The 144,179-nt window shown below is 44.0% G+C and overlaps 2 protein-coding genes across 2 annotated transcripts; one reads left to right on the forward strand and one right to left on the reverse strand.

Moving 5' to 3' along the window:
- Positions 1 to 8,059: 8,059 nt before the first annotated feature.
- On the reverse strand, positions 8,060 to 27,246 carry GPRC6A (G protein-coupled receptor class C group 6 member A). Its single transcript, XM_056856316.1, has 6 exons — positions 27,053 to 27,246; positions 24,791 to 25,094; positions 20,836 to 21,666; positions 14,846 to 15,058; positions 12,777 to 12,900; positions 8,060 to 9,192 (listed from the first exon to the last, which is right to left on the reverse strand). Exons 1-6 carry the CDS (start codon positions 27,244 to 27,246, stop codon positions 8,060 to 8,062), a joined length of 2,799 nt encoding a protein of 932 aa, XP_056712294.1.
- Positions 27,247 to 66,457: 39,211 nt separating this feature from the next.
- Positions 66,458 to 118,906, forward strand: RFX6 (regulatory factor X6). The gene is made up of 19 exons (XM_056856217.1): positions 66,458 to 66,833; positions 70,165 to 70,321; positions 72,033 to 72,156; positions 76,878 to 76,939; positions 83,225 to 83,302; positions 86,373 to 86,400; positions 86,793 to 86,900; positions 90,969 to 91,046; positions 91,141 to 91,254; positions 95,482 to 95,531; positions 97,882 to 98,041; positions 99,175 to 99,319; positions 100,900 to 101,009; positions 108,124 to 108,241; positions 110,560 to 110,682; positions 112,106 to 112,315; positions 112,485 to 112,988; positions 113,219 to 113,434; positions 118,731 to 118,906. The coding sequence occupies exons 1-19, from the start codon at positions 66,458 to 66,460 to the stop codon at positions 118,904 to 118,906; spliced, it is 2,937 nt and encodes a 978-aa protein (XP_056712195.1).
- Positions 118,907 to 144,179: the final 25,273 nt, after the last annotated feature.

The following is a 144,179-nucleotide window of genomic DNA, read 5'->3' on the forward strand; positions in this document are numbered from 1 at the left end:
TCGGGTTGCACACGCACTTTGATCAGTGAAGAGACTTTCAAGGCTTTAAAAGTGAGGATGGTGCGCTTACCCCAAACCATCCAATTTGCTCAAATGGATGGCAGTAACTTTCAAGGAGGCCCGGTAGATAGGTGCACGGTCCTAGTAGTAATGGGAGTTGGGGCACACTGGAAGCAAATCAATTTCACCATTGTACCGGGGATCCAATACCCAGTGATACTTGGAGTAAATTGGCTGCAAGGACTTAGCCCCACCATTGATTGGGCAGCCAGGACTATTGCCTTCACCCAGCCGCAGTACGAGTGCCATCGCAGAGAAGTAGCTGTGTGAAAGTATGTGGCCATGGCACGGGGCCCCAAAAGCCTATTCCCCCCGTACTGCCTGAGGAGTACACGGCGTTTGCAGATGTGTTCAATGAGAAAGAGTGTGATGTCTTGCCACCTCACCGCAAAACGGACTGTGCCATTGAACTGGTGGGGGAGGGCAAATTGTCTAAAGGGAAAATTTATCCCATGAATCCAAAAGAAAAGACTGTGTTATGGGAGTTTCTAGACAAGAATTTAGCCCGTGGTTTTATCCGCCCCTCATCTGCTCCTTGTTCCGCACCTTCGTTTTTCATGCGAAAAAAGATGGGCGATCTACGTTTATGTATTGACTTTCACAGACTCAATGCAGTTACCCAGACAAACGCTTACCCCGTTCCGTTGATCCCTAATCTACTCAGCCAATTAAAAAAGGGGCATATTTTCACAAAGTTGGACTTGGTGGAAGCTTATCATTGGGTTCGCATAAGGGAAGGGGACGAATGGAAAACAGCCATCTCCAGCTGCTTTGGTATGTTCGAATACTTAGTGTTGCCCTTCGGATTAAGTGGGGCTCCCAGTCCCAGTGTCTTCATGCAAATGATTAACGAGGTACTACACGATTTGTTGTTCAAAGGGGTGATTGTCTATCTAGATGACATTTTGATTTATTCAAAAACTTGGGAAGAGCATGTAAAAATGGTTACGGAAGTTTTGAAACATCTCAGAGACAATAATCTGTTTGCCAAGCTGTCCAAGTGTGAATTCTACCAAGACAAACTGATGTTATTGGGGTATGTGGACTCACCCAAAGGTCTGGCCATGGATCCCGCAAAGGTGTGAGCTGTATTGGAATGGGAACCCCCCACAGCTTGCTACAGCCAAAAGGGTGTGTGTGTGTGGGGGAAACCACCCAGACTCTTAAAGCCATTAGAAACGCCATCAGCTCCCTGGGAAGTCATTGCCATGGACTTTATTACTGATCTTCCTCCCAGTCGGGGGAAAACAGTTCTTTGGGTAGTTATGGACCTCTTCTCCAAACAAGTGCATTTTATCCCTTGCGTGGGGATGCCCACAGCACAAAAGTTGGCAAAAATGTTTGTATCATGTTTTTAAATATCACTTGTTCCCGCGCAAGGTAATTTCTGACTAGGGCTCACAATACGAGGCTAAGTTTTAGAAAGCGTTTTTAAAATTGGTGGGGGTTGAACAAGGGTTGTCTAGACTCTAGCGCATACCATCCCCAGACTGATGGACAGACAGAACGTGTCAATTCAGTGTTAGAGTGTTATTTGTGTTGCTATGTGAATTACCACCAAGATGACTGGGTAGACCTTCTACCCTTTGCAGAGTATGCTTATAACAATGCCTCCCACTAGTCCACCGGTTTTAGCCCGTTCCAGGTGGTGTATGGAAAAGAGTTCGGGCCATTTGGTAATGTGGATTTGGCAGGGGAGGGGAGTGATACTGAAATAGCCGGTTGGGTAAACGCGATACGAGACACCTGGCCCTGGTTGCAAAAGAATCTGGAGAGGGCCAAACACAAGTACAAAGCACAAGCAGACAAACATCGTTCTCCGGGGTGGGACATTAAGATGGGGGACCAGGTATATCTGTCCATGAAAAACCTACGCTCCCTCCGTCCTTGCAAAAAGCTTAGTGAAAAGTATGTGGGACCTTTTCCAGTATCAAGGCTCATTAATGAAGTCACAGTGGAACTCAGTCTTCCCAAGTCCCTGAGGGGAATCCATCCCGTGTTTCATATCAGCCTTCTGAAGAAATATGTGCCCACTCCGGAGTGGCATCCTGAACCTCCATCCGAGATTCCAGTGTTAGTGGTGGTGGGAAGAACACTTCGAAGTCTCCAAGATCCTGGATTCCCGTGTCTGGGGAGGGGTGCTCTGCTATCTTGTCCGTTGGTAGCACCTCTTTGCAGGCCATGACGAATGGGTAGCCGAACACCATGTAGCAGCCCCCCGACTAGTTCTTCAATTCCATGATGCTTATCCTCACAAACCTCGTCCTACGGGGTGGGGGGACTAGGGGGAGCAGAATGTCAGGCCTTCGCTGGTTCAGGCCTTTGCTCTTGACATAAGAGCATGGTTCACATGTCAGGCCTTCGCTGGTTCAGGCCTTTGCTCTTGATATAAGAGCATGGTTCACATGCTTCTGCCAGACGGCCTTGGCTCTCACACTGGTATAATCTGTGTGAAATACATTGATTTATATACAGTGGAAACCCTAAATAATAATAATCAGACACAGAGAATAGTGCTGGCTTTTAGCAGCCCTAAAATACCATCGCTTATACTCCAAAAAAAGAGCTTACTGGCATCAAAGGGAATTTTTCCTGCCAGGGTCTTCAGAAATAAAATTTTATCACCTTTAATTCCAAAATCACTTTGCTCAAGATTAAATGATCACCTAAAGAGCTCAGAGGAAGTTCTAAAAGTGGTTTCAAATGATAACAGCCAAATGGATCTAATTAACTGGTCAGACTCTCCAAACAATCTTAGAACTATATTGGACTCAGCAATAGATTCTGAAGATTTAGAGGACAATCTCAGAGAGAACTTCTTGGCACTGTCAGATCAGGAACAGAAATGGGTCACAGATAGATTGGAGACTATGAGAAATAGTCTTATAGCAAGTACAACAACTGCAATGCCTGCAACTGCATCTTTGCTGCACCTGCCTAAGTGGGAGATAACACAGTCCCTGAAAAGCAGTCGGTCACTGACAAACCGGAGCCCATAAGGGATAGTCTCATTAGAAGTGCATCAACTACCCTGTCCTCAACAGCATGTGTCCATCGGCTAGAGCCAGAGCCACAGGTGGAGGACACTGCAACCATCCATATAGCTGATGCCAGAAGCCCATCGGATGAAACAACAATAGAGCCAGGTATGCAGTCACATGCTGATGACACTACATTATTGGCAGAAAATAGTGAAGATTTGAAACAACTATTGCTGAAAGTTAAAAGAGAAAGTGCCAAAGCAGGACTACAGCTGAACATCAAGAAAACAAAAGTAATGACTACAGGAGAATTACACAACTTTAAGGTTGACAATGAGGAAATTGAAATTGTTCAAGACTTTCTATTCCTTGGCTCCACCATCAACCAAAAGGGAGACTGCAGCCAAGAAATTAGAAGGAGATTGAGACTGGGAAGGGCAGCCATGAAGGAGCTAGAAAATATTTTGAAGTGTAAGGATGTGACTCTGGCCACCAAGACTAGATTAATTCATGCCATCATATTCCCTATTACTATGTATGGGTGTGAAAGCTGGACAGTGAAGAAAGCTGATAGGAAGAAAATAGATTCCTTTGAAATGTGGTGTTGGAGGAGAGTGTTACGGATTCCGTGGACAGCCAAAAAAACAAATCAGTGGGTTATAGATCAAATCAAGCCTGAACTGACCCTAGAAGCTAAAATGACTAAACTGAGGCTGTCGTATTTTGGTCACGTCATGAGACGACAAGAGTCACTGGAAAAGACCGTCATGTTAGGAAAAGTAGAGGGCAGCAGGAAAAGAGGAAGACCCAACAAGAGATGGATTGACTCAATAAAGGAAGCCACAGCCTTCAATTTGCAAGATCTGAGCAAGGCTGTCAAAGATAGGACATTTTGGAGGACTTTCATTCATAGGGTCGCCATGAGTCGGAAGCGACTTGACGGCACTTAACACACACACATGCAGTCACCCCTAAACCTAGATGAAATAAGCCCCCCAATAAGAGAGAACAAGGAAGGGACTGATGATCTTCCACATAGCAAAGGAAATAAACTGGAATCTAGGGCTGCCTGCTGGAGGGGGAGAAATGACAGTGTGTTCCAGGATACTCATAAAAATCTAGAACAGCTAATTGAGTTGGACTGACTCTCAAAGGGCCATAATGGCCCAACCCCCAAGATCTTATCATGGAACATTGCTGGTTGGAAAAGTAAGGCCTCTGACCCTGATTGTATTAGTTATATCAGTGAGTTTGATCCCATATTGCTACAGGAAACATGGGTACCCCATGATATCTATTTAAAGGGATTTGAGGTGTTTTCTCTCGCGGCCCATAGGTTAAACCCAAAGGGGCAGTTCCAAGCAGGGTCATCCTTCCTATGCTCATATAAAAATGAGTTTAAAATGCCCTATCTGCAAACATGTGGTATAATCTGTGTACAGTTTGTTCGTCCTGTCTCCTGCAGCTGTGGGAATAACTGGTCTACGCTGCCTGTGCCTTATCTCGAAGTTACCTCACCTTGTTTTGATTTCTCTAGCTCAAGTATTCTTAAGCATGCATTTTCCTCTGTATCACTATTAACAGCCTTCTTCGTTTTGTAGACAGTCAGTTCTTTTATTTACCCTTGTGCTCCTAATAAAGTAATATTGCTTCAGAGCTACCTGCTTGGATGAATTTGCCTTTGAGGGATGCTAGGGGTAAACGCCTGATCCTGACAGCCTCTCAGACCATAAATTGTTCTGGGAATGTCATTCATTGTCAGCATGCTTATTTTTCCTCACAGATTTATTGTGATTCCTAACCATTTAGTTTGGACTGACTCTAATCATCTTAGTAGTTTTTCTTGAATTTGCTTGCCTAATTTATTTTCCAGGGTACAGAGAAATCTAGGTATTTAAAATTGCCTAGTTGCCAGAAGAATGGCCAATCCCATCTGTGTGGGCACTGACTGTGTGGGGAGGGAGAGCAGCCACAAGCATGCTGATCCTGCTTCCATACAATCACTGAGTGGTCTGCATGGGGCAAACGCATGGAGGAAATGCCCACACATATGTACCCTCCTTGTGGTCAGCAACGCTGCTTTTGGAATGTGGCTGAATACTGGAAGAATGTGTGCATGCGGGCACTTCTACTGAACATATGCTCCTATGCAGACTGTTCGGTAATCACGTGGAGGTGAGTGTGGGGTCAGCATGCTCCTGCCTACTCTCCCCATGCAAGTGGGGCATCTGCATAGTGTAATGCCCAGATATAAGGGCTGGTATAGAACGCTATGTATTCATACGCACACACATGGAAGCTTTGGGAACGTTGGCATCCACAACTATAAGAGGCCAACAGATTACATTGCTTGCCTGGTATGGCCTTTCACCAGTAGAGAAAACAGTGTCTTTGAATTACGTTCATCCTTAGGAATGTGGTTTCTGGTTACTAAGATCACAAAACCTAGCACTTGCTTAGAGACGCCTTCAGGCAATATCTATAGGCTATGCTAATTAATGTGAAGTAGACACCTAATGTGTATTGGTGCTTTTGTGTATCAATCTGCTTGTCAGCAGCTATGGGCCTGCCCCATCCGAATGCATAAATGATACTGAGCTTCCTTTGTTCTCTGGTGAATAACCCTGCATCTTATCTTATTTCACCTCAGGTCTGTGTTTAGCTAAATAAAGAACTGTTGCTTTTAACCTCCTCCTTGTTGTCTATCATTGGACTATATAAGACAACCCGGCACTTCACATAGGGCCTGAGATATCTCACATTTGTAAACATTAGACATATATGTGTAGCCTCATATTTAGTCCAATTGAGCCAATGCCCAACAACTACTGAAAGTGATTTATGAGATTCCATAATTGTGGGATTTGGATAGGAACAGAAGGTATCAGCAATATAGAGGGCCACCTTATATTCACCTTCTCAAGTTGTAATTCCTTGAATCTTAGGTAAAAGTTCAAGCATTGTATCAAAGAAAGGCAAGGAAAGAGGGAACTTCTGCCTAATATGTAAATGGTAGGAAATTACCTCTTTGGGGGGGGGGGAACTTTTTAAACTTTTAACCCTTATACATAGGGTTACCAACACTGCACTGACAAATGCTGAGAGGTTTTTGCGGTAGTGCCTGGGGAGGGTGGAGTTTTGGGGAAAATGTGGTGTCACTTCTGGCTGGCACTCTAGGAATTCCCATGATATTTAGCATAGAAAATGGGGGCAATTCCTAGATTGTCACTATTGACACCATTCCCCCATTTTTTCTCCACATTCCCCTTATAATTCCATTACTTTTGCTTCTATAACCTTGAAATATTTTTGTATTGTGTATCCGCAGTCCTCTTGCAGGTTCACTATAGCTACATTCTATTTTTCATGACTGAGGTGATACTTCATATAAATTGTTAACAAAGCCTTTGGAGATCTATGGATGGAAATATTATTTCATGTTCACAAAAACGTTTTCCAGAAGCCAGCTAAAATTTAAAACTTTATTTTTTAAAATAACATTCAATTATGTTCTTTCTTTTATCTCTAGAAGATCTGAATATACATACATGCATTCCAACACTGGCTTATGCTGAAAAACTAATATATTGTGCTTTCAGGGGAATTCGGAGCCACAAATGCAGCCAAACTTCAGGAATTCCAGTTTTAATACTGAACACTGATGACTTGTGAGGTATTGGCAACAATATTTACAAATAAATATTTACAAATATATATGTACATATATTTCATTCCAGAAACTCAGAGATTATGTACATTGGTAATCTAACAAATTATAATTTAAACACAATTGTAATTTCTGTAAATTGCATTAATCCTAAATGAGTGTGCATATATGTCTGTGTTGTATGTGCACAAACACACAACCTATGTTTTTCTCACAAGAATAATGGGTAAAATTTGATGCCAAAAATAATTGTAATTAAGGAATGTCTCATTTGTTTCAATGAAATCCATATTTCCTCATATTGTATATACTGATTTACAGATAAAAAAGGGACACTTAATGGGCTAACACTGGTTTGAATCCTATGAACCATGAGTGTAAGGAGCCTAATAACTGTTCCTTTTTTCATAGGATGCAACCTAGTTTATGATTCCATCACCTTTAGCACAAATTCACTGGGAAAATCAAATCTCTGTTGTAACAGAAACAGCTTACTAAGCATTCTCAATATACATTATTGAATAGAATTACTAACTAGTTTATTACAGGTAGAAGTGCTGCAATAATTATTAGATGCATAATTAAATATTTTAAATACTTCAGCTTCTCCTCATTTATACACATTCCAGACTTATTCACACAAAAAGTAAACCAGGACTAATATTTGACAGTTACAACTAAGACATTTGTGCAGTAATAGGCTAACTTAAATATGGAAACCAATTAAGCTGTATTTCAGAATAACTCCACCATTAATTTAAATGGAGGACTTACCACATAATAGTTTAAAATGAGACCTTTGGACTTGGTATCTGAAATGCTGAATGGTCATTGGTAGTCTCCTTTATTTGTAGGATAAAAGATAACATATTTCCTTATATTCTGCTATTCATCCCAGTCATCAAAATGGAAATGATATACAGTATTCCTTTACTGAGTTCCTCCTATTAATCTTCTCATTTAAAAAGCACAAACAGTATCCTGTAGTTCAGAATTATATTTGCACTTATGCTAACCAGAGTCCTTGTTGACTAGGCTGTCGTTTTAAATCTCTGGCTAGCATTAACTATGATTATTGATGGAGCAGATGTCACAGTTAACCTTGGTTAAGGCCAAGAAGGGAATGGGGAATTATGTACTAGAGTCTGAAGGAAAGAGGGGATGTGGTACACACTCCTGACTCTCAGTTTGCCAGCCACTGTTTACAGGAAACCAGTGTTATACATGTACAGATGTATATCTCTTGTGTGCTGAAAATAGTGTTTAGATGGGGGACCAAGGGAGAAGACCCCTTTGAAAATGGGTCTAACTGGTGTCTTGTCATCTAGCCTTATGCCTTCAAGTGGTCTCGTCATATGCTGGACAGTCTTCTCCTTGGGATTGCAGGCCCTGTTATAATTTTGGGTGGTACATCACCTCTCATTTCCCTGTGCCCAGATGCTTGGAAGTGGCAGCTGCCATTCAACCAGTTTTTCTCGCTCTTAGTTTTACAGCAAGCGTTTGCGCTGGGAATTGGAGGTGTTGCACTATTAGAGTCCATAGAACTTTGGTTTACGCTGAGATTCCCCGCACTTTTGGATGAATAGTTGTAAAGCATTTTCAGAAAGGCCGATTTGGTATTTGCCTCTTGTTTATACAAAATGATATAACATTTGGGGAAGAATGTGCAGCTCAGGATACCATAGTTGGATATTAAAATGACAATGATTTCGACAGCTGGCAAATATTTACCGAAAGTAGTTGTGTAGACAGGAATAAATATAATCCATGCAATGAAATAGATTAGCATGCCGAAGGTTATGAATTTTGCTTCATTGTAGTTTTCAGGTAGTTTTCTGCCTTTAAAGGCACATATGAAACATATGAAAGCCAAAAGAGCTATGTAACCTAACATGATCCCAAGGGCCACTGTGGAGCCTTCATTACATTCCAGTATAATAACCCTTCGAATGGAGGAATTCTCCTCAACGAAAGGGCTTCGGACTGTTATCCACACCACACAAATCAAAACCTGGACACCAGTGCAAAGAGATGCAGTGGGAATGGGTTTGTAGAGACACTTCAGGATTTTTTGTATCTTGGGATCAAAACTGAAGGCCAGCAAAATTTTCAGGGATTTAATTAAAATGCACGAAATGCAGAGTGCAAAGCTGATGCCAAAGAGAGCTTGCCGGGCTTTACATTTGTAGGGTTTTGGCTTGCCAATAAAAAAGCCTGTACTAACGAATGCAAGGAAGTGACAGAGGAGAATAACATAGCAGACGGTCAGGCCGCCCGATGCCTTTACAACAGGAGTGTCCACGTTTCTAGTAAATATTATGATGATGGCACAAATCAACACAATTCCAAGAGCAGAGAGAACCAGTAACAAAATAGCAAACCAGTCATTCCAGTTGAGGTACTGTATCATCTTCTTAAAGCATGTTGAACTGTTCACAGGAGACCAGTGGGTTCTGTTGTTGCATAAAATACAGTAATCCATATCTGCATACAGAGAAAAATAGGGGTCTTGAAAACTAGCCCTATTCATGGGGTACACATTATCGAAGATGAGATCAGGGCCCAGGAAAGTGTAAGACACAGTCCTGGTCCATTAAAATGAAATGGCATTCAGATTTTGGGGCTCATTAAAGCCAGAACTACCACTACTGAGTCAATTGACCTCCACTACTCATTATGATGATGATTATAATAAAAAGACAATATCGATTCCTGAATTGTACAGATTTCTAAGCAGATTATGATACATCTCAGCACAAATGCACAAACAAAACACTTATACCAAATCATGTCTTTAAAACGCAGAGAAGCAAAAACTTAAACCAACATTTTTCCGGCTGAAAATTATTAAATAAAATTCTGGTTAAAACACTCGCTCTAGATAGGGTTGCCAAACTCCAGGTAGTAGCAGGAGATCTCCTGCTATTACAAGTGATCTCCAGCCGACAGAGATCAGTTCGCCTGGAGAAAATAGCCGCTTTGGCAATTGGACTCTATAGCATTGACGTTCCTCCCCTCCCCAAACCCCGCCCTCCTCAGGCTCTGCCCCCCAAACCTCCCGCCAGTGCTGAATAGGGACCTGGTGACCCTAGCTCTAGAGTTCCAAGAATCTGTAAAAAGGGTCGCTGAGCTGTCGATTTGACTCTTTGTTTTGTCCCTGACCACACTGAAGGAGTGAGGAGCTATGTTTCCACCAGCAGCCACAAGGTGTTTTGATTATGCTAGGGAATGTGTGTAACTACTTTGAAGTTTTTATTTATTTCTCCTCCCCTTTGTGTTTAACCCGGGTCAATTGACTCTCCAATTAGAACTGGACTAATGGCAAATTCCACTTGTGCGTTCTACTTTTGTCGATAAACAAACTCATATCTTTTTATCTGGAATAAGTTGTTGCTGCAATTCCCTGAGCATTCAAACCACTGCGCGGCACTGCCTCAGGGCAGGAAAGAATGTGAACTGCCCTTCAGAGGTTCCCTGTTGCCAAAGTCCTTAGAACAAAAAGGTAAGCAGCAGCACCTTTGCCAAATCACCTGATTTTGTTGTTGAGATGTCCTAGCACCTGTCAACTCTGACCAACGTGACTCTTAGATCATCACACATTCCAAATCCCATATCATCCATATAGGTCTGGGTCTACCATTGCCTCTTCCAATGGTTTTCAATACTGTTCAGTGGGAGACCATGACATGAAGAAGCAGGAGGGTGCTGCCATGCTAAACACTAGCAAAATACATCGTACTGGAATTCTGTTAAAGGTACTTCACATGAGAATTAGTTTGCGAGTAAATGAACACTTTTAACAAAAAAAGCATACAGACACATTAATCCAATGGTCACTTTTGTGTAGCTTAATTTGTCAAGCTAAGAGAACAGGAGGTCTGGCAAAAATACTACTGGGGTTTTCTCTCCCCTTTTTCTCAAAATTGTGGTACCTTTGCCATTCCAGTTTGTTTCAAAAGCTGCTGCAATGGACACCTGTGAGTGTTAACGGCTGCCAAGTTGCTTCTGACTTCTGGCAACCCTGTGAATGAATCGATCTCCAAAATGTTCTATGCTCATAACCATCTGCTTACTTGCAAATGTGAAGGGCGAGAAAGGGAGTAATGGGAAGTACAAACTGTTGTAGTCGAAAATCAAACTAATTCGAAGCCCCAGAATCCAATAACATCTGAACATACTTTTGTACATTTCTTTGCAGCATCCTGCACAGCTAGTATAAAAACTCACCTTTTCTTGTCCCACCTGTCGGCATGGAAAACTCTATATTTGTCATCCGGTTGAACAACTGAACAGATTGCCAAAGCTCCCTAGTACAGCTACTTAACAACTCAAGCCACTCCCATTAGCCTTGGACAGTGAGAGTCCTTTGACGCCTCAGGCAAGCCACCTGTCACCCAGTGCTTTGAGGAGGGTGCTGAAGCTTACAGCTGATTCCCCCCCAACGTGGTGCAACACAGACACTTTATGAGGAGTTTTCTTGGCAGCCTAAAGTAGCGTCCAGGATCTCTGGAGGTGTTCTCATGAAAACCTAGGTGGCAAGGAACTCTGTGGTCCCTTTTTATGGTTTTCCACACAGTGCAAATATCATTTGAATGGTTCTTGGGCATCACCCTTTTTCAAAAAGCATTTTGCATGTTTCTGCAAGATCTGGTTCTCCCTTGGGTTAGTAGAAATGCCATAGCCCTCGGTAGTCCTATTTTTTTTATCAGTGAGGGCAGCTACTAGATTTATTCCATTTAGATATATTCCATTTCCAAGATGGAAATATTTGAATAGAACCAGCAGGCTCAAGAGAGTTAATCTCATCCTTGGTTTAAACCTTAAAACCAATCATTAACTGTGTAATCATGAACAGGAATATACAAACAGGGGACCCTCAAGGGCTTGCAGGGAACATCTTATTTTCCTCTCTCCCTTTCCTGAAAGCCCCCATAGCCTATCCCCTTGTCCTGCTTCCTCCTCTCCTTCCCACCCACCAACCAACCTACCCTTATATGCCCTTTGGCTTCAGCTTCCCCTCTTTTTTCCCCACTGGCAGCCTGCCCAGCCCAGCTGTCTAGCTGGGATGAGTTTCATGGTGGGGAAACTGTAAGGACGTGCAGGGAACACCTTACTTTCTTCTGTATCTCCCTCTCCACACTATATCTTTAGTCCTGGCAGCCCCCCTATCTTCATCTTTCCCTGTTTCCATCTCTCCTTCCCACCTACCAGCCAACCTACCTCTTATCTGCCCCACATCTTCAGCTATATTTATTATTTACTTCATGTATACTCCACCTTTCTCCCCAATGGGGGCCCAAAGTGGCTTACATCATTTCCCTCTACTCTATTTAATCCTCACAACAACCCTATGTGGTAGGTTAGGCTAAGAGAGACAGTGAATGGCCCAAGATCACCCAATGAGATTTCACAGCAGGATGGGGATCAAACCTGAGTTTGAACTCTAACCACTATACCACATTGGTTTTTTGTGGGTGGCTGCTTTTGAACAGTAGCAAGCAGCCACCCCACAAGGACTGGGTGAGTCATGCAAGCCAAGCAGGAGCAAGTTGCCCGGGGGCTGCTGGTGTGCCTGGCCCCAGTGTGCCCTCCCACAAAGGCCAAAACAGCCCTGGGAAGGGCCCTGCCTTTTACAACAGAAACCAAGATTTCAACTGGCAATACTGTTGTGGTTGTCCAGCAGCAGGCACAGAAAGCATATCTTAAGGTTACAGGTGCTTCTTCTATTATTTGGGGGGGGGGGAATTAACCCACCAATGTATTTTTTCCAGCATTTTCTGAAAACCTGTGGCTTTTCTCTAGTTTGTAGAAAAAACTGGCTTGTCTGTTCATGGTTCCAGCGTCTGGATTTAAGTATCCACAGATAGGACCATGCTGACAATTAGATATTAAGACAGCCTACTTTTAGAAAATATAGTTTATGTCTAAATTCCAATTGATTTATTTCCCCCCCACAACCTCAGAACCTAGGACAAGCGCAAAAATAAACAACTTGCTGTAATTTTATTTTCAGGTTACAAACATGCCTCTTTTTTAAATAAAGAAGATGGACATTCTGGTCATCTCACCTGATTGATTAGTGTAGTAGTTTTCTGGACAGCTTACACATTCATAGCAGCAGGTATGTGGGCTTGCTGAGACTTTCTTCACTTGTCCTGGGTGGCATTTCCGGGAACATTTTGACTGAACATTCTGCAAGTTGAAAGATTAAGAACAAAATGTGGTTCTGCTCTTAATCAAGCACTAATCATATATTCCATTCTAAAATAACCATCCATGTCATTTGGCAATCTGACCCTACAACTTTGAAAATAAAGCACCAACTTTGAAGCCACATTTAAGTCAATAAAGGTTTGAACTTTTAATAATGTTTAGCATTTGTAATATAGGTGAAATATTTTCAAGTGTACAAAATGTTTCACCTGGGTCACCTTGTTGTAATCTTTACAACAACCCTGTAAGACAGGTGACTCTCACTATAACCTTATTGCAGACAGGTGACAGAGCGGCTTGCATTTGCTAAATTCCTGACTGAAACAAGATTTCAACCAGTAGAAAAGAGCAAGAGTCCAGTAGCACCTTAACTAAAAAAAAAATTCTGGCAGGGTATGCGCTTCTGTGAGTCACAGCTCACTTCTTCAGATACAGCTAGAGTGTGAGTTCATCTGTCCTTAAGTAGAGAATAGGGAACTGAGTCACCCAATGGCAACAGCATGTAAATGTCAATAGCAGGTAAATCACAATAGCAGGCATGATTGGGTCAGGTGTGATATGCAGAGGGAGAGGTCAGAATTGGTAATGAGACAGGATTTCAACCAGTTTGTTGCTCAGCCATTATGCTACACTCACTGTTACTTTGCATAACTAATATCCCGACTGAATAAAATTCTGGAGAAAATGTAGACTACTGGTATAAGTAACTTGTAAAATAATTAGACAAAATCATTTAAAAAGTTGTGTGTGCATGCATTAAGCTAAAGACAAACAATGCTTTGTTTCTGAAAGCTGAAGGCAGTCTGAAAAAAAAAAAGATTACTGCTTTTTGTTTTTGCTCTAGTAAGCAGGGGCTATTGAGCCTGTGTTGACAATGGAGCAAAACATGTATATGGGGTATAACATATGAAGCCAAGCATTTCTCAAATGACTTTCAGCTCTTTGTAAATTGAGAACCTAACTAGACACTGCAAGTTCACCATGAGGACTTGCAGCTATACAGCAGCTCCTAGTTCCTGGTAGCAACTCATGAGTCAACACTGCATGGCTCAATTTGGATAGGGGCTGCTGCACAGGAGAAAGAGGAATTTCCACCTTCTCCTCTGTGCTGTTTTCTGCAGCTGAAACAGCACAAGGACTGTAGAGGGGAATGTTAATTGTTCTATTAGGAGCCAGCACGTACACTAGGGTTGCCAGGACCCTTAGCTCCACCGGCGGAAGCTTTTTTGGGGTGTGGCTTGGGCGCACAATGTGCGTGTGCCCCCCTCCATGGTTTTCAAAGAGTTTCAGTGGAGGTTGCTAGAGCGTCCGTGCCTCAGCTGGTAGGCGGCAAATGGGTGGATTGGCGGCATTTTACCTGCCACCACAGGGCACTTGGCAACCCTAACATGCACTGAATGCATGCACATGTGGCTCCCTACAGAGCAATCCCTTCCCTGTGGCCTCTGGCCTGTTTCAGCCAATGAAAACAGCATGGGGAGAAGGCAGGATTTCCTCCTTCTCCTGCACAATGGTCCTGAACCAAATTGGGCCCCACTGCTCATTTACTCACAAGCTGCCACTGGGAACTAGTCTCGCGCAGTTTGTAACGTCTGGTTAGACTCTTAGTGTCCAGCCTAAAGTATATAACAAACTTCAGTAGAATTTTAGCTTGCCTATTCTGCCAGTTGCTGCAAAGCAACCACTTATAGCCTGAACTTGCTCCTGGCTGTTCATATGGAAGACTCGCAGAGCTGCAGGTTTGGTACAATCCACTCATGAGGCTCAGTACTGTTGGTGCAACCTCCCACCCACCTCCATTTTCCCTCATCAACAACTTCCACAACTATGTGCTAAAGTTTGAAACCAAGAGCACAAGAAGCTCTTGTCAGGTTACATTGACGAGTGCTTAAGCCCCGCTTTCACTGCATGAGCATCCAGATACCTTTAGATTCATGAATTCAATTTCATCCTCCTCGTCAGCAAAGATGAAGTCATCTTGCTCCAGGTCATACTCTGCCATGTTGGTAATCACCATCCGTCCATCAATTTCCTTCCAAACCAGTACATCATATCCTGTGTTAATGTCTCCATAAGAATCAAAATAGACCTCTCTTTCATTGTCAGTAAATTTTATTTCTTTAAGTTCTTCAAGCAACTGCAGCAGGGAAAATAAGCAGTCACACAATGTCACTGTCTCTTATGGAAGAGGGGTTCCATTCAGAAGCATTTAAAAAGTAGCAATACAGAAAAACTTAATTTCGTAGTTCGTCATTTAGGTGTTTATAGAGATGAAGGCTTTCTATAATGCTACATAGAGACACTGCCCCACGTAGACCTCTTTGCTAAAACAGACTTGCACCTAAATTGAACCTGCAAAAGCAGATGAGACGAAGAACAAGAATTCCATCTGTCTATAAAATTGTTTGCCCATTCAGCTTCAATTTGCACCTTAGGCAGATGATGAGAGTGAGGGCACCTTGGCCATCTTCTGGGCATGTAGTAGGGGACGGGGTCACTGGGGGTTTGGCAGGGGAGGTAGTTGTGAATTTCCTGCATTGTGCAGGGGGTTGGACTAGATGTCCCCGGTGGTCCCTTCCAACTGTATGATTCTATAATTCTATGGGGCCAGGAGCAAAAGGAAGATAGGGGTTAACCCTTCAACTTCCACTTGGTTTCACTAACTGAAACTGACTCCCTCCACCATGTGGTGGTGGAAAGTGCTATTAATTTTTTAAAGGAAAAAAAAAGATATGTTGTAAAAGGATATAACTTTTTTCCCTTTAAAAAGCTTTTGGCCATCTGAGCTGGCTCGAGTGGTGTCAGGGCACTCCGGACAGCCCAACTGGAAGCAAATATGGCCGGGCTGTTGGGAGTGATGAGATATCATGGGGGGAGGGGAGCGGAGCCTGCATTGGCAAGCCTCACATTTAAAAGGAGGCAGTGAACTGAGGAAGGATACAGCAACAATGCCATCCTAAGCAATGCTGTACCTGTCTAAGGGTCAAACTAAACACTTGGGTTTTTAAAGAATTGGGTCCAGGGTATCCTGGACCAAACTGGGGTTCCTCACAGCCACACAGCAGCTGAGGGGAATGGCCCCTAAAACATAAAATAAAAATAAGACTCTGAATGGGCTTGAAATACCACTGTAGAGGAAGGAAGGGCTCCTACTCCACCCCCCAGCCGTTTCCCATGCTAAAACAGTGTTGAGAGGAGTTATTTCACCATTTTTGCTGCTCCACATGAAGGCTGCAATTCTGAGGGGGTGGGGAGCAAATCATGGAATAAAGTGGCACCGATGCCAGCACAGGGGCAAACATGCCGGTATCTGGGAGCTGCGGAGCTGCAAGCCGCACGAACGCCAGCCCAGCCCCCACAGTGGTGTATCCCCAGTGCTGAGGCCCATGTCAGCATGAAAGGGGGCGTTCCTGATCCTGAGGGTGCAGCCTCCGGTCACAAACAATCTGTCCCTGACATCTAGCATCTCCTCTTGGAGACCAGCCGAGATGGAAAACCACTGCAAGAACGGGTGGGATGTGAGCTCCCAGCCAACCCAGAGATGGAGAAAGAGTCTCGACGCTCCCGTGCCCGTTCCCCACACCCGATAAAGCTTTGCTGGCATTGACAATCATGTGTGCACATCTCTGTTGGGGTGGGAGGAGTGGTTTGGGATGGGATCATCAAATGCCACCCCCAATGTCAGATGCTGTAGGCTGCATGCGGAGTCCACCCCCCATGGTGCCAAGATAGCATTGGCACTTTCCTGGATTCCAACCCCTCATCTGAGGGTGGCCAGTCCTGGGCTGAGAAATAACAGGAGATGGGGCGGGGGGAAAGAACATTAGGTGGGGGGAGTTGGGGGAGGGGTGGGGCTTCAATGGGGCATTGCGCCATTGAGTTGACCTTCTGAGGCAGCCAGTGTCTCTAGGGGAACTGATCCCTGTCTCCTGGAGACCAGTTGTCATCCTAGGAGATCTCCAGCCACCGCCTTGAGGTTGCCTACCAGACCACATCCTCAGAGCTGTGGGGCTCTGAGGTGCCCACAGCCCCAGGAGAGTGGGGTCTCGCAGTCTGTAAGGCCAAGCATTCAATGACAGGGAGGGGCTGCAGCACAGAATGAGAAGCATCCTCCAATCAAGGGGGGTGGCCACCTAGAATGGAATGGGGGTACAAAGTGTCACCCTGTGGGAATGGTTGTCCATGCCAGTGGGCTGCCCATTCCCAGCCACCCATCTCTCTCTCTGGGGCATGGCAGCTTCGGAACTAGGGAGATCCACTTCTCTGTCATTGGGCCCTAGAGAGCTGCCATGAGTGGCCTGGGTCCACCTCCCAGGGCAAGTGCAGGTTGGTCTCATTCCCGGCCACCCTGGCATCAGCCTCTGGGCACCTTGGGACTTTGCTTGGAATGGTGCAAGGTGTCACCAAGGGGCTGACACAAGTGGAGGTGAGTCTTGGGTGACCTGTCCTGCTCTCTGTGACCTGCTCTCTTGCCCATTCATCCATGCTAGGCCACAGTAAAAATGTCCAAAATGCTTCTCGCTGGACATTTATGTTTCTACCAAATGTGCTCTTTGGCTATGTAGGATTCTGGCCTTAGTGTTTCAAAATAATCCCTAAAATTGACCTCAGTCAGAACAAGTCAAAAAAAGTAAAAAGGGCCAAATGTGGTCAATACATTCAATATTTGTTTGCTTTTAAAATAGTTTTTGGTAAACTGTATATGTGTGTGTAAAGTGCCCTCAAGTCATAGCTGACTTATGGTAACCCCAGCAAGGGGCTTTCAAAGCAAATGAGATGCAGAAGTGGTCTGCCATTGCCTTCCTCTGCAGAGTCCTCCTTGGAGGTCTCCTTTCCAGGTACCGACCCTGCTTAGCTTCCGAGATCTGATGAGATCAGGCTATACCTTGCTACCTTCCCTCCCGGTTAACTATCTAGATGGAAAGTATATTTTTGCCCAGATACCTAGGTTAAAAAGAGCAAAAACGGGATTTGCTTGGATCTCCCTGCCTACTGTTTGTCATCTTCTTTAATGTGAGAATATACATTTTGCATTTCAAAGGCACAGAGCTTGGGTTTCCTCTTAGACAAAATAATGGCTTGCTTAAACTCATATTTTGGTGAAAGTTTAGGACCAGTTCAAAGAAAGCTGGCTGAAACTGCAACAACACAGCCTGGAATAATGCTGGTGAGGCAGCAATACCTTTTCCTCCTTCAAAAGACATTTGTTCAATGATCCTTACATTGGTTTGCTAGGAGATTGCTAAATATTATGATGGTGGTGGCTGTATATCAACTACATAAGCAGCCAGATGCTGCCCAGTGCTAGCATGAAAATTAGTTTAATTTTAAATTGCATAGTAGTCTAGGCATACCCTAATAAAAACTCTTGAAGATTTTTGGCCTTCGTTCTTTTTGAAAACCACCATTTGACTTCATTGTATGATGGTTTATTTGGAAATCAATAGTTGAGATAAGATTGCTGTGAGAATGTGCAATGAGGCTCATATTGATGATGTCTGGAAGCAAATCTATAATCTTGTGTGCGGTTCTGGTCACCATATCTCAGAAAGGACATAACAGAGCTGGAAAATGTACAGAAAAGGGCAAACAAGATGATTAAGGGGCTGGAACACTTTCCCTGTGAGGAAAGGCTGAAGAGTCTAGACTTTTCAGTTTAGAAAAGAGACAAGTAAGGGAGGACATGACAGAGGTTTGTAAAATTATGCCTGGGGTAGAGAGAGTGGACAGAGAGAACTTTTTCTTCCTCTCCCAAAATACTAGAACTTGAGGTAGGGTTGTCAGGTCCCTCTTTGCCACCGGTGGGAGGTTTTTGGGGCAGAGCCTGAGGAGGGCGGAGTTTGGGGAGGGGAAGGACTTCAATGCCATAGAGTCCAATTGCCGAAGTGGCCATTTTATCCAGGTGAACTCATCCCTATTGGTTGGAGATCAGTTGTAATAGCGGGAGGTCTCCAGCTAGTACCTGGAGGTTGGCAACCCTAACTTGAGGACATCCAATGAAGCTGATTGGCAGTAGATTCAGGACAGAAAAAATGAAATACTTCTCTAAGAGACTTATTAAAATGTGGAATTTGCTGCCAGAGGATGTTGTAATGGCCGCATTGATAGACTTATGTTCCATGAATCTGTCTAATCTCCTTTTAAAGCAATCTATCAGTGGTTACTAGCCATGGTGACTAAAGAGAATCTCCACATTCAGAGGCAATAAACCTCTGAGCACCAGTGCCAGGAGGCAACATAGGGTTACCAGGTGCCTGGGGGTGGCGGGCAAACTCCCGCCAATCCACCCCCACCCTCCGCCGACCAGCTGAGGGTCGATGGGCAAATGTGCATGCACACCTACACACCGTGGCACATCACTTCCAGTTTACACCCGGAAGCGTCACATCGCGAGGGGCCTTATACCACTCAAAGTGTGAGTTTGAGTGGTAAAAGGCCCCTTGCAATGTGTTTACAGCCGGAAGTGCTGCATCGCGAGGGGGCTTTTATCACTCAGACTCCCAGTTCGAGTGGTAAAGGGCCCCTTGCGATGCGGCACTTCCAGCTGTAAATGCATTACATAGGGCCTCGCGATGCGGCACTTTCAGGTGTAAACCGGAAGTGAACACATGAACACATGAAGCTGCCTTATACTGAATCAGACCCGTGGTCCATCAAAGTCAGTATTGGTCTACTCAGACCGGCAGCGGCTCTCCAGGCAGAGGTCTTTCACATCACCTACTTGCCTAGTCCCTTTAACTGGAGATGCCGGGGATTGAACCTGGGACCTTCCGCACGCCAAGCAGATGCTCTATCACTGAGCCACAGCCCCTTCCTGATGTGCACACACGTCAGCGCAGCCACGTGCACGATCCCCTCACCTCTGCCCCAAAATCATCCCACCGGAGGAGGGGGGGACCTGGCAACCCTAAGGCAACATCAGGGGAAGGCCTTGGCCTCTCTGCCCTGTTGCTGGCCCTCCAGAGGAACTGGTTGTCTACTGAGTCAGACAGGATGCTGGACTAGATGGACCACTGGTCTGATCCAGCAGGGCTCTTCTTATGTTTTTAAATATCTTCTGGCTTTTCACAAAAGACATTCAGCCAGTTAGGAAGACAGTATATTGCGTAACAGACTGGCTCTGACCATTATATAGCGAAGGCAGCCATCGGGCAGCACTGCAGCAATCGTCCAGATAAACTAGCCAGCATCATCCCTCAGACATCCAGGCAGGTTTGCATACATTTTCTTACGATATGTAGGAATTAAATATACACATAGTATTCAACAGTTTTAGTAGCAAAAGCAGGGTACAGATGTTCAAAGAACAATTACAGTTGCTGATAGTTCAGCAACTATGTGAGCAAAAGTCAAAAGAGAGTGTTGCTTAGGAGCTAGCAGTCTGGGTTTGGATTCAGGTGTTGTGCCCCCAAATCCTGAACTTATGCACTTAACCTCAGGTGAAAATACTCTTTCACAGCTTTAGTTTCCCCATAAATTAAAATGGGAATAATAATTAGAAAGCTTACAAGGGGGCATGTGAGAACAAACAAAATTGATGTCCTTAAAATGGTTTTTTTTTTTAATTTAATGACATGTATTCTGGTACAAATCATTTACCACAAAGCTAATAGGCCTATACCACGTAAGTGGTAAAGACCTTCCTACTGGAGCTGGCTGTTTGTGTCAGCAGTTCAGCTACTATAGATTGCAGTACAGATTGAGATGTTAACTGATGGTGTATATGGTTTTTAAAGTTAAAATTCAATATATCATAAATATGCTGCAGCTTGTTCAGGTAAAGGCAGTGCACATATCCAATTAATCAATCAATATTCAATTGCCCAGTTGTTTATATATTGAGATAAAATCAGGAGACAAATGCAGAGCATGAAAGATGCCTGTAAGGAACACAGAATTAATATAAAATCATACCTCCCAAGGGGCAAAAGCATACGGGTCTTTACAGTTTCTGTCCTTGCACTGGTTTCGAATGGCGTATGCAATGGCATGCACTGCAAGCATGGTGCTATGGATAAATCCTGGTTCAATGTTGGCAATTAGAAACTCCTCTCTCCACTGCTGGCCACTTGTTATAGTGCGGTTCTGCATCAACGTGTCTAAAGAGTAATTTGAAAAGCACTTACTCAAATCTTGATCATTTATATGTGAGCACGTTGACATAAGCAAGGTGTACTCCCTCAAGAACATGTTATTTTCAATGGGGGTTGAATGTAGATTGCTCAAGAAGTTGTGGAAAGATGACATGTTGCCACTTTTGAATGTAAATCCAACCACTTTCCCCAGGCGACTGATATTTGGAATGGTGCTGATTTTGACCCCAGCCGACCAGTTGTCACTTGCAATCCAGGTCTTATTTATGTTCCTCTCAATTGCTTTTCTGAAAAGTCTCATTACGTGGAATTGCCTCAGAAAGACAACAATGACATTTACCCTGGTTTCCTTGACAATCTTCTCAAGAGCTTGATTAATTTTGCCGTGAATGGTGCTGTCCGAAAGATAAGCTGGCAGCATTTCTTTGAACGCAATGCAGACGTTGTTGGCCATGGCCTGCAACCCAAAGCTCTCCACGGCGAGGCGCCCAAAGTCATCATCGGTGGCTATGATTCCGATCCAGTTCCATCCTGACTTGTGGATCAATTGCGCCATTGCTTTGGTCTGATAGGAATCACTAGGCACCGTACGCAAAAAAGAAGGGAAGCGCACTTTGTCGCTAAGGATTTCAGCAGTTGATGCATGGCTCACCTATGGGGTAGAAGAACAGCTCTTTTATAGAAACAAGGAATGGCTCAGAGCAAACAACCAAGGGAGTCATTACAGTTCATCCTTTAAGGGCTGAACCTTTGCACCACCAAGTAAGCATGTTATGGGATTGCCAAATGCCTGGAGAAAAAGGAATGTCTTGTGCCTTCAACGGAGGCTTAATGGTTTGCTACTTACGAGGTGGTTCTATTTACTTTTATGCCATGAAAAGTTTCAGCTGCCCATTTCCACACATTAAGCCTCGGTTAAATGGACAGGATATTTTTGTCCAGGTCTGTTCACAACTCGAAGCATTAACCCAATGCTGTTGAGAAGGGAAACTCCAGAAACACTTCATGGGGCATTGTGGTCTAGTTATGCTTTTGTCAAGCATAGGCTTGAGTGCACTACAAGCAGGCAGCAGGGCTTTTTACTGTGTTTTCTGAAGGGCCACTCTGGTCTCAGGCTGCATCTGAAGCTGCTGTGCTGGTGTGTCATTGTGCCACACTTGCTTCAATTACCCTCCTCCCACTTCAACCTGTCCCTTTAACAGAAACTTGATGGCAGGGGGACTTCTGAGAGAGGTAGACTGGGGGGACAAAATTGCCTTGCAAAAAGCCCACCGTTTGCTCCCCATTCCCTGCCCCATTCCCTCAGCTGCATAGAGAAGCGTCTCTACCCCAAGAACAGCATGGTCATCTGGTAAATGAGCCCCTAGCTGGAAGAGGTGGGGAGACGTTTCTGTTAGAAAGACAGGACATTTTCTTCTCCAGGCAGCCGGCAACCCCAAGCTCAGCACCAAATCAGCAGCGGGACTCTGAACTGGAGAACAAGGTTCAATTCCCACTCCTCGACATGAAGCCTTGGGCTGGACACAGTTCTCTCAGAACTCTCTCAGCCCACGCAGAGGCAGGCAATGGCACACCACCTCCAAACGTCTCTTGCCTTGAAAACCGAAAGGGGTCGCCATAAGTTGGCCTTCAACTTGACGGCACTTCACACACCCACACACCGCATGGATGCCTATTGTGTGCCACCTTTAAGAATCTTAGAAGTTGTTTACATATATGTACATATATCTTTACATACTTTTGTTTTGCCCTTAACATCCAGCATTTTAAGCTTCTGAATTGCATCTCTGGAATACCTATAACTCTAGCAATCATCCAAGTGAAAATGTTCTTGCAAAATCAATTGACATGATAACAACTACAAATAAGGCATCAATACAATAAAGAAGAGGTAAAGATTTTGTTAGAGTATGCTGATACTGTATTTCATCAAGCTGAAGGTGGAAAGTCACTTGTTAGCATCCTCCCTCATCTGTCTCCCCTATCCCTGCATGTAGAAAGCCAGCACAAAAGGCGAAGCCTCAGATCACCCGCCTGGCCATATGGTTGTTTTGTTGTTGTTGTTGTTTTCTTTTACATGGGAGAGTATTTAAACATAACCCCCTTACCTCAGGTCCAAAGAGGGACATCCTTAGGAGGAAAGTACCACCAACTTTTCCTGCATAAATGTACTGGCTTTGGTAGACAAGGAAATGAATCCCTTGACTAAACTGGCTGGTCTTGTCGGCACCTATTTAGGAGTCAATCCCACAGAATTAAGTGGGAGTTACTAACAGGAAAGCATAAATATGATTGGATCGGACCTAGCTTATTTCAGCATTTACTTTCTAAGAGTCTGCTGTTTTCTAAACTAGTAGTTAATATATTGGCATGATGCAGCCGAAGTTCAACCCTTTTAAATCCTCTGGATTTCAGTGGGAAATCTTACATCCATCCTGCTGAAATCAATGGGATTTGCAAAAACTTAACTTTGACTGGATCATGCCCGTTATAAAGAAAGTTTCAAATGACATACAGTTTTTCCCCCAGCCATAGGCATTCAAAGCAAAAACAGATACCAATACAAATCCGACGTTCTTGGATTAATTAACTGGAATTTAAAATAATAGTCATAGGAAGTGAGACCAGACTATATTTATTAAACTTCAGTGAGGCCCAGGTCTCTTGTTTCACAGACTTGACATCTACAACGTAGAGAATCCCAGTTCCTCACCCATAGGTGCCTGGCACAGGAGAGGGGCAGCTGCTTGTGGCATGAATCCTGTAGGCTAGTCATTAGGGTTGCCAACCTACAGGTAGTAGCTGGAGATCTCCTGCTATTACAACTGATCTCCAGCCAATAGAGATCAGTTCACCTGGAGAAAATGGCTGTTTGGCAATTGGGCTCTATGGCATCGAAGTCCCTCCCCTCCCCAAACCCCGCCCTCCTCAGGCCCCACCCCCAAAACCTCCTGCCAGTGGCGAAGAGGGACCTGGCAACCCTACTAGCCATGCTACCAAATGAGAATGCCCTGCTTACCAGTTCAGATTTGATTGGCTTGGGAGAGGCAACCAGGAAATAGAAGAATGGAGACTCCTTTTCTTTGCTCCCAAGCTGTGAATTAAATAAGGGCAAAATACTGCCTACACACTGCTTACAGTTTTCAGACATTATTCCTCTACCCAGGTGACCAAGCTGGCAGGTTAGGGGGGTCCCACTGAGAGCATAAACACTGCCAGCACTATGAGGATGCTGCTGCCTATGCAGAGCCAAATACATGGAAGCTATAAGCGATAGTGTTCTGGCTTGTTTATTGCCTTACCTTTTATCTCCCGTCACGCTCAGTTCCCCACTGAAGTCACAAGGGGAAAAAATATGAAGCAAGTAGAATCATCACATCCCAAAGTAAGCTTACTGTGAATTCACTTCCCCAGTGCTGCTTCTTCCCTAGGTAGGGTTGGCACCGGCAGGAGGTTTTTGGGACAGAGCCTGAGGAGGGAGAGGTTTGGGGAGGGGAGGGACTTCAATGCCATAGAGTCCAATTGCCAAAGTGGCCATTTTCTCCAAGTGAACTCATCTCTATCGGCTGGAGATCAGTTGTAATAGCAGGAGAACTCCAGCTAGTACCTGGAGGTTGACAACCCTTTCCCTAGGCCCAGGCTGCTTTTATATACCCATAAGCCAATTCTATCTCTTTCACAACAATGTGATTTCATTACACTATTCATGCTCTTAGATCATTGTAAAGTCTGGTCTTGTGGTTTAAAATGGAAAAAAAAATCCACTTTGGACTTACCTGTGGTATTAGCTGCAAATTCAATATTCTTGCAACTGACATGGATACTTCTGAATAAGTGGCACCTATGACAGCTTTTACTCTGGGTGTATAGTCTGAATAGTTACATCTCAGTTCCACCAGGTCTTTGGAAGCATTGAACTTGGAAAGAAACCTCAGCGCGGCAGCCATCGCCCTGGTAACCTCTGCACATGTATCGTAGATTTCATAACCCAACTTAATTCCAGGTAGGAGCGTAGAGTTGTTGATTATTTCAATAGCATGCACCATTGCAAGACTCTGAAGAAACACTTGCACTTCAAAACTGTCAAGAAACACGTAATAAAATTCATAGCTGTTTCACCACTGGACCAATTCACATGTTACAAAATTAACCTGTATACTGCAATGTAAAGAGCCAGCATGGTGTAGTGGTTCAGAGCAATGGACTCTAATCTGGAGAACTGGGTTCGATTCCCCACTCTTCCACAAGAAGCCTGCTGGGTGACACTGGGCCAGTCACAGTTCTCTCAGAACTCTCTCAGCAGAGGCAGGCAATGGCAAACCATCTCTGAACATTTTCTTGCCCTGAAAACCCTATGGGGTTGTCATAAGTCAGCAGTGACTTGACGGCATACGCATACACTGTGATGTACCAGTGGAATGCCCTGCAACATGTGAGCTGGTACACAGTTTTCTCTACTGCTTGTACACAGCCAGGATGAGTTGCAGCTCCTGTCACACATGCAGATCTGACACAAATTTGTTAATATTCCTTGGTCCTTTTGCCTGGGATGCTCCAACAAGAAAGTGCTCTTGGGAGGAAGGGTTTGTGTGTCTCAGTTAGAACCTGGGGATGCTGGTCTCCACACAGCCCTACAACTGAAAAGTTGAAGGGACAAACAGATTTTCTAGATATGAAAGGTTTCTCTGTTACATGTTAACAGTATTTATTTATTTATTTATTTTAAAAAATCTTGCCCCTTCACCAAGGAGCTCACAATGGAATACGTGGTGTTCCCCACACATTCACTAGCACAAAAATTAAGAATGTAGAATCAGTGCAATCCTCCTCAGAACAGTTTCCTAGGGGTAAACTCCACTGAACAGATATGCTTACAATTGCTTTCTTAGTCAGTGTGAAAAAATTCTGAACTGCATAGGACAACAGTTAATTGATATGGTAAAGGGACACTTGTTTATTTTTAAGTTTTGATTACAATGAAAATACTTTTAAAACCTCTTCTAACAATGAGCAGAAGCTTTTTATTATTAAGTTGTAGTCACACATCCTTTCGTTATTCAGAAATCACCTACATAAATGTATTTTTCTTATGTTGATTGATTAGTTGATTAAAGACAGATAACTAATCAATTACAAATTCTATAAATGGTGAACAGCCCTAGCTAGAAGTAAGCAGCACTGTGACATTAATACCTTTCTAGATTACTTACACAGCCATCTGAATAGCAGTTAAGCTACAAGATTGAATCACTTCCTTCTAGGATAGCTATATTAACGTAGGGGCTACATCTGAGTAAACAAGCACAGGGTGACAGTTTAAGTGCTCTTCGGATTTCATTTTTAAAATGTTGACACATATAAAACAAACAGCAGGGATGAAGTCTCCTTTCTCTTTGACTTACACAGATAAAAAAGGAGATCCTTGTTGCAATGGTTGATTACAGTTTCTGAAAATGACTTTAGATTTTCACAGTTAGATTTTTAACAATGCAGTCCTAAGCAGAGTTACACCCTTCTAAGTTCATTGAAGTCAATGGGCTTCGAAAGGTGTAGCTGTACTTAGGACTGCACTGCAAGTCACTTAGGATTTGGCACAATCAAAATGAGACGTTGAATATTATATTAAAGCCCAGAGGATGTGCTATATTCCAGTTATATAGTAGGTTTCATGCTATAGTAATTTTCCATAGCAGTCAACAAAAGGCAGTTGTTAACTATCTGTAACTGATATAACGGTGATAGAGGTAAAAGCCAATAAGACATTTAGAATGTTTTTTTTAGAGACAGAAATTCACTCCTCCTTGGTTTCATAACATATGAGCAGCAGGCGGTCAGTGTTCCTGGCAATCACTCACACCAAATTTTATCCTTGCATATCTATCAAAAATCCCTTACTGCCAATGCACTTCAGGTAACCAATATATCAAACCATCCTCTAGAGAAACAGCAAAGATTCACAAACTCAATAAATGTATAGATACTTTCTTAATTTTTGTGTCATCTTGTCATTGCATTCTTATTCTATAGTCTTTACTCACCCAGAACAATGGGCAATCACTGGTTTCAAGGGTTTCTCTTCTGAATGCAACATTCTTCCATGAATTGCAAACAAGCCTCCAATGACAATATCCCCGGGAGAGCTGGCACCCACGAAGTCATCAGGACTCCAGCAAGACTGGCCAATATTGAAACAGATCAGCAAGACAGGCATCAGTAAACCAAATATTGCCATGATGTCTTTGTTTCATTTGATCCTTAGCTACCTTCAGTCAATTAAGCAGGCTGCCCTGCCAACAACACTGTTCCTATTTCACCTGTAAACAGCACTAAGGAAAAGGCTTGCGCTGGGAGCCAGTCACACCTTAACCAAATGCTGGCTACCAGCTGGAACGGGTCATTCTCTTTAACTGGAGGAGTTAAAGGTGGGAGGGGTGAGCTTACAGGAAAGACAATGTCTGAAAGAAAATGTCATATGCAAATCAGTCCCATAAAGCAGGGGTCCATAATTAAAATTACTCCGAGAGCCCCTGTGACATTTTTATTAACTCAACAGAGCTATGTTACAATAACCGCTGAAAAGCATTTTTTTGCTATAATTCAATCAACATTTCATTGTCAACACATTCTCGGATAACCTCAGTTTTCTTCCCAGAGCACTCTCTTCACATGCTGCACCGTCACACCCCTGTCTGCTAGGGAATACCAGGGCTGGGAATCCCTGATTTGGTAGTAGAGCCTAGGAAGGGTGGAGTTTGTGGAGGGGAGGGACCTCAGCCAGGACTTGATGCCATAGAGTCTACCCTCCAAAGCAGCCATTTTCTCTAGGGGAATTGATCTCTGTAGTCTGGTTCCTGGGCCTAGGGAAAGGGTTGCCAACCTCCAGGTACTAGCTGGAGTTGTCCTGCTATTACAACTGGTCTCCAGCCAACAGAGATGAGTTCACCTGGAGAAAATGGCTGCTTTGGCAATTGGACACTATGGTATTGACGTTCCTCCCCTCCCCAAGCCCCACCCTCCTCAGGCTCCACCCCAAAAACCTTCCGCTGGTGGTGAAGAGGGACCTGGCAACCCTATCTGGAGATAAATTGTAATTCTGGGAGCTCTGCAGGCACCACCGGGAAGTTGGCAACCCTATAATCTCTTCTTTTTCCTCACCCACATTTCTCAGCTCCTCGTGGCACCACATTTCCTACCTCCACCCCCAGTACTCTCTCTCGTCTTTCTGCACTACTACAGGACTGTAGCAGGGCTGTTTGTCTTACTGCCAGTTTCACTGTCATGGATATGTCTGTATTCCCAACAGAGCTGCCAAACCTCTGGTTGGGTGGGGATCTCCTCCCTTCCCCTGGCACCTTGTTTAAATAGCACGTTTGAATGGTGGAGGTCTATCTGTACAGAGAGCAACTGCCAGCTTTTAAAACAGTAAACAATTTATTAAAAATAAAATGCCCACACACATACTGTCTGCACAATAATGGATTTAACAAGGAATAGGAAGGAGAGATCTAAACATGTGGTCCTCTGTCCTTTACAGAAGTTACAGTTTGCTAATAGCTCCACATTACCTTGGAGTCTTTGCCCGGGCAGTGAGCCCCTTGTCAGCTCCAGGTAGCAATGGCGGCCATCAAGATGGAGCTTAGGTGAGACCTCCATCTTCCCGACAAAATCAGCCAAAATGGCCCCCTCCCTCAGTACCAAGGGACTTTATCTCTTCTGTTTTTCCCACCCCCTTGTGAAATCTCCAGGAAGATACAATCTAGCCTCTTGCACCCCCATGTTTCTTTGTCAGCTATGTATCAGACTCAGCTAAGCAGTGAGCTGGCCAGGACAGCCATTAGCATTTCCAAAACTTAGATGGTTGGTACTTGAGTGATGCTTGGGAGCATCTGACTTTCCCCCTGCTGCTGGACTTTCCCAGGGCTCTTTATGTTACCTTTGAGGCGAGAAAAGAAACTGCATTACAGTGGCCCCCATACTATCACTGTAATGTAAGAATACAGATTTGAGTCCAATAGCACCTTAGAGACAAACAGGATTTTCAGGGTATAGACTTCAGAGAGTCAAAGCTCCCTTTTCAGATAGTAGGAACAGATATCTCTGAGTCCTCATATCCCAGTCAGAAGGTGGGTGGAGTGGGGTGGGGTGGGTGGAGTGCTGAAACAGAAGGTATTGAAACACCCCTCTCACCTTCTGACTGGGATATAAGGACTCTGAGATTTCCATTCCTTCTTGGTCTGACAAAGAGCACTTTGACTCTCGAAAGATTAAACCCTGAAACTCTTGTTGGTCTCTAAGGTGTTAAAATAAAGGTTAAGGTCCCCTGTGCAAGCACCGGGTCATTACTGACCCATAGGGTGACGTCATATCTCGACGTTTCCTAGGCAGACTTTGTTTATGGGGTGGTTTGCCAGTGCCTTCCCCAGTCATCTTCCCTTTACCCCCAGCAAGCTGGGTACTCATTTTACCGACCTCGGAAGGATGGAAGGCTGAGTCAACCTTGAGCCGGCGACCTGAAACCAACTTCTGTTGGGATCGAACTCAGGTCGTGAGCAGAGCTTGGACTGCAGTACTGCAGCTTACCACTCTGCGCCACGGGGCTCATAAGGTGTTACTGAACTCAAATATAACTGTTCTACTGCAGACCACAATGGCTTCTCTCTGAAACTATGTAAGAAAAAATAACCTTAATATACTCTCAAAAACAGATAAGAATGTGCTGGTATTTCCATAGGGGTTGCAAAAAAGGAGGGTGCTACAATCCATTTCTACAAAGTGCCAAAGCAGGACTACAGCTGAACATCAAGAAAACAAAAGTAATGACTACAGGAGAATTACACAACTTTAAGGCTGACAATGAGGAAATTGAAATTGTTCAAGACTTTCTATTCCTTGGCTCCACCATCAACCAAAAGGGAGACTGCAGCCAAGAAATCAGAAGGAGATTGAGACTCGGAAGGGCAGCCATGAAGGAGCTAGAAAAGATTTTGAAGTGTAAGGATGTGTCACTGGCCACCAAGACTAGATTAATTCATGCCATCGTATTCCCTATTACTATGTATGGGTGTGAAAGCTGGACAGTGAAGAAAGCTGATAGGAAGAAAGTAGATTCCTTTGAAATGTGGTGTTGGAGGAGAGGGTTACGGACACTGTGGACGGCCAAAAAAAACAAATCAGTGGGTTATAGATCAAATCAAGCCTGAACTGACACTAGAAGCTAAAATGACTAAACTGAGGCTGTCATATTTTGGTCACGTCATGAGACGACAAGAGTCACTGGAAAAGAGGGTCATGCTAGGAAAAGTTGAGGGCAGCAGGAAAAGAGGAAGACCCAACAAGAGATGGATTGACTCAATAAAGGAAGCCACAGCCTTCAATTTGCAGGATCTGAGCAGGGCTGTCAAAGATAGGACATTTTGGAGGACTTTCACTCATAGGGTCACCATGAGTCGGAAGCGACTTGACGGCACTTAACACACAACACACAATCCATTTCATGGGCCTTATACTGTGCAGGCCAGTTAGGAATGCCAGGTTCCTGCTTGGGATAGGGGATCTCCTACCTCCAGCTTCCCTTGCCCACCACCACTCTGGTGGCCTGCAGGAGAAAACAAAGTAAAAAAACACACCATCAGCACAATGTTGTAACACCACTTCCAGGGAAAACCCAGAAATGACACCACTCTGCTCTAGCATACTATAATAGAAAAGCTAATAAATGTGTGTGGGTGTGTGAGTGTGGATGTGCATTCACATGTATAATATTCCAAGGCAGGTTTTTGACAAACACTTTAAAAACGTTATTGCAAAATGTTGATCTAGTAGATAATATGGTATTAATCCAAATTTCCCCTTTCTCTTTAAAATTAAAGATAACAACAAATCACAAAATTCCTGCATGCTTTAGTCTAGCTCCAAATTAACATTTCCATGATATATGTATGCAGTGCTGATTAACAGCTTAAACACACACATATGGACAACAGAGGCTGATTTATCTTCCTGGTAGCATCTTCCTCTCCGTGATGAATGAGGTTGGAGGTGGGAGAGTGAGCTTGAATATTACATGAGAATGCTATTTCACGGGGAACCAATGTTTCATGTTTCAGCAATGCAGAGATCTGAACAGTAAAAATGTTACTATAGCGTCTAGGTTATTAACAGTACAGCCCAGGGTTGCCAGGCTTCAGCCAGCAACCACCTGGAGCAATTGGGGGCAGGGACTGGCATATTGGTAAAAACCAGAAGTGATGTCATGGGAAGCCCTAGGATTTACAAAATCTCTATGGTAAAACCAGAAGTGGTGTCAACTCTAGTGTGATACCAGCACACACACACACACAGTCCCTGGCAGCCCTAAGTACAGTCTTTATGCAGAATCACTCCAGTCCAGGCTGCAGCAATTTTGCATAGGTTGCACTGTAAAGGGCTTGATCCCATTGACCATTCAATGGTAGATGTTCAGAAACAACTAGTGGCTTACACCATCACATCTGTCGAAACATCCAGCGGCTGCCAATGCTGCGCAGAGAAAATCTGCCTTTCCATTTTCTACTTAGGCAGAATATGTCAAATGATCCACAAAATGTTGTACATAAGACAGACCATACTATTCAATTCCTGGTTTGTCCCACCCTTTTACTGACACAATGAAGCACACACATAAGCCCTTATCAGGCTCTCCCAGAGGCCCAGTGAGGTCTGTGCCATTTCTAGCTTTTGACCCACTAGTGATAATAAAAATTAAAAATGGCAATATAACATGTACATAGAAACAAGTTGCAAAACTTATCAAATGCCAAAAAATTAACAAGTGTCTAAATCTGAGGCCCACTTTGAATTCTATGCCCAAGTCCAATGGTTAGGGTTGCAAACCTCCTGGTAGCAGCTGGAGATCCCCTGCTATTACAACTGATCTCCAGCCAATAGAGATCAGTTCACCTGGAGAAAATGGCCGCTTTGGCAATTGGACTCTATGGCATTGAATTCCCTCTCCTCCCCAGGCCCCGCCCTCCTCAGGCTCTGCCCCAAAACCCTCCTGCCGGTGGTGAAGAGGGACCTGGCAAGCCTATCAATGGCCCTCCTGACCACTTCTCTCTGATTGACCCATGACCTCATGGTACACTGCTGTCCAGCATCAGATGCAGGTACCTCAGATAACACTACTTTAACATGGTCTATGTGAAGTCAACTTTGGAAATAGAAATTTTAGCAAGCACGAACTCTTGTAGTCTGAATGTTAATCAAGGCAGGGACCATATTTCCAATTTTCCATCAACTGCCCTAGCTTCCAAATTGGTTCTAAGCCAAGTGAAAGTTCTGGCCACCTTAAAGGCCTTGGACCAGGCTACATAAGAAATCTGATCATAGTATAAGGTCATTTAGTATGGCCTTTCACCACATGAGAGCCCTGTGGCGCAGAGTGGTAAGCTGCAGTACTGCAGTCCAAGCTCTGCTCATGACTTGAGTTTGATCCCAACGGAAGTTGGTTTCAGGTAGCCAGCTCAAGGTTGACTCAGTCTTCCATCCTTCTGAGGTTGGTAAAATGAGTACCCAGCTTGCTTGGGGGTAAAGGGAAGATGACTAGGGAAGGCACTGGCAAACCACCCCTAGTAAACGTCGGGATGTGATGTCAGGAATGACCCGGTGCTTGCACAGGGGACCTTTACCTTTTTCACCACATGACTTCCTTAAGTTAGCTGAGTTAGTGGGTACATGGGAATGGGCCTTATCATTTATGGCCTCCAATCCATGAAATTCGTTACCCCAAGAACCCCAGTAAACACTCTTATTGTTGGTCTTCCAGAGGATAGTGAAAACAGTTATTCCCTGGAAGACTTCTGAGGGAGGCTCAATCTAGCAGGTGGTTTTAGGGCTGGAGTCTTGGTGGTGTTCTTTCTGATGTTTTATGTTCCCTGTAATATGGGGTTTTATGGTTTTTATAATTAGGAAGTTTTAATGGCACACTTTTAAATAATTTGTCAGATTTTTATCTGTTTGGTTTTATCTGTTTAGTCTGATTTTATATAGTTTAGTTTTAGTTTTAGGCGCCTGCTATTGACTGTGATCAGTATTTGGCTTAATTTTCATTTTTCATTTCAGTAGCCTTGGTACTTTGGTGGAAGGCTGAAGTAAAATATACTAAATGCATAAATAAACAGGCATCCCATTAAAAATGTATGCACCATACATTTTTTTATAAAATGTGAAAGCTGGACAGTGAAGAAAGCTGATAGGAAGAAAATAGATTCCTTTGAAATGTGGTGTTGGAGAAGAGTGTTACGGATTTCGTGGACTGCCAAAAAAACAAATCAGTGGGTTATAGATCAAATCAAGCCTGAACTGACCCTAGAAGCTAAAATGACTAAACTGAGGCTGTCGTATTTTGGTCACGTCATGAGACAACAAGAGTCACTGGAAAAGACCGTCATGATAGGAAAAGTTGAGGGCAGCAGGAAAAGAGGAAGACCCAACAAGAGATGGATTGACTCAATAAAGGAAGCCACAGCCTACAATTTGCAAGATCTGAGCAAGGCTGTCAAAGATAGGACATTTTGGAGGACTTTCATTCATAGGGTCGCCATGAGTCGGAAGCGACTTGACAGCACTTAACACACACACACACCATACACACCTCTTCATACTAAATGTTTTGCCTAAATTTGTCTTTAACATCACATTAGTATTTCAGGTTATCTATTTTGGCAGAGTGCCAAACCTGAATGAAGAGAATAAAAGCAAACGGAGCGTTGACCAAACAATGTTGTGCGACTTTAAAAATGTAGCATTCTTGAGTGGTAGGAATCTAGAGCTGATGTATAATTTTCTCCCTCACTCATAAAGCACTAAACAGGATGTACTTGATGTATCATGTTTCGATTTCTGTGCTTCGTTTTCCTATTTTGCTTCCTACTTGAGATATAAAATCAGTTCCTGGTTGCTTTTGTCTCGCGCTTGCTACCAGCAGAACGAGTTTTATACCACTTTTACTACCATGGTTTTCCCCAAACAATCCTGAAAATTGTACTATAGAAAGGTGATGAGCATCCACCGTTAGCCCATCTCAGAACAATTCTAAGTGTTCCCAGGGAAAGGATGCGACTCTTAAACCAGTTTAAATCCCTAGTGCGGATACCTCATAGTATTCTGTTTTCTGATCTGTTCTTTGCTATTATGAGCCGCAAAACTGCATCTTCCTTCAGCGTGCACAGTCAATACTTAACATATAGGCATTTCCCCTCCAGTGTAACATTTCTCAGACTAGGGTCAGAGGACCCCTGGATTCTCCAGGGAGCCCCACAAGTCACATCTGACCACCTTGCCAGAATGGGTGGCGAGGGGAAACCTGCCTACTTTTAGAGTGTTGCTTGCTGTGATCTGCCACCTGAGGTAGTGATCAGGTGTCAGAGGAGGCTGCCGTTGCCTTTCACAAGGGCCCATATGTCTCACGAGAGGATGGCGTCTCCATGGTGCACACAGGGCTTGCTGTATGCACTTTGAAAAGGGCAAAGGGCTGGGAGGTTGCTGAGGAGGACATATTCTGCCTCCCACCCAGACAAGCACCAGAAAGGAGGAGGGACTAGCAAGGGAGGAGGAAAGGGCTCCTGGGTACATCAACATTTAAAAATAAAAATGTAAATCCTCAAGTTGGTCAAGTCTGAGAACTACTGTTCTTGTTAAGTTTACTTTTAGCTTGTTAAGTTTACATTAATACCTCCATTTTTGTTCTTGGCTTAGGTACCAATGGCTACAGTGGTTCCCAGCCTGGAGGCCAGGGACCCCTGAGGGGGGTGTAGAGTTATTGCAAGAGGTCTGCAAATCCCTGTGTACACTAAGCATTGTCATTTTGATCTTTTTGTCGTTATGTATTTTCTCAACCAATGGATATTCATAGTATGACTAATACCATGTGAGTGGGCTGCGAAATTTTTTGATGTTAAAAAAGGGCTCCTCAAACTAAAAAAAGGTTGGGGACTGTTACCCTAAGTAGGCAGTCTCCACTTTAGTTGGGGGAATTAGCTGGGAAGACAGAGCGAGAGGTGGGTAACTGGGATTGATAACCTACGTATACCAGGATAGTCCTGGGGGAAACTCTCAAATGGGTAGGCAGTTGTATGATTAAATTGGTTTTTATAAAAATAATAAAATAATAAGGAATATATTTTCACACAATGGACACACACACACACAAATCATACAAGAACTAAGAGGAAAAGAGTGGAAGTTGGATAGGGTTTCAGTGGTGGGTGATATTTACCCATCTCAAAGGGATGTCCAGAGAAAGCAACACTGAAGAGGGACAGTATTTCCAGGAGCGAAGAAAAGAGCCCCCACACAAGTAGAGTATGCATGGATCCAAGACACACACACACTATGAATGTGTATTTATGTGAGGTAAGCTGACAGGAAAGCCAGAGGCAAAGAATTGATTATTGGAACACTGATTAAACCATTTTAGGGTGACACAATGGAGATTAGCTAGCCCCATCGTCCAGCTAGGCACACCTTAGGACCAGGGGAAAAATTCAGCTGCCAACCACCTTTCTGCCCAGGCTTGATGCACGAGATGGTTCCCAAAACTCTCTGAGAGAGTCCAACTGCTTACAGGACCACTGTACTAGAAGATATGAGACCAAAACCCAATTGTGAAACAAGAGTTATATTTAATTACAGTTTTGAATAAAAATTGTTGCATATTCAGTCTAAAATAACAATAGTACATTGGGAGTACTCAGGAGAAAAACCTACTGTGTTCAATGGGGGTTACTCCCAGGGATGTGTTCTTAGGATTGTAGCCATTACAGGTCATGCAGTATCTGACACTGTGAAATACTGTTCCCCGACTGCTTTGCTGGCTTATGGTTTAAATATCATATATGGAAACTTCCAGCCTAAATGGCAGCTGTCTTATTTTCAATGAGGAGATTGTGTGTGTGTGTGTTAAGTGCCGTCAAGTCGCTTCCTACTCATGGCGACCCTATGAATGAAAGTCCTCCAAAATGTCCTATCTTTGACAGCCCTGCTCAGATCCTGCAAATTGAAGGCTGTGGCTTCCTTTATTGAGTCAATCCATCTCTTGTTGGGTCTTCCTCTTTTCCTGCTGCCCTCAACTTTTCCTAGCATGACTGTCTTTTCCAGTGACTCTTGTTGTCTCATGACGTGACCAAAATACGACAGCCTCAGTTTAGTCATTTTAGCTTCTAGGGTCAGTTCAGGCTTGATTTGATCTAGAACCCACTGATTTGTTTTTTTGGCGGACCAGGGTATCCGTAACACTCTCCTCCAACACCACATATCAAGGGAATCTATTTTCTTCCTATCAGCTTTCTTCACTGTCCAGCTTTCACACCCATACATAGTAATAGGGTATACGATGGCATGAATTAATCTAGTCTTGGTGGCCAGTGACACATCCTTACACTTCAAAATCTTTTCTAGCTCCTTCATGGCTGCCCTTCCCAGTCTCAATCTCCTTCTGATTTCTTGGCTGCAGTCTCCCTTTTGGTTGATGGTGGAGCCAAGAAATAGAAAGTCTTGAACAATTTCAATTTCCTCATTGTCAATTTCCTCATTGTGTAATTCTCCTATAGTCATTACTTTTGTTTTCTTGATGTTCAGCTGTAGTCCTGCTTTGGCACTTTCTCTTTTAACTTTTAGCAGTAGTCGTTTCAAATCTTCACTATTTTCTGCCAATAATGTAGTGTCATCAGCATATCTCAAATTATTAATGTTCCTCCCTCCAATTTTCACCCCACCTTCTTCTAAATCTAATCCTGCTTTCCTAATTATATGTTCTGCATATAGATTGAAGAGATAGGGAGATAAAATACATCCTTGTCTGACACCTTTGCCAATTGGAAACCACTCTGTTTCTCCATATTCTGTTTTAACTGTGGCCTCTTGTCCAGAGTACAGGTTGCGCATCAAAACGATCAGATGTAGTGGCAGACCCATTTCCTTTAAAACCAGCCATAGCTTTTCATGATCCACACAGTCAAAAGCTTTGCTGTAATCTATGAAACACAAGCTGATTTTCTTCTGAAATTCTCTCGTATGCGCCAGTAACCAGCGTATATTTGCAATATGATCTCTAGTGCCTCTTCCTTTTCTGAAACCAGCTTGAACATCAGGCATTTCTCGTTCCATATATGGTAACAGCCTTTGCTGTAAGATTTTGAGCATCACTTTACTTGCATGAGAAATTAATGCGATGGTCCGCAATCTTTGCTGCAATCTTTGATGTCTCCTTTCTTGGGAATTGGAATGTAAATGGATTGTTTCCAGTCTGTGGGCCATTGTTTTGTTTTCCATATCTGTTGGCATATTCTTGTCAAGATTTTGATGGACTCCGTTTCTGTGGCTTGGAATAGCTCTATTGATATCCCATCTGCTCCTGGTGATTTGTTTCTCCCGATTGCTCTCAATGCAGCTTTCACTTCACTTTCTAAAACTGTAGGTTCTTCTTCAAAAGATTCTTCTTGGAAATAATCTTTTATCCTTTCACCTATTCTGTATAGTTCTGCAGTGTATTGTTCCCACCTTTTCTTTATTTTGTCCTGTTCAGTTAATGTATTTCCATGCTGATCTTTCAGCATGCCTAACCTTGCTTTAAATTTCCCTTTGATTTCTTGGATCTTGTGGAACAGATCTCTTGTTCTTCCTTTTTTGTTGTTCTCTTCTATTTCTTTACACTGGTTATTATAATAGGTCTCTTTGTCTCTACGTGCGAGTCGCTGGAACGTTGCACTTAGACTTTTGATTCTATTTCTGTCACCTTCTGCTTTTGCTTCTCGTCTATCTCTGGCAATTTTAAGAGTTTCCTCAGACATCCATCGAGGTTTTTCTTTTCTTTTGGCTACAGGAATAATCTTTGCACATTCTTCCTTGATAATATCTTTAGTTACCACCCATAGTTCTTCAGGTTTACATTCACTTGAACTCAGTAATGCAAATCTGTTCCTTACATGGTCTTTAAAGTCTTCCGGAATATTGCTTAGATTGTATTTCGGTGCTATGAATATTTTGGTATTTTTCTTAAGCTTTATCTGGATTTTCGATATTAACAATTCATGATCTGTACCACAGTCGGCTCCTGGTCTTGTTTTGGCTGAGAGATTAGAAGACAGGAATATTTAAATGTACATTTTTATTGATGGTCTGCTTCATTTAGCCTAGAAGGTGGCCTTGAGGATCTGGGCCACGAGGATCCGTGCTTTGGTTACCTCGATGCTATTGTCAGGAGTGGATTTGGGCAAACCTTTATCTATAAAAAGAGGTGCTGGTTCATCCAAGCCTCTTGTCACACATCAGCTGCCACAAGAGTGATCAAACACTGATAGTGAGATCTTTTCCTCCTTTTGCAGAACAGATAGACTGCCGTGCAAATCCTAGAGGCTAACAAGATTTATTGATTACAAAGAACGGTGAACAGACCAAGACATGACAGATACCCGCAATCGGTATCTCACCTATCTTGGCCCAGAGCCCCCCCCCCGAGGAGCCCTCTTGCTCTCCTGAGATTTTACTTCATGCAGACACCAAACACACCAAACATACAGATCTAATCAATAAGTTGGCTAGTGTTCTGAGATGGATCATGTAGGAACACTTCTGCCTACTCTTGGGCTGTGCAGCTGATTAAACACCCTTGATTTTAGCTTTCCACCCCTTGCTAGCCATTGGCCTAGATTATTCAGGATAAGGCAGTTTTGCCTCTGGGCATTCCTGAGGAGGGTCTTTTTCTCCTGGAATGTCTCCCTGGCATCTGCAGATCTCCAATTAGTAGGCAAGATGCCCTGACCTTGTTATCTCCCCACTGGTAGTGTCTGGTGCCGAGCAAAGGGGGCTCACTGAAACTACATAGAGACATATCTTCTCCCTGTGCTTCTTTAACTGAAATAGGCCTAGTTATGCATGTAACTGAAAGCATTGTGTCTTTTAATATTGAAGCAAGCCTTTAACACAGACCGAGAGTAGGGCAAAGGATCAAAGATGGTTATGCCTTGGTTCAGTGCTCTAACTCAGTTCCGAAATCCCAGTCTGGGGTTGTTGATAACACTATTGCTATGCACTTCACACAAGCCTGCCCCTAAAGACAACTTGGAAACTACAGCTGGTACAGAACACAATAGCTGGTTACTATCAGGTGCTAGGCAGAACATGTATGTCACACCCATTCTGCAGGCACTCCATTGGTTATTGATCAGTTATCAGGTTTCGTTCAATGTTCTGGTTATCACCTACAAAGCTCTTAATTGGCTTGAACCCATATACCTGCAGGACTACCTCTCTGGCTATGCTCCACCATGATAACTTCACCCATCTGAGTTAAGTCTTCTGAAATGGGTGAGACGGGCAACTGTACACTCGCATGCATTCTCTCTGGTGGCCTCCACCTTGTGGAATATGCTGCCTGTGACACTCAGAAAAGTCTCCATTCTACTATCCTTTTGCAGAATGTGTAAACCAGAAATTTTCAGAAGGGTGTTTTTTATAAAAGGACTACGACTCCACTATAATGGAACAGCTAAGGAGGGTAGGTAGCTTTATAAGGGAGAAAATAATAGTCCATTGCAATGTTTTTTGTAACACCTCCCTTTTACTGCATTGTATTCTACCTTTGCGACCTCCTTTCTACTTTTTGCATGATGGCGTGTCATGCTGCCTAGACAGTTTTTTTCACTGTTTTCGCTGATGTTGTTTGCATTATTTTCCAGTTTTGTAATTGTAGTCCTGTGGCAATGTTTATTGGAGGTCCTTGCTGTCTGATTGAATGTTTTTTGTCATCTCCGTTAGAAAGGCTATAAATGAAGCAAAAAAAATTAAATACATTTTTTTCATTGACAAATTCGATTTGACTGTTAAACTTTTACAAAATATTCATTTAAATTAATGTAGAGGCTTTGTCTAGTAGCTAAACTGGTATATAGCATTTGTTAGCTTTTAAGTATTTTTAAAAGGGAATTAAAGTACATGAATATGAAAAGTGCCTATACTAGCTGGTGATAGCCATTTCACAAAACCAATTCTCCCTTCATTGTTACTGTGATGAAATGATGAACTTAATCACTCTATGTGCACGAAATACCTAGACAGAAGGATCTGTGTGAATGAAGGAAAGAATAAGTGAGATGGTGGTAATGGTATATGAGTGCATTTTTGAATCCAGGCAAAAATCCAAGTTGGTTCTAAGAGCCACCAAAATTATACCCCATTAACTTTCCCAAGCTACTGTAGAGAAATTACTGAGTGGCCTTTTATGCAGGGACGTTTCCCACGATCACCCCCACTAACTGCTTTGGGGCTTCCTTTTGATTATGCATGACTTTTTTGCCCTTCAGAGGTCACCTTGTTTTCCCTGTACATTTTGCCCGTGTTTTCCAGAAGCGTGGGGAGAGCGAGGCAACCTCTGACGGTCGAAAAAGGCATGCATAATCAAAAGGAAGCCCCAAAGCAGTCGGCGGGGGTGACTGCGGGGAAACGCCCCTGCATAAAAGGCCAATGAATGTTGGAGAGACCAAAAAGTCATTTTCTGTTGTCAACAAACAAACAGGTCGTTCTATCCATACATTTTACATTTTAACTCTGCCAGCCACAAGTTTCCATAAGCATCACTGGAGCACAGTTATTGCTCAGTTTGTCATTGTGTGGGAACTCTGTACACTTCTCTGGCCACACTAGTGCCTCATGAGACTGGCGCTTTTCCTTTGCCTTGAGAGCTATGGTAAAGAATCCATTGAATGTTCTTGTTCAGTTTATTTATTTAGAAACTTTTTGTGCTACTTTCTAGGGAATCTGCCCAAGGCAGCTCACAAAGTGAAACATAATAAAAACAAAACATTGAACGTTATTAAATTCCAGCATTAAGAACCCAGCCACAGCTAGGGTTGCCAATATCCAGGTGGAAGCCTGGCATTCTCCTAGAATTACAACTGATCTCCAGATTACAGAGATCAGTTCCCCTGGAGGAAATGGCAGCTTCAGAAGGCAGATTTATAGTATCACATCCCCGCTGAGCTCTCTCCTCTCTCCAGTCCTGACCCTCACTAGGCATTGCCCCCAAATCTCCAGGAATTTCCCAAGCCAGAGTTGGCAACCCTAGCCACAGTATAAAAACATAGACCATAAAAAATAATCACTGATCGGCTAAACACTTTCCAGAGCAAAACCACACAAAAATGGTGTTAAAAGATTTAATGAAAAGCCTGGGCGATAAGAAATGTTTTGCCCAGTCACCTAACAGAAAGACACGAAGACACCAGGTGACCCTCAAGGGGAAGGGCATTCTGTAAGCTAGGTGCTGCTCCAGAAAAGTCCTGCCTTAGACCAATATGTGATTCAGTTGCTGCTTAAAATTTATAAAGTGTTTCACAACTTCCAAAACTTGCAGGATTGTTAGGACGAGGGTCATATTTGGGGTCACACTTGCTTAGTAGCCGGTAAGAGCTAGAAATCCTGTTTTGGCCTGTTGGCATTTAACTAGATATCTTTAGATAGAATTATAAGCTTTAGATAAGAAAATCCTTGGGCTTTTATGCTGGAAATGCAAGTTGACAGAATAAACATAACACATAATTGGTACATAATTTTCCGTTGTTTCTAAAAACACCATTTATATGGAGAATAACCTTATGCGTTTGGAGTTCTTCAGTAAGAGTAAAGCTTAGGAAGCAGTGGTTGAATTAACATTTGGGTGCATATTTACGTGTGTTGGTGTGTTTGTGTCTACCTATTGCTAATCCGTTACTGTTTGCTTACATGATCTTTGGTTAGTCCTGATGTTCTGAATGTACTTTCATTTTTAATTAGTTGGATCAAATACTTATGATTTGTATGTTTTATATGTTTAATACAGACTAATATTATTTAAATGAGAAGCAATATCAGTAAAGGTGAAGTCAAACAGCCAATGGGCTCTTTGAACAGGCCTTGAATAAAAAGAAGTGAAGACAAATTTTGCTTCAAAATGAGTACCTAGAAAGACTCTAGGAACTCACTGCATGAGTGCAAAACTGAGATATACATCAGTCAGTGACAGACCCAACACAGAGGTCACATGCATGGATCCTATGACACTCTTCCCCCTGCACATCTCTCCAGCTACTGTGGGGTTTGCTTTCTCGGCTGCTTGCCCTTATGTGGGCATAAAGGCTCCTTGAAAAACATTGATCTTGGGTACGTGGAAGCGCTAGCAGCAGAGGAAGAGAGTGCTGCAGCAGCCAAGGAGGAGCATGAGCGGAACCATGTCATAGGATCAAAGCCATGGTCTACTCAATGGAAAGAACTATGCTGGCCCATTCTGCCATGGTTGTTCCCTTCTTGGTCATGGGACTGAAACCCTGAAGTTCTCTCCACAGAGAGACTCACCTGCCCCTTCTGTTGCCCTCTTCTGGAAGCAGGTGAAAACTTTATTTGTTTTGTCTGGTGTTCCCTGAGTGATCGCCTTCCTGCCCTGTTTTTAATTGTTGTTATTATATATGGGTATTTTCCTGTATTGTATGTGTATTTTAAGGGGGTGTGGAATGGTATGATTAGGGTTGCTAGGACAAGGCTAGCAACCAGTGGGAGAGTTGGGGGATAGGGACTTGGGGTGGGGCATGTGATGTTGGTGATGTTACTGCATCACTACATCACTTCCGAGTACAACCGAGGGCCAGATGTAGATTTGAACACTGTTGCAAGTCTTACTTTGGGCTGCACCCTACGTCAGCTTGCCCTCATGGTGGCAGCAGCCAGTTTCCCTTTCGAGGTGGCAGACCCTCCTCCTTTGCTGGTCGCAGGGACCGCGGGACTGCTGGCACCAGCTCTGAAGGAAAGTAATTGCCTGTCAACAGGGGTCTACTTTGACGTGGATGTCTCGGCGGCACAGCATTCCCAATGCTCTTGCCATACAGCTTGGGGAGAATGACTTGGGAGAGCAAAAGGGAAAAGATCTATCAGAAGCGGCACACTCCGACTTATGGGCTATTGCGGCCCTATTCCCCAGCCCTGTGCTCTGCTGGTCAGAAATGCTCAAGAGGCGCTCATGATAGGGGGTATCCAGCCTGTGGAAGTTGGACATGCCACGGCACAAGGCCATTAACTTCATTGGTAAGGTGGTTGCGGTACTTGGGGGCATAGTCATCCGCCATTGGGACATATTCTTCCAACAAGCTGCTGTGTTCCGGCTGGATGGCGTTCAGTTTTTAGATTGGGGAATCGACGCATGGCTCCATAATGTCTGGCAAGGCCTGAAGGATTGGCTGCAGCTAGAGGTGCATTGGCGGGATCAGGATGGGTCCATGGGCATTCCAGGAGGCGTTCCTGGGGCGTAACGGCATCCCAGGTGTTCCCGGGGCATTCCAGAGCCCCCCTGGGGGCGGCCAAAGCCCTTTCAGGTCGGAATCACTCTTTTTTGTTTTTGCAGAGATATGGCACCTTTTAGGTTGCAGAGATATGGCACCCTCACCTATGAGGGTTACACAGATTTTTGATACTGGGAGGAAGTTTCCACAGCACAGCCGCGTTGCCTCCAAAGCCCGGCGCAGGCATTCCTCTCAGGAATGCACTGTATATCTTGAAAGAAGTAAAATTTTGCACTGGAAAATAGGTTCAGCCCATAGAAAGAAAATTTTCTTGTAAATTATATGAAACTATAAATCAGATTACTAGTCCATCTAGCTTCATACTGTTTACTCTTATTAGCAGGGGCTCTCCAGAATCTGGAAGGGAGGGAAAGAGCATGAGAGACTGAAACTGACTGACTGGAAATACCAGAAACTGAACCTAGGCCTTTCTTCATGCGAAGTATGAGTGTTACCCTTGGGCCTTACCCTCTTAAATTACCACATGGTGCACTGAAAGGTGCTGTTACCAGGGCACTCTTAAACATACCTACAATTCTATAATATCCCCATAGCATTATTTATCGATTAGAACGAGAATGTCATGAGCTGCCCAGGCTAGGACCAGCTACATTTGGACTTGGGCTTGGATGCCCAACTTGGGGCCTTCCATACTGGAGTTAAAAAGGACAAATGTTTGATAGACAACACGCACATATTTAAACGGGTTGAGTTTGCTGCAAAGACTCCGGATACTGCTGCAGCTATAAGACTTCACTGGCTGACTTTGAATTCAAGGGAAGGCGTATCAGTGGGTTCATGCTGGAGTCTGAAGCTTTGCCATCTGTTCTTTTGATCACATTACAGTTTCCTTCTTTTCACACTCATGGCTGTTTACATTGATTCCTAACACTTTCACTGGGAATCTAATTTTTTTTTTGTTTGGTTCCCAGCCGTGGGAGAAAATAGCAATGCAGAGCTGCATGAAGAGTCTGTTCACATTTGAACACAAAACATACAGTCCTTTCAGACTTAAGAGGCAGGGAACAGGAAGTGCAAATCAATTATACATCTTGTTTTTACCCCATTCCTCACATTTGAAATGGGTCTGAATTTTGGGGGCTTGGAATGCCCACTGATCATAACCAGCTTGTGTTTTGCCTGTATAATAGTCGTATTGACAAATCAGTATACCAGTATACCATATTAATGTTCGTATGTGGCTGCTCTCAAGCCACCATTGATCAGATGAGTCTGTAATATTACATAAAAGAGAGAACTGAGAAAGGGAAGGAGAAGTAGAAACCACTTGGTGGGGTATGCAGCTGAGATTGGGCAAAAATCTGCCTTAAACATAGTAAAAACTTTAAGAACTAGGGGAGGGCATTTTTTTTCCAGCTGCTCTCAAATTATACCAGGCGAAAACATTGGCTCAACTGTTATACAGGTCCAGTCCAAATTCTTGAGAGCTGCCCTACACTACCTCATTGTGTGTCAAGTGCCACAGCTAGATTGGAGGCGGGATGGGTGAGGGTGGAGGCAAGGGCTTGCATGGCTTCTATCACTTTATGGCTTAAGCTAAATCTTAACCCCCAAGGCTTGCTACCCCTGTTGGTTCAGGATAAATTTCAGTCAGCATGGCTAAAGGAGGTACTTAATAAATTGACCCGGTTGGGCCTTTCCCTATCTTCCCTATTAGCCATGAGTATAGAACAAGCAGCAAGCTTTATGAAGCAAAGGGTAGAAGATATTGAACACCAGGCTGATCTGGGGAGAGCACCATTCTTCTCAGCACCAGAAAGATTTAGATACCTACTTACCCCTGTGGTATATCTTTCCTACTTGGTACTTCATTTCCTACTTGGAATTTATCAGTTATAGAAAGGCCTACACTTAGGGTTACCAACCTCCAGCAGGTACTAGCTGGAGATCTCCTGCTAATTCAACTGATCTCCAGCCGATAGAGATCAGTTCACCGGGAGAAAATGGCCACTTTGGCAACTGGACTCTATGGCAATGAAGTACCTCCCCTCCCCAAACCCCGCTCTCCTCAGGCTGCACCCCCAAAACCTCCCGCTGGTGGCGAAGAGGTACCTGGCAACCCTACCTACACTCTAGCCAGATGTCAAGCTCTGCCTTTGGCTGCTTTAGAAGGAAAATATAAGATGATTCCAAGAGCAGAAAGGCTGGGCCCTTGCAGGTCAGGGGACATTGAAACTACTGAACATGTATTGTTCAGCTGTCCATTTTATCATGAGGCTCATCTTAAATTCATTTCTCCACTGATCCCAGTAGATTCCCCGACAAGCCAGTTGAGTTTCTGACTAAGAAGCGCCTGATGGGTGAAACTCTATACTAGTTGCTCCTAACTGCCAAATTTTGCGTGATTGCAATTAAAATACGCAAAATTAGGATGGAAAAAAATGGTTAAACCTTATATTTTTAGAAATATTAAGACAAAATTTTTAATCGGGTGGTATGTACTAATAGCTCATTATTTTAATAATATTTAATAATATTATATGTTTTATTAAACTTTGTAATTTGTATTAGTTTTACAGTTTTATCAAGTTGACAATTTCTTGTATCAACTTTTGGTTGGTCAAATAGACCATTTCAATAAATTCATTCATTTATTCACTTGGTGGGGAATATCCTTCATATAACATTCAGAGTGGAAAGCATAAGTACAAGACTGTACGCTGAAAGAAAATCTTAAACACAGACTGCCGGTCTGCCAGCTACGGGCCAGCCGCTTCCTATGTGAACAAGAGCTCCACTGTTTACTGGCACTCTGGAATTAGTGTGTGAGGTTCATCTATTGCAATGATGTCAGCATATCCCCAGCTCCTTGACACAGAAACGAATAGCATAGATGTTATCACGCACCAACACTTAATAGCAAAGGAAGAGGGGAGAAGGCTTGATCCTCCCCAAATCTCTGATCCAGAGGACTCATGAGTGGGACTTTTAGGTGGTTAGTTTGGGCGGGATTTTGCCCATGGTTTGCATTTTACAATGTGTAGCTTCTGCTAATGGAGTCTCTGTATTCAATTTTATACTGTATTCAACTTTATACTGTTACGTATCTCTCCAGGATCAGAGGAGCATACCTACATGGTGCTTTGGAACACAGGCAGGATAATGCTGCTGCAGTTGTCTTGTTTGTGGGCTTCCTAGGGGCGCCTGGTTGGCCACTGTATGAACAGACTGCTGGACTTGATGGACCTTGGTCTGATCCAGCATGGCCTTTCTTATGTTTTTATGTATCTGCTCTATCTTGGTTACTTTGAAGGAGTCTATCATAATGGTTTTGCCTGAAGTCTTCCATCATCAGCTGATGAGAGCCAGAGCTTTCACAAAAGAGCCTTAATGCTCCTTTAATGACCTTTCATGGTCCCCTTTATGGGCAAGGTTTGGACCCAAGAAAAGTTTCGGTTGATATGTGCATGTGCATCTAGATACGAGTCCAGCAGCACCTTAGAGATCAACAAGAATTTTGGGGTATAAGCTTTTGAAAGTCAAAGCTCCCTTTGTCAGATGCAGCTTATACTCTAAAATTCTTTTTAGTTTCTAAGGTGCTACTGGACTAGCTACTGGATCTAGCTGTTCTACCGCAGACCAACTTGGCTACCCTCTGAAACTATGTATGTGCATGTGAGAGAGAAAGAGCAACAGAGAGAAAGAGTATGTTGTAAGTTGCTGGCTAGAATGAGCTAAAGTGAGGTGCATGGTGGGATCTGGTTGACATAACCGCTGTCTGGGAATCCATTGCAGAGTTAGTAACTGTAGTAACTCTGTGCTCTGCATGTATATTTTTCAGTAATGGCAGAGGTCACGCATATCCAGTGGTCTCTCATCCAAAGGAAACTAAACACAGTAGTTTAGCCCCTGGAACTTCTTACTGCTCAGAGGACTGGGGAGTGGTTTGCATTCTTCTCTCATATACATTAAAACACACATAAGCACATAGAGTAAAAGTTTAAGAATAATAAGAAAACGTTGAAATGTAAGTTTATGCAAGGAGGATACACACAGGGAAAAATGTAATCAGATCCATCCATAGGGCTTAAGGCACCAAACTACGCAAAGTGTTTTTTTAACAAGTTGGGTCTGGGTTTTTTAGACCCAATTCGTTTTCTCCTCCGTCACACAGCACCTGTGGGGAATGTCCTTTTAAAAGTGTGGGGCTCCTGAATTAAGGTTGCCAACTCCAGATTGGGAAAAACTTGGATTTGGGGGTGGAGTCTGGGGAGGGTGGAGTTTGAGGAGGGAAATGACCTTGGCAAGGTATAATGCCATAGATTCCTCTAAACCAGCTGTTTTCTCCAGGGGAGCTGGTCTCTGTCATTTGGAGTTGTAATTCTAGATCTCCAGGCCCTACCTGGAGGCTGGCAACCCAAGGCCAGATGCAACTTGGGACTATGACCTGCATTCTTCCCATACCATTTTCCCTAGCCAAAATGGCCCTTGCCAAATTTCTCTAACCAAAATGGTCAAATTTGCCCACCTCCGCCCATGCTTTGGTCCCGGGATAATTCCAGCCCCCACAGACCTTTACAATGATGTCCTTCAGCCGCTGTTTGTCCTCAAAGAAAGTGAATCAGGTCCAGGGGGACATCTTTTTTTTTAAATTGTCACATCAGAACAACTTTAAGTGAAATAACCAGATGAAAAGGAGGTAAATGCCTTCAAAAGTTGTAAAGAAATTAGAATTTCAGTGTGCAGCTTTTCTCATCCCCGCCTAACAAGCATCCTTTACTAAATGATCCCAGGAGATCTGATCGCAAATGTGTCTGCAGAATAAGCTACATTTACAAAATTCGCTCATCAGAGTTCTGAAATATACTGGTCTGGTTCTGTCTTTCGGTAATCCTAGAAGAAAAAGATTTCTTCTATGTGGATTCTGTGAAGCTGTGAAACAAAAATCCCCCTTTAAGGTGCTGTTTTACTACTGTGTAAATTTTGAGATAAGAATGAAGAACACCGAAGAATTTCCACAGAAACGAGCTGTCCAACGCAAGCGTACCATCTCACGCATTCTGTTGAATAGAAACACAGCAAAAGCTTATGCAGTGTTTGCAAAACACTTCCCAGAAAGAGCAGGTGGTGTTTTGAACAGTTTTTTTTTTTGCAGTTCAAATGAAATGAACAGACTAGCCAAAGCTGGTTAAGAGACCTACATGGCAAATTTAAAAGTAGAGGAAAGGGAAGGAAGTGGGCAGGGAGGTATGCACATCGGTCTCCCCCTCTCGCAACCCCACCCTCTTTTGTCATATCAGACACAGAAAGGTTTACCTCCTCAGATGAGAACCTTTCCTCCGTGGGCAAAATTGCATCTCCCATTTGTGAGAATCATTGGGGATTAGAACGTATTATGAATTGATTACAGCAATAAAGCTTGAAGTGTGTTTTTTTTAAGCCCTTTTCTTGCCGTTTGGGTGAAAAACATAAAGGCAGTTTAAAAAAACAAACAAGTCAGTGGGTTCTAGATCAAATCAAGCCTGAACTGACCCTAGAAGCTCAAATGACTAAACTGAGGCTGTCGTATTTTGGTCACGTCATGAGACGACAAGAGTCACTGGAAAAGACAGTCATGCTAGGAAAAGTGGAGGGCAGCAGGAAAAGACGAAGACCCAACAAGAGATGGATGGACTCAGTAAAGGAAGCCACAGCCTTCAATTTGCAAGATCTGAACAAGGCTGTCAAAGATAGGACATTTTGGAGGACTTTGATTCATAAGGTCGCCATGAGTCGGAAGCGACTTGACAGCACTTAACAAAAGACACGGTTTTAATCGTGCTAGGTTTCTGAACTGATTACACATTTAATTGAAGGGGAACTTTATCAGGAGGTGTCCAACAATCTCCAATTAACAAAAGAAAACAGGAAAACAATTAGAACGATCCCTTTTTTTGAGCGGCGTGTAGCAGCCGCACGCAGCCACGGCTGAGAGAGAAACCAAGAAAGAAGAAGTGCAGGAGGGAAGAAGGGAAGGGCCACCCAGCCACCTCAACAAGCCCCGCCTCCTGTCTGGAGAACAAAAGGACGTCCACCGGCGTCAGAGCAGCGCAGACGAGCCGGCCACGTGTTTGCTTGTCGTGCGAGGAGGTAGGACAGGATGGCTCTGCCCCCCCCAGGATCTGCACCGTGCGGACGCTCACAGCACCCTCCCACCCTGGTCAGCAGCGTTTCCAAAGCGGCATCACAGCTCACCAGGGAGAGGGTGTACTTGGGAACGCTTCCTTCACGGGGTTGCGTCTGCAGACTGCCGGACACTCTCCTTCCCCGTGTATTGGGGGGGGGGGTGTCAGGTCTGTACTGGCCTGCACCGCTATTGCAATGGTGGTAAAGAATAATATCTGAAGAAGTGGAATCAGAGCATGGGAAAGTAATGGGTTGGGGCAAAAGGTTATCTGAACTGAGAAATAGCTGAGCAAAAGTGTGTGTGTGTTAAGTGCTGTCAAGTCGCTTTCGACTCATGGCGACCCAGGGGCCTAATGCACTCAGTATATACTACGTTTTTAAAAAAGTGTTATCCAGGTTAGATCGCACCTCAGACCTCCCATTTCGGCTTGGAAATGCTTTGGAAGCACCAGACATGTTTTTTCCCCAAACGCCTATACCCAATGTATTTCGTTATGTCTTTTCAAAACGGGCAATCCAAGGGGTGTGTTCAGTTACATACGCTATTCAGTTCTCCCCCCCTCTTTTTGCAACACCCAATGAAAAGCCTTTCTCCTCCCATCCCACTTTCCCCCTCCCCTCCCGTTTGCATCCACCAATCATTATTGATACTTAATCCCCCCCCTTAAGTGCTTGTGGTCTTACAAAGGAACACGGGAACATTGGAACATTAGATCAACCATTTTTATTTGTGCAGGGTCCCAATCAAACATTTCCCTTGTATGGAATGTCCTTGAACTGGATTTTGTAAACGGTTCGTGGGCTTGAGGGGGAAGGAATGCAGAGGAGGGCAAGGGCTGGAAAAGTAGCAAAATTGCTGCGAGCGGCAGATGGGGGAGGGGAAGCAGGAGGAGGAGGAAGGGAGAGAGACTGAGGGATAGAGAGAACGCCCGCACGCCACACACACACAAGTCAGGGCTCTCCTGCCGGCACAAAGTTGCGCTCGTCCCAACGAAAAAATGCAAGATCGTTGGACCAACGCCCGAAAAGACGGCAGCTCTGTGATTAGCACTGTGCAAGGAACGGCTCATTTTGGGGTTTTTTTTTGGGGGGGGAATGCCTGCATAGGTTGTGATTAGGGTTTCCCTGCCATGCAAATGAGGCAATTCTTAATGGTGTACAGCGCTCCTTCGGATCAATGATATTGTGCATGCGTGAAAAAAAAGGGGAGGGGTGGCGGGGAAGCATCAGCGACGTAGACATGACACAGTGCTCCCCCACGCTCCTCCTTGCAATATGATGATATTGGGAGCAGTCTTAACAGGCACAGTGCGATCGGAAATGAAGAATACGCATCCAAAACGCACACACCGAGCACGATGATAATATGCTGTAAATTGTTGGTGCGATAAGCCTCCCTATGAATCAATGTCCTATCTTTGACAGCCTTGCTCAGGTCTTGCAAACTGAGGGCTGCCGTGGCTTCCTTTACTGAGTCCATCCATTTCTTGTTGGGTCTTCCTCTTTTCCTGCTGCCCTCAACTTTTCCTAGCATGACTGTCTTTTCTAGTGACTCCTGCCTTCTCATAATGTGACCAAAATACGATAGCCTCAGTTTAGTAATTTTAGCTTCTAGGGTCAGTTCAGGCTTGATTTGATCTAGAACCCACTGATTTTTTTTGTGGCAATCCATGATATCCGTAACACTCTCCTCCAACACCACATTTCAAAGGAGTCTACTTTCTTCCTGTCAGCTTTCTTCATTGTCCAGCTTTCACACCCATACATAGTAATAGGGAATATGATGGCATGAATTAACCTAATCTTGGTGGCCAGTGACACATCCTTACACTTCAAAAACTTTTCTAGCTCCTTCTTGGCTGCCCTTCCCAGTCTCAGTCTTCTTCTGACTAAGCTATTACATCATCTTTATTACCCTATGTCTTAAGATGACTCTCTGAAAGTATCTCTGGGTTAAAAAAAATCTGACAAATAATTCATATAAATATATGGTCTTTTGGCATCAGATATTTAAAGCGGTTTCTCTTTTTAAAAAACACACTAAAACCCCAAAACTACCTGTCTCTATGATTTACCCCAATATTTCTTCAAACTCTTTATTCTTTAATTATTTGTTAGATTTGTGTTTTTCTCTTTTGATATTGAAGGATAATTTCTACATTTGTTCCTGGGAAACATTTTATATAAAACACTGCTGCGCAAGCGTGATATTTTCATAGTTATTTTTTTTGGGGATAACAACCGATTTAAATATGTAAATGTTCATGTCTACAATGCAGTGAAGGTAAGGGTGGCTCTAATGGGCTTTCAGTGGAGCAACCATAAATACTTGCTGACCCAGGGTTAAATAAAAGGAACGCCGCTATTCAATAAGTTCAAACATTTTTTAAAAGTTAACATTTTATTAACACACAACTTTATTAAACAACAACATTATAAACATTTAATTGTAGGAATTAGATTGATTTTGGAATAAATTGGCCACAGCTTGGAATTGGCAAACAGCTGCGACCCTCGTGGCGCAGCATGCGAGATGTGTCAAGCGCCCAGGCCGTGTCCACCACGGCCATGAAGTAACCACTGCCCACAGGACTCCCGCTGTGGGCAACTGGGATGGCAGTACCAGGATGACACCAGGACGAACACCACTGGGTGTTATCCCCCACCACTTGGGAAGAGGCGGACACCTGCCCTGCCGCCAGGGCATGTCCCAGAAGCCTCTCCCAAAACCCTTGGGATAGGGTTCCCAAAACCAGGGAAGCGACCAATTCCTATGGAGCTTCCCCCCCCCAAAATGACACATCCACATGCTAAACCGCCCCAAGCTGTGACTATAAGCAATAAACTTTAGGGAGGGTGGGTTTTAAGATTTTAAGATCTCTCTGCGCTTGTCCGCTCCCGTGCTAACTCGCCTCCACTTTTCTTTTAGAAGATCTCTCTCGGCTTGTCCGCTCAGCAAAACCACCGCACCGTGCTCCAAAGCCAACCGTTCCGCTTTCACAAAGAAAACGGAGTGAGCTTGTGGGCGAGCCCGTCCCCTGTTATATACTGAGGGGCGAGGCTAGCCACGCCCCCCACCCAGTTCCCGCCTTCCGCCCTCATTGGCTGGAGCCCTTCCTTGCCCCAGCCAATGAGAAGGCTGTAACTGGGCAAATCGGGTCCGGCACGAGCCTCCGTGCACGCGCAAACGCACATGTCGGCTGGCCGGACCCGATTTCCCTCCCCCTCCACCGCGATCGCTCCTTCCTCCCCCGGGGCAGCAAAGATGGCTCCCGGTAAGGCGGGAACCCTGCCATACTGAAAACTGTAACTTCAATAAGTGTAATTGATACTCAGCATTCTCAGGTGGATAAAGGTGAGAAGGCTGAAGTGATGTTCTTTGGGGAAGCGGAGGTTCCTAAGGGGATGGAAATGTCCATGCTAGATGGTGCTGAATTTACTTTGCCTGGTCAAGGGAAGAGTTTGGAAGCTCTCTTGTTCCTAGCCTTGCTTCTTGACAAGCAGGTTGGTGGATTGCTGGGGTGGGGTGCTTCTGTGTTTACATAGAAAGCTCTCCTCCCTTCCTCACACTCTGAGCTGTACTCCCATAACCTTCAGGTTATCTAGGGGGAAGAACTCTGTGTGGTGCTGCCCTTGAGCCCAGCAACTTGTGCTGAGTACAGCTGCCCACCTTTTGAGGGGAGCTGGGTGGGGTATGCACTTGATGCCAATTGTACAACAGTTGCATCAGTTAACTATTTGTTTCTGGATATACTTCAAAGTGCTAGTACTAGTTTAAAGCTCCAGTACGTGGGACCCATATATTTCCCCCTGTATTATGTGTTTACATTGTTTATACCCTTTCTCCCCAGTAGGGCCCCAAAGTGGCTAACAATGTTCATCCCTTTTCCATGTTATCCTCACAGCAATCCTGAGAGGTAGGTTAGGCTGAGAGTGTGTGACTGGCTCAAGGTCACCTTGCAAGCTTCCATGATAGGCTGGGGATTCGAACCTGGATCTCCCAAATCCTAGTCTAATACTTTAACCACTACACCCATGCTGGCTGTCACCAATTTATATCCGTCCAACAACTTCTGATAATGCCTTCACATTAACACATGAAGCTACCTTATACTGAATCAGACCCTCGGTCCATCAAAGTCAGCACCGTCTACTCAGACCAGCAGCAGCTCTCCAGGGTCTCAGGCGGAGGTCTTTCACATCATTTACTTGCCTAGTCCCTTTAACTGGAGATGTCAGAGACTGAATCAGGGACCTTCCTTTTAGCAGGTCTCATCGACAGTTGCAAGATCTCCAGCCTTCTCTGTCATAGCTCTCCCTCTCCAGAATAATTGACGAGAGGAGATAAGAGCATATATTTTGGCTAAATTCTGCTGGACTCAAGGGACTGCTGGTGTTCTTATGTGGCAATTGGCTGTTGTTTGTGCAGTACGTTGTTGCTAGCTGCATTTTTGGCTTTGAAAAATGTTGTTTTACTGTTGATTGTTGATGACTGAAATAATGATGAAAGGTTCAATTTTAAAGTGAGAGATTCAAAACAGATAAAAGGAAGTATTTTTTCACACAACACATATTCAAATTGTGGAACTGCCTGCCCCAAAATGTGGTGATGGATGCCAACTTGGAAGGCTTTAAGAGGGGAGTGGGCATGTTCATGGAGGAGAGGGGTATTCATGGCTACTAGTTAAAATGGATACTGGTCATGATGCATACCTATTCTCTCCAGGATCAGAGGAGCATGCCTATTATCTTAGGTGCTGTGGAACACAGGCAGGATGGTGCTGCTGCAGTCGTCTTGTTTGGGGGCTTCCTAGAGGCACCTGGTTGGCCACTGTGTGAGCAGACTGCTGGACTTGATGGGCCTGGGTCTGATCCAGCAGGGCCTTTCTTATGTTGTTATGTTTAAAGTAAAAAAATGTGAGCAAGTTTTTAAAGCTTTGTTTGCTGAGGCTATATGGATTATATAAATAAGCAACGAGGCTTAGATGTAGCTAATACTACAAACCAAGTATCACAAACGCAGTTACGTAATGTCCTTGTGAAATAAATGAAATTTCCTGTCCTTTTGCTGCTCATGGAACAGTGGGGACCAGATCTGATTGCAGTTTCTGGAGCTGCCATTTATTACTTTAAAAATATCCTAGTTTTGTAAGGAAAGTACAACTTCATTACACTTGAGAGAGAACACAAACAAAATAGATATAGCAAAGAAATACATTGGTTAACATTGCCACCTGCTGGCGGCATTTTCCTTCAGAAACAAATCTCCAACTTTCTGCAACATCTACCAATATCTGTTTTTAAATGAAGATGTTTGTTTCCTAGATTTTTGTTCTGCCCCACTGGGTGGCTTGGGACATAGGTGGGATAAAAATGTGATAACTTAAAGAAGTCTGAGACTACGAGCTACTGGTCTGGAACAGTAGTCATTAGGACAACGGTACATGCCTTAATTTTGGCCTGAATCCAAATTGGCCTGTATGCAGTTGTTGGTGGAATATGACTACTCCAGTCTGAGTTTAGCCGTGAACTTGCTAGGTGGACTTAGGCAAGCCACCATTCTCTCAGGGCACAAAAAGACATGACAAAGATCATGGATCTCTTTAAGAGAACTTTGGATTTGGATAGGGTGCAGTGAAAGATAAGTGCCCCCCTCCCCCCCCACTCCCACTCCCTCCTCTGCCCTCCCCCTGTCTGGGGAACCCCTAGCCAGGGGTTCAGCCCCCTTCCAGGAGCCTGCAGATTGGCAACATGAGCACTTGCTGCCGCCTCCACTCACCGCACACTTCTGGCTGCCGCCTCCACCCGTCAGAGGCAGAGTGGCAGCTCTGTCAGGCGCCCCTTTGGCAGGCTCTCCACCCACTCAAGCTGGGAGATGGCAGGGTGGAGGAGCGCCCGGGCCCCCGCCATCAGAGACAGAGCAGCGGTGGCTCCATCAGTTGCCCCTTCGACAGGCTCTCCACCCTTCTTCGTCGCACCATGCTTTCAGTTTTTCAAATGTGGAATTTAAAAGCATGCGACAGAACAGGGACAGACAAATGAGAACCTAGCCATGCATTAACAGCCGGACAGACCTATATTCAAAATTCTTTAAGGATATGTATCTCACTGAATTTAGGTATTTGTATGTCAGCCAAGGCAAATGTATCTCAGCAGCCATGTATGCTGGCTTGAGAAATCTGGCTTTTCTGCCTGCCTAGGATTGCAACCTCGGGGGGGGGGGGTGTCAAACAACTGTGAGGATGAGCTGGATGTATGCACATGCTAAGTAAACTCCAGTTTAGGGCCACAGATTTCTGATAGTGGAAAGAGCCAGCAGGTTGCAGCTGACACCTCTCTCCTATTTCATTTTTATCCTGCCCTTCCTCAAAGGCACTCAGGGTATACATGATACTCCCTCCTCTAGTGCTTGACATGATATACAAATGTTAAGTGTTGTTATGCCTGTGATTCCGGCACTACACTTACAATGCCAGTGCCTTCCTCTTGGCTCCTGTGTGGCACGTCCATCCTTGAAGAAGAAGAGTTTTATATCCCATTTTTTTTCTTCCTTAAGGAGTCTCAAAGCGGCTTACAACCACTTTCCCTTCCCCTCCCAACAACAGGCACCTTGTGAGGTAGGTGTGGCTGAGGCTTCATGTGGGGAATCAAACCTGGTTCTCCAGATTAGATTCCACCGGTCTTAACAACTGCACCACACTGGAGCAGATACCAATGGGATTTGTACTGGCCTAGGATTCAGAAACCCTGTCCTGCTGAATTTTGTAGAAGTGTGTCAGGCAAATGAGGTAGGTAGACACCTCTCTGCTCTGCTTGCCCTCCTCTGGACACGTTCCAGCTTGTCTACATCCTTAAATTGTGGTGCCCCAAACTGAACATAGTACTCTAGGTGAGGTCTAACCAGAGCAGAGTAAAGTGATACCATCACTTCGTGTGATCTGGACACTATACTTCTGTTGATGCAGCCCAAGATCACATTTGCCTTTTTAGCTACCACATCACACTGCTGACTCATGTTCAGTTATTTGGTCTACTAAGACCCCAAGATCCTTTTCGCACGCACTACTGCTAAGACAAGTCTCCCCATCCTATAATTATGCATTTGATTTTTCCTACCTAAATGCAGAACTTTACATTTATCTCTGTTGAAATGCAGTTTATTGGTTTTAGCCCAATTCTTCAGCCTGCCAAGAGCATCCTGTATCCTGACTGTCTTCTACTGTATTTGCTACCCCTCCCAATTAGCATCATCTGCAAATTTAATAAGGATCCCCGCTATTCCTTCATCAAAATCATTTATAAAGATTGAACAACACAGGGCTCAGGACAGATCCCTGAGGCACTCCACTAGTCACTCCTCTCCAAGTGGGTGAAGAACCATTAACAAGCACTCTTTGGGTGCGATCTGTCAACCAATTACAGACCAACCTTACGGTAACAGGATCTAAATCACATTTTCCCAATTTGTCAACAAGAATATTATGGGGAACCTTATCAAAAGCCTTACTGAAATCTAGGTAAACTATGGCCGATTTTCCACGGTAGATTTTGCTTCTCTTTTGCCGTGGAGCAAAAAAAAAAAAACACGATGTAAATTTGTTTTTCATGGCAGCGGATTTTCCCCCTCTATCCCCAAGCTGTTTTGGTTTTTCATGGGGAAAAACACGCACTATTCGGCAACGGTAACCTCTGCTCCCTTGTCCTTCCCCTTCCATTCCGCTCGTGCCTGACCGCCCCCAACTCCGCCCACCCCCGCCCACTTTGCCCATGCTGCTGCTTCGCTCCACCTGGCCACTAGATGTCACTCCCTCTCTTGTTTTTTTCTGGCTGTGGCTGCTTTCTGGCTCCCCGAAGGTCCTATCCCTTGCACAGAGGATGGCCCCTTTTGAAGGTGGAGTCTATGTGGGGTTGCCAACCTCCATGTACTAGCTGTAGATCTCCTGCTACTACAAGTGCTCTCCAGGCAGCAGAAATCAGTCCATCTGGTGATAATGGTTTCTTTGTAAGGTGGACTGTGTGCCTTTACACTCCAAACCCCACCCTCCTCAGGCTCCAGCCCCGACGTCTCCAGGTATTTCCCAGCCTGCAGCCTAGCCTACCTCACAGACTTGTTGTGACAATGTAAGGGAGAATTGCTGTATGCCCTAGGCACGGTTGCAAACCTCCAGGTGATGGCTGGAGATCCCCTGCTATTAAAAATGATCTCCAGGTGACAGAGGACAGTTCCCCTGGAGAAAAGGGCCGTTTTGGGAACTGGACTCTACGGCGTTGAGGTCCCCTCCCCCTCTCCAAACCCTGCCCTACTCAGGCTCCATCCCCTACGTTTCCAGGTATTGAAGGTCGGCGGCTGCACACATGGTCAGTTGCATGGCTGACCAGTATTGCTGGAAAAGTTCAATGGAGTTGACCAGAGATGAGGAGAACCTGCAGGGCAGTGCTCAAATTTGCATGAGCAACCAACTCTCCACCTGTCTCTCGCCCTCGTTCTTGAACTCTGGATGAGCTTCCAAAATTAAGGGGGGGGGGGTTGGTCCCGGGAAGGAATGGGTCAACTCCTCAGCTAATCTCTATTTATGGGTGTCCTTTGAAATCTGTGCTGTTGCCACAGACCAAGTTACAAAGAGAACAGGGGCCAATTTGTGATTTTTAAATGACAACTATCCCGACGTCTGGAAGGTTCCCCAGGCATTCAAGATGAGGTATTTACATCACAATGCTCGGGCGGCAAGTTCTGACTTCCGCAATCGCTGAGGAGGCCCTCTTGGTGCTTGACCCAATGGCTGGCGCTTTACAACCTGCTGATAAGCATCCGCTTGTGAATTGCCACTGTATACATGTTTGACTGCAGTTGGCATTCTGCACCCCCACCCAAGTGCCCATGGTCGCTTGGTCCAAGGCAGCGAAATTACTCTGAAATTTATTAAGTTTGACCAGACCCAAGAAGGAATAATTTCTGTGAACAGTGAGGGAAGTGTTCGTATAGACCTCCTATGGCAGTGATGGCGAACCTTTTAGAGACCGAGTGCCCAAACTGCAACCCAAAACCCACTTATTTATCGCCAAGTGCCGATACGGCAATTTAACCTGAATACTGAGGATTTAGTTTAGAAAAAACAACTCATACATTCACATATTTGGCGTTAAAAGAAAAGCACAATAACAGAGCTTTCAGTGATACAGGCAACTTTTTATTGAAAGGTAAAAGTTTGCATTTGGCATGCATCTCTCCAGGCATATAAAAACCAACTCTTCTTCTTCTGTAACTAGCCACTTTAGCACTGTAACTAGCACTTTAAAACCGCACCCCCCTACTATACATAGTTGTTATGTTGGTAAAAACATCAATACAAAGAGTAATAACAACTACACAAGGTTTATTTCAGTTATGACTTTTCCTGCACCCTTCGGCTTTGTACACCAAGTGCCCTTGTTACATGTCTGGGAGTTTGCTCCCCCCCACAATATGGAATCCTACATTTATTTATTTTTAAAGGTACCCTGAAATATACACCCTTCCAACTAGTCAGCAAGAGGTCCATAGGATGATCTTAGTGACCCCCTCCCTTAAAATTATTTCTGGGGACACTCTTGCTGAAAAGTATGCTCCCCTGAATAGCACGGGATTTACTTCTGATTAACACAAACTGCAAGGCCATGTATGGGGGGGGGGTTTGCCTTGGATTTGCTGCTCTCTAGATGCCATTTTCCCCATCCAAATTCTTGTAACTCTGCATTGGGGGCTTTTTTTTTTTTACTTATGAGAATTCGGCAGAGAAGAATTTGCATCTAGAGAGCAGCAAATCCAAGGCAAACCCTCTCATGCATCGTTACAGCAAGGTGCCTGCTTTTTTTTGGGGGGGGGGTATCTCGATTTGCCCCTTCCACTCCGCAGGGCTTCTGCTGCCAAAACACACTCGAGATCTGCAAGTTGCTCAAGAAAATAGTTGCAGCAATGTGAAGAAAAGGAGGAGGAGAGAACAGCTTCTTCTGAGCTCAGCAGGGAGCGAGCCTGGGAGCACAGATGTTTGGTGGGGTGGGGGGTTCGGCCAGCCCTGGCCAAGTCCACAGGAGGTTCCAGCCTGCCCCACCCCCCGCCAAGGCCCCTTCCAATCCATTTGGCCAATGTGCACCCATGATCCTTTTACCAGAAGGCGCACAAAGCCAAGCAGCTGTCGGGCGGGTGGGACCCTGAGCAGGTTCCCTTTCTCGGGTGGAGGGGGGAACTCTTTGCAAAGCCCTCCAAACTTTTCCCAGCTTGGATCGGCACCGCCCCTCAGGCCTCCTGTCCTGCGATCCCCTTCCCATGCCACTTAAGCTGTCCTTTTCCGCTCTCCCCACCCCCCGCCCCATTCCACACACGAAGCTGCCTTATACTGAGTCATATCCTCAGTCCATCAAAGTCAGTATTGTCTACTCAGACCGGCAGCAGCCCTCCAGGGTCTCAGGCAGAGATGGTCTTTCACATCACCTACTTGCCTGGTCCCTTTAACGGGATGCTGGGGATTGAACCTGGGACCTTCTGCATGCCAAGCAGATGCTCTACAAACTGAGCCACGGCTTCCAACTTCTCAGTATAAAAGGATTCTTCTCTGGATCGGCGCCTCCTTTGCATCTCATGAGGAGGGGTCTGACTCTGCCGATCCGAGGCAGTTTTGCCTTCCAAGCACCCCTGGATCCCTCTGGCACTTCAAATCGCCCCTCACCCAACCTTCCTCACACAGAAGCCCCCCCACCCCTTCCCCTTGCACCCAAATAGCACAATGCTATGTAGAGTCACCCCCATCCTTAGCCCACTGAGCCTTAGACAGGAGTAGCAATGCGATCCTACACAGGTCTCCTCGGAATCCTGCTCCAGTCTGGTCAGGGGGGCTTACTCCCCAGGAAAGCTACCTCAGGATGGCACTGCGCGGGATTACACCAGAAGATCTCCCTTTTGCGTGCTTCCTCAACTCCCCAGGGGTGGCAGTGACCCTCCTGGACCCCCCCCCCGCATAAAAGATGCCCCCCCCAAATCCCCCCTTTTGCACTGAGTTCAGGATGGCATTGCCTTGGAAGATCTCCCTTCGCACGGCTCAACTCCCCATGGGAGTTGCATTAAGTTGTAAGCACTAAGGCCTCCATCCTTATGAACGCGCAGGATCCACTAATAATTGATGTGGTGGCAAGATTTTTACTGAGGGCAATTAATCCAATGAGCCCCAGAGAGAAATCTGTGCTCAGAGACTTTTTGAACATAAATCTGGCTCGAGGTTTCATTCGACCCTCCCCTGCGCCTAATTGCGCCCCTGCCTTTTTCGTACACAAGAAAATGGGTGATTTACGCTTGTGCATAGACTTTTGCAGACTTAATGCGGTCACCCAAACTAACGCCTATCCCATTCCCCTGATCTCTGACTTACTGAGCCAGTTAAAATCTTTACGAAACTGGATTTGGTTGAGGCATATTACCGTGTGAGGATTCGGGAAGGGGCTGAGCCACTGACTGTGTTTTCCAGCTGTTTTGGGATGTTTGAGTACCTGGTGATGCCCTTTGGATTGAAAGGCGCCCTGGGAGTCTTCATGCAATTGATTAATGAAATACTTCATGACCTGTTGTTTAAAGGAGTGGTGGTCTACTTAGATGACATTCTTATTTACTCCAAGTCTTATGAGGAGCATGCTGCCATGGTCAAAGAGGTGCTAAGGCGCCTCAGAGAAAATCAACTCTATGCCAAAGTATCTAAATGCGAATTCCACCGAGACAAATTGACTTTCCTAGGCTACATAATTTCTCACCAAGGACTGGCCATGGATCCTGAAAAGGTGCGAGCCGAGGTGGAATGGAAACCTCCCTCCACCCGTAAACAAGTGCTACAATTCTTGGGGTTCGCAAATTTCTATAGGGGATTCCTCAACAACTTTGCTCAAGTTGCGTTACCCATCACTGACCTCCTTGAGACCAAGGGGAAGGGGAGTGTGGCTTCTCAGCTGGGCGCGTGGGTGGAGTGGACATCGGAGTGTCAAAGGGCTTTTGAGACTCTTAAACAGTTATTTACAACCAAACCCGTGCTGAAGCATCCGGATTGCGAGTGGCCGTTAGTCGTTCAGGTATATGCTTCCGAGGTAGCCATGGGGGCCCCCTCTTGCAGCAGGGGGAAGATGGTCAGCTGCACCCCTGTGCCTATTTTTCCAAGACGTTTTCCAAATCCCAGCTGAACTGGCCCATTTGGGAAAAAGAGGCCACCGCGGTAAAGCATGCTTTAACGGTGTGGAGACATTTTCTAGAGGGGGCAGACACCCCCTTTAAGGTGTGTACCAATCACAAGAACTTGGAAGCCTTAACGGGACCCGCAAGCTCTCCGCCAAACAAGTGCGATGAGCAGATTTCTTTTCCAAGTTCAATTTCGTGCTACACCATGTCCCGGGGAAACAAAACCAGCTGGCGGATGCTTTGTCCAGGCAAGCTGGAACGCCCCACAGAGTCCCTTTTCACTCCCGCATAGAGGGGTCTGATGCCTACGTTAGCCGTGCAGATCTGTGCCCAAGCACAACGGTCCCTTGAGGTTATGGACGTACTGCGCCCGAGTGAGATGCTCGCCCCCCTCCCTCCATCACAGCAGACTGAAGTGTCGGGGGAACCCGTGAGCCCTACTCCCAAGGAGCCTCCTGAATCCCCTCCCCCATTTTCTCTCCCCAAGGGACTACCTAATTCCTTCAGCAACGCTTTGGTCCAGGGTTACCAAACGGAACAGTTAACCAATGCCTTCCCTGCAAATCTTGTTAAACGGGGGGAGCTGTGGTTTAAAGACACCAAATTGTATGTGCCTGAAATACGGGGGGGGGGGAGGTGTTGGGTCTTGCTCATGGGGCGAAATCTGCAGGACATTTTGGTTTTGTAAAGTCGCTACACCTGCTCCGTCGGCAGTTCTGGTGGCCGAAAATGCGATCAGACTTAGACGCCTTCATTCGCAGTTGTCCCACCTGTGCCATCGCCAAACAGTCGACCTCTTGCCTTTTGCGGAGTATGCTCATAATAATGCTGCGCATCAATCTACAGGGTTTAGCCCATTCTACGCAGTGTATGGGAGGGAGTTCGCCCCCCTAGGCAGTGTTGACGTCTCAGGGGAGGAGGGGGGTGCTGAGTGGGTCCACGCAATTCAGACCACTTGGCTATGGTTGCAAAAGAATTTGGAACGGGCTAAACGAAAGTACAAGGCCCAAGCAGATAAACATGGTTCGCCTGGCTGGGAATTCAAGGTGGGGGATGTGGTGTACCTATCCACCAAAGACCTACGCTCCTTGCGCCCGTGCAGGAAATTCAGTGAAAAGTTTGTAGGACCTTTTTCCATATTGAGAATCATCAACAAAGTGACTGTAGAGCTCTCCCTCCCAAAGGTTCTGAGAAAAGTACATCCAGTGTTCCATATTAGTCTTTTAAAACGACATGTACCCTCGCCCGAATGGCACCCAGAAGCTCCTCCAGAGGTGCCTAGCATGGTGGTGGGGGAGGAACATTTCGAAGTTTCCAAGATCCTCAATTCCCAGGTCCACAGGGGGGTGCTGCAGTATCTGGTTCGTTGGAAACATTTCGGTCCTGTTTACAATGAATGGGTGAACCATAACCACATTTCCGCCCCCCGGTTACTAGTCCCGTGACAGTTCCATAACCAGACTTCAACAGACAGGCAGTCCAACAAAAGCTGATTTATTAGAAATATCTACAAGTATCAGAAGCCATAAGTCAAATGGACACTAGTAAAAGCTATGGGTACAGTACAGGGCATATATAGAAGAGCAAAGGGCAAATCTGGGTAGATCTGGATACCATGGCAACTCCCCTCCCTGGAGCTGTCAGGGTGCTAGGAGAATTCCCACAGCAAGGAGTCTAAACACACTGTTCACAAGGCACGAAGCTGGCCTTGGCCGGCACCTGGGGACACCACAACATTCCTTTCTCAGGCCCATGCCTGACAAGTTCGCCAATTCCATGCATTATACCCGAACAGTCCCTCCCCGCCGGACGTGGGGGGAGGGGGGCTTTAGAGGGGGCAGAATGTCAGGCACGGCCTGGTACTCAGCGGTTAGGCCAGATGGTGCTCCAAGGTCGAATTGTTGTGCAACTCTGTTATGTTTTGACTCGCTCTTCTCTGGGAACAAGGGCTATCTATGGGTTGCCGAACCAGGAGTCGTCCAGAAAGTTCATTTCAACTTTATATGTACTGTATTCTCATTCCTACCTCCATTAGTATCCTTGCTCTTTCCAAGTTGGTTTCTGTAACTTGCTGTATATTTTCCATTAAATCAACCTTCTAAGGAGAACCTGCCTAGAAGTCATTTGTGGGATTTGTCTGGCGAGCCCGGAGCTGACATTGTGCTTGAATGACCCTGAAACAATCCCTCCATTAGATACCATGACTGTGTAGCTTATGAGTGCTGTTGTAATGGACTACTGGCTGTTGGATGGGTCCTGAGGAGATCCAGGTCCCAATTCTAGCATTCTGTTCCCCATGAAACTGCCTAGGTGACTTCAGCCAGTCGTGTTCTGTCAGCTGAGCCTACTTAGCAAGATAGTTGTGTGAGGGCAAAAGGAGGGAAGGAAGAGCCATGCACACTGCCTGGAGTTTGGTGGGAGGGTGGAATGAAAAGGTATTAAATAAGTATGAGGAGGCTGCAAATTCACCATCTGTGTCTCTGAAGCGTTGCCAGGAACTAAGGCAACACCCAGGGCTAGTGTGTGTGTGTGTGTGTGTGTGTGTACTCACTGGCTTTGGGCCTCTCCCAAGTCCTGGTCCTTGTGTGGTGGCCTGCCCCACCCAGCCAGAGAAAGTGTGGACCCTCAGGAACAGCCTAGTGGGGATCTGCAAAGGGGAGGTTGTGTGTGGAAATCTCTGTAACCTTATTTATGAATACCAGCACATTTTTTTTAACCAAAAAGCACTAGTCAGCGAGGTGTGATGGTTAAGAGTGGAGGACTCTAATCTGGTGAACCGGATTGGTTTCCCCACTCCTCCACATGACCTTGGGCTAGTCACAGCTCTCTTAGAACTCTCTCAGCCCCACCTCCCTCCCAGGGTGTCTGTTGTGGGGAAGGGAAGGTGACTGTCAGCCCGTCTGAGTCTCCCTTAAGTGGTCGAGAAAGTCGGCAAATAAAAACCAGCTCTCCTCCTTCGCCTTCTGGCCACAGCACTGGACAAGGCAGCCTGGCTGCCCCCGCCCAGAGGTGGCTGCCGTCCCCTTGCAAACAGGGCTTGCCTTGGAGCTGAGCACCCCTAAGGCAGGGCTGTTCCCGGGGGGCAAGACCCGTCCAGGGAGGAGAATGCTGTGTACCCCATTTATGTAATCCTACACCCAAAGAAATTAATCCAATAAACTTTATCTGTTGTCAGTAGGTAGATACACCACTGGTTCCCAACCAGGGGTCCGTGGACCCCCAGGGGTCCGCGAGAACTAAATTAAGGTCCACGAAACAAAGTTATAAACCCATAATAAATTTATATTTTCAATTAAAAGTTCTCTATTGTAAAAATATATATTCAAATATTATTCTAAGTTTAATGTTTAACTAAAAGTTTTGGTTAAAGTTTATTTTCAAATTCTCAGAATTTTTATTTTGAACCTCGGGGTCCCTGCCCCGAACAAAAAAGTCCTAGTGGCCCCTGGTCAAAAAAAGGTTGGGAACCACTGATATACACAGATAAATCAACCCCTGCAAAAGAACTGGGTGTCTTATTAAACTCGTGGATGCGCATATCCTTGCGTTAGCAAATACTGTATCTGCTATCAACATCTGCAAAAGAACTGGGTGTCTTATTAAACTTGTGGATGCGCATATCCTTGCATTAGCAAATACTGTATCTGCTAAAACACTGGTTCCCAACCAGGGGTCCGTGGACCCCCAGGGGTCCGCGAGAACTAAATTAAGGTCCACGAAACAAAGTTATAAACCCATAATAAATTTATATTTTCAATTAAAAGTTCTCTATTGTAAAAATATATATTCAAATATTATTCTAAGTTTAATGTTTAACTAAAAGTTTTGGTTAAAGTTTATTTTCAAATTCTCAGAATTTTTATTTTGAACCTCGGGGTCCCTGCCCCGAACAAAAAAGTCCTAGTGGCCCCTGGTCAAAAAAAGGTTGGGAACCACTGATATACACAGATAAATCAACCCCTGCAAAAGAACTGGGTGTCTTATTAAACTCGTGGATGCGCATATCCTTGCGTTAGCAAATACTGTATCTGCTATCAACATCTGCAAAAGAACTGGGTGTCTTATTAAACTTGTGGATGCGCATATCCTTGCATTAGCAAATACTGTATCTGCTAAAACACTGGTTCCCAACCAGGGGTCCGTGGACCCCCAGGGGTCCGCGAGAACTAAATTAAGGTCCACGAAACAAAGTTATAAACCCATAATAAATTAATATTTTCAATTAAAAGTTCTCTATTGTAAAAATATATATTCCAATATTATTCTAAGTTTTATGTTTAACTAACCGTTGTGATTAAAGCTTATTTTCAAATTCTCAGAATTTTTATTTTGAACCTCGGGGTCCCTGCCCCGAACAAAAAAATCCTAGTGGTCCCTGGTCAAAAAACGGTTGGGAACCACTGAGATACACAGACAAATCAACACCTGCAAAAGAACTGGGTGTCTTATTAAACTCGTGGATGCGCATATCCTTGCATTAGCAAATCCTGCATCTGCTATCAACACCTGCAAAAGAACTGGGTGTCTTATTAAACTTGTGGATGTGCATATCCTTGCATTAGCAAATACTGTATCTGCTATCAACACCTGCAAAAGAACTGGGTGTCTTATTAAACTTGTGGATGCGCATATCCTTGCATTAGCAAATCCTGCATCTGCTCAAAGAAAGCACTTTCCAGATCTGTCGAGCGCACCGTCCTAAACAGAGGGGGCTGGCGCAAAGTTCTGTGCGACCCTCACACCTGCGCTCTAGAAATTAGCTCAAGTTAAAACATCACCGCGGGCCGATGGCCCATCTCTCCGCTTGGAGCCCCGAGCAACTTCGGTGGGGGCGGGCCTTCGGTCGGGGAGCCGGGCTGGGGGTCCGGGGGGCGAGGCGGTCCCGCCCCGCCGCCCCCGCCCCCCCGCCCGCGAGGGAGCCGCCTTCCAAAGCCGCCCGCCCGCCCCTCCGGGCTCCTTCCCCCCCGAGCCCCGCGCCTCCTGGACGGGGAGGGCAGCGCGGGCCGGAGATGCAGGGGGCGGCCGGCTTCGGCCCCCGGCCGCCGGGGGAGCGCCACGACGGGCGGCCGGCCGGAGCGGGGCGGGAGGCTCCTTCGCCCCCGGCGGACGCGCCGTCCAGCGGGCTGCGGCAGCCCGGGCGGCGGCGCTCGGCCGTCAAGGCAGGTGAGCGGCCGCGGCGGGGGGAGAGGCCAGGGGTCTCCTTCGGCAGGTGCGGGGCGCGACCCGGCGGGGCTGTGTCCGCGCCCTCGGGGGCATCGGGGGTGGCGTTCAGGAGGGCTGCCCTGGCTTGAAGCTGGAGGCTGGGGTAAGGGCTAAGCACCACGCCCGAGGGGACTTGCTTGCACCCCAATTCTTTTCTGACCCTGGACGCGGTTAGGAAGTCGTGCTGCCCACCCCCTGCTTCACTGCGGCATTGCCATGGTTCATGTGTGGGTCTGTTGAGTGCCGTCAAGTCGTTTCCGGCTCTATGAACCAAAGTCCTCCGAAATGTCCTACCTTTGACCGCCTTGCTCCGATTTTGCCCGTTGAGGGCGGTGGCTTCTTTTATTGAGTCCGTCCAACCCTTGTCGAAGGCTTGCACGGTCAGAGCTCCTTGGTTCTTGTAGGTTGTCCGGGCGGTGTGACCGTGGTCTTGGGATTTGCTTTCCGAAAAAATGCCAAGACCACGGGGACACAGCCCGGATAACCTACAAGAACCAATCCAACTCTTGTTGGGTCTTCCTCTTTTCCTGCTGCCCTCAACTTTTCCTAGCATGACCCTCTTTTCCAGTGACTCTGGTCGTCTCATGATGTGAGTGACCAAAATACGATAGCCTCATTTTAGTCATTTGAGCTTCTAGGGTCAGTTCAGGCCTGATTTGATCTAGAACCCACTGATTTGTTTTTTTGGCCGTCCAGGGTATCCCAAACACTCTCCTCCAACACCACATTTCAAAAGAAGCTATTTTCTTCCTATCAGCTTTCTTCACTGTCCAGCTTTCACACCCATCCATAGTAATAGGGAATACGATGGCATGAATTAATCTAGTCTTGGTGGCCAGTGACACATCCTTACACTTCAAAATCTTTTCTAGCTCCTTCATGGCTTCCCTTCCCAGTCTCAATCTCCTTCTGGTTTCTTGGCTGCAGTCTCCCTTTTGGTTGATGGTGGAGCCAAGGAATAGAAAGTCTTCAACAATTTCAGTTTCCTCATTGTCAACCTTAAAGTTGTGTAATTCTCCTGTAGTCATTACTTTTGTCTTCCTGATGTTCAGCTGTAGTCCTGCTTTGGTGCTTTCTCTTTTAACTTTCAGCAGTAGTCATGTATTTTTTGGTGTATTCCCCCCCCCCAAAAAAAAACAGGCGCGTCCTTCCAGAAATAATACTTTCCTTCCTCATACCCAGGACCGGCGCTACCACGAGGCAAACTAGGCAGCCGCCTAGGGCGCAGACCTCAGAGGGGTGCGCCTGAGGGGCACTGTTTTAAACAGACTAGTTTCTTGAAAAAAATGCAACTGACAATTTATATTTTTAACTTTGAGATAAGTACCACAACAGTGCTATGAAACGTAATTAATTATAATGTCCTATAAAAAGTTTTGTGCTTTTATTTTTTCCTACAAGACGTCTGTTTTTGAAAATTGTTTAGCAATTGGGGGGGGGCACAAGTAGTTAGCCTTGCCTAGGGTGCAAAAAATGACTGGCACCGGCCCTGCTCATACCTGAAGTGTATTTTAATCAGCAGGGAGAGGAATGCACTCTGCACCTGCTCAAGGGAACTTTATATTTACTTGATACATTTCGGGGGGGGGGAAGACTATGGTATAGCCAGATCTCGGGAACTAAGCAGGGACTGTACTTGGAAGGGAGACCACCAAGGAAGGCTCTGCAGAGGAAGGCAATGGCAGACCACCTCTGTGCCTCAGTTGCCTGGAAGGCCCTTTGCTGGGGCCGCCTTAAATTGGCTGCGACTTGAGGGCGCTTGGCACACACATTTCAAGATTGAGGTACTGGCAACAGTGCAGAGTTTGAGCCCTACTGTAATTGAAGCCATGGCCGATGCCAGTCATCTTTGCACCCTAGGCAAGGCTAGCTACTTGTGCCCCCCCGCATTGCTAACCAATTTTCAAAAACAGATGCCTTGTAGAAAAATACAAGCACAAAACTTTTTATAAGGCATTATAATTAATTATGTTTTATAGCACTGTTGTGGTATTTATCTTAAAATAAAAATATATAAATTGTCAGTTGCATTTCCCCCCAAGAAACTAATCGGTTTAAAACTGTACCCCTCAGGCCAGTTCTGGGCCCCCCTGAGGTCTGCACCCTAGGCACCCGCCTAGTTCGCCTAATGGTAGCACCGGCCCTGACTGAAGCCTGTCTCAGGGGTTAAACAAATTGGCTCCAAAGTAGGTCTTATTGGGTTCCAAATAACTGCAGCCTAAAAAGAAATAGCATCGCTTGCTAATGTGGTTTTTGTATGTTATCCAGGCTATCCAAGCCTAAAATAAAAGTGAATGTAACTTCTTTCTGATTATAAAATGGATAAAGAATTATATTTATTAATCCCTAATATATTTTATGGGACTGTTAACATGAAAAACGTTTGAGACACCCAGAATTCTTCATTATCTGTTCCTCCCCTCCCACTCATATTCTGATCCTGAACATATTTATCTCAGGGTGAGACTGCAAAACAATGGATGCTTAATTGGGATATGTATCACCGAACACAGTGGCATTCGTATGTATGTATGTAAAGCCTTCCTTCCTTTAGCAGGATTTCCTAGCAAAGTTACTTAGGACTCCAAGCGAAGAGATGTGTAATAGGCCAACTGTTATATTTTAACTGAGCTAATTTCTAGAGTGCAGGTTTTAGGGTAACACAGAACTTTGCACCAGCCACCTCTGTTTATGACTATGCATTCGACAGATATGTAAAGTGCTTTCTTTTAGTAGATACAGTATTTGCTAATGCAAGAATATGCACATTCACAAGTTTAATAAGACACCAAGTTCTTTTGCAGGTGTTGATTTATCTGTGTTATCTACATACTGACAACCGATAACGTTTATTGGATTAATTTATTTTGGTGTAGGATTACATAAATGGGGTACACAACATTCTGAGAGCCGATGGAAATCTCACAGAGGGAGATTTGGAGGTGAGATGTTCAAATTGTTGCTCTTGCTCCCTTGATTTTTGTAGGCTCTCAGCTTGTTTTTACTATACCTCTTTTCATAACGACATTCTTCTTCTCCCTCTTTTTCACATACAAATGCACAAAATATTAGCCAGGCAATCCTTTATTGGATCAGCTTTATGCAAGAGGCTGGACATGGTGATCTTCACAGCTGTTCAACCCCCACAGTTCCATGATCTGTAAAGCGAGAGGCCCAAGCCTGAAATGTCCTTTTCCAGGTAGCAATCGAGCCAAAAGGACAAACCCAAACCCCACTTCATGATTCCCTTTGTTTTATTGCCTTTTCTTTCTAAACTCCCTTGTGCTCTCAGAAATTCGTTTCTGCAGTGAAGCCCTTTCCTCAGAAGAGGAGGATGGGGAGACTCACGAAAGCAAGATAAAATCGCTGAGCAAACACTTGCCTCCAAAGAAAACCATCACTCAGATTATGAAGGATAAAAAGAAGCAGACTCAGCTCACCTTGCAATGGTAAGCTCATGAGCCCCCCACCCCCACCCTAGAGCGCAGGTGCAGTGTATCCTTTCCCCTATCTGCTACTGCAGCGTGTTGTTTCTTTTCCTTTGTTTTCTGGGGGTATTGTTAGAAACTGAATTCTTAGCACAAGCCCAATGTAGCTTTGCCTTGTGAATGCAAATCAGTAGTTCACATTGGTATTCCAAGACAAATATATTTATATACATATAGTTTTGTCAATCTGCTATGTAAACTTTTTATTCTGCACTATATATATTGCCATAGGCAATATATCATTTAACTAGGTTACAGCTTATGTGAAATGGACTGCGAGGGCATTGAGTTGTCACCTGGCATTAAGCAGTGTCATTCAAGCATCGAAAATGATAAAGGCTCAAGGACTATATGTGTTTAAAATATGTATATCCCTCCTTATCTCCATGGATTCCAGATCTCAGAATGAGTGGGCTGGAGAAAGTGTAAGAGACTCTGTAGCAAGTTGAACACCTGCTGCCTCCAGTAAAGTCCTGTACAATTTCAATGCAGCATTATTGTTCCTGAAAGTACAATATTAATTTCATGTTGGCATATGCAACCAGAGAGCCAGGGTGACCTGCTGTTGTGGTTAGCATGTCAGGTCACTCTACAAACCCCCACCCTGGTCACTTTGGGCCAGTTACTCTGTTTCAACCCTAACCTACATCACAAGGTTGTTCTGAGGATAAACTGAGGGCAGGGAGAACTATGGATGCTAAACTGAGCTTGTAATAAATGTAACAGATAGATGGGGCATCCATTTGTGAAAGATCAGGTGCATTTTTTCATTACACCCTTGCCTGTAGGTCAGTTTCATAGAAATACCCCCCATACACCTGTACACATTTGCCAACCCAGAGTCAAAAGAGATTTGGTCACTGTGGCAAATGTGAGAAAAATAGCCTTGATAGTTGGTAACTGTAGGCCATGGGAGCTGGGGAACCAGTTAGTCACCTTTTTGTTCACTTTTCAAAGTGGCCCTGCGGAAATCTAGCAGCTCTCCAGTGCTCTTTAGAATCAAGCTGTTAAGGAAATGATGAGATGATCTCAAAGTGTGGAGCATAGTTGATCTTGTACTCCAAAGCACATTTTCTGTAAATAAGCCTTATAAGCCATGCATGGCATTGATTTCCAAAGAAAATTAAATTGCAACTCCAGCATATACTGAACTTCTGAGTAGGAAACTTCATTATGGTTTTGAGTGGCTGGAATGATCTGGGCTTGGAATGGTTGAAGTCCGGTGCCCCTCACCTTAAACACATGACCCCCAATCCAGTATGGTGCTGGTGAGACATCCAAGTAACAGTACATGCACACTGGAGTTTATTGGAACTCTTTCCTGAAGCAGATTTCTCTGTAGAACCCCACACCTTTCAGCAGAGTATGAAAAATTAATTTGAGTTCAACAATGGGGGGAAACAATGAGTTCAGCAATGGGGAGTGTGCAGCACCAGTCAGGCATACAGTAATTTTTGGAAAGCGACCGTTAGGTGAAACTAAATTCTACTTGTTTCATTCAAATTTATTTCCATATGGACCACAAATCTGGATTCTGAAGCACTAAAAAGTGATTGGGAATACAGTTATTATCTACTTTTAAAGTTGTAAGCTGGAAGCAAGGGAAAGGGAGGGGAAATTAGGAGGGGGCATAGAGCATGGCATTGTATTCTGATGACTTTTTCCTCTTCAGGCTGGAAGAGAATTACATTGTATGTGAAGGAGTTTGTCTGCCAAGGTGCATCCTTTATGCACATTACCTGGACTTCTGTAGGAAGGAGAAACTTGAACCTGCCTGCGCTGCCACATTTGGGAAGGTAAGGAATGCATCTGATCTAGCTATTCGAAGACATTTTTAAAACCAGAACTGTAAGTGGAGCCTCCCCTCATGGAATATGGACCTTCATTGGTCACCTTCTGCAGCTCCCTCTGCACCACCCCAGATGCTGTCTGAGGGATCTCTGGGAAAGCGTGTGGGATGAAATGTGGAGGGCTGCAGTCCAAATGATGAACCTGTGAAAAGTGCAGAAGCCCCTGCCTGTGTACAAGCAGAAATTACTTCCTCTCAAGTGGCAGTTGCAACTCGTGATTCAGCCCAGTAGCACCATTTTCCTCAGAGTAATTGTGACTTTCAGAGGTCATGTACCTTAAAGAGTGCACTAAATGTGATGGGGCTACCTTGTACGAAAACAGGACTGAATAAGCCCTCCGTGGCTTCAACCTGTAAGGTTGATTTAAATCCACGCTCCTGAGGGATGTACTTGTTACTTTTTACTTTTCAAGATGGAGTCCAGAGGGGACAATAGTGAAAACAATGGATTTGCAGTTGGGTAGATCCTGCACAGGGAAGGAAGGCAGTCTGGTATAGCCCGATCTCGTCAGATCTTGAAAGTTAATCAGGGTCAGTACTTGGGAGCAGAGTTGCCAGGTCCCTCTTTGCCACTGGTGGGAGGTTTTTGGGGTGGAGCCTGAGAAGAGCGGGGTTTGGGGAGGGGAAGGACTTCAATGCCATAGAGTCCAATTGCCAAAGCGGCCATTTTCTCCAGGTGAACTGATCTCTATCAGCTGGAGATCAGTTGTAAAATAGTGGGAGATCTCCAGCTAGTACCTGGAAGTTGGCAACCCTACTTGGGAGGGAGACCACCAAGGAAGTCTCTGTAGAAGAAGGCAATAGCAAACCACTTCTGCTTCTCACTTGCCTTGAATGCCCATTGCCAGGGTCACCATAAGTCGGCTGCCACTTGACAGCACTCTACACACACAGAACATGCACAAGCAGTGCAGGCTATAGGGAAAAAGAGGGCTGGAGCCAGCAAAGTTGAAAGGAACAGGATTCCTGTAGTTACTACCATGAGAACAGGGAGCAGTTAATAAAAGGAAGAGTATGGAAAGGTAAGGTTGCCTGCAGATCTTTTCTTCCCCCAAACACCCTCCCCCCACCGCCATAATGCTAAAATCATTAATCAAAGTGAGAGGTGGGCTTTCCAAATTAAATCCAAACTACTAGGAAGTAGTGAAACTAAATACTAAGAAAGCTTCAGAGATCAGCTTTTTAAAACATCCCCGCTCTTTTTCAATTGCCTCGCAGAGCTGAAGTACATTAGTTTAATGAAATGTTGGGGTTCACATCTCGCTGTGATTAAGTGGTTCATTGCAACACAAACTTCAGCACTTATGAGAGAGATTTAACCTACCTCTTAAATAAGTTTTTTTTTTAAAAACTGTATTAGTTTTTCCTCGGAGCTTTTGGAAACAGTGGGATTAACTTTCTTTGTTAGCTGCTGGGCTTTGCAACTCCTGTATTTGCTGTGCTGTTCTCCACTGTGCAGCAGGCAAGGGACTTTGTCAGCTTGTCACCCTGAATCACTCCGTTGCTCAAGTCAGTTTCAAGGAGTGGCTTTAGACCAGATTAGCTGAACCACTGCTGGTGGGGTGGGAAGGCCATTTAGGAACACGCATTTCAGTTTTAATTTCAGAGTTATCTGTCTGAATCCATTATTGCATAAAGCAGTTTGCCAAGCTGAACAACCCAGTTTTAAAATCAAATAGTGGTACCCATATGGCTTTTGGGTAACAGTTTGACTACTGATCTGGTTCAGCTCTTACTCTGAAAATTCTTCCAAGTCGGTTTTATATGCAGTGCTGTAAAAAAATTTGAACCTCTCTTGCATCATTTTATTTACCTCTTCTTAGTGTGATATAGAAAGTGGAAGAGGATGATTTTAAAATCAAATATGAAGTATTTGTAGGCTTTACATTTAAACTGCAAGTCTTTGTAGGGTTTACATTTAAACTCCATAATGCCCAAAAGGTAAAAAGATACTAGTGTATGCATGCTCCTCTGGAGTCTCTGGGCATATTTACACCTCAGATTTAAACTGGTTTGAATTGGTTGCTGTGTCTCCACAGAACTCTGGAAACTGTAGTTTGTGAAAGGGGCAGACTGGGCTGCTTTTGAACTGTCCAGTCCTCTTTTTCCCATAATTGTTTGCCAACCTCCAGGTGGGGTCTGGAGATCTCCCAGAATTATAACTGATCTTCAGGTGACAGAGATCTGTTCCTCTGGAGAAAATGCCTGCTTTGGAGTGGCATTATACCCCACTGAGATCCCTCTCTTCCCCAAACCCTGTCCTCTCCAAGTTTCACCCTCAGATCTCCAAGAATTTCCCAACCTTGAGTTGGCAACTGCAGTTCCATGCTGCATTTAATATAATGCTGTATTTATCATAAAAATCCATCAGTGGTAATATCCTACCGTATATTATGTGTACTCAGAAGTAAGGTCACACACATGAACACATGAAGCTGCCTTCTACTGAATCAGACCCTTGGTCCATCAAAGTCAGTATTGTCTACTCAGACCGGCAGCGGCTCTCTAGGGTCTCAGGCGGAGGTCTTTCACATCACCTCCTTGCCTAGTCCCTTTAACTGGAGATGCCGGGGATTGAACCTGGAACCTTCTGCATGCCAAGCAGATGCTCTGCCACTGAGCCACAGCCCCTCCCCATCCTGCTTTTCCCTTTTGTGCCTTTGTTTTAAAGGTAAATGTAGTCCCCTGTGCAAGCACCGGGTCATTCCTGACCCATGGGGTGACGTCACATCCCTATGTTTCCAAGGCAGACTTTGTTTGTGGGGTGGTTTGCCAGTGCCTTCCCCAGTCATCTTCCCTTTACCCCCAGCAAGCTGGGCCCTCATTTTACCGACCTCGGAAGGAAGGCAGGCTGAGTCAACCTTGAGCCGGCTACCTGAAACCAACTTCCGTTGGGATCGAATTCAGGTTGTGAGCAGAGCTTTTGACTGTAGTACTGCAGCTTAACACTCTGTAGTAGAGTGTACTGCAGCTTACCCATAGGGCTCTTACTGCTTTTGTTTTACTGCCTTATTATTTTCTGTTCTGTTCTCTCCTTTGCCTGTCATAGCATTCATGGGTCAATTGCTAATCATTAATTATTTTATCAGAGGACAGGGGATTATTTGATTTCATTATAATTTTGTAATGGCGGCAGAATTATCATAATTTTTTTTTTAAATGGCAGTGGCTTAGCCTGCAAAGTGAAAAGCAGGATTTAATACCCTCATCACTGCCCAATTGGTTCATGAATGCTGTGGCTGGTGGGGAGTGGGGAAATAGGAAGTAATTAATTAAAATGTTAACTGAATGCAAGTGTGTAAAGTGCCGTCAAGTCGCAGCCGACTTATGGCGACCCCTTTTGGGATTTTCCTGGCAAGAGACTAACAGAGGTGGTTTGCCAGTGCCTTCCTCTGCACAGCAACCCTGGAAATCCTTGGTGGTCTCCCATCCAAATACGAACCAGGGCCAACCCTGCTTAGCTTCTGAGATCTGATGAGATCAGGCTAGCCTGAGCCATCTAGGTCAGGGATGAATGCAAGTAGGCAAATATAAAGGGACAGTATCCTGAGAAACCTCAGGAGGACTCTCCAAAGCCAGGAACTGTCATTATGTTTTATGTTATCAACAAAACAAAACAAAATCAAACCACCACAAACTATGTCTGAAAAATGATGAGAGACTAGAGCAGGAAAAACTGAAATGCAATTGTGTTGGACTTAGTGCAACATTTCCACAGGCATGAGAACTTCTGCCCATGGAGGGTGATTTTCTTGGTTCCACCCAGAGCAGCCCCAAACGCCCCTCAGTCCTGTACCCCAGGAGCAGGGTTTGGGGGGCATTGGGGGCTGCTGTGGGCTGGGGGAGCTGAGAAAGTTGTCCTCTGTGGGCAGAAGTTCTTGCATCTGTGGAAGTCCTGTGTTGGATCCAATACATTGGCTGACAACAGTGTTGTCTGGATTTCCATTAAAACTGAAAAATCATGGCACCTCAGAACTAAATGACTAGTATGGAAGCAGCAGAACAGAGAATGCTTTCCATCTCTATCAAGCTGTGTTTTTCAGGGTAGCTATCACAATTAGACCGGTATAAAATGGATACAGATTAAAAGTGTGGCATTGCTCCCCTGATCAAAATGCCTGGTCATTGCCACCTAGCATTCCCTCGGAGCACTAAAAACCCTAAACAAGCACAGTCCTTGCAGCTAGTCTTCCCCTTCCATTCCTTAAAAAGACAAGTGGTGTGGTTGCAGAGGCCTCACAGGTTTGACGCTTTCTGGGGGGAGCTTTCTGAATAAGCCCCTCAAGAGCAGTCAGATCCACTGTTGGTTGCAGGACTTGCTTTAATTTGTTTTTTTGTGGTTGTTATAAAATAATCATACAACACAGTGCTGACAATAGTATAACAATAAATAAAATCAGATTAAAGGAGTTGAATTGTAGGCTGCAGGACCTAAATTGCAGGCTGCAGGGAGCAACAATAGTGTGGAGTACAATTAAGTATGATGTTGAATGAGAATTAAAATGTGAATGAAAACTGTAATAGTTCTGGGTGTCTGCCTGCTAGATGCCATGTATGTAGCATATATTAATAAAATAAATACTAATAATAAGGGTTCGTCCTTTGGCCAAGGTTGACTTTTGACCTTGCTGGTCCTAGATACTTAATTTTTTTGACCTCTCATTTTAGACTATTCGTCAGAAATTTCCTCTTCTCACCACAAGGAGGCTGGGCACAAGGGGCCATTCAAAGTAAGACCCCCATTCTATATATTTGTTTCGTGAACTGTCATTTTTCATCTGGAAATGAATATCATAAAATCTTTATACATACAGTTGAAATTCCAGTGCATGTGATGAATAGACAAACAGTCTCTAGGGTGTGTGGGGAAAATATAGCAAATTGACTGTGTGTACAATATTAAAAGGTAAAGGTAGTCCCCCTGTGCAAGAACCAGGTCATTCCTGACCCATGGGGTGATGTCACATCCTGACGTCTACTAGGCAGACTTTGTTTACGGGGTGGTTTGACAGTGCCTTCCCCAGTCATCTTCCCTTTACCCCCAGCAAGCTGGGTACTCATTTTACCGACCTCAGAAGGATGCAAGGCTGAGTCAACCTTGAGCTGGCTACCTGAAACTGACTTCCATCGGGATCTAACTCAGGGCGTGAGCAAAGCTTTTGACTGATTACCACTCTGCGCCACGAGGCAATATGATTAATTTCTAATAGATTTCACTTTTGTATTGTATTTCCTTAGTTTTGTGATATTTACTTTTATAATTTTATTATTTTCAAGATGTAATTTTCTGTTGTGAATTGATTACTGGCTGGTGTTTTTTCAGTGGTTGTAATTAATGGTTTTTTACTCTGTCATATTTTTAATTTTAAAAACCTTATTTTGATTCTTGCTGCTTTTTGAGCAAATGCTATACGGAGCCTTTGCAGCACTTTCTAATAGCAGGGACAGAGGAGTGGATCCAGGGATATTCACTAAAGGAGATAGTGGAGTAGACTTTTTCCTGCCTTCCCTTCCCCCAGACTATTTTCTGTTTTCTCCCTCCTCTGTACCAAAAGATGGGACACTGCAGTGATGATGGGGAGTCAGGTAAAATGGCCTTTTTCTCCCTCTTCTGCTGACACAAGCTGCGAGCAGAAGAGGAAGGAAGAAAGTGTGGAGTGGGCTAGACTTCAAATGAAACTGGTCAAAAGTAAGGATTTGTTATCTCTACACATTATAGTTTTTTGTCTAGTCTTGGTAGATAGGTCCTTTTGTCAGTAAACAGTTCATGTTTTAAGCACAGTAGTATTTATTCTGCCATTTTTACAACACAATAATCCTCACCATTGAATTAAATGGGAAGCCACTTACAAGCCTGGGAATTCAATATTCACATTGAAGCTTCTACCCCTTCCATGAAATCACTGGATTGTTCAAGAAACTTCATTCATTCAAGCTACATTCAGTCTGGCTTAAAATATAGACCCGAAATGACAGAGACAGACAGATAGATCTAATGATTCATACATGTATTTCTGTAAGTCAATGGACACAAAATGTGCTGGTTAACTGTCTTGTCAACTCTACTGGAAAGTATGAAAACATATTAGGTTTGCCAGTTTAGCAGCAGTACAAAAAGTCATCAAGGTGGCACATAGATCCATCTTCCTTTGTCATATATATTACTTCCCTTAAGAACATAAGAAAGGCCCTGCTGTATCAGACCAAGGCCCATCAAGTCCAGCAGTCTGTTCATACAGGGGCCAACCAGGTGCCTCTAGGAAGCCACAAACAAGACGAGTGCAGCAGCACCATCCTGCCTGTGTTCCACCGCACCTAAGATAATAGGCATGCTCCTCTGATACTAGAGAGAATAGGTATGCAGCATGACTAGTATCCATTTTAACTAATAGCCATGAATACCCCTTTCTTCCATGAATATGTCCACTCCCCTCTTAAAGCCTTCCAAGTTGGCAGCCATCACCACATCCTGGGGCAGGGAGTTCCACAATTTAACTACACTCCTTGGCCTGCTTCCTTATCCTTGTCTTCACTCATTTCTATGCTGAATGATGGTGATCTGGGGGTTATACGCTGGCACTAATTGCCCTCTTCTGTGTTCAAGACGGCATCTTGTGTTAACTTGAAACAAGCAAGTCAGTACCAGATGTTATCTTGTGTTGGCTTTGTAATTATGGAGTCCCAACTCAGGCAACTCTGTTGCTGAATAATGAACCCATAAGAACCCATACATCAAGAGTAATGGCAGACAGCAATTTGTTCTCCTATTTATAAACCAGGATTCTAACTAGGATTAAATTATGGTCTAGTAACCTGATTTATAACCCTGACCTGGATGGCCCAGGCTAGCCTGATCTCGTCAGATCTCAGAAGCTAAGCAGGGTCAGCCCTGGTTAGTATTTGGATGGGAGACCACCAAGGAAGTCCAGGGTTGCTGTGCAGAGGAAGGCACTGGCACCTCTGTTAGTCTCTTGCCTTGAAAACCCCATAAGGGGTCGCCATGAGTCGGGTGCGACTTGACGGCACTTTACACACACACACAACAATTACTGTATGTCATTTCCCTTGATTTGGATACAACAAACTGCAGCTTGTTCCAAACCACAAATTCTCCAATCTTAGTCTAATTCATGAGTAAGAGGAAGGACTGAATCTTCCCAGCCAATGGTTCTACTAAGCTTTTTGAAACCAATGTAACAGTACATTACTCATGAGATTCATGTCTGACTGAAGTCCCTTTCATTACAACATTACTGCAGAACAACTAACTTTCTTCAAGTGAGGCCACGGTGATCTGTGCAGCTGTGGCCACCATTGCGTGCCTGTGTCAGGCAGTGGACACCCCCCTCCAATGGGCTGCATGAGCTCAAGTTACATTTAATTTTATTCTAGACTTTGATCAATGCTAAATCTTAGCTTCCCTCCATCACTTCTGAAAGGCATTATCTTATTTATTAAAAGTGATTTAGTAGGTTAATAAAACTGATATGGCAGCTGGCCTTGAGATAACGGGTTATTGCCAGTCCCTGCGGCGCTTAATCCTATCATTGCCTTATCAGCCATCATTTGTGTCAGCATATGCTCCAGTCAGGGCTACTTGCTGCATAGGAACATATGTCAGTGAACACAGGAGAGGAGGGTGAAAGACAACCCCCTCCTTGTTTCTCCTGTCAGTCAGGATGTGAAAACCAAAATGTGTCATTTTACATTATATTTTTCCAGTAGTTTGCTGTATTAACAGAGAACACTTACAGTTAGCATGTAGTGGTGGTTAGAGTTTCAGACTAGGATCTGGGAGACCCCCCCCCCCCAGTTCAAATCTCCTCTCTGCTATGGAGGTTTGCTGAGTGACTTTGGGCCAACCACACACTCTTAGCTTAACTTACCTTACAGGGTTGCTGTAAGGATAAAATGGAGGGGAGAAGAACAATGTAAACTGCTATGGGTCCCCACTGGGAGGAAAGGTGGGTATAAATGAAGAAACAAATGAATAACGCTTTGAGCAGAATGGATATGAAAAAGGTGTGAGGGTGTAAAGGAAAGATATGCATGAATCAAAACGGCCTGCAACCAACCACACAGTTCCAAAGTCTTCAGGGCTCTTTAGGTTTTCTTAAGAGGTGGCACCACCACCACCACTTCTCTCACCCTGCTGCAGCTCACTGAGAGCCCCCTCTTTCCATTTTGTACCTCAGAAACAGCATGGGAGAAAAAAGAGGATTGGCAATAAGAGTAGGGTTGCCAGGTCCCTCTTTGCCACCAGCAGGAGGTTTTTGGGGCAGAGCCTGAGAAGGGTTTGGGGAGGGGAGGCACTTCAATGTCATAGAGTTCAATTGCCAAAGCGGCCATTTTCTCCAGGGGAACTGATCTCTATTAGCTGGAGATCAGTTGTAATAGTAGGAGATCTCCAGCTACCACCTGGAGGTTAGCAGAAATTGACATAAGCTGTGCAAGCAGAACCAGTTCTCATAGACATTTAAACATGTGTAGCCCAGTTAACCTTGAAGGATCTTTGGGTGGTGGAGGACAATGCATAAGCTTGAAGCTTACTTCTGTACAGGAGCCAAAATGAGAACTGGTCCTTACTTCTAGTTATAAGCATTTATAGAGATGTAAAACGTATGGAAATGTTGAAGCCACAGGGAAAAAAGTTCCCCCCAGTTTCTTTTTCCCGCAGGAAAAAAACCACAGAAATGTTGAAGGAGATTGAAATATATGCAATACTTATTGTCCTATCAAACCTAAATTAACTTTATTGTTTTAACATAGTGTTGCCAACCTCCAGGTAGTTTGTACAAATCACTCACTCTACTGTAAATAGTATTAATATGAATAAGACAGTAGTAGGCAGAAATAAACGAATAAGATAACAGACAATGGATAGCAAGCAGCAAAACAGCCAAGGCTGTAACTATATTACAATGAAAATAAATATACAAACAAGGCTAAGCAACCGAGGTTACAAAGCAAGGGAAAAGAACCAGCTAAAAAGCTGATAAAGGGTGCAACAAAGTTCATATAAGACATGGAGTCATTTCTTAGTCAATTTCAATGTATCTTCAGGCAACGGAGATGCAGATGGTAACGCGGCTCCGGATGTATTCCAGCGTTTTCGCTACAAAAGTAGCTTCATCAGCCAAAAGGCTTAATAGTACTATTCCTAGGATAAATGTGGAGCTCCCTGATGGGCTGCTATCTTGATGAGTCATGCGTCATGCCGGACCTTATAAAGTTCTACAGGGGCTGCAAGACAGAGCTATTCTGCCAGACCGATGGCTCTATTCTCTATAAATGCTGGTCTTCCTAATCTCCACTGCTGTCCCCCTCCCTCTACTATCTTATGGGGTCTTATCCATTTGCTTGCCCGGCTATAACCACATGTTACACTTTTGGGGCACCACCGGATAGTTTTGTCCTTTGTTTATTGTAGTTACAGGGCTGTTTTCATTGCTGTTTTAAAATGTATTGTTCTATATTATTGTATATTATACTATTATGTGAGCCACTCTGTGCCCAGCCTAGGCTGGGGAGGGTGGGGTAGGAATTTAATAAAATAATAATCAATAAGAAGAAGAAGGGGAGAAAGATTTGGGAAAGTGTCCCCACCCGTTGTTGACCACAAGGCTTTTATAAGCTCTCAGGGGATTGAGCCAGCTGATTTTCATCCACCTCCTGCCCTTAACTGAGACCCTGGGGCCTTGTCTGGGAGAGGAGGAGCCTGTTGTGCCTCCTTTGTCATCTGCCTGGAGGCTGGCCAGTTAATTATTAGATAAAAAGACAAGGGTGGGACTCACAAGGAATCCTTGTGGGAATTTGGAATCCACCCCACACATTAAAATCTTCCCCTCCAGGATTCTCCAAGCTCTCAGAGGCTTTAGAAGGCTGGTTTCTTCTCTGCCTTCAACTGACTCAGGTCCAACGTTGACCACATGACTACCAGGGGGACTCACTAGGTTGCTAACCTCCAGGTGGCACCTGGAGATCTCCCACTATTACAAAACAAGAAAACAAGAAATACAATTGATCCCCAGATTACCTGAAGAATATGGCTGCTTTGGAGGGTAGACTCTATGACATTATACCCTGCTGAGGTCCCTCCCCACTCCAAACCCCGCCTTTCCCAGACTCACCCCCCCAAAATCTCTAGGTATTTCTCCACCCAGAGCTGGCAACCCTAGGACTCACAGTCTCTCTGCCTCTGTTAATTCCCTCTGGGAATTCCATTCTGAAGCACAGTTGGGGTCCTATTTGAATCAGGACTGTGACACAGTGGAGAAGTAGCTTCATGTAGGGTTGCCAGCTCTGGGTTGGAAAATACCTGGGGATTTAGGAGGTAGAACCTGGAGAGGGCAGGGTTTGGGGAGGGACGTTATTGGTAAGGCCATAGAGTCCACCCTCCAAAGCAACTATTTTCTCCAGGGTAACTGAGCTCTGTTTCTTGGAGATCAATTGTAATTATGGGAGATCTCCAGGCCCCACCTTGACGGTAGCAACGCTAGGCTTCAGCCTTCCCTACACACACCATTTTCCTGACATGAACTGATTGGGGGCACTGTTTGTACACATGAGTTTCCCCAGTGAGCCAAGTAGGGCACCGCTGCGATAATTGCAGACCAGGAAGATGGCACAGAGGGGAAGATGAAAGCTCCTTCACCACGTGTACCACAGTTGCAATCGAACTGAGCTCTGTATGCATGGTAATTGAGAAGAACATGCAGGTCACAAGTGATTGTTACGGGCTGGAGACCCTGGACCAAACCTATGTACTCCATAATATGTGAAAGACAGTTAGAATTGAGCAGCACTTTAGAGACCAGCCTCTGCAAATAATATGTGGTGAGACTTTCTGTGCCCTGGAGATAGTAGAATACCATCCAGTTTGGCCTTTGCTGGCTGTCTTGTGAGAGTGGATTACTGAAAATGACTATGTAATAATTGCATTAATGCTATTTGCCTTCAGTTTGCTGTGTCCTTTGTAACCATCTGTAAATATAATTTGTTTCCCACATTTACAGATATCACTATTATGGCATTGGCATTAAAGAAAGCAGCGCGTACTATCACTCTGTATATTCTGGGAAAGGTTTGACAAGGTATGATACAATAACTTTCAAATAATAGCTGTAACACTGCTGGTAATTATCAATCCTCAGTCTTACTCTGCATCTACACCGTGATGATTCTTTGTTAGGGTTGTGAAAAATAAAATCAGTAAATTTCTGGTTCAGGTTTATTGGGCCTGATTTTTTTTCAGTAAACCTGGAATAAGCCAAAGACCCATACCAGTAAAGGGGTATTTCAACTTTATTTCTGGGTTTACCCCCACCCACCCAAATTGGGTCCATTATAGTCTATGGGGATTTTTCCGAAGCTCCTGTGGGAGCATTTTTGGAAGAAGAGTTCCCAAATTTTCAGGGTAGCTTCAAGGGCTTCAATACCTATTCTGCTTTTTTGGGACTCGCCTATTCGGCTTCAGGCAGATTCCCATATTTTGTATTTGTTCTACCCAAAACTCGAATATTGCCAAAACATCTAATTTCGGGTTTATTTTCGATTCAGATATATTGATATGCACTACTTTATTCTTTGTGTAGTTTTAATGGCTGTTGAAACGTTTCTGCATTTGCAGTGGCAACAGCTCAACTGTACAATTGGTTGAGCAATTAATTCCTTTCCCATTCCAGCCATCTTGCCCCTTCCCCTCCTCATTCCTTTCTAGGAACAATTGCCTGCAGATTTTCTTTTACATCTGTGCAATGAAAAGAGTTAAAGCTAAACTTACTTAAAAATGAAAGTTGGGAATTCAGAGAAAATAGTAGATTGTGTCACCAGATCATTACAATATCATCGCAATTCAGTGTAAGAGCATATACTGTTGTTGTTGTTTTTAAAGCTCATAAAAAATCCTACATTGCTATGGTGGAAAAACATCAGCCAAGAGGGGCTAATGGAAGAAAAATGGTTCTGATGTGGGTGGGACCTTTTGGCACCTTATTTACACCCCATTCCTGAGAATTGGGCCAAAGGTTTTGTGGAGGCGGTGTGACCTTGCCGCCAGCGTAAGTGCATGTAAACGCGTGTTTACATGCACTTACGCTGGCGGCGAGGCCGGTCCTGCCGGCGGCAGAGCTTTTGGCCCCGTTGAAAACAAAAAAAGCTGCAAAATGGCTTTTTTTGTTTCCCCAGCCTGCGTGAATCGGCTTAGGAGGAGGCGCTGCTGCGCCTCTTCCCTGCCGACTCCGCACACCGTCAGCTCAAGAATGGGCTGTTATTTCCTACAAGAATTGTGCTGAGAGGTGCTGAGCCCCACCAACATTCCCCTGTGCCATGCAGCAGCTAAGGTTCAGTTGAATGCTCCCTGGCATCAGGGAAGCACCCTCCCCATGCCCTCCTGGATATACAACTGATAAGCAGCTGCCTAAGATGAACTCTCTTCATCAACAGAACAGAGGCCTAAAGCTGTTCGCCAAGTTTTCCTGCCTACCTCGTTTTTAAAAATATATTAGTTATTTTAAAACTAAAAAAAAGCAATCAAGCACAATTTACTATTTATTTATTTATTTTCATATAAACAACCTAATTTGGGTATGAGCTTCTGCCTGCAAGTGGCCTGCCGATATCTACTGCATTGGTTCTTGTAGGTTATCCGTGTAACCGTGGTCTTGGTATTTTCTTTCCTGACGTTTCGCCAGCAGCTGTGGCCAGCATCTTCAGAGGAGTAACACTGAAGGACAGTGTCTCTCTCTTCAGTGTTACTCCTCTGAAGATGCCTGCCACAGCTGCTGGCGAAACATCAGGAAAGAAAACACCAAGACCACGGTTACACAGCCCGGATAACCTACAAGAACCAATGAACTCTGACCGTGAAAGCCTTCGACAATATCTACTGCATTGTTTCCAAAAAAAGATCATAGCAAAACAGGGGAAATCTTGAAAGTGGAAAATTAGAGGATGATGCCAAATGGGTGCAAAAGAAAAACCTGTTCTAGTTTGTAAGCCAAGGAGGAGCAAAATGTCTATGTAGAAGCAGCCTTAGTTATGGCTAATTCACACGTGTATGAATGTCACTTATTTACTTAGCATGCAATGATGAGCAGCTGAAAATGCAAACTGATTCCAATTGAAAAGCATTGAGCCTGAAGGATTGTGAGATAATAGGAAGCTTCTACCTGTGCCAACAGCTACATGTGACCAGGGTCAGTCTAAATTATTTGGAGGCCCTGAGCATACATCCAGGATAAAGTCCCATAATCACTGACACCCATTGGGCCCCCCAAACAAGGCCAAGCAAGGGGCAGCCCTCACCCTGTGCACAGCAGGTGGGAGCTGTTGCTGAAAACTGGCTGCCCCAGTCCTTGATTGTGCGTGGCTGTCACTGTGAGTGGACAGCCTGGGCCCCAGACGGGACAGGTGCAAGTGGCAGTGGCGGGAGACTGCTCCTTTTTCTTTTCCTCCTTCCCTTGGGGAGAGGGTCTATGGGTGGTCAGGCCCCTCTCAGCTGCCCCTGTTGCTGATTGGTTAAGACCACCCCTGTATGCGACTGGCAGGGAGATGGAACATTTGGTTATTCCAGGTGGCTTCTTTTTACTTAATTCTGAAAATAATCCCAGAGTGTGGATCAAAAAATCCACCAAGTGGGGTCATGTACAGATGGGGGGCCCTTCTGTGTGAAGGACCCTTACATTTGCACAAACCTTCTGATTTTCATGAAATCAGAGGTCTTTACAAGCCATTTACCAAATGATTACTGCTTGAAAGTTTACCATTGTATGTGTAACTACAATGGAAGCAGAGCTTGCCAGCCTTTTGTCATACCCTTCATTTGTAACCATTCAGTAATCCAGACAAATAGTAAAAAGTTTGTCCCTATATTGCCAAATGGTACCAATGATGACTGGTTCCCCATGCAGTTGCATACTCATCACATAAAAGTTACCATCAGCAACCATGTGATAAACAGTTATCAGTATCCACTTAGGGGGTGCTGAAATTGTGCTGATTCTAAATATATCCTTCAACAGGATTAAGAAAAGGAACAAAATTATCTAGACTTGTTGTTCATATAGCAATATAGCTACAGTACAGAATGAGTAACAATAGTACATTGAAAAAAAGTATCTACTATTCTTTCCTAAGCTAAAAGTGAAACCTTGCTTTTCAAAGGTTTTCTGGAAGCAAGCTAAAGAATGAGGTGAGTACTGTGCGCTCTGTTATGTGAGGCGTGGATGCATTTGTAATTATGGAATTCCTATTTAGTCCATGAAAGACATCCCAATGTCTTTGATGCAGCAGAACTGCATGTATACAGCCTGATCCTGTGCAATCCTAGCCAGTTTTTAATACACCCTTTGAAGAATGGAAAAACCAAATGTTGTTCTGAAGAGCTTTTTCTTTTTTTAGATGCTGTCTAGAAATGTTAATGGACTAATTCTTTTTTAACATTATGATTTGCTATTTTTGCCATGGTTACTGATTTTAACCAAATACTGTCCTCATTAAGTGTAGGCAAATTAGTATGGTCCTCATCAAGGTTGTTTAAATTGTGACTGATCTACGTTTGTAAAGCTATTTCACACATTACAGGGTGGATTTACTCGGAAATATTCCCTTAGCTCCAAAACTGGGACTCTCCTTCCAGAATTCCCAAGTGCTCAACACCTTGTGCTGGAAGGGTGCATTTCTAAAGACAAGGTAAAATGGGAAATGTTTGCATTTTATATTGACTTCTAGATTTTTAAAAATTCTATCTCTTCCCTCGAAGGCTTCACAGAAGTGACATGAAACAGGTAGAAATGTCTATAGCTGAACAGACCTGATTGATTTATAGAGGAAGCAAGCCTCTCCTATCGCCTATTCACTGGCTCTCCAGTGGAGAGGTTGTTGAATTATTGACTCATTAACTTGCCTAATATTTTACAAACCAATGGTATTTAACCTGAGAAAGACAAAACAAAGAAAGAGTTAAGAGTCCTATCCATGCTAAATACCAATGGATTAATTTAGCACTGATAAGATTGGGGCAAATCTCAAAGTGTTTCTCCCCCCCCCCCCCTTTGCCAATGGACAGAAGATTATCCTGCTGTCTACTGATTATTTTAAAATTATGTTCCTCTAACTGTGGTGTTTACATGTCACTAGATAGCATTGTTTTTGATTAGCAGAATGGGTTTATATTTAGATCTATGTGGCTAATTACTGGAGACGTTTTCGTAAGTTTTAATTCTTAATTTTGTCATTGTTATGGCAAGGGTAACCTAAAATAACTCAAGGGCTTTTATACTGCTGTGGTGTAAAAAAAGAAAATAATAGTCATGTGTAAAAGAGAAATGTGCTTCATTTTTCTAAGTTTTTTTTAAATGTAAAAAATGGGGAATACTATAAAGATGCTCCCTCTTTCCCTCCAGTTTTGATAATTTTTGTTCCAATGGTGGTAGTGGTGGTAGAAAGTGCTGTCAAGTCTTAGCTGATTTATGGTGACCCCAGAAGGTTTTCAAGGCAAGAGATGTTCAGAGGTGGCTTGCCATTGCCTGCCTCTCCATGTTCCAACTGTAGCTGCATGAAATTGAGGGATTTGAGTTCATGCCCAGCATGATCCAGCAGGAGCTGTATTTTGATAAAAAGGCAAAATCTTATTTTCTAGAAAGAACTATTTAATATTGGGTTTTTAAAAGAAATATTTAATATATATATATATTATAAAATGTTAGCACACCTGTTCTGAACTGGGCTTTCCATCCTCTACTTTTTGTCAAAATAGCATAAATAACGTAGCATAAATAATTGGCAACAATGGCCTAAAATTTGCAAGCTGGAGTGTTCAAGGCTGCCCCTGTGCCCCAGCATCCAAGTGATCCAGGAGGCTGCTTGTGGTTCCAAATTGGCAGGGGACACAGACAAGGGTAGGGGTGACTCATGCAGCTTCTACCTGGGTTCAAAAGAGGTGGAACCTGGTGTAGAGTTGCTCAATTCCTAGAGATTAAGGGCTGGAGCCAGATGGTGGGGTTTGGGGAGGAGATGGACCTCAACGGGGTATAATCTCATAGATTCCACTCTCCAAAGCAGCCATTTTCTCCAGGGAAACTGATCTCTGTAGTCTGGAGATCAGTTGTAATTCCAGACCCCATCTGGAATTTGGCAATCCTACGTGGTGGAGGCAGCACAGGTGGAGGGCATTGGAGTGGCAAAATGTGCTAAACTGGCCTTGGGAGCGTTGAAGGAGCTATATTATAATTTCATGGGATGAAAGAGAATCTACATTCTTATCTCAAGAAATAATAAGCAACAAACTATTTGTTTGCTTTTTGACAACTTGATCATCCATAGGATGTTGCAAAACCTTTGTTTTCTGTAAAACCCTGAAACATAGAACTGCATACACATCATAGTGGTAAACAATCAATGCACATAGAAGCAAGAGCAGGAACATGCCTGTCTGCACCTGCTAACCCTTGCTTTCCTCCTATACATATTCAGCATAAATTATGAAAGAACCCATGCTTGTAAAATATACAAGAATATGTATCAAATATTAAGCCCTTGATCAATAATGATTCAACTGTAGTTATGTTTTGTGTGTGTGTTTGTTTTGTTTGTTGGTGGCTGGTGTTGTTGTACTGATGTTATTTTGTGGGTTTTGGGGGGGATTGTGTGTGTGTGTGTGTGTGTATATATATATATATATATAAAACAAAATACAATATTTTAAGAACCCATGCATGTTCACACTACACATGAATGAGCTCTATACGCACAGGAGTCATAGAATCATAGAGTTGGAAGGGACCACCAGGGTCATCTAGTCCAACCCCCTGCACAATGCAGGAAATTAACAACTACCTCCCCCCACATCCCCAGTGACCCCAACCCTCCCCCCGCCATGCAGGATCCCACAATCAAAGCACTCCTGACAGATGGCCATCTAGCCAATGAGAGTATTTGCTGGCTTGTGGTTAGGGCCATAAATGATTAACACTGCCCAGGTAGCATGAAGTCTACTCTTATACATACATATTTAATTGTCCAACATTCAGTTGCAATTTGTTATTAATATTAATTATATCTATGCAGGAAACAGTCCTTTAATGAGATGTTTTCTATCAATAATTGCAGTAGCAACTGCTGTATAATATGTACATTTAACTTTCAATATCAATCACAAAAAATATGCCCCCCAGATAGGGTTGCCAACCACCAGGTACTAGTTGGAGATCTCCTGCTATTACAACTGATCTCCAGCCACTTTGGCAATTGGACTCCATGGCATTGAAGTCCCTCCTCTCCCCAAACCCTGCCCTCCTCAGGCTCTGCCTCAAAAACCTTCTGCCAGTGGCGAAGAGGGACCTGACAACCCTACTCCCAGAGGGCCTTACGCTCATTTACAGATAGCCTACTGGTGATCCCTGGCCTAAAGTCCATCTGGCTGTCCTCAGTGAGGGCTAAAGCCTTCTCAGCTGTGGCCCCTACCTGGTGGAACTGTTTGTCTAAGGAGACTTACTCCTTGAAAGATCTGGCCCAATTCCTAAGGGTCTGAAAGACAGATGTTCCACCAGGCCCATGGTTGAGGACAGCGATGGTTATACAGGGTTACACAGGGACCGAAATTGTAATTGCAGGCCTGAACCTCTGGATCTCCCTCCTGTTACTCTCTACCTAATGTGGGGAGGACATCTATGAGTCTTGGCACCATTGTTTTTAAGGCTTGTTTTGATTCATTTATTGGTTTTATTGGGATCCTAAATTTTATTGTTCTATGTATTTATAAATTAATTGCTGAACAGTGTATATTTTATGATGTGAACCACCCTGAACCCTGCTTTGGCAGAAGGAGGGCAGAATATAAACATGAGAGATAAACAAACAAATAAATATGCATTTTGGAAATCAGATACAAGCCAATAATCAGCATTTGATTTTCTCCTATGTGTATTTCTGCAATCTGCCTGGGCAGTTAACAGCTGACAGGTCCTTTCAGATAACCAACTCTACAGAAAATGGGGGTCTTGGGGCACATTAAAAACTCAAAAATGTTGCATAAGTTGGTGAGCACCAGAGCCCACTTCGTCAGATGCCATCCACGATACACTTTTCACTATGTTTAGTTCTACATCAGCCCTGACCTGGATGGCCCAGGCTAGCCTGATCTCGTCAGATCTCAGAAGCTAAGTAGGGTCAGCCCTGGTTAGTATTTGGATGGGAGACCACCAAGGAATACCAGGGCTGCTGTGCAGAGGAAGGCACTGGCAAACCACCTCTGTTAGTCTCTTGCCATGAAAACCCCAAAAGGGGTCGCCATAAGTCAGCTGCGACTTGACGGCACTTTACACACACACACAGTTCTGCATCAATATGTAGAGCAGAGGCTGAAAGACCACAGCCTGTGTAGTGCAATGAACAGATTTGGATTCACATTCCTGCATAGCCTGAATGTGCTGGCTGGCCTTGGGCAAGTTATTCTCTTCCCATCTCCGTCAGTACACAATGGGAATCTTAGAAGCCAAGGGTGGCTGGCAAAGAGATACGGGATTGTAAAGAATAATAATGGTCTGTAGTATATAAATGGTAGACAATAATTTTCAATAGAATGACTGTCCCTTTTGGCAGTGTTACTGAACTCCACGCATAATTCCTTTTGTGTTAGGTTTACAGCCCATCCCTCAACTCTCGTTAAAAATGAACAATTGTACTTCGTAAATATAAGGAAAAGTGAACGGTTTTATTTTTCTGTAAAAAAATTAATAATTTTATTTGTTGCTAAACTAGGTGGACACTCTTATCATGATGTATAAAACCCACTGCCAGTGTGTCCTTGACAATGCCATTAATGGAAACTTTGAAGAGGTGAGGCATCTTGAAACACACATCCATTCGTTTGCCTGTATAAGAGCATGGCTGCCCAGGTGTTCAGAGGTGTGCTCTGCTTGCTTTCCCCTAGATCCAACATTTCCTGCTGCATTTTTGGCAAGGAATGCCTGACCACCTTCTTCCCCTGCTTGAAAATCCTGTGATTGTCGACATCTTCTGTGTTTGTGACTCGATATTGTATAAGGTGTGTTTCATGCTAACTGCACCCTGGATGCTGGAGATCCCTTCAGAGGCCTAGTCCTCTGCTTTTGGTCTGTATCACCTCAGCTGCAGGTGGTAGGGGTTCAGGCTGGGGTAGCCACCACCGGTGGGAGGTTTAGGGGGTGTAGCCACCGGTGGGAGGTTTAGGGGATGGAGCCTGAGGAAAGCAGGGTTTGGGGAGGGGAAGGACTTCAATGCCATAGAGTCCAATTGCCAAAGCAGCCATTTTCTCCAGGTGAACTGATCTAGGGCTGTTGAATTTAAAAAAATTCGGTATAGTTCGGATTCGGCCGAATTCGGCCTGTTTAGATTCGGGATGTGCCGAAGTCCGAACTCCCCCACTTCGAATCCGTTCAATTCGGCGGGAATTCAAAGTTCGGAAAAAAATTCGGCTGAATAGCCATTAAAAACACAATCGCGCCTTTCCGCGGCTCTGGGGGGGCATTTTTGGGGTTAGAGGTCCCAAACTTTCAGCAGAGCTTCAAAGGACGTTTATTGAAAGACTCCCCAAGTTTTGTAAAGATTGGGTCAGGGGGGGCTGAGATATGGGCCCTGAAAGGGGTCCCCCCCACCCTTAATGTGCATCTCTCAGCAGAGCTTGCCGCCCACGCACAAAGCTCCCAGCCCCGACAACAGTTTGCAAAGCAACTCAACCTTGTAAAACAACACCTTTGCAACAGGGAAAAACCAGAAGACACACAACTGAAACCTCCCCCCTCAAACCAGGGAGCGAGAGACTCGAGGGGGAACACACACCCCAGGCAGAACCGACGACAGCCCCCTTTGGCTTCCCCCCCACCCACAGAAACTGCTCCCTCCCCACACACACACAGACTCTGCTTTCCCCCCCACAAACACACACATACACAGGAGAAAAGTTATAGATTAAAGCCCCCAAAGGGGTCTTACTGTGGCTGTCTTCTGTTCCATCAGGAGGGGCTGGGGAGGACTTGTAATCCAAGATGATTCCAATTAGGCACGGGACGTTTTGCTCTGGAGAAGATGCACACAGGATCGGCTCGCTGATCCATTCATCCCAATAGGGAAAAGGGGAAAGGGGAAAGGGGAAAGCCCATATCTCGGGACCCCCTGACCCAATGTTCACAAAACTTGGGGGGTATCTTAACAACACTGGTCTGAAACTCCGCTCAAAGTTTGGGATCTGCACCCCTAAAAATGCGCCCCCTGCAGCCACGGAACGAGAAAAGGGGGGAGGCGATATTTCTGCCCCCACTGAACCCATCTTTACAAAACTTGGGTGGTATCTTCAGAATAACTGTCTGAAGCTATGCTAAAAGTTTGGGGGCTATATCCCCAAAAAAGCGCCCCCTGCAGCCACATAAATGGAAAAGGGGGGAGGGAAAAGGGGGAGAGCCCATATCTCGAGACCCCCTGACCCAATGTTTACAAAAATTGGGGGGTATCTTAAGAAGCTTCATCTGAAGCTCCACTAAAAGTTTGGGGTTTGTACCCCCCAAAAATGCGCCCCCTGCTGTCAGGCTGCTATCTCGGTTTCATTATTGCCTCTGTCTCTGTGCTGTATTGTCTGCCCCCCAAGGTCGCATGCCTAAGCCTAAGCCTGGGAACTCAGCTCCTGGGAAACTGTATTCCTGCGTGTAATCTCCCGCCTTTCCTGCCTTATAATATCTCCCAGCTAGTGAGCCTTTCATAGCTGTCATTTTATTCGTTTGCACTGTATGCCTATTTGATCAGTAAAATCCATCTGTTTGGACTCTATACGACTTTGTGGTGATTTCTGGTTCTGTGGGCCAAGGGCTGACAAAATGACAGCTATGAAAGGCTCACTAGCTGGGAGATATTATAAGGCAGGAAAGGCGGGAGATTACACGCAGGAATACAGTTTCCCAGGAGCTGAGTTCCCAGGCTTAGGCTTAGGCATGCGACCTTGGGGGGCAGACAATACAGCACAGAGACAGAGGCAATAACGAAACCGAGATAGCAGCCTGACACCTGCAGCCATGGAAAGAAAAAGGGGGGGAGCCCATATCTCGGGACCCCCTGACCCAATGTTTACAAAACTTGGGGGGTATCTTAAGAAGCTTCATCTGAAGCTCCACTAAAAGTTTTGTGTTTGTACCCCCAAAAATACGCCCCCTGCAGCCACAGAAAGGAGCAAATGTGCACAAGCACCCCCCACACACACACACGAGGATTTCGCTCTCTCTCTCTCTCCCCCTGGCCGGGCCGCACATCAGCTGATTCCTCCAGTACTCAATCCTGACTGATTGGCCAGAAGAAGACCCAGCTTGCCCACCGATTGGCCGGGGGAGGAGAATGCTGCTTACTGACGGTTATGCTGCTTACTGACGGCCGAATTTGCCGAATTTATTCGCGAACTCCCGAACTCGCTGAATTCGGCCCCCCCGGTTGCCCGCCAGTTTTGAGTTCGGTTCCTCCCGAACTAAAAACCACCGAATCAGGGGAAATTCGGCTGATTTTCAGTTCGGGCCGAACCGAATTGACAGCCCTAAACTGATCTCTATCAGCTGGAGATCAGTTGTAATAGCTGGAGATCTCCAGCTAATACCTGGAGGTTGGCAACCCTAGGTGGGGCTCATGTAATTCAGTGTTCCTCTGTACAAAACAAATGTTCTGCATATAGAAAGCTGGCATGTCAAGGAGAAGGTTAGTCTAGAAAACCCTTTCTCATTTACATGTAATTTTTCACGTGGATGGGATGTAGAGGAGCATTCAGTCTTGTAGGTTTTGCCCTGCAAAACAGCCCAGTACACTGAGTACGTATTTATTTGGTAGACAAAAATGCTGTAAAAAGAAAAATAGAATCTGGTGCTGTGTGGGCACCTTTGATCTTTGTTGTGTCCTTGGGGCCTTAGGAGGTATATGTATTGCTGGATGAGTATTGGGAAGTCAAGAGATCCTGCCTTTGGGGTAAAGTGTCAGATCTTTAATCCATTAAGCTAAGTAGTCATCTAAATCCCTTACATTTTCATGAAGTTGCCTGGCAAACAGATGTAACATGTTCCTGCTGATGTCCTAAGCATTAATTGAGTCAAGTTAGCACTTTAAGATAGTGCCAAGAGAGTGGGTCCCGTATTTAGTTACACAATGCTGGTGCATTCATGTAGCCATTCTGCTAACCCCCCATTCTAGTTCCCAGCCAGGTGCGTTTACCAGTACATCAAGGAAGGATATCCACAGTGAGCAACCATGTCCAACACTGTAAGGCCATCTCTCACCACTTAGCAGCAGGTTGCTCCACTCTCAGCCTTCCTCTCCATCCAGAAAGGGCCTTATTTCAGGGCTAGCTGGGAACACTGAAGAAGAGAATTGGTTTTTATACCCTGCTTTTCTCTACCTTTAAGGAGGCTCAAAGTGGCTTACAATCGCCTTCCCTTCCCCTTCCCACAACAGGCACCTTGTTGAGGTAGGTGGGGCTGAGAGAATTCGGAGAGAATTGTGACTGACCCAAGGTCACCCAGCTGACTTCATGTGGAGGAGTGGCGAATCAAACCTGGTTCTCCAGATTAGAGTCTACTGCTCTTACAGTGCATTCCTGAGAGGAATGCCTGCACCGGTCTTTGGAGGCAATGTGTGCAAGATACGCCACCTAAAAGGGTTGGCGTATCTCGGCAAAAATAAAAAGTGGCGTTCCCAGCCCGAAAGGGCTTTGGAGGCCACCTAAAGGCGGCTCCTCCCCCAGCCTGGTGCCGTAACGCCCTGGGAACACCTCCCAGGATGCCGGCATGGCCTTTGACGGTGTTCGGACGTTGCCGGAAGGCTCCGTTGGTGTCCCGGGGTGGCGCTGCCACGGCAGTGCCCCGCGACCGGCTTTCAGGCCACTAACACCAGCTTTAGTGGCCCGGACGCCGACGCGCGGGGGGGAAGCGGACGGCGTCATGGCAGCTTCCTGGACTCCTAAGGGCTTTTGCCCTTAGAGCTCAGGAATGCACTGTTAACCACCACACCGCACTGGCTGTCCTCTGCTGACTGGCGAGCTGCGAACTGCAGTGGGTGCAGGCAGGAGGGATAAGATGAACATCTCTGGGAATCCACTTTGCATGAGCAGGAGGGGAAGACTCATGTCCCACATTAATATGTTGCTATTTTTAATGAGTCTGGAGACAGTTGGAGATCGGTACCATGAGAAAATTCAACAGGATCAGTTGTATTAGTTGTTTAAAAGGGTTAACATTAGAGATACATCCATTTTCCTGCTGCTTTATTCAAGGTCCTTACAGATATACTTATCCCTGCAACTATGCAAGAAATGCCAGAAAGGTAAGTGATTATTTAATATGATGCTAAAGATGACCATTGGGATAACTGAGAGCTGAAGAAAAATTCTGTCCTTGTCCCTTATTTTTAATTTTAATTCGTGCTGATTTTTCTGACACTTTCAGATGTGCATAATGGCAACTGCACAGCTACTGGCTTGATGGGCAGCAAAATTATGTTGGATTGATATTTATATGTGGGCACTGTATTAGATAGTTAAATATTTATGTAATGGAAGATTTAAATTTGCAAGTATAACTTTCAGTATAGCTGGTTAGTGGATCACAGACAAATGAAAAAAAATTGTTCTCTGAAGCCCTTAATTTTTATTTTTTCATGTTCTGTTTAATTTATCACAATTCGGCAACAGCAATCCAGAAGAGGGATACACTTCAAACATTTCCCTATTGATTTCATTTCAGGATTTCAGGGAAGGCAAGCTTTTGTTATCCTCAATTTTCAGGAGTGCTGTTACTGGTTCAGGATTCTGTTTTGGGTCCATTTTTCAGATTCTAGAATGTCAGGGCCATTATTTTTGCCATTTCCCCATATTTTTACCCCAGAAAAATGGGGAGGGAGGGAGAGAGAAAGAAGAAGCACATATTGGCAAACAGCTATTTGGTGCATATGAACTCTTTAAATTTTAATTTTTCTATTGGAAGACCTAGCCTTTGGACTCCGGAGACCAGATTTACTGCCCATTATTTACAGTGCCCCCCAGCTGTTTGGCTGTGCATGTGCCCTTTAAATGTTAAAAGGTAATTATTTTCTGTGGGGATAGTCCTGGCCTCTAGAGTTTAGAGGCCAGGCCTTTCCATAGAAAATAAGGACTCTTAAAAATTTAAAGGGCACAGCTGTTTGTTCGGGTATGGATATCCCTGAACTGATCCGTAACAGATAATTTGGGATTTATTTTTGGCTTGGTTATATCCAAATGCATACCCCTACAGTCCATATGTGGTGCACAAAAGGGTGCTGTCCTTTGAGTTGTTCCTATTGTTGGATCACCCATGACTGCGTGCTGGATTCCCTTTGTCAGAATGGTACATGCAGCACCAAACAAACTGTTAGTAGTTTTGATAATGCTGATTGCCAGTAAAGGAAGGGGGGTTGGCTGCTTCCCTTGCAATTAGGCAGTAGCAACTATCCAAACGTACTCTGAGTGCAAGATCTTTGGGTCAGAATCTTTGCCTGCATGTTGCTTTTCTATGGCTTTGGTCATCTTTTATGACAGAGAGGTTAATTTCCATTCTCTGTGGCTTAATAGCACCCTACTATGATAGTAATACCACAGTTGAATATTTAATATATTACTGTTGAACAGAATTTCTGCAGCAAGCACCCAGTTAACTACAACCAGAGTGGCTGATCATTGCAACAGTGCCACATCCTAGCAAGGACAGCTGTTTCTAGGCAGGGTGGCTCACAGCAGAAGGGGCCTGCAATTTCAAACATTTTATTTTTCACTTCAGAGAAGTTGTTGTCATACACCTTCATTAAAAAAACCGCTTTCATCTTTCTGTCCATTCCCCACCCCCCCTGACTCTACTGCATGGTGCAGGTTGGAGTTGCTTCCTGGGATTAGTGCTGTTTCTTGCTGGCCAGCCAGGCCGGGGGTTGAGAGTTAGGGTTGCCAGGTCCCTCTTCGCCACCAGCAGGAGATTTTGTGGCCAGAGCCTGAGGAGGGCAGGGTTTAGGGAGGGGAGGGACTTCAATGCCATAGAGTCCAATTGCCAAAGTGGCTATTTTCTCCAGGTGAACTGTTCTCTTATCAGCTAGAGATCAGTTGTAATAGCAGGAGATTTCCAGCTATTACCTGGAGGTTGGCAACCCTATTGACAGTGGCCATGGAGGTGAGGTGGGGTTCTCTTCCTGTTCTATCAGCCCATCAGCTCCTGCAATGGCAGCTGAAGGAAACAAAACTTGGGCATGAGTTTCATTTCTTCTGATTCCTCTCACCCCATCTAAATTGCTTAATCTCTTTAAACCAGACCACCAGAAACCAAAATAGCAAATGCTTGCTTTCCTATTGGTTTTTGTTTACAATAATGAATGGGACTTTTTCATTTTGTGTTTCCATTAGTTCATAAGCTAATGCACATCCCTGCATAAACACCACTGGCTGTGGCATTTGCCACTGGCGGAATCCTTGCTGCCTGTCTTAAGAACTTGTAAAGTACAGTTGATCTTGAATTCTGGTCATATGGCTTTTTAGTTCTACCAAGCAGTGGGGTTGTCTGGCATATTTTCTTTATGAAATGTTTTTGTGTTGCTATGCCAGATGATTCTACCCCATCTCAATTCATGAACAGATTCCAAATAGGTTTCTCTCCCCTCCCCCTTTTAATTGCAGTTTATTGGCAGATATAAGAAATTTTGCTAAAAATTGGGAACACTGGGTCGTTTCATCATTAGAAAATCTACCAGAAGACCTTGCAACAAAAAAATTGCCAATAGCACGAAGATTTGTGTCTTCTCTGAAGCGTCAAACATCCTTCTTGCACTTAGCCCAGGTAGGACAAGAGGCCAGGAAGAAAGAGGCCGTGGCACAGAATGTACAGTGTTGTAAACTAAGGGAAACATCCAGGGAGTTGGTAAAATTGTTCTTCCAGAAGCTGAGACTCCTATGTTATACCCAGGGGTGGTCAGTGATTCTGGGGTCCTGGGGAAAAAATAATGGATGGAGCCCCAGAATCACTGGGTGTGTCAAGTGGGGTGGCTTCAGGGCAACTTTCTTGGAATTATGTTAAAGGCAAATTATGTATCTTTTGTTAAAACATGAGCCAGTTTCTTTTATGAGCTCTGTAAGAAGTCATGGTTGTATCCTTGGTGTACAGACCTGGGGATTTATTCATTTTCATTTTCTTAGACCTATAACTTCTTTGACCACCTCCTTTGGGCGTAATTCACACATCTTGCTTTGGGCAGGAATATAAGTGCAATTTCCCACAAAGTTGTTGGTTTCTCATGCTCTGTTTGAAAACAGAAGGAAAATGCCCGTATCCCATGGGATCTCCAGGGGCAACTTGTAAGTTACAGGATGTGCTTGAAAGCCACCCCACCCCCATTATCTAACCCACTGCCTCGTCTCTCCCTGCCCCCACTAGCTGCTGTCTTGCGGTGGTGTAGTTGGAGGCTGGAAGCTTCCCCAGCCAGCTGTCTCGCCTTGCCTGTGCCTGCCACCAACAGAGAACCAGCTAATGACCTCTGGGTCCCAGCTGAGCTGAAGTCCTGCTCATGTAGTCCTGCTGAAGTCCTGTTCATGGCTCTTCTCAGCATCCACTTTGATATCATTTGTTTTTACAAAGATGTTGTTCATACTGGTTATGTGATCTCACCAATCATATCATGTGGCCAGTAGTGACATATCCTATAGCTAATCTGATTTGGCTATGTGATGACATTTTTGCAGGTTTTGTTGAAATATTCCCAAACTGGGAGGTACATTTCAGAGGTGGTGAATTTGTTTCACAAAACACATGCCCCCCTTTGTTTATCATCACATGAATATTTATGTGGGGCCAAAAATATGTGATTCTGCTTAAAAATGCATTGTTGGGACTGAAAGGGAAACAGCAAGTCCTAATGTTCCAGATACCCACCACCAGTGCCAATTTTGCATATGTTTCCTGTTGCCTGTCCACAGATTGCCCGACCAGCTCTTTTTGATCAACATATAGTGAATGCCATGGTTGCAGATATCGAGAAGGTAGATCTGCACAGCATTGGATCTCAGGCACTTCTCACCGTCTCAGGAAGCATGGACACTGATGGAGAGGGCTACATTGAATGTAAGTTTCTGGTCAAATTATGAAGCAGTGCTATGCCACATACAACTGGCATTTTCCTATGTGACCCTAGAAAGCGCCTCTCTCATGCTTTTCCTATCATGTATGAATGCTGGTAAAAATTTGGAAGAAAAAATTGAATGCACTTCCCAGCCAATATAGATAGTATTTGTGTTAGTAGCTACTGGTTTAAGTCTCACTTGGGGAAATGGACCTTATGCTATAGATATTTACTGCAGACAGCTGAAGCTCCAGACAAGCAGGAGCTGTCCAATTTATTTCACTGTTGGGAACAGCTGCATGCCCAGAGCTGTTCCTGGCCCTGGAGTCAAGGTGGCAGTACCAGCTGTTATGGAGATAGATGTGGGCTTTGGAGAAAGAGAGCTTTGGATCAGGGCATGTGATTTATGGATGAAATTTTAGACAGTGTACAAATATTTGAAGACTCTCTTTTCTTATTTCAGACTTTTGGTGAAATAATTCCAGCACCACTGACACTGGATTTCTGTCTGGTGCTTACTGTTGATTTGGCTAATGTCTTTGTGTATGGCTAGAATGTTTTGTTCTGTGTGCTGTAGAGCAAGTAAATCACCACGTTTGGATTACTGAAAATAACAGTTTCTAAATTAAACTGTTGTTTTTTAAAGTAATTGCTGAAAAACATATTTACATTTTCAGTGCAATTTCTTTTCCTTTTCCTATTCTTTTTATTCCATTCTTTCTACTGTTCTGCTGTATAGATTTATCATTACTATGAGATAGGTGAGGACTGATTAATGCACAAAAGAAGTGTGAAAGTTACATAACTCCAAAGGATATGTGAAATGTCATCCTTGAATGCTGAGATGGATTGCTCCGAGGTCTCTCTAAGCCAGGGTAATTAACTCCAAGACATCTGGAGTACAGAGCATAGCTAAATTTCCAAAGTTTTATGGATATGTTAATTCTAAATTGCCTGAAACTACCATGTGGGGTTGTGCCCAAGGAGCAGTTGAAGTGACCTGGTCTGGAGGTGATGTACCTAGAGGTCAAGCCCCTTTGAGTCCTAATTATTTCTATTGAAGAGTTAAAGTATGTGCTGAAATCTCTCCCATTGAAATCAAGGAGACTTAAGTCTGCCTTGTGTATATGTAGCCTGCAGTTAGGTAATAAAGGCACTTAAATTGGCATACTCCTAATGATTACTGTCCCAATTGTAATCACTTGTTCTGGGAAAGGTATGTGCGTATTGCACAAAACCTGTGACATTTTAAAAGAACACTGTAGTCGAAACAATGACATTCATCACTACCTTCTAAAGTTATTGTTCACTAGAACATGGAGCAGAACCAGTGTTAAAGGTAAATGACATGTACCTAGTGAATTGAATGTGAAAGAAGACATACCCCAGTACTATTTTTTTAAATAATATATCCATGTGTTGGCTAGATGACGTTTATAAGATGCTGTCTTTGCTTTTCTTCCCCCACTGTTCTAATTCTGCACTTTCCTTTCCATGCTTCAAAACTATCAATGCCTGGTGAGTGGCTTTCTCTCCTATTCAGAGTAGAATGCAACTGCATGTTTTCCTTTTTACATGGTAGATGACTCTATTACAGTGTTCCAAGAACTCAAGGATCTTTTAAAGAAGAATGCCACTGTGGAGTCATTTATTGAATGGCTGGATACTGTGGTTGAGCAAAGGGTGATCAAGGTAAGCACAAACAGTTCCATCCTTCGTCACACACTGAAACACTCGCAGTGTCATCAGTGCCTTTAGCATGATCTTGAGCCAATGGGAAGAACATGGGAATAGTCTACCAGCGGTTCTTTCCCATTTGATCAACATCCTTCCTGCTAGTCAGGTGTCTATCAGTTCCACATGACAGATTGCACTGATTTGTTCACACATTCTTCTCAGGGGCAGAGTGTGTAAGGGGGAAAGAGAGACTCAATAAGACCATAGTACTGTTTGGGGAGGTCTGGTTTGTTACACCAATATAAGGTTGTGTGTGCATTCTGATGCACATGCAGAATTCCAGGAGAAAGAAAAGAGTGCAGGAATCATTTCACATTACTGAATTATTGTTTTAAAGAAAGTATATGCCTCCTTTTTGCCCCAGCGGGACATTCAAAATAGCTGAGTGTGTGTGTGTGTTTAAAACAACATATTAAACAATGATAAAAGGCAAGAGCAGCAAATTGAAACAAAGAAGAATGACATTGTAGGGCAGGGGTATGTGTGTGAACCATACATACACACTTAACCATCAGAAGCTTGAGTAAACAGAACAAACACTGTGTGGTGCATGCTATAATAAGCATGGGAAAGAGCTACTATATTTGTTGTATAGTGATTTTAAAGTGCCACTGAAGAAAATCAAAGAGACAAAATGACTTTTTAAAGCGGAATCAGTATTCTATACATATTTGTGGGTTATTCTAAACTATTATGTAGATAAAAGCTGTCAAGTTTATACTTGGATACGAACAAGTACTCACCTGTACCAAGAATTAAAATCCATCTTTGGATATTCATCTAGCCCTCTCCTCACCATTTCATGATTCAAAGGATATCTGAATTCTCAATTTCAAGTGCAAATTGAAGTCACAAAGATTCATGAACTGAAACATAGGTAACTGAAATTCTACAAATTAGAATGGGTTTTACAAAACTGTTGAGCTAATCTCTGGTTAATAGCTATTCACCTGAGGAGGCGGGGGAAGGACCCAATTGCCCACCATTCACATCTGTTACAAAATATTGTTCTAGGGCAAACTGGTATAGTTTCCAGCTTTTTCTTCCCACGTCTGGAAAAAAGTGCTGAACAATTTACTATATGAGTCAAGATTAGTTAAGTAAATGGTAATGATTTACAGGACACATAATCCTTCCATTGCGCTCTACCTTCTGTTCACTTAAATGTGCCAGGCCTCTCCATCACTCCAAATGGCTCTTTTTGTTTGCTGTTTGAGAAAGTGGAAGCTTATAATCTTGCCGCAAGTTGCCAAGCCCTACCAGGGAAGCTAATTTTAGGATGTCATCTGACATGAGAGGCAAACAAGTGAAGGAACAGAATGCATGTGCTGATGAGGTACATAGGCTTATATATAAAAGTGTGGTCAAGTTCATTGTTGAGCTGTATGTAACACTGTTTGAATAGGTTGATACTTGCACACAACTTATGTGGGAGACCGATACAGCCCAGCATAAAAAGCTAAGACAATACCACCAGATGTTGGTGTAATTGGTAATATATACAACCTATTACATGCCTGGTCTGTTGTACATGTAAATATTCATGTAAATATATTTGTACATATAAATATATCTGTACATGTAAATATATTTGTAATGTGTGTGCATGTTTTTATATGATTTAAATAGACCACTGAGGAAGGCCATATAGGCCGAAACGCGTTTGGCTTGTGGTGACAGACATCAACCTTAAGAAATGCCATTGTGCTATTTTAATGTTTTTTAAATAATTTTAATTCTTATATAGCGCTTCTAATAAATTATATTGTTTCATTTGATAGATAGATAGATAGATAGATAGATAGATAGATAGATAGATAGATAGATAGATAGATAGATAGATTTCATCCCACCCAACCTTGGGTACCCAACTTCTGTTTTCCAGGTTGGGTTCTATTCCCCTCTTTTTTCTTCTGACCTTGAGCTAGTAACACTTACTCAGCTTAACCTACCTCACAGGGTTGCTGTGAGGATAAAATGGAGGAGAGGAGAACCATATAAATTCCATGGGGTATCCACTGGGAAGAAAGATGGAGCATAAATGAGATAAATAAATAAATAAATAAATAGTATATAACACCATTGTGTAAAGTGCCATCAAGTCATAGCTGATTTATGGTGATCCTATAGGGTTTTCAAGGCAAGAAACTTACAGAGGTGGTCTGCCACTGCCTGCCTCTGCACAGCAATCCTGGAATTCCTTGGTGGTCTCCCATCCAAATACTTACCAGGGCAGACCCTGCTTAGCTTCTGAGATATAGTGAGATTGGGTTAGCCTGGGCTATCCTGGTCAGGGCATGCATAACACCATAGAGGTATCTAAATAAAAAACTGGTTCCTGTCCTGACATGTAATTTTCAGCAGGGAGTATACAACAAAAAGTTGAAGGGGGGCAGAGAAACAGAGGACAATCTGTATCTATCCAGGACAGCAAGGGGCTTTCCCAAAACATTTCTCACTATCCCTTTCTACCCCAGATTTCAGGCATACTGTATTTCAGTAACAGTATATTAAGATCCTATAGCATAGTTTGCCCCTGACCTGGGTGGCCCAGGCTAGCCTGATCTCGTCAGATCTCAGAAGCTAAGCAGGGTCAGCCCTGGTTAGTATTTGGATGGGAGACCACCGAGGAATACCAGGGTTGCTGTGCAGAGGAAGGCACTGGCAAACCACCTCTGTTAGTCTCTTGCCATGAAAACCCCAAAAGGGGTCATCATAAGTTGGCTGCGACTTGATGGCACTTTACACACATAGCATAGGTTACTATTTTAAAAAGCATTCAGAGCATGAAGCGCATTGGGTGACCTTGGTCAGTAACTCACTTTAAGCAGAGGTGGTATGAGGATTGTAGGACTGCCAACTTCCATGGGGGATCAGGAGTTCTTCCAGAATTACAACTGATCTCCAGAATACAGAGATCAGTTCCCTTTAAGGTTGCCAACCTCCAGGTAGTAGCAACCAAATTTGGTTGCTACTAATTGTGTAACACAGAGGTGCCATACTTTTGGCTAACCTCCAGATACTAGCTGGAGATCCCTTGCCATTACAACGGATCTCCAGCAAATAGAGATCAGTTCACCTGGAGAAAATGGCCACTTTGGCAATTGGACTCTATGGCATTGAAGTCCCTCCCCAAACCCCGCGCTCCTCAGGCTTCACCCCAAAAATCTCCAGGTATTTCCCAACCTGGAGCTGGCAACCCTAGTTCCCCTGGAGAAAATGGCAGTTTCATAAGAACATGAAAAGAGCCTTGCTGGATCAGACTAGTGGTTCATTAGTCCAGCATCCTGTCTCACACAGTGGCCAACCAGTTCCTCTGGAGGTCTAACAACAGGGCATAGAGGCCAAGGCCTTCCTCTGATGTTGCCTCCTGTCACTGATATTCAGAGGTTTACTGCCTCTGTACATGGAGGTACCCTTTAGGCACCATGACTAGTAACTAGTGATAGACCTATCTTCCATGAAACTGTTTCATCCTCTTTTAAAGCTGCCTGTGCTGGTGGCCATCGCTACATCCTCCGACAGTGAATTCTACATTTTAATCACTCATTGTGTAAAGAAGTATTTCCTTTTGTTCATCCTGAATCATCAGCTTTGTTGGATGCCCTCGAGTTCTAGTATTTCGGGAGAAAGAGAAAAAGTTCTCTTTGTCAACTCTCTCCACCCTGTACAACCTCTGTCATGTCCCCCATTCATCTCTTTTCTAAAGTGAAAAATCCCAGCCACTTCAGCCTTTCCTCATAGGGAAGGTGCTTCAACCCCCTAATCATCTTGGATGCCTTCTTCTGTACTGTTTCCAGCTTTGCAATGTCCTTTTTGAGATAGGGTGAACAGAACTGTCTACAGTATTCCAAATGAGACTGCACCATTGACCTATACAGGGGCATTATGATACTGGCCATTTTATTTTCAACCCCTTTCATAATAATCCCCAGAATAGAGTTTGCCTTTTGCACTACTGCAGCACACTGGGTTGACACTTTTATTGAGCTATCTACCATGACTCCAATATCTTTCTCTCTCTCAATCTCAGCAAGTTCAAAATCCCACTAGCCTATACTTAAAGTTGGAATTTTTTGTTTCAGTGTGCATCACCTTCGTAGAATCATAGAAACCCCACTAGCCTATACATGAAGTTGGGATTTTTTGTTCCAGTGTGCATTACCTTACACTTACCAACACTGAACTTCATCTGCCACATTGTTGCCCACTCACCCAATTCGTGAAGACCATTCCAGGTCCAGGAGCTCTTCACAGTCATCCTTGGTTTTCACCATCCTGGATAATTTTGTGTATCTGAAGAAGGCAGACTCTATGTATACCATAAATTCAGGGTGAAATCCGTTTCCAAATTTCCCCTTTCACAGGCACCACCCCCAAATCTCCAGGAATTTCCCATGATGGAGTTGTTGACACTAGATAACAGTGAGAGCAGAAATGATATACTGAGCTCCTTTGGGAAAGGATGGACATTACAAATGTAGTAGTAGAGTTTTTTAAATGTTTGTTTCACTCCCCTCTTCCACCCCAGCAGCAAGCACAAGTCGTTGCTGTTCTAGCAAGGCCATATCAGTCTCTTACCAGCCTCTGCCCAGCCACAAACAGGGCCAGGAAAGTCTATGGTGAGATCTTTTTTTCAGGTAATCTCCACCCACTGTAGGGTTGCCAACTCAGGGTTGGGAATTTCCTGGAGATTTGGAGGTGGAGCCTGGGGAGGGCAAGGCTTAGGGAGAGGAGGGACAACACCTGAATATAATGTCATGGATTCCACCCTCCAAAGCAGCCATTTTCTCCAGGGGAACTGATCTCTGTAGTCTGAAGATCACTGCAATACAAGAAGATCACCAGGCCCCACTTGGAGGTTGGCAAGTCTAACCTGTTGGTATGAACTGGCACTGAGCACCCCTACCGCATGGTGGTGGGCGGGCAAGAAAAAGCAACTCTCTTGGGAGGCGTAGTTAGTAATAATCCAAGAACCACTAGTGCATGGGTCTCTAAACATTTTGATCCTGTGGTGGGTGCAACTACAGAATGGCTGCTGAAGGAGGCAGAGCCAACCACTAAACAATAAATTGAACAAACAAATAAATAAATAAACGGCTACCAGAAAAGGTGGAGCTACCCACAAAACATCAGAGAGTGAGATCATGCATAACTTGAGTTGCCATCCTTCAAGTGAAGCCTGGAATTATCCCAGAATTATAAGAGATCTCCAGACTACAGTGATCAATTCTCCAGCCACCACCCGGAGGCTGGCAACCCTATCCCTTGGAGAAAATGGCAGCTTCAGAGAACAAACTGTGCTATACCATCGATTCTAGGTGAAATCCCTCCCCAAATTCACCCTTCCATAGGCATCCTCCCGAAATAAATACAAATTTCCCAGGCTGGAGGCAGCAACAGAATGCATAACTGTTAAACATTTCAGGAAAAAGCTCTGTTTAACAGGGGCCCCCTAAAAATGAACGTATTGTTTAAAAATATTTTCTTGCAGACACAGATTTCCTTCAGTCACATAGTGAAGACTCTTGTACTGTGATGGTGGCTGCTGACCAAGCAGTATTTTTAAATCTGCACAAACAATCAAATTTCCAATGGCCAATCAGAAGCCCTGTTGGGCAAAAGCCCCACCTAGCCCCTCCCACTTTCTAAAAACACATAGTGGGTTTCAGTATAGGTGTTGGTGGGTGCCATGTTTAGGTGTTGGTGGGTGCCATTGTGTTCTTTACTACTGTGTATAACTTGTATTTCTTGTTGCTGTAAGTAGGATCCTATCCTATTATGTAAGTTTTGCATCATTTAATGTGTCATGTTAATACTAATGATTTGCTTCACTTCTATTTTCTGGTTGGTTCCAGATTACTACAGTCCAAATCCTATTGCGGTGTTTGTTGAATGTCCTAACTTGTTGATTGTACTGACCTGCTCTGTGTAATCCACCTTGAGTCCCAGTGAAAAAGGTGGACTATGAAGAATGTGAATTAAAAAATAAATTAAAAAAATTCAGAGGTTTTAAGTGATCAAAATGTTGCCAGGTCCCTCATCGCCACTGGCAGTAGGTTTTGGGGCCAGAGCCTGAGGAGGGTGGGGTTTAGGGAGGGACTTCAATGCCATAAAGTCCAGTTGATAAAGTGGCCATTTTCTCCAGGTGAACTGATTTCTATCGGCTGGAGATCAGTTGTAATAGCAGGAGATCTCCAGCTAGTACCTGGAGGTTGGCAACCCTATCCCCCACTATTACAGCTGATCTCCTGGTGACAGAAATCAGTTCACCTGGAAAAAATGGCTGCTTTGGAAGGTGGACTCTATGGCATTATGATGATGATGATGATATGGCATTATGCTCCTTTGAAGTCCCTCCCCTTCCCAAATCCTGCCCTCCTAAGGCTCCACCTCCAAAATATCCACTTATTTCCCAGCCCCAAACTGGCAATCCTATTACAAACATATTTAGCAGGAAAAAAAACACCCAATCTGTTTTTAGTAGACTATTGGAGGTCTGGTTGCAGTTAATGTGAAAGTCAATTTACACAGTTTTTGTAAACCAGATTATTTTTGATCAAAAAGTATTTATAATGGATTGGCTGGTGGGAGTAGTTTGGTTATGCCGAATATTCTTTTGAATGCTTGTGAAAACCGTCATACAGTAGTTTCAGTGGTTGCTCGCAAAATCATGGTCAGTTAATGCTTCTGGTTTATCATAAACCCAATTGTTAATCTAAACCAGTGGTTCCCAAACTTTTCAGGCTACTGCCCCCCTTGGTTCCACAAACTCAACCCCAGCGCCCCCTACCCTATCCAACAGCACAGTTGAAGGGGCTTACCTCTAGCGCTCCCCTGCTTCCCCCTTGCCTCTTAGTGCCCCCCTAGGTCATCCCACCGCCCCCCAGGGGGTGGTACTGCCCACTTTGGAAACCACTGATCTAAACAGTCAGTCTCCAAGCAAGTTTACTGTAAGGTTGAGCTGGCCCTCAAAAATACAGTCTAGTGTCAGAGGTGTTGCAGTCTCTATAACATGTGGGCTCTGGTAGGCTTTTGAACACATTTTCCTGTCTCCCCTTTTCTTTAGGCAAGCAAGCAGAATGGTCGATCATTAAAGAAGAGAGCTCAAGACTTTCTTCTCAAGTGGAGCTTTTTTGGAGCACGAGTAATGCATAATCTCACCTTGAATAATGCATCAAGCTTTGGTATCTGATTTATATAAAACTCTCTTTTCCCATTTCTGTTGTGGCAGTGTCTAACCAGATACCCAGCCTAATAAACATGTGGCCTAAGCTAAGATTTCCACTTTCATGGAAGTTATCTTTTAAAATTCAGAGTCTTTCATTTCTCTGTAATGAAAAAGATGGAAATAGTACAGTAGTTTTTTAAAATTCACATTGGCACTGGTAACCATGCTTCCAGAGAACATGGCCTGGTGATTTGGGGGGTGGGGGGATACAATAAAATCAAAAAAAAATTAAATGCAGCATCTGAATAAGAGTGGTCAAAAGTTATTACTTCTTTTGACAAAATACATATTATAGCATACAAATGTTATAGCATACAAATGTAAAAAAAAAAATCTGACCAGATTAATTCTGAGATGGGAGGTACAAAGGCATTATTCTTACATATGATAGAATAACTGGGCTAGATGCAGCCATCATTTTGGCCCAATGTCAACAAATTTCCCCCCTTATTACAGTCCCATATCGGTTTTGTCCATGGAGGTCCCATGATCCCCAGCACAGCCTTTTTGGTAATCAAAGGTAACCCCTCACCTCTTTCACAAGTGGAAAGGGTGGCTGGATGATCCATCCCATAATTGTAATCTTGATTTTGAGCTTCACAGTAAAAATGGCAGAGCTAAGTCCCACATTTCTTGTTCCCTTCTTTTGGCCTTTTTTCTTTCACAGCTGAGCTGTGAGGTAGCTTTATACTCTGGTCCAGCTGGGAAGGGGAGAGAGGGGTTACCAGGCCTTAGGGATCCTAGTACTATTGATGTCCTGACTAGGGGTGTGCACCATTTTTTGCAGTATTTTTTGGGTTCAAATTTAATAGACCTGGAAATTTCCAAAAAATCTAGAAAAAGCTGAATACTTATTTAGGCTTTTCCTGAAAAATCGAAAATTTTCCACTTAATAAACCCAAACCCCCAAACTATGGAGTGCAGAACTGAAGGCGGGCTTGGAGCGAGCCCAGCCTTCATTTCTTCCCCACTGCAGCTGAACTTCGCGTGGAGTTCGGCTGTGGAAGGGATGCAGAACTGAAGGCTGGGCTTGGTCCAAGGCCACCTGCAGCTCTTCAACAGTGCAGCTTTCAGTTTGGCATCCCCACCGCGGCTGAATTCCTCGTGGAGTTCAGCTGCAGTGGGGAAGAGAGGAAGGCTGTGCCTCTCGCTCCCAGCAAGCCCAGGCCTCCAGATTTGCGTCCTCTCAGCAGCTGACCCAGTCAACAGGGAAGTGAGGGAGGGGGCTTAAAAATGGTGGCATATTTTTCAGGGGGGTGGTTCAGTTCGACTTTAGCCAAATGCACACCCCTAGTCCTGACAACAGCAAATAGTGTGGGGATAGAGATATGGATCCTATTCCCACCTATACTCATGCTGCAGCTTTCGACTTATATAGCGGGAGTGCCTTTCTTGAGACCTTCCAGAGGGTTTTGGCAGGTGATCGATAAATTGTGATAGCTTTATAACACTATAATGATTTGTTCCTTACTGGGGTGTTTTTATCTGATGAAGTGAACTTTGACTCACCCTGGAAATTTTTGTAGGTTTTTAAGGTGCTACTGAACTCGAACGTTGATTAAAAAAAAAAAAAAAAACCCCAGAAAAAAGCCCCCTCACCAGTGGCTTGAAGGGGGGCAGGGAAAATACAAAGGTGTCCACTATGTGGAAGCCCTATTGCTGCAGTGTTTAATCAGGACCTACAGTGGTAATAAGAAAACCTTGGGGACTCACAGCTACCAGTCATCTAAATATTGTACAGTTGTTTCTATTGGGAAGATGTAAGATTTAAAAAGTGCAGCACCATTAAGAAAGTCAGCAGTCCCTTCTTATATAGGGTGCAAAATCAAGATTCTTTGATAATCTAATACATTTTTTTCTGCTTACTTTTATTCCACAGATGTAGCCAAGTCTCCATCATCCCCTTTCCTGTTCTTTTGCATAAGAGGAACTGGAATACAGCAAACCCAAGCTCCTCTAGTAGAGTTCAGCCTTATCTGACTCTAATGTATGCCCACTTCAAGTATAAAGCTTGTCTCACTTTCATCAGCATTGTACTTTGATGTCATTAGTGGCCAAATAACCTACAGGACAGTAAACACATTGAGATAGGTGGGCCATTGCAACGCAAGATTAGAGCAAGGAGTTAAGCTCTGTTCCTTGTTGGTCTTAGCAGGTCATTTAAAGTCCAACAATTATTTGTTTGCTTCACTTGCTTCTTGTAAAGTGTTGGGAGATGGTCATCAAGATAAGTTCATGACATGCACACTCTCTCCACCTTTCTCCTCTTGCAAGGTTCATTTCATCTGATCCGCATGCTTTTAGACGAATACATCTTACTGGCCATGGAGACCCAGTTCAACAACGACAAAGAACAAGAACTCCAGAATCTATTGGACAAGTATATGAAGAACTTGGGTAACTGGAAGGGGTAGTTCTGAATAATCAACAATGTACACGCTTATTTATGTTTAAACATGACAAGTCAGATTGATGGAAATATTTACCATACTTAAATTTAGAGCTTTTGGGGGATTATTATCTGTTTGATCTAAGGCTGACATATTGATTGATTTATTTAAATTTCTGAACCATCCCATCATAAAATCTCAGGGTACATAGTGGCTAACTAACATCTATTTGGTAGAACTACGAACTCATCCTCAGCCAACAATTGCCAATCCAGTTAAAAAGGCTTTCTGCGTTTACAAATGATGCTCAGGTTCTGGCTTTGTAAGTCTTCAGAAGATGGCTGAGGTAGCTCTGAGAACACCTCTTGACGTGCCCTCGCTGACTAGACATGATGTCACAGAGGTCTAGAAGCCATTCTTAGCTGCTTAGAAATCCCAACGGGCCATAGAGTAGGAAATCTCTTTGGTATGTTATACCTAAACTCTTGCAAGATTTTTCTGCTGTTATCCCTGCTCGTCCCTCATGTAGCAGACCACGGACTCCCCCCTCATGCTGTTCTCAGGGGTCCTCAGCTTGCCAGGACCAGCATTTGGGGGGACATTTTTAGACTACAGTGGCAGGCGAAAGGCAGCAGGAAGAAAAGGAGGCAGTGAGATAGGGTTCAGGAACTCATAAGGGATGAAAGGAGTTGGGGAGATTGCAGGAATTTGTGGGGGAGGGTATTTGGGGACATATTTTGATATTATATTATATTATATTATATTATATAATTATATATTTGATATTGATAAAAATGCCTCTGTTTCAAAATGAGCTTAGGAGAATTCATTCATCACTACTACAATCCGGGATAATGTACTAAACAATTTTAAAAAGGCATTCGTAATCAAATGGTATGATTTATGTGCACACCTAATCAATTTGTATACTGTGGCTTGGATCTCCCAGAGAATTTCCACATGTCCAATGGGGGCAATTTTTCCCAATTCCCCCCTATAAAATCCCTCTGGTGATATGCATAGCGAGGTTAGTTACTGCTCCCCACATTACATAGAAAGCACTTTCGCTGTCGTGGCTATAATGTGGGAAATGTTCAATTCCTGACTTTGATTTGGTGAAAACTCATACTATATCTGAATAAATAACAATATTGTTTCAGAGGGTAGCCGTAGTCTGCAGTAGAACAGCTAGATTTGAATTCAGTAGCATCCTAGCGACCAACAAGATTTTCGGGGTATAAACTTTTGAGAGCCAAAGTTCCCTTCAAAAGCTTATTCCCCCCCCCCTCCCAATCATGTTGGTCTCTAAGGTGCTACTGGACTCAAATCTAGCTACCCTAGTGTTATATTTACAAGTCATATATTCACCGGTACTGAGTATGCCTGCTCTATTTTACATGCCACCATAAAATCCTATCTTACTTTTCCAGATGCAAGTAAAGCTGCTTTTACTGCATCACCAAGCTCTTGTTTCTTAGCAAACCGCAACAAAGCTGGTGCCATTTCTAGTGATGCTTCAGTGAAAAATGAATGCCTTGTGGAACAAGCCTATTTTCCTTTGCCAACAAATCAACACGTTAGCGTGTCCTCTGGCCTCAACCCATTCCGTACAGGGAACAATGAGGACATGCAGCTTACAGGTAGGGGGGGAAAAGACTCTTGCCTCTTATTCTTCTTATGTAAGTGGTTTTATTTAAAGGAACATGGGAGAAAACAGCACTGACATTTCCAAGGCTATTTTCCATTGGCTGGATTCTGAAAAATCTCAGTATGTAAACACAAGCTAATCACCCTATTTTATTTTCCCAGGTCAAACAGAGCTCTCCCAGAGCACCGGCCATCTTATGACGCCACCCATTTCTCCTGCTATGGTTAGTCGAGGAAGTGTTATCAACCAGGGACCAATGGCTGGGAGACCTCCAAGTGTAGGCCCACCATTACCTGCACATTCCCATTGTTCTTACTCAGAAACCCTATACCAGACCGTACCACAGACGAATCAGAATTTTTATGGAGTTGGTGCCAATTACCCGGCCATGTTCAGGACCCAGACTCACCCCTCTTCTGGAGCCTACCAACACAGGCCTGAACCTAGTCACTACACAGCCACAAATGAGCAGCGATTCTCAAGAGACTTTTTCAGTAGCAGCTGTGCTGTTTCTCCGTACAATGCAAGATCACCTCCTAATTATGGATCTTCTGCAAACATACAGGAATCTCACAACATGCAGTTTTTGAATAATGGGAGCTACAACTTCATGAACAATACAGTGACCTGTCAAGAATCACCATATCCCTCAAATGCTTCCAACGGTATTAAAACGATTTATTTTATCTTCCTTGTTTGCTATTTCTTATCTACTAATCCAGAATGTGTCTTTCTCATAGGCAGGGAATATCTCCTCTGGACAAAGTAGAAATGAATAAAAAAATATTTGACTCCAAGATACTTAACATAATTACAGTGCAATTCTAAACTTGTGTTCTAATGTAGCTATTGCTTTTAATTTCTTAGTTACTTCTTGTCCAATTCCTACCAACAGGGTTCTATGGAAATAATATAAACTACTCAGAATCTCACAGACTTGGGTCCATGGTAGATCAGCACGTTTCTGTCATCAGCAGCATTCGGTCATTACCTCCATACAGTGACATCCATGACCCTCTTAGCATCTTGGAGGACACTGAAAGGAAACAGGGAGCATCATATTATACAGATGCCTCAATAACCTGCCGGAATCCTATAAGTAAGTTGATAAGTAAGCCAGAGCTCTGATTTTTTGAACTGAATGCTAAACTATACACAGTTTGGATTTTGTATCTGCAGCTATTTTTTCCAGGTTGCCAGCTCCAGGTTGAGAAATACCTGGAGATTTTGGGGTGGAGCCTGAGGAGGGCGGGGTTTGGAGAGGGGAGGGTCTTTGATGCCATAGAGTCCAATTACCAAAACGGCCATTTTCTCCAGAAGAACTGATCTCTGTCGCCTGGAGATCAGTTGTAATAGTGGGAGGTTCACAACCCTAGTTATAAAGGGCATTCTTTCTCTTCTTCTCTTGCTCTTCAGTTCAGTTTGAAACCATCTGCAGCAATTTACTTGATAACAAAGAGGTTATAGATGAAAGAATCACAAAACTTTGTGTAATGTTTAGCTCAGTTTGTGTAACTTATAGTACATTCCTAGATGGGGTTACAGGTGTCTAAGTCCATTGAAATCAATGGACTTAGAAGGGCATGACTCTGCTTAGAACTGCACTGCCAGTTGCTTTCATGAGCATACACTGAGCATAATGGGAGATATCAACCTAATAAGGTGCCCTGTGGTCTAATGGATTGTTTAGGGCTTGGAGTTCTGTGGGCTCACAGGTAGCCTTGGACAAGTTACTCTCTGGCAGGCTTCACTCTTCCCCTGGTAAATGTGAATCTGAGGGCCAAAGTAGATGAGATGTTGAGTATCCATGACAGGATCTCCCAGCCTTACACTTCTATAAATAATAGGCACAGAAGAGAGGGGGAACAATTTGGATCAGGACCGTAGTGCTGGGCAGGGAGGAATTTATTCCTTTCCGCATGCAGGCTTTTCCTGCCTTCTCCTTATATTGCCAGTGCACCAGTTTAGATCCTCTTTCCATGTCTGGCTTTCTACGCCACCACCAGCAGAGATGAGGTGGGTGGCTTCCAGAGGCAGGTTTTTTTCAGTTGTTTTTGGAATGCCCTCCCCCTTGTGCTTTGCCTGGCACCTATTTTACTGTTTTTTAGGTGCCAGGCCAAAGCATTTTTTAAATTTAGGCTTTTAACTGAGGGGTTGCATATACATTTATTAAATAAATAAATGAATGAATTGCCCCTGGGGAGGAGGGTAATTTATATCAGGAGAAGACGATATAGAGAAAGGGCTTGACCCCATCCTGCCCAGCATCTTGGTCCCAATCCAAATTAAGATTGCAGAACTTTAAAAAGACAAGCGATCTGATCACAGATCTCAAATATTTTGTATACCGGTAGTTTGGTACTGATTTGCCTGTCGCAGTGTTCTTTTAAGAACAAATGAGGTAGGTAACAAAGGTAAAGCAAAAGATTACATGTGTGTGTATTTGTGTGTGTGTGACATACATATTAATCTATGATATAGATGTGCTGTGTTCCCTTTGGTATAGAAGTGTATTCGACACTGTTGGTACACAAAAATGATAACACTCAAATGAGAAAAAGTGGATCTGACTCTTTAAAAATATTGAGATGGATTTCATCCCTATACTACCACTCCACTGAACAAAATTTATTTATTTATTTGTTATTAAAATATTTAATTCTCCCATCTAATAAGCCCTCCTCCATTGGAGGAAGAGCCACTGTAGCTAAAAGAAGGCTCTTTAGGCTGGAGGAAGGCGACTTTGAGGAGAGTTGGCTCTACCCCATTGATTGGAGGCTTTAGGAACTGTGCAGCCTTAAAACAATTGGTTTTCTTTTTTTATTATTTACTTGTTCATGATACATAGTATTTTTGCTAAATGTTCATGTTATCTTGACAACCCTACAAGTTGGAGATGCCTTTTACATACAAGCTGGGACTCAGTGCAGGAACTAGCAGCAATTCATGATGGCACAAAGACAGAGGGGCTTCCTCATTTTTTTCTTCTAAATTATCCTTAATGAATAGTTCTTTATGCTGCATTTATATGTAGGTTAATGAAAGAAATAGAGATCCAGAGCTCAGCCGCTGCCAAAGCTCAGCCGCTGTATTTTTTTACAGTGATAGGGCTTGATCTTGGAGCATGTGAAAAAGGATAGTTGGAAATGTCCTTGAAAAAGGTCCAAATTATTTATTTATTTATTAATAGTCCTCCTTTTTCACTGAAACTCAAGGCAGATGACACAGTGTAAGCCAACCTAGTCATATATAGGATTGCAGCAATCTGGACCAAGGCATAAAGTATTAAACATGATATGATTAAACAATGCAGAAAACAAAGCAGCAAGAGTAGGATAAGACAGACAACAAAAAGACAAATGTACTGTGTACACAGTGATATAGTTCACAGTCCTGTTCCCTTTATTCTTGAACCATTTTTAAAGTATTATAGCCTTACAAGTGGGGGTCTGAGAAACTTGCGGAGGGGAATCCCATCCCCCCCCCCCCAATCACTTACCTTTAGGGTTGCCAGCTCTGGGTTGGGAAATACCTGGAGATTTTTGGCATGGAGCCCGAGGAGGGCAGGGTTTGGGGAGGTGAGGGACTTCAGTGCCATAGAGTCCAATTGCTAAAGCAGCCATTTTCTCCAGGTGAACTAATCTCTATCAGCTGGAGATCAGTTGTAATAGCAGGAGATCTCCAGCTAATACCTGGAGGCTGGCAACCCTACTTACCTTAGAGCCTGGTGCATTCCCAGGCATATGCTGTGGCAGTGGCTGCGCCCAGTGCAGCCCCAGGTGTCCATCACTGTGGAGGTGACCCCCAGTGCAGCCCCAGGCATTTGCCATTGCGGCATCTGGACCCAGTTTGGCTTCCAGTGTCTGCTGCTGCCTCAGCGAGGGTTGCCAGCTCCAGGCTGGGAATTACCAGGAGATTTGGGGGGTGGATCTAGAGGAGGGTGGGGTTTGGGGAGGGACTACAATGCCATAGAGTCCAATGGCCAAAGCGGCCATTTTCTCCAGGGGAACTGATCTCTATCGCCTGGAGATCAGTTGTAATAGCGGGAGATCTCCAGCCACCACCTGGAGGTTGAGAAAAATATGCACAAGTACTACTGGGATAGTAGTGAAAATATAGTACTAGGCTCAGACCAATTAATTTAAATAATACACAAGCAAACTATGCAAACATATATTGTGAACAATGTGTAACATCTACAGACAAGTGAAAACAGCAGTGATAGTATGTACAAGCAAATCTAAGATGGAAAGTCTTTTTCAAGGTAAGTAAGAGTCTTATCTCTAGGTTGTTTTCTTCAAAAAGCAACACGAGGAAGGCTGAAAAAGTCCACAGTAACGCGGTCCGGATGCACACTAGCGTTTTCACTGCAAAATTGCAGCTTCATCAGCTGGAATCTTCATAGATATTAATTGGTTTGTCTATCTTTGTAGATGCAATAATAGCAATCTAATACAGAAAGAATAATTCAGTCTTGATGCACCAAAAAGGCTGCTCAAAATGGCTATTGTCTGTAGATGTTACACATTGTTCACAATATATGTTTGCATAGTTTGCTTGTGTATTATTTAAATTAATTGGTTTGAGCCTAGTACTATATTTTCACTACTACTACCACCTGGAGGTTGGCAAGCCTACCCTCAGCCTGGCCTGGTCCAGTGGCTGACGCAACTGGGCCCAGCTCTCTGCAGTAGTGGCTGGGCCTAGGGTGACCCCAGGCATCTGCCATGGCGGCGGCACAGCCCAGGAGCCGTCCTGGCATTTGCTGGTGCCGTGTCCAGACCCAGCTTGGCTCCCAGTGTCTGCTGCTGCCTCAGCCGGGCCTGGTGGCCGATGCAGCTGGGCCTGGGCTCTCTGTGATAGTTGCAGCCCCCACCATTTCAACAGAACAGAGCGTTGTCTGCGCCCATGCCAACAACGCTCTTTTTGAAGATCGGGGCAATTTAAATCCCCTTTTATTTATTTTAGTTTTCATATTTTTCTGCCAACTTGGGGAGTCCCCCCACTCAGATGAGTGAGGCAGTCAGGGTGGAGCATAGCAGGAGAGGTGGTCTTATGATGCATCTTATAAGAATATGTCTTATACCAAGGTGTTTTTCACATGGGGGCAAGCTTATGTGGTTCCTCATTGCTGCTGTAGCTACTGATACAGTGCATCTGCAATGGGGCTTTCACATGGCAGGTTTCCATATTTTTTTGCTGCCCCAGTGCCCCAACAGCAGCAGCAGCAGCAGCAACAGCAGCAGCGTGCGTGCGTGCACACACACACATGCCGCCAGGGATTTTTCAGTTTTTCATTTAAAAAAAATCAGTAATTGATTTTTAAAAATTGTATATATATACTGGGAATTCAGAGACCCTGATACATACATTGATATAATGTTACAGGTAAAGGTCCCCTGTGCAAGCACCGGGGGACCTGACCCATGGAGTGACATCACATCCCAACGGTGTCTAGGCAGACTTTGTTTGCGGGGTGGTTTGCCAGTGCCTTCCCCAGTCATCTTCCCTTTACCCCCAGCAAGCTGGGTACTCATTTGACCGACCTCGGAAGGATGGAAGGCTGAGCCAACTTGAGCTGGCAACCTGAAACCGACTTCTGTCGGGATTGAACTCACGTCGTGAGCAGAGCTTGAACTGCAGTACTGCAGCTTACCACTCTGCGCCACAAGGCTCCGATATAATGTTATAGCAATATTCAATTGCTGATTAAAAAACAAAAAAGTCCCTGGTAGTGGTGGAGAATGGCTGCCATGGGGACTGGGTCAGGGAAAATGGCTGCTGTGTGGGCAGGACCAAGAAAATCCAAACTTTCTCACCCATGCAGTAGCTGTCCAGCCTTTGCTGCAATCTTTCCCAAAACTTCACAGCAAAGCAGAGTTAGGAAAGATCAGAGCTATGACAGAGAAAACCCAGGGGATGCACAAATGTGCTACGATGCTGTGGGGAGGTGGAAAGAAGCCCTTCCCAACAGTGTCAAGCCCAGGGCATACAGCCCATGTGGAAAAGGTCCATGTCAGATCGTTGGTCTCTCTCACCTGCCATGTCTGTGCTGATGGGCTTTTCAAGGACTTGGGCAAAGGTCTTTCCCAACATCAGCTGCATTAGATTGTTTACCTGAAGATTTCAGAGATTGAACCTGGGTTCTTTCTTCATCCAAAGCACATGATGTACTACTAAGCCATGGTTCAACTGCAATCAAGGAACCTTAAAGCCATCATGGTTCCTTTTCTTACTATAGAGCAAGTAGTCACCACATATCAGAATTTAGAATAAAGGACTTCCAGACAGAAGGTACTGTTTCCAGACAGACTTGAGCCCTGGCATCTCTTTTTCTTAGAATTCAAATATGGAAGGAGGAGAAAGTAAGTGTAAAACCGTCACTCACTATCATATTTTCTTTGTAGCTTCAAATATCCAACCTGCCATATCAGCATCATCCTCCCAGTGCATGTTTGGAAATTCTAGGCACTGTCCTGCTCAGGAAACGATGGATTCTTCTGGACAGGCCAACAGAGACATGGTATCCTCTTTGCCGCCAATCAACACTGTCTTCATGGGAACGGCTGCAGGAGGCACCTGAGTCTCAAGACTGACGACATTTTGTTCTAATGAGTTGTCTTGTCCGAGTATTGATGGCTACTTAAAATCCTCTTTACTGACTGGACTGGAAAAGTATTACAAATTATTTCCACACAGGATTCCACACAGGAAAAAATTATTATGCACTAAAAAAATATGGCAGGGGACACAATATCTCCGGTCTTAAAATGAGAATACAATTGCTACAAGCCATGCTGTTCTCACAGTTTTTTAACATATGTCCACTTATGGCTCCCTAGTTTAAAATATATTAATAAGGATATCTGCAGTCCCCCTTTCCCTTTGACACTTTTAAACCATTATCTCCTTTTTCCTTTGTTACAACAAAGCTTCCCTTCCCTTGTTAATTTATGATCTATGCAAGAGCACATGAAGCTGCCTTATACTTAATCAGACCATTCGCCTATCAAGGTCAGTACTGTCTAGTGTGAATGCCAGTGGCTCTCCAGGGTCTCACGTACAGGTTTTTCACAATCACATCACCTTCCACATGATCCTTTTAACTGGAGATACAGGGATTAAACTTGGAACTTCTGTTTGCAAAGCAGATGCTATATCACTGAGCCATGGCCCCTCCCCTACTTTGTCTTGTAATTGCAGAAGGTCACAGTGTTGCATGTCAACGCATGATAGTGTTTGTATGTGATTGTGTGTGTGTGTTATGAGCCATTAAGTTGCTTCTGACTTATGGTGACCCTATGAATTAATGACCTCTAAAACCTCCTGTCTTTAACAACCTAGCTCAGGTCTTGCAAACTGAGAGCCATGGTTTCCTTGATTGAGTCAGTCTATCTCATGCTGAGTTTTCCTCTTTTCCTACTGCCTTCAACTTTTTCTAGCATTATTGTCTTTTCTAGTGAGTCTTGTCTTCTCATGATGAGACCAAAGTATGATAGCCTCAGTTTGGTCATTTTAGCTTCTAGAGAGAATTCAGGCTTGATTTGAACTAGAACCCACAGCATCCATAAAACTCTTCTTCACCACCACATTTTAAAGAAATCGGCTTTCTTCCTATTGGCTTTCTTCATTGTCTAACTTTCACACTCATACATAGTAATGGAGAATACTATGGTATGAATTATCTTGTTCTTGGTCACCAGTGACACATCCTTCACTTAAGAAATCTTCTAGCTTCTTCATGGCTGCCTTTGCCAGTCTCAATCTTGGTTGCACTCTCCCTTTTGGTTGTTGATGGAAACAAGGAATAGAAAGTCTTGAACAATTTCAATTTCCTCATTGTTGAAGAAAATTGAAATTGTTGAAGACTTTCTATTCCTTGTTTCGACAATATTGTTAAATTTCTCCTTATGATACCTATTCATAAAATGTATATGTTGTTTAAAAGTTTTCCCTTACAGTATAATATTTTGAAAAATAAAAATTTTTAATAAAAAAAATTCAATTTCCTCATTGTCAACCTCAAAGTTGAGTAATTCCCCAGTAGTCATTACTTTTGTCGTCTTGATGTTCAGCTGTAATCCTGTTTTGATACTTTCTGGTTTAACTTTCACCAGCAGTCATTTCAAGTCTTTACTATTTTCTGCCAGTAATGTGGTATCATCGGCATATCTCAAATTGTTAATGTTCCTTCCCCAGTTTTCACTCCACCTTCATCTAAATCTAATCAGCTTTCCTTATGATACATTCTGCATGTAAATTGAAGAGATAGGGAGGTAGAATACATCCTTGTCTGACACATTTGCCAATTGGAAACCATTCTCTTTCTCTATATTTTGTGCTAACAGTAGCATCTTGTCCAGAATACAGGTAGCGCATCAAAACAATCACATTTTGAGGCACACCCTTTACTTTTTAAACAACCATAGTTTTTCACAATCCACAAAATCAAAAGCTTGCATTAATCTATAAAAAACAAACTGATTTTCTGCTGAAATTCTCTCGTATGTTTCAGTAGCCACCATAAATTTGCAATATGATCTCTAGTGCCTCTTCCTTTTCTGAATCTAGCTTGAACATCTGGTATTTCTCATTCCATACATGGTAAGAGTCCTTGTTGTAACATTTTGAGCATCACCTTGCTTGCATGGAGATTAATGCAATGGTTGCTGCAATCTTTGATGTCTCCTTTTTTGGAATTGGAATGTAGATTGAGTGTTTCCTGTCTGTGGGCCATTGTTTTGATTTCCATATTTGTTGGCATAATAACATGATAGTGGAGCTGTCTAAACTTAACTCCTCTGCAATATTATGTTCTATGCCGTGTTTTAATTCCAACACAAGCTGTGACACTGCTGTGAAAAAGCAACTGATCATCTGAGTCTGATAAACAGGGCATAATTGGGGAGCATTCTGGTGTTCAATTAAGGTGTCATGGTTTCATAAAATTGTATCATCTGTGTCATATTCTGGCTGTTTTCTTTTATATTGCTATACTTTCCATAATGAACATTATACAGTCCCTGGATAAGTGTATGTGTGCACTTTGGGCCCCCCCCCCTTATACTGTATATGGGTGTTTGTAGCATGAATCTGCTTTATATATAGTTCTTGAATATGCTTACTTTGGATATGTGACATCTGCTAAGCTTGTACAAAGGCCCTGGCTGTTCATAACATGGATATATTGTTTACTGTTGTACTGCATCATGGAATCTCCTGTGGTCTCTATAATGTTTAAATTCCATCTGTACACCTTTGCTGTCATGCTTTCTGCATTAGAATGAAAAGAGAAGAGCAAAGTGCTTGCTTCTTTAAGTGTTCCACATTTCTCCTGTTCCCTATTTACCATGTGAATGGTCCAATTTGTGTTTAGCATTAGTGCATCAGCAATCAGAAGCCTTGACAAGAGCACAACGGGTCTCCTAGCACTATACATCATGGCATCTAGTGTGGTGCCTGAGGCTACCATGGCATTTGTTGATGTATTCCTTGGCACCTGCCTTCTTTTTTAAGTCTTAGGGATAAAATATGAAAGGTCTTGAATAGAACAGAAATTAAAACCCCAGTGGGTTTTATCTTGCACTCTTCCAGGTCACTGACAAGCAAAACACAGACTTTCACATGCCTCTGGGCTTGGGAATCTCTCCCTACCCAACATACTTCCCCAAACCAAACCGCATCTCTTAGAATTGTAGAATCATAGAGTTGGAAGAGGCCATACAGGCCATATAGTCCAAGCCCTCATTCAGTGGAGGATCAGCCTAAAGCATCCCTGACAAATGTTAGTCCAGCCACTGCTTGAAGACTGCAAGTGAGGGGGAGCCTCTTACCCAAACTAAAGAGCTGATCTTGGCTTTTCTCCTCTTCCTTAGTCTATAAGGTGCTTCAGAAGTGCTCAGGAGGGCATTATCTTTGCATCTTCAAGGAAGGCCCATTGGAAAGATCCTACGTCATTCATTGGGCTTGGAACTTCCTACCTTTGTGATTGGCCCTGCCCCATGGCAGCCATTTTGTAGTGACACCCACAACCCTTTTTTCAACATTGCATAAGTGCCTGAAAGTGCAACACGGCTGAAGTTGACTCATATGGTAAGTTTATATGTGACAGGGTATGCATGGAATGCTTACACATCCAAATACTTTAACAACAGCTACTGACACATCTGTTTTGGGGGCAATACAGGAGGTACAATAGTTGACAGCAGGGGCATCTGCAGGTGTGCAGAATTTGACAGACATGGTAGTTTTTCTGCATCAACCTATGGGTTAGAGGTGTGCATTCAGATACACTCGAGCTGAAAATATACCCCAAAATACCTTATTGGTATTTCTTACATATATTCAGCGTCCCAAATATATCCAGGAATTTTTGGGGATACAAAAAAAATGGTCCTGAAAAATCCCAGTAATATTTGGGATTTACCAGGAGGATTGGGAACTAGCATTTGCAAGCTCCCCAGAACTGTTTTCTTCTTCTTTTGCATTGTAGGGAGTTCTATGGGCTTGTCTGGCTACTTGTGTCAATTTCAAATGGCTTTGTCAGTTTCAAGAAAGTTTGTTTGGGGGGGTTGCTTTGTGTCCCCTTCCTGGTTGTTCAGTGCTTGGATTTGTTCCGATGTGGTTTCACTTTGGTTCTGTTGATCTACAGTGCAACTGGGTTCTTCCGGGCATTCTATACATTTCCATTTGTTTTGTTGGCCTTGCAAAAGTGGCCCCCGCCTTCAGTTTCTACTGAAGAGGTTCTCTGGTTTGACTTTAGTTCTGTTGGGCTTGCACTGCCACAGTGGTTCTGGGTTCTCTGGACATCTGCACATTGGTTTTGGTGGCTTGCAAAAGTGACCCCCTCTGCTTAAGGTAATTCTGCTGGCCTTCTGTGGATTGCCCTTGGTTCTGGTGGACTTGCAAAAGTGGTCTCCTGTACTTATTGTGCTGGCCTTTTGTGGATTGCCCTTGGTTCTAAAAAAAATAGCTACTGGGATTCTCTAGTTTGATATTGGCCTTGGGTTCTACTGGGCTTCTCCATTACTTATTGGTTCTGTTGGCCTTGCAAAGGTGCCTTCCTGCTTGATTTTGGTCTGTTGGGATTCTCTAGTTTGACATTGATTTGGTCTGTTGTTCTTCCGACATTGGCTTTTGGCTCTGCTGGGCTTTGCTTTGGTTCTGTTGGGCTTGTGTTGGATCTTGCCATGGGAGGCATTGACCAGTGGTTCTGCAGACTTGCCTTTTTGCTTTTACCCTGGTGGGGGAAAGGCTGTTCCCCCCAATTAGAAACAATGGAGGATGGATAGGGCACCTTCTTTGTGGGCCCATTGAATTGGACCCCTTGACTCAATCTTCTTGAAACTTGGAGGTTCTTCTGTGGACAGGCACCAGCAGCTCTGCTGTAAATTTGGTGGCTCTGGTTTAAAAACGGTTCCCCAGACCCCTGGATAACTTTATCATAGGCTATAATGGATTCCTAAATAAATCCCAAATCCAAATACCATACCAGTACTGGAATTCTGGGATATCAGGAATACCGATTTTTTTTGGCTTTAGTATAACTGAATCCAAAAAAATACCAACTTTTTAAATGCACACCTCTATTATGGATCTGATTGTATTTATGACAGAATTTGACCTAGGGGTTCCACATATCTCTATGCAGACACTTATTTGTGGCAATGTAAATAAAAGGACCATTGTTAAGACCGTTGTCTTTTCTTTTAGATGCCAAATCATTCATACACCCCCTTTGTTTTGAAATTCTGCTCTCACAATCTATTTTATGATATAATTTCAGAGCAAGCATAAAGAGCCGTGATTTCTTATACATTGTGTAAAAACATTTCTTCTGTTCTCAGCTTTATTAAATGCTGTGACCTAGACTCTCACAAAGACTCTTTTTTTGTAATAACAAAGAAATATTATTTAATGCCTGTGATTTTCTGTATTTATTGGGGTTGCAGTCATTTGCTTGCAATTCTATTTGGCAGACTGTAAAATGTATTCTACCTCCTATGGAAATGTTTACAAGGTCGGTTTTTACCACTTCAAACCAGTCTAGACCAAATTTACATTTCGAATCTTGTGGATTAAAGAACCTATTTCAGATGTTATTGTTCTTCTGTTGTTTTGTGGTTATTTCAGACCTGAGCACAACATTAATCTTTCACATATTTGAGTGAATACTGTGTGACATTTACCCACCATTTTTGCATGGTAACAATTTCTCTGCTCATTATCCCATATGCTGTGTGTGTGTTAAGTGCAGTCAAGTCACTTCCAACTCATGGTAACCCTATGAATCAGTGTCTCCAAATCATCCAATCGTTAACAGCCTTGCTCAGGTCTTGCAAACTGAGGACCATGACTTCCTTTGTAGAGTCAATCCATCTCACATTGAGTCTTCCTATAAGCTAGAACTGGATATTTTCCAGATCTTGGGAAAGTATAGTTGTCAATATGCAGTGCGATGTATCGTAAAACAGGACTGCTTCACACATCACAGTTTTCCTCCAGGGATATCACTGGGACTCTTGGATACCTTAACTGGGCTACCTGCATATGGTTTAAACAAATGTTTAAACAAACCTGTCTAAGGCAGACATATGTAGGCTTCTTCCACATGGCTTGGGGTTTTTCCCAGTGTCCTGGTCAAGGTAACCTAAAAAGGAAACCCATAGATCTGGTTGAAAACTGGACTGCTGTCAGCTGATTAAAGAAATTTAAATTGATTGATTGCATGCATTTTAATTGGCTAACCTGATATAGAAGTGTGATCCTGTGCAGAATCATACCAATTTAAGCTCATTGACAATACTATTTTCAGCCACTCACCACCAACAGAATAACTAGGTTTTCTAGGTTTTATGTACAAGCCAAAGAAATGCCATCACTACAGATTGGAGTGTGTGAATATGAAAAGCTAGTACATTGCAGAGAGTCCTGTGGGAGGTAAAACAACTCTGTATGAAGACCCTTTTCTCATAAAGTAGAGAATGGGGCAGAATTTGGGACAACCATGACCTGTTTCATCGAATATATATAATAACCATTAAAATACACAGCAAGATACTGGCTAAAACTGAGCTGATTTCAGTGGGTAGAACGTACATGTAATGTTGCAACAAATATCTCCTCAGCTCCATTCCAAATTCTCAAAATGATGGAAACTGTAGACTTTTAATATTGTTGATTTCTTAATCTTATAGAAAGGGAGGAACTATTTATTAGACTTTTACAAGCTGCTATTACAGAATTCATGCTATTTAGTGTTCTAAGGCTGCTTAGAATGGTCTCCGCACTAGAAATTTTGGAAAAAAATACATGGAATTATCGGGCAGCATATAAAATATGATCCTAAATTGTTCCTCTTGAACAAAACGCCCAATATGCTGAACAGAGGACAGCAAGATCTGACAAAGTACCTTGTCACAGCAGCAGGAGTGGTGATGGCCTCCGTATGGAAAACAAATAACCTCCCTAAATATGAAACATGGATAGATAAATCCTTGGAGTATGTATCGATGGCTAAACTAACTGAACTATTAGAAGATAATACTTCAGATCAACATCATGAACAATGGAAATCCTTCTATGAATACATCAATACCAAAAGATAACTGGCATGACATGTTAATAATATGATACATTCTTGAAAACCGAAATAAGTTTATTGTAGATACAAAGTCAATATGTTTAAAATAGCAAATAGTAAAAAAGATAACAACTGAGAAAGGGTAGAAAAGGTGGCTCTGCAATCATGGCAGAGGCTTAGAGGCAAACCCTGTTATTTTACATTTCCCTACTCGCCCCCCAGGACAGACTCAGGTGGCATGCAACAAATGGTCGGCTTGTTCATGGAATATTAGATATGCTTATTTTCTCCCCACCTTTTCCTTTTGTATTCCCCATTATATAATGAAAATAAAAATACATTAAAAAAAGAAAAGGGAAAAAAAAGAATGGTCTCCGCATTGACAGACAACTAGAAATATCAAAAAGATTCTGGTAAGCTATTGAAATAGGAAAATCTACTTCCTTTCCACTTGGCTTAGTTGATTATTATCCTTGATCAAACAAAAGGCCACATGTTCAGAGTGCCCTTGTGCCCCGGTTGCTATAGTAAAGACAGACACACAGTTCAATCCTGCATTTAAAAAGAGATTGATATTGAGAGTCTTTTTGTCTCCTCCATGTACTGTACATTTGTGCAAGAGGAGCAAGTTAATAAGGTATTTCTCCCATTATACCTAGAGCTTTACACAGGAGGTTTACTCTTCAAGGAACTCACCTCCGGACTGGATTATAAGGCAGGGGAGGGAAGAAACAGGACCAAATACAAACACACATACACAATGCATGTATATATAGTATATAGAACAGTTGCAAAAGAAAGAGCAGTTGCAGATGTTGTAGGTTAATCCCAACAAGAAAGCATCTGTCACCTTTCAACAGATGACAATCTCAACCCATTTCAAATATAAATTTATAATTTACATAGCACGCTCCTAGTATTCAAAGCACATCACCAACATGGTCTTAGTAAGTCTTATAACAACCTCATAAACTGGGTCAGGGTTATTATTCCACATTGTACTTGGGGAGCATGAGTGGAGACTGAGAGAAGGGTCACTTGTTTTAAGTTTGCAGTTAAGGTCAGCTTTGAACTGGAAGCTTCCTGAATCACATACTGTCAGGCTGCTATCTCGGTTTCGTTATTGCCTCTGTCTCTGTGCTGTATTGTCTGCCCCCCAAGGTCGCATACCTAGGCCTGGGAACTCAGCTCCTGGGAAACTGTATTCATGCGTGTAATCTCCCGCCTTGCCTGCCTTATAATATCTCCCAGCTAGTGAGCCTCTCATAGCTGTCATTTTATTCGTTTGCACTGTATGCCTATTTGATCAGTAAAAACCATCTGTTTGGACTCTATATGACTTTGTGGTGATTTCTGGTTCTGTGGGCCAAGGGCTGACATTATGACAGCTATCTCTCATCTTCACCGTTCTCCTAGCCAGGCTGGAGCCCAGGGGGGTTCGCCTGCCACTTGGATGGGAGCTGTGCAGCTCTCCAGGTGATCTACTACCCTGGAGCCCTTCTCAGAGGACCCTACTCTGTTACACGACTTAATCGCTGAACTTTTCCGGATGACCCGAGAGGTTTGCCGCTTGAGGGGACTGGTACAGGCGCAGTGGCAATCTCTTACAGGACGTCTCTGGATGTTAACATCGGAGGATACTGATGCTCGTTTAGATCTTCGGGACTTGGATCAATTACTGGACGATGCCCGATTGGCGACTGAGGATTTACAAATATTAACTGGATTAAAGGACATAGTCCCAGTATTGATTGGGAAACAAACACTATCTCTTTCGCTAGTCCCACCTGCGACCAGCATCGGCAAAACTTTGCTCTGCCATTTCCGCCTGGACCACCCGTGCAACCACCTGCTAATGTGCCCGCTCCACCCTTGCCTCCTGGAGCTCCTGTTGCTCCTCCGCCCGGACCACCCGTGCAACCGGGTCAACCCGCGCCCGGTCCTTGGAAGCAACTCAAATTGAGGACTACGTATGACGGATCTCTTGAGACTTTGCCTTGTTTCTTGCATCAAGTGGACAGTTATATGCGAGAACAAGGTCAACTTTTCCCCACGGAAGATAGCCGGGTGCGGTACGTAGCTTCCCTCCTGACAGGCAAAGCGGCTGACTGGATGGTCCTCCAGTTTGACACCCGCTCTCGTGCGATTCGTTCCCTCAACAACTTCATGACTGCCCTGAGAAGGAGGTTTGAGGACCCCTTCCTGGGGGAAGGAGCCAAAACAGCTGGGCACTTTGGGTTTCTGAAGACCCTTCACTTATTGCGCAGACAGTTCTGGTGGGGGGGAATGCGTTCCGACATTGACTCCTTCATCCGCAGCTGTCCCGTTTGTGCCGCTGCGAAACGATCGCAGGGCAAACCCCCGGGACTGCTACAACCTCTTGAAACGCCCAGCAGACCTTGGGAAGTGATTGCTATGGACTTCATGACTGATCTCCCTCTCAGTGGGGGTAAGACTGTGTTGTGGGTTGTTACTGATTTGTTTTCTAAGCAAATACATTTGATTCCATGCGCAGGGATCCCCTCTGCTCAGAAACTGGCCCGCCTCTTCGTGACGCATATCTTTCGTTTACATTCGTTTCCGCGTAAAATAATTTGTGACCGCGGAAGTGGTTTCGTTTCTAAGTTTTGGAAAGCTTTCCTCAAGTTGGTGGGGGTGGAACAGGGATTGTCTAGTGCATACCATCCTCAAACTGATGGTCAAACTGAACGTGTCAATGCTGTACTTGAATGTTATTTGCGTTGTTATGTTAACTACCACCAGGATAACTGGGTGGAACTGTTACCTTTAGCAGAATATGCCTACAATAATGCCATGCATCAATCCACAGGTTTTAGCCCGTTTTTTGCTGTGTATGGACAAGATTTCAGTCCCATCGCTCCTACAGATGATGTAGAGGGGGAGGGGAACCCCGACATTGCCTCCTGGGCACACGCCCTCCGTACCACTTGGCCCTGGCTCGTTAGCAACCTCGACCGGGCCAAACGTAAATACAAAGCGCAAGCTGACAAACATCGCTCCCCCGGGGGTGATCTGCAAGTGGGTGCTTTGGTTTACCTTTCCACCAAAAATCTCCGTTCCACCCAACCGTGCCATAAGCTCAGCGCCAAATTCATTGGCCCTTTCCCCATTACTCGGGTCATAAACCCTGTCACAGTGGAACTGGCTCTCCCCAAATCCTTGAGGCGTGTGCATCCTGTTTTCCACATAAGCCTCCTCAAACCCCATGTTGCTTCTCCACGGTGGCATCCGGACCCACCGCCTGCGCAACCCATCATGGTGGGGGGGGAAGAACACTTCGAAGTCTCCAAGATCCTTGACTCCCGTATTCACCATGGCAATCTGCAATATCTAGTTCGTTGGAAACATTTCCCCCCTGCCTATGACGAATGGGTGCGCGCACGGGATGTCTCCGCCCCCGACCTCATTGACACCTTTCACATTGCTTACCCGAACAGGCCAGCCCCCTTGCGAACTGGGAGGGGGCCTTGAGGGGAGCAGAATGTCAGGCTGCTATCTCGGTTTCGTTATTGCCTCTGTCTCTGTGCTGTATTGTCTGCCCCCCAAGGTCGCATACCTAGGCCTGGGAACTCAGCTCCTGGGAAACTGTATTCATGCGTGTAATCTCCCGCCTTGCCTGCCTTATAATATCTCCCAGCTAGTGAGCCTCTCATAGCTGTCATTTTATTCGTTTGCACTGTATGCCTATTTGATCAGTAAAAACCATCTGTTTGGACTCTATATGACTTTGTGGTGATTTCTGGTTCTGTGGGCCAAGGGCTGACACATACTTAGCCACTACATTCACTGATTTCTGCTCACTCATCTAGGAACACTTTTCTGGCCAGGAACTAGGAGAAAGAGAATATGAATACACAACTTTGCTTTATACAGAGTGAGACTACCGCTGTCACCTCTTTCAGTACAGTCTGCTCTGAATGGCAGTAGCTCTGCAGGGGCTCAGGCAAGGAACAGGCTTTTCCCAGCACCTGCTCCTCAGATCTTCTAACTGGAGAGACCAGGGACCGAACCCAGGGCCTTCTGATTGCAACACACATACTCTACAAGTGAGCCACAGCCCTCCAGCCATTTGCCTGCCACCCACCTTTACCCTTCAACTCCCCCCTCAAGATAGAGTTGTTAGGCATACCTGCCCTGAATACCTTTGTCACAATTTAATGGTGCCTCTTGTTGAAACATACTCTTTCCTACCAATGTCAGTCCCTGAGCTATCCATGATTAGCTCTTGTCTTATGTACTTAATGTGGATTCTAAATTTGCTGCTCAGGGACAACTGATATGTTTGAAGAATTATGGCTCAAGGTCCTCACATGACAAGGACATGAATAGGAAGAGAATTAAACAAAGCAGGGTTAGTATGTTTGTGAGCTAAGTGTAATGTTCCCATATTCAGCATGCACAGGGAGCATTTCATTAGATGTGATTTCTTCCATCATACATATGTAATGGCAGGATTGTAAGTGGTGAGAGGCAAAGGCAGTTTGGGCACATGTTTGCGGAGAGGGTAAAATGGTGGTTGTAAGGAGCACTGACGGAAAGGAATAGGATGCAGTCTTGCAGCTCTGTCAGTCATAGGGCAAAGGTTATACTCCTGATAGAGATCAGTTCACCTGGAGAAAATGGCTGCTTTGGCAATTGGACTCTATGGCATTGAAGTCCCTCCCCTCCCCCAACCCCACCCTCCCCAGGCTCCACCCCAAAAACCTCCTGCCAGTGGCAAAGAGGGACCTGGCAACCCTAGCCCCCATGCCGGGGAGTCTCTGCCTCCCCCCCCACTGCCCTTTCAACTGGTACCATAGCTCCACACGGTGAGAGACTGAGTGCAGGCTGGTTGGTTAAGCTACCCCCGTGCTGCCCCCCAACCAGTGACTGCCACTGCCAGGATGCTGCCGGCACAACAATACTGCAACTCCACACAATGAGTAATGGCACCCAGCTTCAGATTGGCTTGGCTTACCTGCCTGTCTTCCCCCCAAACCAATGGTTGCTGCTGTCCTAAACAACTGAGGAGAGAGCAGAAGGAATCACCAGGCAGTGATAGGGTTCCTAGCCTCCAGGTGTTGGCTGGAGATCTCCCACTATTACAACCAATCTCCTTGTGACAGAGATCAGTTCCCCTGAGAAAATGGCTGCTTTGGCAATTGGCCTCTACTAGGCTGGCCATTGACCATAACAAACAAACAAACAAACAATTGAGCTCTATGGCATTGAAGTCCCTCCCCCCAAACCCTGCCCTCCTCAGGCTCCACCCCCAAAACCTCCCACCATTGGCAAAGAAGGACCTGGCAACCCTAACAGCAGCCCTGTCCATTGGTACAGCCATTACCACGGTGGCCTCACCTCAAATCGCCTATGTAGGGTGGGCGGGAGGGGGATCCCCTCATCCATCTCATGTTAGCCACTCACTGGTCGTTTATGCATGGGTACTTTCACTCCCAATTGTCCCCAGTCTGTCTCGGTTGTTCCTTGGAGTTATGCATGAGTTTTCCGTCCATTAGAGATGACCTCGTGGCCAACCCTCACAAATCCCAGGACTTCCCATTCCTCTAATAACCTGAGTCTTCAATCTCCCCTGAGATCAGCCTGGGTGAAATCCCCATGCACACGACACGGAAGCTTGGGGGAGTGACGTTTCTCTCACAGAAAGCACTACCACCAATTACAAAGCAGCGTGTCAAGGGGCAGGGATTTAAATGCTTCCTGCTTTCTTGTAGTTCTTTCTGAGCAGAAGAAAGGGTTTAAAAAATGAGGCTTGGGTTTCTCCCCCTCCCCCACCGTCCTTTTAGAAAGCTTCATTTTGTTTTTGTTTTTAAAATGCGTTTTGACAGGGTATTTGGGTTTCCTTGGGGGACGGGGAACTTTTCTATCACAGTAATCACTGACCATTCCTATGAGAAGGAAAATGGGAGGTGCCTAAAGAGGCCAGGGTGGCTCCATTAACAGCTTTTTAAAGAGACTCATTTAAGAAGTGGAAGGAGGGCCTTATCACCAAAGAGGAATATCAACGAATAACTAGTTCTTGTAGGGAGAGTGTTAGGAAAGCTAAAGCTCAGTATGAGTTTAGGCTAGCGAGAGATGCTAAACACAACAAAAAAGGGTTCTTTTCCTATGTACAGAGTAAGAATAAGAACAAGGACAAGATAAGCCCATTGTGAGGACCGGAAAGTTAAATTGTAGCAGGAGATGAAGAGATGAATTCCTACTTTTCCCCAGTCTTTTCTTGAGAGGGAAGCAGTGTTCAACACGGCATAAACAGAACCCATGATGAGGGAAGGGATTTGCAGCCGAGAATTGGCATTGGGGTAGTGCACAAACACCTTGTTTCTTTAAATGAAATGAAGTCCTCAGGGCCAGATGAATTTCATCCAACTGCAGATGTAATTTCTGAGCCTCTTACCATTATTTTTGAGAATCCTTGGAGAACAGGTGAGGTGCCAGAAGACTGGAGGTGGGCAAATATTGTTCCCATCTTTAAGAAGGGGAAAAAGTAGGATCCAGGTAACTACCGACCCATCAGCTTGACTTCTATACCAGGAAAAGTTTTTGAACAAATCATCCAACCGTCAGTCCTTGAGCATTTAGAAAGGATGGATCTGATCACTAAGAGCCAGCATGGGTTTCTCAAGAACAAGTCATGTCAGACTAATCTTATCTCCTTTTTTGAGAAAATTACTCCCTTGCTGGATCAGGGGAGTGCTGTAGACATAGTTTATCTAGATTTCAGTAAGACTTTTGATAAGGTTCCCCATAATATTCTTGTTGACAAATTGGGGAAATGTGATTTAGATCCTGTTACTGTTAGGTGGATCTGTAATTGTTTGACAGATCACACCCAAAGAGTGCTTGTTAATGGTTCTTCATCCACTTGGAGAGGAGTAACTGGTGGAGTGCCTCAGGGATCTGTCCTGGGCCCTGTGTTGTTCAATATCTTTATAAATGATTTGGATGAACGAATAGAGGGGATTGGTTCTCGTAGGTTATCCGGGCTGTGTAACCGTGGTCTTGGTATTTTCTTTCCTGACGTTTCGCCAGCAGCTGTGGCCAGCATCTTCAGAGGAGTAACACTGAAGGACAGTGTCTCTCAGTGTCCTTCAGTGTTACTCCTCTGAAGATGCTGGCCACAGCTGCTGGCGAAACGTCAGGAAAGAAAATACCAAGACCACGGTTACACAGCCCGGATAACCTACGAGAACCAATGAACTCTGACCATGAAAGCCTTCGACAATAGAGGGGATCCTTATTAAATCTGAAGATGATACTAAATTGGAAGGGGAGCAAATACAGTAGAAGACAGAGTCAGGATACAGGATGATCTTGACAGGTTGAAGAATTGGGCTAAAACCAATAAATGCATTTCAACAGAGATAAATGTTAAGTTCTACATTTAGGTAGGAAAAATCAAATGCATAATTACAGGATGGGGGAGACTTGTTTAAGCAGTACTGTGTGTGAAAAGGATCTTGGGGTCTTAGTAGACCAAACACTGAACATGAGTCAGCAGTGTGATGTGGTAGCTAAAAAGCCAAATGCGGTCTTGGGCTGCATCAACAGAAGTATAGTGTCCAGATCACACGAAGTGATGGTATCGCTTTACTCTGCTCTGGTTAGTCCTCACCTAGAGTACTGTGTTCAGTTTGGGGCACCACAATTTAAGAAAGATGTAGACAAGCTGGAACGTGTCCAGAGGAGGGCAACAAAGATGGTGAGGGGTCGGGAGACCAAGTCCTACGAGGAAAAATTGGAGGAGCTGGGTATGTTTAGCCTGAAAAGGAGAAGACTGAGAGGGGATATGATAACCATCTTCAAGTACTTGAAGGGCTGTCATATAGAGGATGGTGCCGAGTTGTTTTTTGTTGCCCCAGAAGGTCGGACCAGAACCAATGGGTTAAAATTAAATCAGAAGAGTTTCCATCTAGACATTAGGATGAATTTTCTAACAGAGCGGTTCCTCAGTGGAACAGGTTTCCTCAGGAAGTGGTAAGCTCTTCTTCCCTGGAGGTTTTTAAGCAGAGGCTATATGGCAATCTGTCAGCAATGGTGATTCTATGAACTTAGGCAGTTAATGAGAGGGAGGGCATCTTGGCCATCTTCTGGGCACTGGGTGTGTGTGGGCGGGGGGGAGGTAGTTGTGAATTTCCTGCATTGTGCAGGGGGTTGGACTAGATGACCCTGGTGGTCCCTTCCAACTCTATGATTCTATGTAAGCACTACAGCCAATTACAAAGCAGTGTTTCAAGGGGCGGGGACTCAAATGCTTCCTGATTTGAGTTTGGAGACTGCTGCTGCATAGATTTGCAACAGGAAAGTGTGGGTCCAGCAAGCAACGAACGTCAGGTAAAACTACCATGCAGAAATGACCACTGTCAGACAGTTCAAAGAGCTCAGAGTGGAGAGAGAGCATGGGTGCCACGCTGTACCCTGCTCCCAGTCCATGATTCTGGGGGCCCATCCATGAGTTTTGCCCAGAGCATTAAGAGCAACCCTGTTTACACTTGCCCATCACCATGGTATAGGGTATGATTTTGGGAGACAGGGAGGGGTACCCCACAGCCCAGTATTTCAGATCTCACATGATTATTGCTTGGGAGCACCTATGTCTCTGGTTATTATTACAAGGTATAAAAAAATACCTGCAACAAATGTTCTTAAAATACCCTGCTTTTTCAGTTTTAGCTAGAATCTATCTAGAATTTTATCTATCCAAGAATACCGGACCGGTAGGTTATTGCTGTGAAGTTCTTTGGGCTTCTCCTAAATAACCACCCCTCAGCTTCATAAGGGATTAAAAATGAACTTTAGGACATATTTAGATTGAATTTCACATTGTTACTCTTTGGTTCCACTACTCAACTTTTCTTCATCTTCCAAAACATTGCTTACATCTTTTTCTAAACTCAGTGAAGGGGATCTGAGCATGAGGTAGCAGCCTGTGTGAGATTTAGCAATACCAATCAGCACTGTGTCCCTGTATGAGAAGCACAATTATCTAGAGTTTTTAGTTAACACACCTGCATTGTCTGCCCATAAGAACCTGTCTCTCTTAAGCACCATTTTATCTACTCTTCTCAAGAAGAGCTCAAAATCCAAACAAGCAGAGGAGAAAGAGATCAAAGCAGACATCTCTGCTGTGTATGTGGCTATGACATCAGTGGGGAGAACAATTGGATATCTGATACCATGTGCATGCAGCACTGGCCATATCTGATTTTCCCCCATTTTATCTGTTGTTGCAACTTGTGACAGACAATGCAAAATGATAATTCAAGAGAGGCAGAGAGAGAGAGAGAGAGAGAGAGAGAGAGCATTGTTAAAGTGAACTCAAAGAATGCTCAGTGCATTGCTCCCTGTGCAAAGTTTGGACACACACACACACCCCGCCAATCCACATGTTTCCTTAGGGACAAAACTACTCATTTCACATTGATATTTCCTCTTTATTTAATTTTTTTAAAGCAGACTGAGACTGTGTTAGAGAGTAGGATGCAGGCCCACCTACAAGTACCTGGATCTTCTACCCTGCAGGAAGAAAAGCAGCTTGGGTAGGAAACAAAAGTAGACAAAAGAACAGGTGGAATAATTGCCCTGCTGAAATTGAAGGTTGCTTTCTCTTTTTTATGCACATAAAAAGAAAACAACGGAGAGAGAAGATAGATGTGAAAGTGTATGCTATGTAGTTTGGCTCTTACAGAGCACTGAGAATGTGATTGGACTGTATGTGCAGATGTATCACTTCCATAGTGGTAGAATCAGCACATCCAAGGAGTCTTCTTTCCACAATATAGTGTCACAACTGCACATTTTGCAGAAGAAAAGTTTCATTCATTGTACTTAATCCATAACTCCTTGAGAACACAGCAGGGGCAGTTAACAAACATAAATTCATAAATCAATTGATCTTCAGGAAAACTGAACTGCAGTAGCTAATGCAAAGTTCTGGTTAAATATTGTCTTACCGTTTGCACTAGGCCGTCTGTTGTTTTTATGCTGAAGGCTTAGAAGAGGTTGGTGGCAGTATTGACTCTGTAATTAGACTAGTTTAACTTCAGGATTTTGTAATCACCATATTTAAACCATCTGTTATGGTCCAGGGTGAATTTCTCCTCTTAAAGTGTTTTTTTTTTTTTTTTTTAAACACCTTACACAATGCTTTTATCCTGCAGTACTGGGGACATTATAGTCGCTATACTTATTTCTTCGGCATGTAGGACTCACAGGGAAAAGGATTATTTCCTATTTCCATGACAACAAGGAAGTGTTTATGTTATCATAAATGTATGATAGTCTGGGGTCAGTGATTATACAACTATTTTTTAAAACAAACAAACAGGGATGCTATGAACTTTGCGATGAACTGAACAGGTTCAGTGGGCCAACATGTGATGTTCTACAGCCATGACCACTTGGGAGGAGGGTTGCCAGCTCCAGGTTGGGAAATGTCTAGAGATTTTTTGGGGGGTGGAGCCTGAGGAGGGTGGGGTTTGGGGAGGGGAGGGGCTTCAATGCCATAGAGTCAAATTGCCAAAGCAGCCATTTTCTCCAGGTGAACTGATCTCTGTCGGCTGGAGATCAGTTGTAATAGCGGGAGATCTCTAGCGATTACCTGGAGGTTGGCAACCCTACTTGGGAGCCAAGCCTTGAACTGCTCAGTTCAGCTGAGCAGCTGTCAAGACAGCTGTGTGGATGCTGGGTAGCTATGGCGGTGGTGGAGTTTCATTTTCTTGGGTTGCAGGCTCTTTGGGATCTGCTGTACAGGTAAAATAGGGTCATGGATGGTTGGCTCAAGTAATTAAATGATGTTAGAGGGAAATGACACCTTAAATGATGTTAGAGGGAAATGACACCTAGGTAAAAATGTGTATGCACTAAATAACCTCAATAAGAGATTTAAAAAAACCTTTAATGGCATATAATTAAGAGATTTAAACACCAAATTGTAAGCCTTTTTTAATGAGCATTTATTTATAATCACCAGCGGACTGGATTGTTTGGAGCACAGCAGGGGAGCATAGCTATTGTATACCCTTGACTGAAGAATGGTACACTATTTCTATCTGGGATGATTGTCCTCTTCCACCAAGCATGCAGCATCAGGAGAGACACACATGGAGCTGTGAGAGAGGTAGGGGACACCAGCGTAGCCAGCCAGATCAGCTCAATCAACCCTGGAGATCAATGGGGTGACAGATATCTCAACCAGATCACCCTCACATCCAGTAGACTGATTGATTTGCCCAATATTTATATAATTGGCTGCCCAGTGGCATGCAGTGATGGGGTGATGGGGGGGAGTGATCTCTGTGAGTGATGGGGGGGAACTAGAATTTTCGTCAGGCTGTGTGAGAACATGCATGCATGAAATACTGCCAGTTTCACTGTACTGTGCTGTTTAGATATGTTAAATGAACCTCATTAAACAGCTGAAATTGCTTGCAAATGGCACAGTGATCAATGAAAACTCAGCTCACTGATCACAACTGGTGGACAAAATATGTACTGAACCAGTGCATCCACGTTCAAAAATGACAGAAAAATCCTCTGCTGAACCACTGTATTTAGGGAAGAAGCAATAAGAAAAAGTAGTAAAGTACCACTTTACAAGTTTAATAACCACTTTCTGACTTATCTGAATTCTGAACTTTGTCTGAAGGCCTTGAAGAGCTACTGCCCAATAATACTGGGCTAGGAGGGCCAATAGTATGACTCAGTAAAAGGCATTTTCATATGTTCAGGCCATTAATTTTTAGACATAAGTGAATGGCCAAATTCTACAAGGCTGATGAGAGTATAATATATACAATAAACAATGCAGTAAAACTGGGTTACAACATTAGAAAACAATGGAATAAAACAGGGCAATGCATATAATAAACAATACATACATATTTACATACCTACATGCAAGAAACAATGCAGCAAAAATTGCCTACTTTCTCACAGATCTCTAGCTCAGAAGGATCTAAGACTGGTGATCCGCCCCCTCCAGTGGACAGGAGTAGCCTCTATTCAAGGCGGATGTGAGTTAGTTTTGCCGAGAAAGGGAAACTTTCCCCCCCCTTGCAGAACAGTCGTTAGCTATGGAGCTGCTAGGACTGCCCAAGAAACTGTGTTAACCCTTTCCCACCTGAGTCGTGGAGAAACGTATTCCCTCTGTACTACAAGAGGGCTGGGGGCGGAAGTGGCAACAATGGAGGGGTTAAAGGGGGCAAGGCCAGAATGCATGGGGGTGAGTTCTTAGCCAGTGTGTCCTCATTTCATCCCTGCAGGCGGAGGTAGCAGGAGCCGGCTGTAGAATCCGGCCCTGACCATGCGGAGCAGGAGCAACTCCAGCGTGCAGCTGGAAGGCTACGCCCGGCTGGTGCAACAGATCATCCTGTGCCACCAGGTGGGCAAGTGCGCCACTGGTTAGATGCCTGCCTGCTTGCCCTCACGGGGGGGGGGGTCATCTGGGGCAGCTGCCTGCTTGGGGCTTGGTTGGTACCCCCTCTCCCTTCTGCTTCTTTCCCCTCTAATTCCTGCAAAAGACGTGTAGGGCAGGAAAGTGCTGGATTGGGGCGTTACTGGACCGGGCTCCTTCACCTACAAGCCCCAAGCAGCTTGTCACTCACTCTGTCTTGTGTTTGCTGCTGGGGACGGCAGAGTTCAAAAGCGAGTCGTTCTACGTGGCAGACCCTCGGAGCCGTTTCCTGTCATGCCTCTTGGCTAAACGTTTGACCAAATATAGCAGGCTAATTTTTAAGTTGATAATTTTGTATGACCCATGAATGATGTGATAAATATCCAAGTGGCCCTTGGCAGAAAAAAGGTTCCCCACCCCTGCTCTATGGAGACATTCTGAGTACCACAACAACAACAAGGTGACTGGCAATGTCAAAGATGAAATCACAGACCATCGGTCTGGCAAGGAAACTCTTGAATAATGACAAAGGCTATAATTCTACAAATCAGTCTAATATTGAGAATCATTCTTTCTTCTTATGCAAACTAGCCAGCAAGTCTGGTGGGACTTGAGCATGACAGTGGCTCTTGATATGCATATGGTCTGCTTTGCTTTTGGATGCACCTTGAGGTAACCTGTCAATTTATAAATAATTAATCCCAGACATCCCATGAGTGGCTTTTCCTCCAAAGGAGGGCGCTGCACAGAGCTTCCTACCACTCAAGGAAGGGAGTGTTGAAGCAATTCCAGTACAGTGTAACTATTCTTTTAAAAGTTCCCTTTTATCTACTGTCATAGCTTAATTATTTAGACTGTTTCAGTGGATCTTCAGCTTGTGCAAAGGAAACTGGGAGTGTATCTAGCAGCAACATCTCACTACAGGTTTGGTTGCCCAGTCTGGGGCAGGGAGAAGATGCACAAAGAATGCTGAAGAGACCACCATAGAGCTGAACTGAATAAACAGCAAGTTCTGAGATTTCAAAATTGAGGTTTCAGAACTCAGAAGTTCTAAGGTTTTGAGGAGCTGATCTGCATGGCCTCAGAACTACTTTCTGAGTTATGAATATGTTCTTCAGTCCTGATCTGCATTTGGATAAAAGCCTGTATACTTGATTGACTACATGTGGAAAAATACCCCCAAATACCCCAAAGCTGTATAGGATACGATGACATAGAAGTGGTAACCACAAAGCACAGGTAATGTATGAATTGGCTCCTCAGATAATTGCACTACAACAAGGGTCCCAAACTGCTAAAAAATTGTTCTGTGGTATCCATAGGTGGAAAATCAGTGTTACCTTTTGTTTTATCTTACAGTCACTTACTCCAAAATGAGCTCTGACCTGCTGACATTTCAAAACCATTAAAAATACTAAATGTAGTAAGATATTGCAGTTGAGAGTCCATAATTATATTTTAAAAGCCTTTGGTTTGCAAAGCTTTCCACTAATGTTAGCAACAAAAGTATTGAATCCGCAATAAAGCATTTTCCTAACAAATGTACCTTCTTATGGCCAATATTAAAATTTATATCTGTTTTTAAATTAAACATATTGAGTTCTTTAATGTTTCCTTTCCTCTCCAAATTTCTTTGTTGAGAAGAGGCTCCAGAGGAAATGTAATAGCAACAGTAGGATGTGAAGAATAGCTAGGAGGACATAAAACAGATGTCCATGGAACCATTATCACAGTTTTTTCAATTTTGCCACCTGTCCTTTGTCCCTGAACTGTTGCTTTAGCACTTTAAATCATCATGTAACATAGGTATTACATTTCTATTAAATCTTTACTACCACATTAGAGAGTAAGTTCGTGCATTACTATTGTGTATACTGTGAGAAAACAAACTCAGGCATGGAAGTGTCTTAACTGTGACTGACATCATTCCTCAAATCTGTTCCACCACATCCAGGCACCAAAGCCATAGAATACAGGCAGCCTGAGGGTTACTACAGCTCCACACTACAGACATTTCTTCCAAGCTCCCTGAAGATTAGAAGGGATTTCTCCATCCTGCCCTAGAAAAGAGGGCATTTTCCTCTCTCTTTCAGTTACCTATACCATGACTTTAATGCCCAATGTTTATTAATTTTTTAATTTATACCCCACCTTTCTCCCTAACAGAGATCCAAAGCAGCTTCCATGGCTCTCCTCCATTTTACCCTCACAGCAATCCTAGGTTAGGCTGAGAGTGTGTGGCCGGCTCAAAGTCCTCCAGCAGGCTTCCATGGCAGAGAGGGGATTTGAACCTGCGTCTCCCAGGTCCTAGTCTGACCCTCTAACTATTATACCACACTGGCATATTGGCGTAAAGACCATTCTCACATTTTTAAACATTTATTTGATTTTTTTGTATTGAGTGAAGCCAATGCAAATAGACTTCCTATTGATTATGACACATTGAAAGAGTCTTGTGAATAATCTGTGTAGTTATCAAAATTATCTGATTTCAAAAACAGATATATAAAATTCTTATACAAATACAGATGTATCAGTTCTTATAAGGCAGGAGATAATCTATGCTAGAAGAGCTATAGCAAAAAATGTGGGCTTTTTCTGGTCTGGTGGAGTTGCCCAGGAATTCAAGCCTTTGGTTTTGGTTCAGACCTTGTGGTGAAATCTTGAAAGAGAAAACAAAAAACAAAAAACAAAAAAGCCCTCTAGTCATAAGATAGTAAATTGTCCCCAGTTTGCATCGCTTAGTTTGATATATTTTTATTTATTTATTTTTCAAATTTACAGCCTGCATTCCAGGCAAACTGGGCTCAGGGTGGGTAACATCCTCTTAAAATACATAAAAACCTTAAAACATCAGTTAAAACATCAGTCCATAAATTATAAAACAAGATGGCATAAAACAATCCCAAATGCCACCATGGATCCGAAGTTCAACAGATCAACACTCCCCCCCACACACACACAGATAGCAAGAGTGGGGGGGAGGGATGGGGAGGCCAGAAACAATGGATAAACTTGCGGCTGCCCTCAGTTATAGGCCTGGCAGAAAGTTCCATTTAACGGGTCCTGCGGAACTCCTTAAGGTCCTGCGGGGCCCTGATGTCCCCAGGAAGACTATTCCACCAGGTCGGGGCCAGGGTCAAAAAAGCCCTGGCCCTTGTAGACTTCCGGTGGTGCCACTGGAGAGAGCACTCCATTTCCCCAGGCTGTCCTGGGAGAAATCCAAGTTTGCGTTATTTCTGGGGTACATAGATACCCCAATCCGACCCTTGCAAGTGGGTTGGAAAGCAGGAACTCCCTGCAGCCCGCAAACGCGGTTTGACCTCCTAGGTACTCTGAGGGGGCTTTTTTAAGCCCCTCGGAGTCCTGGACGCCGGTCCTGCGAGGGCACTAGGGAAGGACATCGCCAAAACGCAACTCTGGCCTCAAGCTCTACCCTCCACCACCTTATTACCAGCATAAGGACTACATAAAGAAAAGAACCTCACCTCTTGACACCCAAGTGAGTACAAAGAACTCTGCGTCTACTTACTGGAATATTTGAATAGACGGGGGGCTGATAAGAACATTTCTGAGACCCCCATTCCTCCTTAATTCGAACTGAAAAAGTTTGATCTGAGTTAGTCATCGGGATTAGCGACAGGACCTTTATCAAATTGATCAGCCTAAACCATAACAAAGAGTCGGAAGGATACCTTTTAGATTGACAAGAACTATCACCAATGAGAAGGTCCGAGGGAAGGGGAGGGTGATCTTTCTTCCTGATTTTCCGGCGAAAAGAATTTCCTGCCACGTTTGTAGTAAGGGAGCGCCTGGAACGGAAGACTCTCTATAACACCCTCTCTATCATCGGAATTAAAACAACAGGAAGTAGCTGTGGGACTGAATATGCGTCGCACTCGAGTTACATTGAAATCATTCCTGAAGGAATAACCATCGAGAAGAGGCGGTAGAAGGTCCGCAGCACTTGCAACTTTCGGTATACTTCCTGATTAACCCGACCTAGAGCGACCGAAAAAACTCACTGGTATTTTAAAACTTTAAAATGCAATTTTAAAGCCAATTTCGACTCTTTTCAACCCGAAAAAATTATTAGGCTGATGTTTGAATTATCATCTTTTAATCAGCACCTTAAAGGCCCTGTCTGTGGACATGTATTTTACCAGCTTTTTTTGAATGTAAATGTCTCGACCCCGCTCTGGCTCACTACATAGCCCTGCCTATACTAAACTAAGGGACTCTTTACAAACCTCGACCATGGAAAAAAAGCTACAGGATATGCTAACTAAACAAACTGAGGCAACAAATAAACAGTTTGAACAGATGTCTACACAGATGGCACAGCTGACTTCTATGATGACAAATCTTGGTCAAGCATCCCAAGCTATTAATCAGAAGTTGGATGTGGTCACTGGAGACTTGAAAGAAGTAAAAACTCAAATGACTGTTATGAAGACAGATATGCAAGCGATGGATGTATCAATTAAGAAAGTGATGGATGAGCACAAGGACACAAAGAAAAAATTAACAAGCCAAGAAAAACAGATTGAAACAATACAAACTGATCAGATGGCGGCAAAAAATCAAATGGCAATGATGGAGATGAGAGTGAGAGAGACCAATCTTCGTATACGCAACTTTCCAGATATGATGGGAGACAATAAAGAAACTGCAATACCAAACTTGGCCTACTTATTTCAGATAGATGAACAAGAATTAAAACAAGCCATTAATAGAATATATAGGATACCATTACCTGCTAGAATGAGAAGATCTAAGCCAAGAGATTTGATGATAGTGTTTTATGACACCAGAGTTAAAGATAAGATTATGAAGATTCATTATGAAAATCCAGTGTCAGCAGGAGACTCCTCTCTTATACTACTGAAGGATATTCCAAGGCATCTACTCTCACAGAGGAATAACTACAAAGACTTTGTGTCTACACTGAAAGCTAATGGTATCAAATACCGTTGGATTATGCCACAAGGTTTGGCTTTCACCTACAAGGAAGTGAAAACGACAATTCTATCTCAAGCAGATGTGGGGAAATTTCTGAGAAAATATAAGATGGACCTTAAAGAATTACCTGGAGAGAAGGAGGAAGAAGAAGAGGAAGAAGAAGAGGTACAGGGTGCAGAAGGAGGTACCAAATTATAGACTTCTTATTTTGCTAAAAAATACTACATTATGGCAAAAGCAATTTCTTGGAATGTAAATGGACTGAATGAGAAAACTAAAAGGGCTAGAATCTTCAAATATCTACAGAAATATAAATACTCCTTAATTTGTCTACAAGAGACCCACATAGCTTCAAAGCATAAAAAATACTTGGAGAAACAGGTGCTTGGACAAGCATTTATTGCTTCAGCCAAAACTAAAACAAAGGGAGTGGTAATCTATGCCCACCCCAATCTTTGTCCAGAATTAGTATATAAAGACAATGAAGGAAGAATTGTAATTATCAGAACTAAAATATTGGGACAAAGGACAATAGTGGTTGGAATTTATGCACCCAATGAAGGGAAAAAATCCTTCTATGAAAAATTACACGATTTGATAGTCCAGCACGCAAAAGACCAAATTTTATTGATGGGCGACTTCAATGGAATTATTCTCCCATCACTGGACAAAAAATCAAAAGCAAAAGACATCAACGATGGATGCTTGCCTAAAACTTTCTTTACCATGGCTTCAGAATTAGAATTACAAGACATTTGGAGAACAATGAATACAACAGCTAAAGAATACACCTTTTATTCAGCAAGACATGATTCATACTCCAGAATCGATATGATATGGGCCAGTAAATCAATCTTCACGCAACTACGTAAAATTCATATCTTACCTAGAACTTTT

Source organism: Euleptes europaea, chromosome 10, assembly GCF_029931775.1.
Source record: "Euleptes europaea isolate rEulEur1 chromosome 10, rEulEur1.hap1, whole genome shotgun sequence".
Lineage (NCBI taxonomy): Eukaryota > Metazoa > Chordata > Lepidosauria > Squamata > Sphaerodactylidae > Euleptes > Euleptes europaea.

Bases quoted from the DNA above. Each gene is read 5' to 3' on its own strand.
- RFX6 (XM_056856217.1), top strand. From the start codon at position 66,458: ATGGCCCATCTCTCCGCTTGGAGCCCCGAGCAACTTCGGTGGGGGCGG. The intron at 95,532-97,881 runs GTAAGTGATTAT...TTTTAATTGCAG, and splicing joins ATGCAAGAAATGCCAGAAAG to TTTATTGGCAGATATAAGAA. The intron at 108,242-110,559 runs GTATCTGATTTA...TCCTCTTGCAAG, and splicing joins GAATAATGCATCAAGCTTTG to GTTCATTTCATCTGATCCGC.
- GPRC6A (XM_056856316.1), bottom strand. From the start codon at position 27,246: ATGGCAATATTTGGTTTACTGATGCCTGTCTTGCTGATCTGTTTCAAT. The intron at 21,667-24,790 runs GTAAGTCCAAAG...TCTACCCCATAG, and splicing joins ATTTGCAGCTAATACCACAG to GTGAGCCATGCATCAACTGC. The intron at 12,901-14,845 runs GTATCTGGATGC...TTCAACTTGCAG, and splicing joins TTGAATTCATGAATCTAAAG to AATGTTCAGTCAAAATGTTC.